Genomic DNA, 144,179 nt, shown 5'->3' with positions numbered 1-144,179 from the left:
GCCCCCAGAAAAAGAATATACAACTGTGGGTTACAAAGGGGCTGATTTTTAGAGGTGCTGAGAACTTGCACTTCCCATTGGAGTCCACATGTTACTGTGATCAAAGGTGATTGCAAAGAATTGGGACAGCTGCAACGATGCTGACCCTGGACTGAGGGTGATCATGAGCGGCATTGCACCAGCTGATTATAATAAAATCCTGCTCCTAGCAAGATTTAATTGTGATTAGCTGATGTGATGATGCTGAATGTGATCTGTATGGTCCATGCTGATGATGGGTCAAGCATCAAGGCAGCTCTCTGGACTCTTCACAATCCTGTTTGAACACAACATTTTTTGGCAAACAGAGAAGCCCATTGAGCTGTATGCAAAGTGTGGGTGGTCAACAGCTCTGAAAACCAGGCTCATCATGTACATTATTTGCATTTCAAAAGATTTTTCCATAGCTCTAGCCACTGTGAAAAGTTCACAACTGGAGAACCAAAACAACACCAGAACTACTGGCTTGGTACCACACGTGGCCATCAAACCAAGGTGTTTCTAATGTACCTATCACTGAAGCATCTGGATACTATCATAATGACATAGCAGAGACAGCTCCTAAGCAGCTTCTTATATGCAAACTATATGGAGATGGATCACAATTTAATGTCTGTATTAAACATAGCATATTGATTTTTTTGTATTCAGTAGAGAATATTGGAGAAAAGGTACAGCTGAAGTAGAGGCTCTTCAGGTTCTTGTTTGTTTCCTTAATTTATCACCCTGTATTTTATTTCTTCCTTTATAGCTTATGTAGTTGTTTTTGTCTTGATGCTTGTTTTGCAGGTTGTAATCTATGGAACTAACCAAATTATTGTTAATTCTCAGTATACAAGGTCATTAACACAAATGAGCTAAAACGGATGCAAAAATTTAATGGTCTTGTTTAGCTACAGTAAGTTTTTGGCCAATGGTTAATGTGAGGATTTCTCCACTCATTTGTATTCGCATTGGATATGTTGCATTTTTCTAAGTGTTTTATTGTGTTCATTTTATATTTTTTCTTATTAGAAATAGCATATAATTTTCAATTAAAAGGACTGCTAAAACATTGGAGAAGGCGGTGAGGAGAATATATATAAAATTTATTAAACTATGTGTGCTCTCATAGAATATTTACCCTCCTATAAGAGACAGTGTTTCCGTCCCTGGGGCAAGTTAAGTTTTAGTGTCAATTGGATGTATATTAAGACCAGGGGTTCTCACAAGTTCATAGTGTGGTGTGACATTTTGAGGATCACCCAAATCTGTAAGGGGTTCTGTCACTGCCTTAATGCTATGTAGGTATGGCTCAGAGCCATAGCAGCAGTAGCCAGCCCACAAGCATTACAATCTCACCCTGGCTTCCACCAGTCGAGTAACTTCTTGCAGGGTGACCCCAAAACAGCCCTTCCAGTCCCAATTCTCTCCAAATCTGTCTACCCCAAGTTCTTACCTACCAAACACTCAGACTTTTCCCCTGTCATTCATCATCCCCGCAGGAATGAAACCTGCTTCCAGCTATCAGTTCACTTTGGCACACACAGTTTGCGCACCAGAGACCTGCTTGGGGTAAAAACAAACAAAAAAAGTTTATTTAATAGAAAAAATCACAGGTTCAAAGATGAAATAGTAAAGGAAAGCAAACACAAGTTAGACAGAAACTAAACTTTACACTTCTACAGTAAATAAATTCCCTTTTCTAATATATGTTACTTATGTCCTCTGAACAGTTTTCTTGTGTACCCCCTATATAGAGGGGATCTAAGGTTTCACAGACAGCTTCCCGCTTAGATGCTGCCCTTCAGTTTCTAGATAAAACCTTTTATTTCAAGCCTCCTTTTAAGAGGTCTTTTCCCCCTACTCTCCTGGCATGGTGACTCATAGTTATTTAGGGTGGGGGGATTCTAATCGGGATGTCTCAGTGTTTTCCCACTAACCATAATGGCCATCATTGGTCTTTTCCTGAGCTGTACAATGCTAGGTCCATGGAGTTAGTCTCGTCTGGTAGGGGTGACAGCCTCTCCCTGCCTGGCTGACCACTGCCCTGCTGTGAGGTGGAGCTGAATGTTGTATCGCAAATCATGAGCACAGCTCTACAAATACATAACCTCATAACCACCACTTGTATAAATATCTCATAATGACCATCAAATTCAGAATATTATAACCATTCATAAAAGACCTTACTTGGCATATTTTTATTCACAATACCATTATATACAACCAGTTGATTCAATTGCTTATTCTTTGCGGTTCAGACACCCCTGTTTCCCTCTTGGGGTGTCTGTATCCTGATTGTCATATGTGGACAACAATTTAATAGAGAAACTATCTTGACCTTTCTGTTCACATCCACATGGACCGTATCCTTTCCAATTGGTTTCCATTCCAATGGAAACTGGAGCAATTTTCTTACATAGAAAAATGATTTAAGGGAGATATTTATATGTTTTCAACAATCTTTAATGCAATAAGAGTTTGTTCATTCCACCATCAATTAATCACATTGTCTACTTTGGCTCTTCCTTTCACCTTACTCTCCAGTCTATTCTGTTCCTCCCTGTTCTGCCTGCATGTCAATAGGTTTGCACAAGGATAACTATGGATATGCTGTTATTTAGTCTGCCAATTTTTCTAATTACTAATGATGATGAAGGAGATTAACAAAAATATTTTACTTGTAAAAGGAGGAGATTGACTATTGGATCATTGAGACAGATCATGGAATTTCATGCCACCATTTTGGCCAAGTAATTTTTCAAAGCAGAGTTGCACTCAACATTTGCTCACATAAGGTACTCATTGAATAGTTACAAATAATCAACAAATACATACTTAAAGACCATAATGAGCCTTGACATAAAAGGTCTAAATTTGGCCAATGAATTATGCATAATGAATAAATCAACCAGTTCCATTCGTATGCACAGTGCTGTATGAAATTTAATTATAAGAATTTAAGTATTTGCTTCTCATGTATGATTTTTATTCCGCTAATTTAATGCAATTTCCCCTCTTCAGATAAATGATTACAGCTCATTTTGACATCTGTTTTTCAAAGAAATACAGAGAAGGTTCTCAAAATATACTTTACAGTGTTTTATATAAACCTACCCACTTCTATCAGGCTCTATAATAATTATTTTAAGTTATGAGTGATTGCTTTTCATTTCATTCATATTCATTAGACATTGGCGGATATCAGGAGTATGAGAGTGAGTGAAGGTTTCTTAGAAAGTGTGAATTCATGTCTACAATAAAGTACTACAGGGAGCAGAAATGAAAGAAGCAAGAGCACACACTATAGCCAATAAGGTTTGGGAAGGACAGCGTTAGCTCTCAGCTTCAAACTGCCTGTCCACTCTAGAAGACATCCTAATGCAGCCTCATAATACTAAACACAGAAGTTAATGCCCTACCATTAATGGAAAAGATATTGTCAGAGGAGGCTGAAGATGAATTAGAGCAGCCTATTGCCCACAGGAACAAAATATGAATGTTCCCACCACTGCTAGCTTTCTGAAAGTTTTGAAACCAAAGCCAAAGCTCTAAAAATATAAACTGTGGAATATTCTACAAACAAGTAAATTAACTTACATTACTTGCTGTGTATTTTCCTGACTACATTGCCATATAACTGAAGATTTTGACAGAACCTCCTCTCTCACGATTTTCAGCCTATTTAAATGGAGTCTTTTTTCTCATTCATGTATCCCCATTGTCCCGACCCCAAACACTGTAGCATTATCTGCATTATCAATAGTAGTGGTGGGCAGCCAATGCAAAATATTTGTTCACAGATTTGAGAGAATTAGCTTTGTCCATCTTTGCTCTCTGTTTTCTGTTACTTTCTATGACTATCCATGGGGCTGATGTTCCCTCTCACTGATGCTTGTGTAAAATGAGTTTTCAACATGTATGTTTGAATACTGAGAGAGAATGAATTTGCTTTCAATAAGCACTTGCACCAGAAACCAGATTATGGCCCAGATTCAAGAAGGTACTTAAATACTTGCCTAACTATAGGCACGTTAAATAGCTCCACTGCCAAGGAAGGAGTACTGCAGAAAGTGATGTGGGGATTATATTGGTGAAATGAGTCAACAGTGTAACACTGTTGCAAAAAAAAAAAAAAAAGTGAGCAGCATTCTGGGATGTATTAGCAGGAGTGTTATGAGCAAGACATGTGAAGTAATTCTTCCACTCTATTCCATGCTCATAAGGCCACTGCTTGAGTATTGTGTCCAGTTTTGGGTGCTGCATTTCAGGAAAGATGTGGACAAACTGGAGAACATCCAGAGAAGAGCAACAAAAAATATTAAAGGTCTAGAAAACTTGACCTATGTGTAAATACTGAAAAAATTCTTTAGTCTGGAGAAGAGAAGACTGAGGAGGGATAACAGTTTTCAAGTACATAAAGGGTTGTTACAAGGAGGATGTAGAAAAATCATTATTAACCTCTGAGGATAGGACAAGAAGCAATGGGCTTAGATTTCAGCAAGGCAGATTTAATTTGGACATTAGGAAAAACTTCCTAACTGTCATGGTAGTTAAGCACTGGAATAAATTGCCTAGAGAAATTGTGGAATCTCTGGGATTGGAGTTTTTTAAAAGCAGGTTAGATAAATCACCTGTCAGAGATGGTCTAGATAATACTTAGTCCTGCCTTCAGTTCAGGGGACTGGACTAGAAGACCTCTTAATGTCCCTTCCAGTCCTACACTTCTGTGTTTTTATGAAATTGAGCTGTTCAAATATAAGGGGGAAAATCCCCCCAAATACTACAATATTTTTTTTAAAAAATCAAGATTTTAAACCAGTTAGGAATTATCAGCTCAAATCAATACATCTTGAGTAGAATTTGTTCTGCAAAAAATAGGTATGCAAATATAAGCCTTAACTGTAACTACTGGATATTTCTGTGGTCATAGAGTACTCTCTGGAACTACTCAGCGTGTATACACTGTACTTATGAAATACAGTAATCACAATTTGTATTTACATGAATAATAGCTTTGTCAATTACTTTGATAATGAGCTCTGAGAAGAACACCACCTGAAGTTGAAACATCAGTAGGTTTATTAGCTATCCCTCTCTGAGTGTCTGTTTCATATCACAATAGCTGTAATTAATTATTTATTAATTATTATTCTTAATCATGTCTATGACGGTAGTGCCTAAGGTCCAACCAAGAATGAGTCTGCATTGTGTGAGGCACAGTGCAAAGGTTTCATGTGTGGAAGGAACAAAGTATACTCCTGTTTTTTCTAAATATTAATTGAAATACAGAAAGTATTTTAGAAATAATTTCAACCTGCAACATCCGGAGAAAACAAATATCCTTTTTCAAGATTACAAAATTTCTTCAACATGTTGTTAAAGTTCATGTGCAAAAAAGAACATATCCCAGGTCCCTATGAGAATACTTGCTGTAGTAAATGCTACACTTAGTGTTTGCAGAAATTGGTGCTATACCACAGAACAGATGTTCTCAACCTGTGGTCATGATCCGACAAGTGTCGGGGGATCACAAAACTAGTGTATTTTATGTTGGTTTTTATGCAACGCTCATCACCAGTGTATCTCAGTGTCTTGCTCTTCCCAAATTGTTAAATGGGGTGGAGGTGAGAGGAAGAGATTGCTGCTTCCCCTGCTCTTGGTTTGGAGAAGGGTGAGAACCACTACTATAGAGTAAATCACTTTTTGCGCCTCGAACAATTCATCCTGTTTACAAACAAAATAAGAGTACCTACAGAAGAACATAAAACGGACTGTTTAAAGCATAGAAATAATAATTAATGGTACTGTAACATTTGTTTACTCTGAATCTCATGAAAGCATTACAAATTTAGAGTAATTGGATTACATATTACACTTTCTATGAACAAGGATATTTTTTGCTGAAGGAAAAATGGGTAATGATCCAAAAACTACATAGGTTGAAATAACTGACTTTTTAACATTCAGGACACCATTGGGGCACAATGATCTTCTCTTCTACAAACCCAGATGCCTCCATTGTTTTATAGTGATTCTATTTATACATGACATTTTTGGAGGAAGTACTCAGGATAAGCATCAGCAGACATACAGACAGTGCATGTGCCCAGTAGTAAGCCAGTACAGTATATGATGATAATATTGCAGAAAGAATAGCAAATATGGCAAGCGACCAGCTTGGTTTAACAGAGAAATCTTTGGTGAGCTTAAACACAAAAAGGAAGCTTACAAGAAGTGGAAACTTGGACAGATGACTAGGGAGGAGTATACAAATATTGCTTGAGCATGCAGGGGTGAATGAGGAAGGCCAAAGCACAATTGGAGTTGCAGCTAGCAAGGGACATGAAGGGTAAAAAGAAGGGTTTCTACAGGTATGTTAGCAACAAGAAGAAGGTCAGTGAAAATGTGGAACCCTTATTGAATGCGGGAGGCAACCTAGTGATAGATGATGTGGAAAAAGCTGAAGTACTCAATGCTCTTTTTGCCTCAGTCTTCACAGACAAGGTCAGCTCCCAGATTGCTGCACTGGGCAGCACAGTATGGGGAGGAGGTGAGCAGCCCTCAGTGGTGAAAGAACAGGTTAAGGACTATTTAGAAAAGCTGGACATGAACAAGTCCATAGGGCCAGATCGAATGCATCTGAGGGTGCTGAGGGAGTTGGCTGATGTGATTGCAGACCCAATGGCCATTATATTTAAAAACTCGTGGAAATTTGGGGAGGTCTCAGATGATTGGAAAAAGGCAAATATAGTACCCATCTTTAAAAAAGGGAAGAAGGAGAATCCAGGAACTAGGCTGTTCTCAATAATGTCAGATGACTGAACAGGAGCAATGATCTGAAGTTGTAGTGGGGGAGGTCTATGTTGGATATTAGGAAAAAACTATTTCAATAGGAAGCTGATGAAGTACTGGAATGGGTTACCTAGGGAAGTAGTGGAATCTCCATCCTTAGAGGTTTTTAAGGCCCTGCTTGGCAAAGCCCTGGCTGGGATGATTTAGTTGGAGTTGGTCCTGCTTTGAGCAGGGGGTTGGACTAGATGACCTCCTGAGGTCTCTTCCGACCCTGATATTCTATGATTGTAATGCTGAAGCTCTGTCGTGTAGTGGGATAAGATGTAAGCAAACAGGCTTACAGGGACAAATTCTACCCTCAAGGCCTGATTCTGTGAGATGCTGGAAACCTCAAGAGGTTCTCTCCCAAGACCACCTCACAGGGAACTCATGTGAAAGAGAATACTGATTGTGTCTATGCTATCTTCTTTGTGTACATCCTCTATACTATGCAATGCCCTGTCGTGTTCTAGTAGAAGGTACTGGTCAGAGAGCATTGGAAGCATATCTCCACCACAGGAGTAGTGCTATAGGGTTGAGTCAGGGATAGCCTGCCTCTGTGGCCATGCTGTGGTACAGGGCCTTTTGCATGAACAACCCTGGCTTCCAGCAGGTCTTGGTATGTCCTTGGGGTTTGGGGATCAATTCCATGGGGAGGGGAACAGAGTGCAGACCTTAATATCTTCTCTTTGCTTCCTTCCCCCGGATTAAAGTAGGAAACACTCTGCAGACGGAACCTCAAAGTTTCACTTCCCTAGGTAGATTCTTCCCCCACACTAGGGATGACCAGGTCATGGTTGCTTCATCTACCGATGCCTTTAGAAGATCTTGGTTATCTATTGCTATAAGAACATCCTGTAGCCTGAAGCAATTTAAAATTAACCTTTTCTGTACTACACTCATAAGTTAATTTTTTGTAGAACAGATTTTGCCGAGACAAAGGAAAAAAGATCAGTATATCTTGCTGTAACATACAGAGGTACCATTTTCAGTAGACAAGCATTAGATTTATGGAGCCAAATTTTCAAAAGGGTATGGGTGCACTTTCAGCCATGCACTGCTTAGACACAGGAATCCCCAATATGCCAATGCATAGCTGTATACCTACCTATATATACAGATCCGACTCTGACTTTTTCATGCCCTAGGGTCGGATTCATGCATTCAATAGGCAGAAATGAGTGTACCCCTTTCAGTCATGCATGTTGCACTCAGTTGAGGATGTATGTGGAAAAGGAGATCCAGGGCTGCTGCTTAGCATTTAACGCTACTGTCCTTTCGGAAGGAAAAAAATGAAATAGTTTAATCTTTGGGATTTGTAAAATACAGTAAATTCCATCCAATACTTTTTGTGGTTAGGAGAAGAATTGTAAAGAGCATGGGAGATGTATTTTTAAAATGGATGAATGTGTTTTCCTGTATTGCAAATAGTCTTCAAATAAAAAAGGAGGCTCCCTGTCTCTGTCTCTTTCAGCTCAATTAAATATTGATAAGATGTCATATCTAATATTTTTCCTACCCTTCATAGAAGCCCCTACCCAGGAAGCATGGAAAAGTGTTTTTCAATAATTGGTTTGTTGAGAGTGATTTTCCCTTTGTTATTTTTCTGCTTTATTTACTTTCATTACGTGCATTTTTAAGTCATTTCCCTCCCTCCGATCTGTTCCTTTCTGCGTTGCAGTTTTCCTTGTGAGTGTATATCTTCATGCTGCGCAGGATTGCTCTGGAGATGCGGCATCAAGGAACTGACTGACACAGAAGATTAATGTAGAAGACTGTTGAACAGTTATTGAATGTCAAACAGCATTCTTTGTCTTCCTTTAGGAACTAATTCCAAGGCACAAAACTTTTATTCATGGGCAATTGTAATCTTAATTGTCATATAAATGTTGCCTTTTTCTTTCCTTCTAGAGAACTGCCTCAGTAGGTTTTACTGGGGTTCTTGTGGCAGCTTTGTGTGTTTTTTTATCTTTCCATCGCTCACTCTACAATTTTCTCCAGCCACTTGTTTTAATTTCATGACCTCATTTACATATGACAAAGGGTTTCCAGTTAGACAAAGAAGCAAATAAAAATAAATAAATACATAAATAATGGATTGGAAAGTGTTTTGGTTTAGAACATTGCCCATTTTGCCATGACGTGTATTTCAGAAGGGTGATCCTAAAGATGTTGGTCTTCATCATTAATTATTTTCATGTCAGTCCCACAAGAACAATCTAGTGAACGGAACACTTACATTATTGGTAGCTGAAGGAGCCCTCTCACTTTTAAGCACTTGGTCAGAAAACTCCCCTTTCAATTATGATTTCCACTCTTAGCCTTTTCGAGTCAATCATCAATTCATGTCTCATCATAATATATTCTTTCAATTCCCAAACCGCTTACTCCAGTTTAGACATCTCTTCTTCTCATGGTTTCACTGACCTTGATTCGTACTTGCCTTCAGAGATCTCAAGACCAAACTAAAATATTTTTAGTGCATTTAGAGGAATGGCAAATGTTTCAATTCCCAAACAGTTTTCTCAAGTTTAGACACATCTTCTATCCCCAAAGAGTAGTTTTATTCACCTTGGTTTCCTGATATTGTCAGAGAACTTCAGATCAAATTAAAATAACTTTAATGCACTAAAAAGCATAGGAAACCAGTGATTTAAAAGAATTATATTAAAAAGTCTTACATTGAAACAAAGTTTCCAACTGATTTTGAGAAGGCCTTATTCTAAAGATTCTGCAACAATTAGTTTGAAATGAATAAAGATGTTATTCTTGGTCCACATCAAGTAGAGCTTCTGTAGTGCTCTAAAGGTCCCTGGATAATCTTTTATTATTCTTAACTAGTAAAACCAAACTAGTTTGGAAACTGAAATGTCCCATGTGAAAGATTAGCCCCCATTCTATTAGAATACCTATTCTCTCTTTGCAGCAGCTCTGAACTCCAAAACTGGCCCATAGTTTAAATGCTCCCATGTGCATAACTGGCCTGGTTCCAAACTTTACACTTCATTAGTCTGTTCGTATGATCGCCCCTTCATCTCTTATCTAATTAATTTATTTTTGTACTGAGCTCTCTAGTCTCTAATCTTTTTCAAAACTCATTTCAAATTGTCCAGAATGCAAACATTGGGCATTCAAAGAGAAGTATTGTAAAGGAATAATTTGTATGATTTTACCCATTTTTACAATCGCTTTCTATTTTGCAATATATCTCCAAGGTTCTTGCATGCTAATGCACTTTTTGCCAGGACCGTGGTGACTAACATACAGTGAGATACTGGCTGTTGTCATATGTCTTCCTTTAAATTAACCACAACATCATTGTCTCTGTGATTGTCCTTATCCCTGATGTTTTTTCCAGCGTTTGGTCCTCCTCCCCTGTTCAAGCTGAAGGAAAATCTCTATTAAATCTCAGCTATCGGAAGACACTTTCAGCCAACCAAGGGTAATATGCTCACAAATATAAGTAGTGCCCAAACATGTTCCCATTGATATCAGTGGAGAAAGGACTCCTTACTACGCACTGAAATCAATGGAAGGCAGCTGGTGCACAAAACTACACGCACCATCTAGATTCTTCAAAGGTACTCAGTGCATGAGTTTTGAAGGAGGTTTATTGACATGGAAAATCTGAAGAGGTAGTCACAATTTGTTTTTTAATCGAAAGGGAAACAAGTCAACATTAGAGAAAAGTCAGGATTTTAAATCAGGGCAGATTTAAAAATGATCCGCCTCTCAAAACCTGATGCTTTCTCTTTATACCCTGCAGAAGAATACTATCTTTTCTTTTACACTACATGTGACAAATTTCAGGCCAATCACAATTCCCAAACTAAAGTTATAAAGGTCGAAAACTTAATGAAGAGGTTACTCTTTACTACAGGAACACAATGGGGGATGGGGGGAGGGGAGTTAACCACATTTTTTTCTAACTTGAATGAGGATTCAGTTACAGTCCTGAATAAAGGTTTAGGTTGGGTTATATTTTTATCTGAAACATTCTGCCCGTAATCTAGTCTTTTCAGGAAGGAATATTTATCTTTGTCCGTTAAAGGAGGTGAAGATGTGCTGAGCATCTTGGGCATTTTGTGCTGATTACTGGCTTGCATAATGCAAATATTCTCCCAAGTCACCTTCTTTCATCTCACCTGAGAAATCTGATCAAGACAGCAGGGAGCTAGAGTTGTAGAACTCCACATAAACCAAGCTAATATTTGGAATTCAGTGTGTGATTCCTGGGGGGGGGGAGGGGAAATGTATATAAAAAAACCCAAGATATGAAACAAGATTTTTTTTCCGCACGACTATACAAATATATGGCCTGCATGGAGCCAATAGTTAAATGTGAAAAAAACAGCATAGGTATGTTTGAAAACGGAGTCCCGGATATACACATAAAAAGTGGGTTTTTTCCTTCATTTTAATTTGTTTGCTCATAACAAAGACATTCACCAACAGCATCCCCTGGCGGCTATTCAGTGTACAAGACAAAATCACATACTATGAGAAATATGCATTGAGTGACACTGAATCCCTACTGGTCCCTGAGCAAGATCAAAACATTTCTGTCTAAATGCTGCAGCCATGTTTAGATACCAGTGTTGGGAAAGTGTTTTGTTAAAATTATTGTGGCTTTGAAAGGCATGAAAGTAAGGTGAGTGAACCATGTTTATGCAATGACCCATATTTATCTTATTTTTTAGATGTTCTTTCCTCAACCTCCCAGAGAACCCTATGGATCAATCCCATAATTTGAGAACCACTAAAACAAGTAACAGGGGATTTAAACTGCATTACCCAGAAGACTCACATCTTGACAGTTATCATTAACTAGTACCATCGACTTTACAGTGCCGGATACCTGGAAACCACACTAATAATGCAACTTTATTAGCTGTCACAGCACTCCCATCTATCTTCGAGAAACCACTGACTTCCTAAGGAAACTACAATCCATTGGTGATCTTCCAGAAAACACCATTCTAGCCACTATGGATGTAGAAGCCGTCTACACCAACATTCCACAAAAAGATGGACTACAGGCTGTCAGGAACAGTATCCCTGATAATGTCATGGCAAACCTAGTGGCTGAAATTTGTGACGTTGTCCTCACCCATAACTATTTCACATTTGGGGATAATTTATACCTTCAAATCAGCGGCACTGCTATGGGTACCCGCATGGCCCCACAGTATGCCAACATTTTTATGGCTGACTTAGAACGCCACTTCCTCAGCTCTCATCCCCTAGTGTCCCTACTCTACTTGCACTACATTGATGACATCTTCATCATCTGGACCCATGGGAAGGAAGCCCTTGAGGAATTCCACCAGGATTGCAACAACTGCCATCCCACCATCAACCTCAGCCTGGACCAGTCCACACAAGACTTCCTGGACACTACGGTTCAAATAAGCGATGGGCACATAAACACCATCTTATACCAGAAACCTACTGACTGCTATACTTACCTACATGACTCCAGCTTTCACCCAGATTACATCACACGATCCATTGTCTACAGCCTACCCTAAGATACAACCACATTTGCTCCAACCCCTCAGACAGAGACAAACACCTACAGGATCTCTATCAAGCATCCTTAAAACTACAGTACCCGCCTGGTGAAGTGAAGAAACTGACAAAGCCAGAAGGGTACCCAGAAGTCACCTACAACAGGACAGGTCCAACAAAGAAAGTACAACAGGACAGGCCCAACAAAGAATGCCACTAGCTGTCACCTACAGCCCCCAACTAAAACCTCTCCAGTGCATCATCAAGCATCTACAACCTATGCTGAAGGATGATCCCTCACTCTCACAAAGCTTGAGAGACAGGCCAGTCCTCACTTACAGACAGTCCCCCAACCTGAATCAAATACTTACCAGCAACTACACACCACACAACAAAAACACTAACCCAGGAACCTATCCTTGCAACATACCCTGTTGCCAACTCTGTCCACATATCTATTCAAGGGACACCATCATAATCACATCAGCCACACCATCAGGGGCTCATTCACCAATGTGATATATGCCATCATGTGCCAGCCACGCCCCTCCGCCATGTACATTGGCCAAACCGGACAGCCTCTACGCAAAAGAATAAATGGACATAAATCAGACATCAAGAATTGTAACATTCAAAAACCAGTAGGAGAGCACTTCAATCTCTCTGGACACTCAATAGCAGACTTAAAAGTGGCCATTCTTCAACCAAAAAACTTCAAAAACAGACTTCAACTGAAGAAACTGCAGAACTGGAATTAATTTGCCAACTTGACACCATCAAATTAGGTCTGAATAAAGACTGGGAGTGGCTGGGTCACTATAAAAAGTATTTTTCTCTCTGTTGATATTCACCCCTTCTTGTCAACTGTTGGGAATAGGCTACATCCACCCTGTTTGAATTGGCCTCATTAGCACTGAACCCCCACTTGATAAGGTAACTCCCATCTTTTCATGTGCTGTAATATATATATACCTTCCTACTGTATTTTTCACTCCATGCATCTGATGAAGTGGGTTTTAACCCATGACAGATTATGCCCAAATAAATGTGTTAGTCTCTAAGGTGCCACTAGTACTCTTTGTTCTTTTTGCTGATATGGACTAACATGGCTACCACTCTGAAACCTACACTTAGTAGAGAATTTACGAGCTAGTTTCCACAAACACTTGTGCAGGTGACTTTGAAATTAACTTATATGAATGTTTGTGGCCATAAAACTCTACTGCACAGAAAGTGAACATTAAGGAACACAAGCATGGTCAAAGCAAAGTCATTTAAAAATTCAAGTGAATATTCATAAAGACTCTTTTGCAAAAAAGTTGTTTCCAGCTCTAGCATTTACACATAATGATAGCTACTGTATTTTCTGTGCTTCATTCTTGAAAAACTTCCTGTATAACACTGGCCATAGGACGTTCCTGAATTAATTCCTATTTGAACTAGAGTGTATCTTTTAGACAAAAAAAATCCAGTCTTCGTTTAAAAATTGCTAGTGATGGAGAATCCACCACAACTCTTGGTAAATTGTTCCAGTGGTTAACTATGTTCACTGTTGAAAACTCATGCTTTATTTCAAGTCTGAATTTGTCTAGTTTCAATTTCCATTGCTATTAGCTATGGACTAACTCACAACAAAGTTATTGCAACAGAAAAATACATGGCAATGCTAATACAGCATCATAAGAATGTAGCCTGGCAAATGTCTACTTGCCCACTACCCTGAAGAGAGTAAATTTTTTTGGTGGATAATAAAATATCATACAATTTTCCGTCAGTCATCATGGCAAAGAGTGGCTGGGCATATTTTGTTCTTTGTCTGGTAAAATTTTCATGACAGTTTTGCAAGCTCTTATAATGTAGGAAATAACTCAAGTGCAATATGTAAAGCATCATTTTCAGGATACCACCCACTCCTCAGTAAAGTGGCTCAAGTGAATAATCTCTTTCTGCAGCACTTCAATCTATTCACCATCAATATATCTCCTGTATGCCCCCTAAATCCTCCTTTACTTAAACACCCCCGTCTGACCATTGGCTCTTTTTGCATTTTGAAAAATGTGGCATGCACGTCTTTTGACAGTTTCTGCTCCTTTACCCACTGCATGGGGCCAATGCATTAAAATATCTCATTCTGTTTGCTCCAAACACATCTTCCAGGTCTCCTTTGTGATGGTTTCACTTCTCACTTTCTCTTGATCTTCATAAATTGCCAAGATTTGTTTTCAAACTGATCACGTAATATTTTTCTCTTTCTTTTGTGCACACCCAAAATCAAGTTTGATGCATGTACACATATGATGTTAGCATGACACGTGTTTGATTTTGATTTGGGCTCTTTAAACTATAAATTAACTTAAATTTTGAACCAAAAAGTAGTTCCAAAACAAAAAAATGGAATTTTTTATTTTAACAATTTAAAAAAGATATGTATTTTCATTTTTTTAAAAATGGGAAATTTATTGAAATCAACACTTTCCTGCTGAGAGTTTTAGTTTCAACAAATCAAATCATCCTTTGATCTACAGACTAATAAAGTAGTCCCACTAGCTTTTACTAACAAGCCTCCAATATACTATACAGACACTGAACCCACTGCAGCTCCTAAGCGGTTATGTATCTTAGCTTCCTTGCCTGAGCAGGTGCAACATTATTTGTTGTAGTTTGTTCCAGAATGCAATATTGTTTTGCTTATACTGAAACTTCCAGCAACAAAAAATCAGTTTCTGCAGCAACCCCATATTAAAAAGGTTTTTGCCCATGTTTTATTACTTGTGCATTAAACCTCTGTGTTTATTTAATTTTCCCAAAAATGGGTGTGGGTTTTTTGTCACCCTTATATGTGCCTTCCTTAGAAATGTGAATTTTTAAAAAAGAACAACATTCAATCTATTTTATATATTCTCTTGAAGAATAGTAAGTTCACTGAAAGGCACACATTCCCATTCCTTCACCGGAAACATTTTCCAAGATGGAATAAAATGTTTTGCTATATAATATAACCAAAACAATACTCCACTTTTGAAATAATAAAATAATGCTGTAAGCTTGAACTAGATTCAAAGCAAAAGTAAACCTTACTTTTAACTAGGCTGGAATATATGTCTTCCATTTCCCTCTTTTATATATTAGCAGGTAGATACCTCCTGTTTTATGCAAGGCACATCTATTTCAATAGTGGAGATAAAGATTATTCCAGTAGACATTCAAATACACTTGAGGACTCAGTTCTCAAGACCTTTCGGTTAGTAAATCTATAAAGAGTGCCCTGATGTCGTATACTGTTAGTATAAGCCATCATAGATGTCATTTTCCTGTTAAAATAAACACTTTTGTGCTCTCTTTAAAAGTTTGAATGATATTGGTGTGCTTATCAGATTTAAATTCATAGTCTTCAGGAGAACTTGACAGGCTGGGAAGTCCTAAGATCCACAGAAGTAGCATACATAATGTCTTGGGGGACAGAATTCACCTTAATAAAATAATCCTCCTTGCAGGTGTCATGCCAGATCAGACAAATAAAACTGGATAGAGAATAATGCAGACTTGCTAAGTGTCTAACCCGCAGAGCACACGCACACACAGAAATAACCCAAACCAAGGCAAAGACAAAGAAACAGGATGAGAGTCACTGTTTTAGGAAGACTGTTGTGATCAGGGCTGTGTGTGGTTTGTGCTGGGTTACTTACCATGAAGAACATTTTACACATGCTCCATGTATACTGCACATGGTTGTTTAACCATGTATAAAAAACTGATTAAAAAGTTAATTTCTCAAAAAGATGTAAGTAAATGCGTGTGCTAGAGAAAACCCTGGATTGACAGTCCTAGGGAATTAATTTAGCCACTGAATTTAATCATCTTTAACACTGTAGCCTAATCAGTGTTTCATATCGCCTCCGTTCATTATGGATGAAAAAGTAGCTCAGTTTCCATAACCCATTCCCTTCTTAGCCTCAGTGTTGACTCTGCTAGCAAGAATACCAGCTAGTGCACATTGTATAAGGTCTGTGGATTGTAGGTGGTCTGTGGATATGCCTGTTCACTAAGAACTAGACTGGGACCACTTTTCACACAGAACTCCGAGCAGACTAACATGGTCAGTGTTCTAGTCTGGATTCATATTTATAATCTAAGAGTTGAAAAATCTCCACTGACCTTTACAAATTCACCCTGAGTGATCCAACATCTCATTTAATGAACGGTTTTAATAGAAAATGCAGGTGTACATTTTAGAGTGATTCATAATCAGGTGTGTGAGTCACACATAGAACTTCATCAACATTTAGTCACTCAGCTTTGCTTTATCACTCATTAGCCTTTGACTGTACCAAGTTGGATTAATCACTTTTTTTCCTCTGACATCACTGTCCAGCCATCACCATAGTCTCAGAGACAATAAGTGACTCTTAAAAGCCAAATGGCCAGCTCAGTCATACCTCTGTCCATCCACAGTAACCCCAGATAGAAAGCTGGCTCCACTTCTTTCACCCAGCTACCACATTGTGTCCCCCCTTTTTGCCAACCTCTTTCCTAGCCCAACCTGTGGACCCCTCAAAACCCCCACCATCAGCATCATGAGATTTAAATAATAAAAGGAGTCGGGGGGAACGTCAAAGTCTCAGTATGGAAGGGAAAGGGCTGCTTGAGGTTCCTTTGTTCTAGTCACTCAGGACCACTGAGTTCAAGCCACCAACATCCAATACCAAGCTGCAGCTTGAATTTCAGAAATCCATTAAGTGAGTTTGTTTGGCCTCAGTCATGATGTTGCCTGATACCCCTCTGGAACACAGCACCAAGATCCATGCCTTCATGCCGTCACCTTCAGTTTGTCTCTATTATATAGTTCTTACCACTACTCAAGATACAAGGTTCTGTTCTGAAATATAGGATGGTGTTAAATTACTTATCGTTAACTGGCTTATTTTCCTATCATACCTCTATATCCAGCTCGCTCAGCACATAAAGTGCTGGCACCGAGATAGCCAGGAAAGGCACTGACTCAGCACATCGCTCGGGCAACTTCCACAAGCGCTGCCTTATTGAACCTTCGCTGGAACTCAAAAGCTGATCTTCCCAGGCATAGTCCCTGTATTACTCTCTGTCCTCTTCTGGGGCACTTGCCACCATGTGTGCAAAGGCGGAGATCAGTGCTGGTTCAAAAAATTTCAAATGTTTTGTCAAAATTAAAATGTTGTTCCTGAGACAGTTGGATTTTGACCAAGTTCCAATGGAAGTTTAGTCAGAAACCTGCCTAGTTTCCTGTTGGGCTGATGGGGAACTGAAAAGACCTGGGAATGTCTTGTCTCCCAGGTTTGCAGCTCTTTCACAGCCTGGGTTTCCAGGGCTTTCAGAGCCTGCAACTCTAGGGCAGCCCACCGGCTAGACTGCCTCGCAGTCAGGGACCCAGTGCTTCCAAAGTCTGCATCACTAAGCCAGCCAACCATGTAGACTGCCTCAGAGTTCAGGACCAGGTGGACTGCCCAAGAACCAAAGCTCTGTTGCCCTTCATGGAGAATTTCAAAGTTTTTGCTTTTCACTCCAAATTTGAATAAAACCAAATTTTGAACCACCAAAATCTTCTGTGAAGAAGAGTTTCCTTTCTCTTCCCAGCTCTCCATAAGATCATAGAATCATAGACGTTTAGGGTTGGAAGAGACCTCAGCAGGTCATCTAGTCCAACCCCCTGCTCAAAGCAGGACCAACCCCAACTAAGTCATCCCAGCCAGGGCTTTGTCAAGCCGGCCTTAAAAACCCCTAAGGATGGATATTCGACCACCTCCCTTTGTAACCCATTCCAGGGCTTCACCACCCTCCTTGTGAAAGAGCCTTTTCTAATATCGAACCTAGACCTCCCCCACTGCAACTTGAGACCACTGCTTCTTGTTCTGTCATCTGCCACTGCTGAGAACAGCCGAGCTCCATTCTCTTTGGAACCCCCCTTTGGGTAGTTGAAGGCTATCATATTCCCCCCCTCACTCTTCTCTTCTGCAGACTAAACACGCCCAGTCCCCTCAGCCTCTCCTCATAAGTCATGTGCCACAGCCCCCTGATCATTTTTGTTGCACTCTGCTGGATTCTCTCCAATTTTTCCACATCCTTTCTGTAGTGGGGGGACCAAAACTGGACACAATACTCCAGATGTGGCCTCCCCAGTGCCAAACAGAGGGGAATAATCACTTTCCTCGATCTTCTGGCAATGCTTCTACTAATGCAGCCCAATATGCTGTTAGCCTTCTTGGAAACAAGGGCACATTATTGATTCATATCCAGCTTCTTGTCCACTATAATCCCCAGGTCCTTTTCTGAAGAACTGCCGCTTAGCCAGTCGGTCCCCAACCTGTAGCAGTGTATGGGATTCTTTTGTCCTAAGTGCAGGACTCTGCACTTGTCCTTGTTGAACCTCATCAGATTTATTACAGCCCAATCCTCCAATTTGTCTAGGTCACTCTGGACCCTATCCCTATCCTCCAGAGTATCTAACTTTCCCCCCAACTTAGTGTCATCTGCGAACTTGCTGAGGGTGAAACAACACCTGCCCTGGGACAGACCACTGGGGCATGCCGCTTGATACCAGCTGCCATCTAGACATTGACCTGTTGATCACTATCTGTGGAGCCAGACAATCTAGCCAGCTTCTTATCCACCTTATAGTCCATTCGTCCAAACCATACTTTTTTAACTTGCTCGCAAGAATACAGTGGGAGACCATATCAAAATCTTTGCTAAAGTCAAGATAGATCATGTCCACCTCTTTCCCCATATCCACAGAACCAATTATTTCATCATAGAAGGCAATCAGGTTGGTCAGGCATCACTTGCCCTTGGTGAATCCATGTTGTCTGTTCCTGATAACTTTCCTCTCCTCCAAGTGCTTCGAAATGGATTCCTTGAGGACCTGCTCCATGATTTTTCCAGGACTGAGGTAAGGCTGACAGGTCTGTAGTTTCCCAGATTCTCCTTCTTTCCTTTTTTAAAGATGGGCAGTATATTTGCCTTTCCCCAATTGTCTGGGACCTCCCCCGATCACCATGAATTTTCAAAAATAATGGCCAGTGGCTCTGCAATCACATCAGCCAACTCCCTCAGCACCCTCGTATGCATTAGATCCGGCCGTATGGACTTGTGCATGTCCAGCTTTTCTAAATAGTCCTTAACCTGTTCTTTCACCACTGAGGGCTGCTCACCTCCTCTCCATACTGTGCTGCCCAGTGCAGCAGTCTGGGAGCTGACCTTGTCTGTGAAGACCGAGGCAAAAAAAGCATTGAGTACTTCAGCCTTTTCCACATCATCTGTCACTTGGTTGCTTCCCACATTGAGTAAGGGTCCCACACTTTCCTTGACCTTCTTCTTGTTGCTAACATACTTGTAGAAACCCTTCTTGTTACCCTTCACATTACTTGCTAGCTGCAACTCCAATTGTGCTTTGACCTTCCTGATTACACCCCTGCATGCTCAAGCAATATTTGTATACTCCTCCCTAGTCATCTGTCCATGTTTCCACTTCTTGTAAGCTTCTTTTTTGTGTTTAAGCTAACCAAATATTTGTCTGTTTAAACCAAGCTGGTCCCCTGCCATATTTGCTATTCTTTCTGCACATCGGGATGGTTTGTTCCTGTGCCCTCAATAAGGTTTCTTTAAAATAAAGCCAGCTCTCCGGGACTCCTTTCCCCCCCATATTAGCCTCCCAGGGGATCTTGCCCATCAGTTCCCTGAGGGAGTCCAAGTCTGCTTTTCTGAAGTCCAGGGTCTGTATTCTGCTGCTCTCCTTTCTTCCCTTTGTGAGGATCCTGAACTCGACCATTTCATGGTCACTTGCCACCCACTTCTACTTCCCTTACCAATTCTTCCCTGTTTGTGAGCAGCAAGTCAAGAGGAGCACGGCCCCTAGTTTGTTCCTCCGGCACTTGTACCAGGAATTTGTCCCCAACAGTTTCCAAAACCTTCCTGGATTATCTGTTCACTGCAGTATTGCTCTCCCAGCAGATGCCAGGGTGATTGAAGTCCCCAATGAGAAACAGGGCCTGTGATCTGGAAACTTCTGTTACGGTCCGAAGAAAACCTCGTCTCCCTCATCCTCCTGGTCTGGTGGTCTATAGCAAATGCCCACCACGACATCACCCTGGTTGCTCTCGCCTCTAAACTTAACCCAACGACTCTCAAAAGGCTTTTCTCCAGTTTCATACCGGAGCTCTGAGCAGTCATACTGCTCCCTTACATACAGTGCAACTCCTCCACCTTTTCTCCCTCGCCTGTCCTTCCTGAACAGTTTATACCCATCCTTGACAGTGCTCCAGTCATGTGAGTTATCCCATTAAGTCTCTATTATTCCAATCACATCATAGTTCCTTGACTGTGCCAGGACTTCCAGTTCTCCCTTCTTGTTGCCCAGGCTTCTTGCATTCATGTACAGGCACCTAAGATAACTATCTGATTGCCCTACTTTCTCAGTATAAATCAGGAGGCCTCCCCTGTTGCACCCTCCTCCTTGTGTTTCCTCCTGGTGTCCCACTTCCCCACTTACCTCCGCGCTTAGGTCACCATCCCCTAGTGAACCTAGTTTAAAGCCCTCCTCACTAGTTAGCAAGCCTGCCTGCGAAGATGCTCTTCCCTCTCTTTGTTAGCTGGATTCCATCTCTTCCTAGAAATTCTTCTTGCTGGAACAACATCCCATGGTTGAACAATCCAAAGCCCTCTCTCTGACACCATCTGCATAATCACGTATTTACCTCCACAATTTGATGGATCAAACTTACCCTCTTTGGCACAAGCAGGTTGTAGCTTTCACAATCTTCATTCTTCCTCTCCCCCCCCCACCATCCCAGGGCTCTCTGTGTTCATGGAAACCTTGTGACAATTACACAGCATACAATTGCCTGACAGGATTACATTTTCAAAGGATGATGATTTACTTTGAATTATCCACCACACCATTTTGTTCGGTTTACTCTCTACAGCATGCCCAGGGCAACAGACAGTAAAATAAACGGTTGATATACATGCAGCTTTCTGTACATTTATTGTCAGACATTCCAAATATATCCCAATGTTGGAGGCAGAGTGCCACCACTTTTGCATGTGTAGCTGGGATTGCTATGACAATTCGTGGGTTTGATTCTCCTGTGAGTTAGACCAGCTTAAACTACACTGAAGTCAAATGAGTTAGACATGGAAAACCTAAGTTAGTGAAGAGAGATCAATCAGATATCTAGCAGTTAAAGGCTCTGATGACTTCTGACTTAAAATAGGTGTCAGTAACAAATTCTATATAATTCCGTTTCATACTTTGTCATGTTAAGTCATTTCATAATTATCATAAAAGAGATATGTAGGTATGGCCAACAAGACACTTCAGCAGCATTAACAGTCTGAACAACTTTATTGAAGCAAAATGACAGATAATACAAATGTTCTTCGGTACTAGATGTTCTGCCAAAAAACATGCACAAATATAACCAATTCCTTCATCAGATGACCAAGTGCACAAAAGAAGAGAACAGAAAATATTAAAAATAACGAGTGAAATTTGTCCCAAGTGGAAGTTCCGACCAATAGAAACTGCATATAGCATTTAGTGACAGCTGACGATGTGGCAGGGTTGACTTGTTTTTAATAAGCAGCAGGAAAATACAAACCATGTGACAAGAGCAGCTTCCAGCTTTACTACTCGATTGTTTGCTAAAACTTTTGGCTTTGGATAGTAAAATTACTAATGCTAGATTTTCTGTGGGGTGGAGAGCGGAAAGACAGGGCAGTACAACTGAAAATGACAAGATATAGATTTGGGTAAACTTTCACTTTCATTTACTGTGTCCATATGTTGCACACCAATTTATTGTGTAAAAACTGCCTCCTCGGTTCTTCTGTCATTATTTTTTTGTTTCACATTTATCCATGAAATCGTCACTTGTCCAGAATTCATAAACAGGGCATTTCTTTGTCCCTGTTTAAATACATCAGGGATGTAGTAGGGGACTTTTTTTTCAGGTCATGATACCAGTCCCTGATTTTTGGTAAGTGAGATCCTCCACAAAGCTTTCTGGGTAAACTGTTCCTGATCAGTGCTTTCCACAAGATATTTTCACAAGAGAACAATAACAGCTTTCTTTAAAGGGCCTTTTTTCAAATTTTACAGTGCTTTCCTAAAAATAAAACATTCAGCTAATATATTACTGCCATTTCTCTGGAGTAATTATAAAGATGGGACTGCTTGATTATAGTTTAGCCAAATTTTATTTCACTGACAAAGTTTGGGATCTCAGGGGTTATTGGCCTTTGATAGTTCTTCAGACAATCCCTTATCTTTCCATCGCTCTATCTCTCAATCAAGCCATACATGCAGATATACTCATATATATATTTTAGTTGAAGACACTTGTAATTATGTAATAGTATATTGTGTAACTCATACTAACCAGTGCACTCATACTGGACTTGCACATCAAAGCCTGTCCTACTTTGTTAGTACCTTTCTGCATTTCCAGCTCTAGGTACTTTTAGAATTTATCCTCTGTAGTGCTCAGATGTAGTCCACTGATAATATATTGGCCTACATTCCTTTGAAATCCATATAGCCAATTTGCTGCTGTGTCTCATTTCTTGGCTGCCTTTCTCCATAACATTTAATAATGAGCCTTAATTAGAGCGTTCAAAAGGGGTGATGAAATGGGTTTGCTACGATCTTTTTTTAAAATAGAAACAGACCATCTTCATTTGATGTTTATTCTGAGTATATATGAACTCACATTTGATCTGGAAATCAGATTAGAAGTATTACCAGAAAAAAAGTTCACTGGTACTTTCAGGTTTTGGTGGCATTAGAAATTGTTATAAGAGTAACTTTTCTGATGGACAGTCTAAAGTACAATAAGCTACACAACCAAATCCTTTAGTGTTCTAACAACAACAAAGCCATACACGGCCATATCCGCGTGGCTACATGTTGACTAGGCCATAGCTGCAGGAGCCTCTAGGTTGCCGGAGTCTACGTTCTTCTTTGCAATGTCAGCAGTAATGTGCACCTACCTGAGATGGGTATTTTAGATAATGTTTGGAGTTTAGTGCATTTGGCTCTAAACACAGCCTCAAACACACTGAATTCTCATTAGATCCACTAGCACAAAATGAGTTGCCATACAGAAAGTGGATAGATACACAACACATAAAAAAAAAATATAATGTCCAAGATCTCCAAATGTGACTCATGATGTTGGGTGCCTCCATTTTGGGGCATCCAAGCTGACACATGTTCAAAGGGCTTGATTTTCAGGGGGAAAGGGAACAGTATTGGCTGAAGAATCAGACCCCCTTTCAAGCATGACAAGTTTGGCATCTGCAAATGGCGACATCATAAATCAATTGTAACTTTTGAAAATCTTGGCCTTTAGCCTCATGCACTGTTGATGATTCAGCCCCACAATCACCTGAAATCATACACTTTCCCAAGCACAGCTCTCAAGGTAGAATTTAGCCCTATGACAGGACATTTTTAACCTAATTTGGAAGGTTTTTATCCCCTAGTTATCTTTCATATACTTTTTTCAACCACATTGAGCAAGGGGGATTTTCAGATAATGTCCTCTAAAAAAAACATACCTTAAAGGAACTGAACCTCTAAACAATCAGAAAATTGGTACTGTAGCCCATAAAGAATTTCAGCTATCAGCTGTATGCAGTTAGTGAAACAGGACGCCCTAAAACACTATCCAAGTGTATTAAAAATGAAAGAAAATATCAGACATGAGAAACTGCTATAAATACAATTGGAACACCCCTCCCGCCCCTCAAAAAAAGCTCTACTAAATGGGACTTAAAACAACAGTATTCAGTGTTTGGGAACTTCACTTAATAAGCCCCCCATGTTAGATACATGCTTTGCATGCTATCATGTATTCAAGATATGAAAGAGTTAATTATCTTACAATGTTTGCAATATATTCTGGCCCACTGTGGCACCTTCTAGTGGTTGGCACCAACACCTACACAAGCTACTACTAGCTTACAGCTAAGAGAGTCCTGCTTTCAGTCAAGTGGTAGAGGGCTCGTGCTTATGGGGTGCTGAAGGTTCCTGTTCGGTTCCCTCTGATGAACCTGGTGTCTGTATCTATATACAGCCATGGCTTGTTCCATATGCATGCAAGTTAACTTGGAATCCCGGGGTCTGTTCCTGTCAAGTGCTGAGTGCCCGCAGCTCCCAATGAAAAGTTCCAGTTGTGCAGCATGTACACGATCAAGACATGTGAGTTGCTGTGTTCTTATTTATTTACTTACATTATGGTCCCATAGCTCTTGGCCCCACTGATGTACATTTAAAAGCACAATGATGTTGGAGTTGTATGGTGGCTAGAAGTGCCGAGGAGCAGCTAAAGGTGATGCTTTGTGCTTAAATAATTACTCTGGAAAGAGACGTGTGGATGATTTGTCCATCTGAGCCAGTGCAATTCACCACTAGGAATGTAGCTAAAAGCAGAGAACATGCTACACAGAAATAGTTGGTATAGAATTTACTTAGGTCCTTCCATAGCCTCCATGTTTCGTTGTCCAGATCCTGCTAGCCCTTTCTCCTTTCCCCATTCCCGATGGTGCATCTGGCCTCATGTGATTTACCAGACTTTCATCCTTCTTGGTAGCATTCCCTACCTTTAATACACCTTATTAAATAAGCCCTTATGGTCTCTTCTTCACAGAAAGGATAGGAAGGTTGATCCATACAAATTTCGCATTCTTCCAGGGGCTCCCCTCCTCAGATTCACTGCAAAAAGTAGCCAGCCAAAACTACTAATGTTGCACGGCTCTACTCAGATATTTTTTACCAAGTGAAATGAATAAATAACTTTAATTTCCCCTTCTGTTTCCATAACATCAGAATATTCTTTGGAACAGTATACTCCATCTGTTATGAATGGTAATGTAGGTGATACATTCATTTTTACTTCCTGCAAAATGTATTTGATTTTTAAAATATCCTCTGTTTTTTTTTTTTTGACAATATTGACTATAACAGGCTAGTTGGTTTCCAGAGGCTTTTTCCTGACAGATTGCAACATACCTACTCCTCTGCACTATACAAAAAGAAAAAGAAATCCTTTTAAATTGCTGGCATCCAATCACTTTGAGAAGAGAATGAGTACTTTTAGCTGCAGTTGATATTCCTGACTGGACCTCATTAATCCACAGAAATTTAGTTCTTTTCATACCTTCTGGTAAGATACAGAAAGAAAACTTCCTATTACCTTCCAAAAAATAAAAATAAAACATGGAAGCATCACATTATTACCATCAGGCAGTAGCACTCAAAGTAAATTGTGCGCCAATAATTACTTTGTTAAATTGGTTCTAGTAGGCTAGGAAGTAACAGCTATTGTAAATTCTAATCTACTTCATACTTGATTAAAAGAGGGAAAAATCTAAGTGTTTTTGACAAGATACCAGATTTACTGTACAACCCCATTCTGCATTTCTTTGCTTCTAAATCACAAAAAATCCAGATATCAGATGGCAAACTAACAAAAGCCCAATGGTTCCATAAAATTGCACAACTGATAGTCTCCCTTTTGAGAACAACAAAGGGGGTGAAAAGTAAGTTCAATTTTGCTCTGAATTTCTATTAACAGCACAGGAATTCACTGGTAGAAGAGCATTGTCATCAGATATTCAGCTGTGTATGTATGTTCTCCCTGTGTGCTGTCCCAGCTCTGTGCAGACAGCTGGCACAGCAGACCTCGAGCAAACTGCCCAATGACCACAAGATCTGTTAAGGTGCGAAGGCGCCCAGCCAGGTTTACGAAGCACGCTAATAGCACCTGGCAGACTCTACAAGGCTACTACGACATGTATGCCCGTGGACTCAGCACAGTGAACAGTGGGACTTTCCAAGGCTGATGTTACAGCATCAACCAGGCAGACTTAGCTGATTCTGTATGTCACTATCAGAAGTGCTGCTTTTTAGCAAAGGACAAACCCTAATGTTTAAGTGCTGTTAAGGATTTTAGGGTTGGCCCCCAGTTTAATGGGTTTCAGTAGTAGGTCAAGGGCATATTTTCTTTCATGTCATATGTCCATTTAACCTTAGACCTCCCCTTTGAACTGCAGAAATCTATCTTCTAGACGTACCCCATCTAGGGTTAAGAAACTGTGTATTGTACCACCCTAATCTTGCCTTTCACTGACTTATTCATACCAGTGTCATTCTCATAAGTAAATTTCACTGCATGTTCCTTTTTTTTTCTCCTTTTCAAGAAAAGGAGTCTCACATACAGCAGCAGGTCAGGTTTGGAAGTGCTGAAGAAGGCCAGGAATTTAAATGGCTAATTGGAAAGGTTGTGGAGCACAGGAAATAGCCATCTGAGCCTCCAGAAAAGCCACAAATACAGCCAAAAAGGGTGCGGTGTCAGCTCATAAGCAAAGGAGCATGAAAGAAAGTTCTCAATTCAGAACAGAAGCTCAATCCAACATTTTCTAATATGAAACCAAACCTGAAAGTACCAAACAGTGCTACTTAGAGGTCTGCCAACCACCAAAATACCTGGGTAATACAGGGCTATATGAACACAACTGCAATAATGTTATTTCCTTCCCAACTTCCAAGAAAGCTAAGAACAAAAGCTGAAGAAAGAAGTGAGACTATTTAAAATATTCTTGAATGATGAAGCGTTACTTCAAAAATAGGTCCCCTCCGAATCAACCCCAAATTAAACATCTAACATGGAACTAATGCTGTATACATTACTCTGCATGACAGTCAGATAATTTTGTATTTTCTAAAGTTGGTAGTGGACGTCTTTCTTTTAGAGGTGGGGGATGCAGGCCTTGTTCTAGACAGAAAGAATGGGATGGCCCGTAGCTCTAAAGTAGGCTCAGCATCTGAAATTGAATGAACTAACACTCTGTCACCCAAACTCAGAATCCAGTCATCCTTTCTGCAGCTGTATTGGAAACTATATTGGTTCAAATTAAATGGGCACAAGTAATATAATATTCATTGTCTCTCTACACAAAACAGCTGCTCCGAGTCCTTTCGTTCTTGGTATTTGTAGAACAGCAAAATGTAATATTCATTTTCTCAACATATAACATCTGCTACAAGTTCATTCGTTCGCACAAGAATGCAAGATTTTTTAACAATTCATTCAAAGGGACGGTTCAATGGGCAGTGGGAATAGGCTATTCTTAGGTGAGCATTCCCTAATGAGAATAGGTACAGCAACAGCAATGTCATGTCCCTTACTAAATTGTGGTTGATATTATATAATCTGCAGTGCCTGTACCATACCATAGTCTCCAGCCAACATTCCCCACACTTTTACTATGCATGTGCATGAGATTTGGAATCCACTAAAGCAGCCTGTAACAGTTGACTGGTGCAAGGGCATTTAGATGTAGAACTAACACACACGCACAGTGGCAACGTCTTGTAGGGACAATGTCAAATAATGTAATATCTATCCAGTGTATCCTAGAGAGAGAGAACCAGGATAGTATATAGTATTAGGAGTAGGAGTGCCAAGGTTATTTTACCTCTGTATTTGGCACCCATGTGGCGCTGCTGGAATACTGTATCCAGTTTTGATGCCCTCAATTCAAAAAGGGTGTTGATATACTTGAGAGGGTTCAGACAAGACCCACAAGAATGATTAAAAGATTAGAAAACATGCCTTATAGTAATAAAGGAGGTCAAAGAGCTCACTGTATTTAGCGTACCAAAGAGAAGGCTAAGTGGTAACTTGATTATAGTCTATAAGTACCTCCATGGGGAACAAATATTTAATAATGGGGTCTTCAGTTTAGCAGAGAAAGATTAACATGATCTAACGGTGGAAAGTCAAAGCTAGACACATTCAGATTGTAAATAAAGCATACTTTTTTAATGGTGACAATAATTAACCATCAAACAACTTACCAAGTGTCATCGTGGATTCTCCATCACTGACAATTTTTAAATCAAGATTGGATTTTTTTTCTAAAAGAAATGCTGTAGGAATTATTTTGAGGAGGTTCTATGGCCTGTGTTACACAGGAGGTCAGACAAGATGATCATAATGATCCCTTCTGGCCTTTAGAATCTATGAAAGAAACCAAGATGAGACAATGGAGTTTTTTGGCAGAGATGAATCTCTGCATCCATATTCCCTAACAAACATTCACAAAAACAAAATAAATGCTATTAAGGGGGAATATGGTTTAATAGAAGATTGATTATGAGACTTGAATCACAGCAAATTACCAGTATTTCTTTCCAACCTTTCTCACTTTCAAGGGGAGGAACATTAAGTACTTGTGCCATAAAATCTTGCCGTCCTGGGCTGAAGTTTGAGGACTTCGGTACAACTCACATGCACTTCAGTTTGAGTTTAAATTCAGGTTCCTACCTGTCCTGCTTTCACAACCCTATTTTTAACTCACATAAATTGATATTTCCTTCCTGTCTCTAATTTGATTTGTATCTAGCTAACGTTGTGCAAATATACCTGACTGTATTAGCCTTTCTGGAATATCTGAGCAGGGCCCAAACATCTCCATAGAAACTTGATATTGCTACACCTCCTTGGTAACCAATTTAACATAATTATTTATGATATTCACCTGTATTATGGCTCCAGGGCTGAATATTTTAAAAGTCTATCACTCTGAATTGCATTTACTTGTTTTACAAGCAAATGACCCTATGAAATATGCACATTTTCTATTGCTCAATATAATATCAAATAAGCTCCCTTTTCATGTATACTATTAAGCAACATTGTCAATTATTATGTCCTAATACGTATGTGTGCTTTGCCCAAAGATAATGCAAAGTGAGGATGAAAAAGATTTGTGGGAAAAGTCTGCAGCTTTATTACAGGCAAGATTAAAAATATAGAATCAGACATAACAGCTACATTTACACAAAATATTAAACTTGTCATGCTATTTACATGTCCCCAGTTTGAGATCATCACCTTCCTGCCCCCAAAAAAGCCACACACTAGTCTGCAGCAGCCCCCTATGCTAGGGTTCAAAGTCGACCTCTGCCACGCATTAAATTTCCCTATTTGTGACTAGCTCAGATCATGCCAACAAGTAAAGAATGGCCTGACTCTGGAGCCAAACACACTGAACTTTGGGGAAATTCGGATCTGGATCTCTAGTAGCAGGGCAATATCCCAGATATATTGACTTGCAGCGCCCAACTACCATTTCGGTAATGACATCTCTTTAGCCATGATTTGCAGGACTGAGGGTTGTGCATGAAAAAAACTGCTCAAAGCAAAGATTGTAGGATCTTCCTCTTTGGTTTGCTAAATATCATCCCGATATTTTTATAGGTAAAAGATATTTTGGTATATTACATTTGCCCAGAAAGTGATTATACCCCATATCTTACTTTTGACCTTTTCTGCTCCTTTCGGTTTCCAGGTATAAATATGGTGTGAAAGCTGCACCAGCAGAAAAACAACAGCTAAATATACAACAGATGCAAAAGTGCATCAGTTTTAATAAATTATGTGACTGGGAGAGTGAATAAATGTGCTGACAGACCACATTGGGGGGACAGGTGGGAAGAGCTTATGAAAAACTCTAACTCTTTGGATAATTAAAAGAATGTCTAAAAAAAATACTAAGGAATTCTGGGGTCAGAGTGAATTAGTAGGGAATGGACTTGTACAAAGCTCCATTAGTTGCATCTTAAAACCATTCTTATTAAATAAAACGTGTCTTTTTCTGCACGCCTCCAAAACTTCTATTTAAAGTTCCAGCATTAAGACTTATTTGTTTCTCAGGAACATTTAGTCATGCATTTTCGACATCTCCAAGAGCAATGCTTCTTGTGAAACAGTTAGTACATGCATACCCATCTCATCCACATACATAGGCAGTATTTTGCAAGCATCGTTTCTATTTGACAACATCTTACAGAGTATACTACTTTTCTGTGAAGCTTCTGTGAAGCAGACACAATCCACTCCACTGGAAGAGTTATGTGTATGTACTACTATCTAGAGGGTGCCATGAGCATATATATGGCTTTACAAAATATTTGGAAGGCAATATCCATCACCCAGAGGAGACTGCAGCTAACACCCTTATCCTGCAAGGACACCACGCATGATCCCTGCATTCATGTGGTTCTCATTGCTTCTGAGCAATGTGTCTATGTCTAGTAGTCAGCACATTACCCTGTCGTGTGCATCTGCAGATGCACAGGCCAACACATCATGTTGCTTGGTATGTGAACAGGGGAAGCCCCTTCCAAGAGAAAGGGGTTGTGCCACAGAAAACACAAAGCCTTGAAGGGAAGAAGGAGTCCAAGGGAAAAATTAGGACAGAGGATGAAGAGGCTGTAGGAAGAAATGAAGTCATAGATGAAAACAGGGGCTTTGCTGTGCAAAAAACCAAGGACTGTAACCTGATGAGGAAGAAAAGAAGATGCTAGTTACAGAGGCCTCATCCAAAGCTCACGGAAGTCATCAGAGAGATGCCCACTGGACCTAGCTATGGCCCATAATCACAAACTGCACGCACATTAGGATCACTGCTTCACCAAAACAGTCAAATAAATCTGTGCACTGTTAAAAGGTGGGCTCTTCAACCCCCCTCATTTCCACGATCTCTTCCTTTAAAGGGCAAAGCCAGTGTACAGCATACAGTACAGTAAGTACAGCTCCTGCGAGGTTTAAATATAACCTTCTTATCGCACCCGATTCAGTTTCTGAAATCTTCTCCGGGGGAAACATATAACATGCGCTTCATGTGTGGGTTCAATTCCTTTCTTTTGTGTGTTCATGTGTATGGTTCTAATAATGTCTAAGCTTTTTACTGTAGCATTTATCTCAGTGAACACTAAACTCTGCACAATTTCCTCCCTCTCATTAGTTCTTTGTTACAGCTAGCGTCTTCTTGCCGCCCACTGATACGCATTTAATTCTGAAATTTGATTGTTCAGTTAAGGACAGTTTAGGGGATGGTAGCCAACCTTTTAGAGCTCACACCAGAAAGGAGTTTTCTGGAGCAAATTTTTTTTCAGTAGTAATTGTTATCTGTGCAAACAGATGTTTGGTGCTTCAGCAAAATGTAACATGTTCACTCAGACTGAATTCTCAAGCAAACACATAAATCTATTTGATTTGTTTGATGCTGTGTGTTAGAAAGTGAATGAGACAATCATGCCAATGCAAGAGATTCACCCATATTTGTACTGGGGAGAGCTGAAGAATGGAGATGCATTTGTATTCTCAACAACTAAGGGTCAATGGCAAAGATTTCTCATCAGCTTCTTTATGAACAGGGCTGCATTTTTGGAGAGGGCAGTTTTTGCCTGAACCATAAAATATTTTTGAATTTAACATTCAATTATTTTTCAAATAGCAACAGACAGTGTTAGACAAGTTACAGCTATGTAGGATTGGGGCTTAACATGTCATACTACCTTTGCATTCCAGTATCTTGCATTAAAGACAACTGACCATGATGACAGAATGGCACATAAAGTGTAGCAGTACCCTGTATGACTTTGAATATGAAGAACTGTGATCTAGTCAAAAAATAATATTAAGTAGGGAGACATGTTCAAACAATTATATAAATATTTTATCAGCCCATCAGGCCACAAGTGAAGGCATAATGGTCATTGCTTATTTTAAGTGGTTAGTACACCTTGGACTGTAGTGGGTCTGTCAAGGTTCCTTCCCCACTCTGAACTCTAGGGTATAGATGTGGGGACCTCCATGAAAGACCCCCTAAGCTTATTCTTACCAGGTTAGGTTAAAAACTTCCTCAAGGTACAAACTTTGCCTTGTTCTTGAACCCTATGCTGCCACCACCAATCGTGTTAAACCAAGAACTGGGAAAGAGCCCACTTGGAGACGTCTTCCCCCAGAATATCCCCCCAAGCCCTACACCCCCTTTCCTTGGGAAGACTTGATAAAAATCCTGACCAACTTGAACAGGTGAACACAGACCCAAACCCTTGGATCTTAAGAACAATGAAAAAAACAATCAGGTTCTTAAAAGAAGAATTTTAATTAAAGAAAAGGTAAAAGAATCACCTCTGTAAAATCAGGATGGTAAATACCTTAAAGGGTAATCAGATTCAAAACAGAGAATCCCTCTAGGCAAAACCTTAAGTTACAAAAAGACACAAAAACAGGAACATACATTCCATTCAGCACAGCTATTTTACCAGCGATTTAAACAAAAGGAAATCTAATGCATATCTAGCTAGATTACTTCCTAACATTTTACAGGAGTTCTGAGCTGCATTCCTGATCTGTTCCCGGCAAGAGCATCACACAGACAGACCGACCCTTTGTTCCCCCCCACTCCCCACTCCAGCTTTGAAAGTATCTTGTCTCCTCATTGGTCATTTTGGTCAGGTGCCAGCGAGGTTATCTTAGCTTCTTAACCCTTTACAGGTGAAAGGGTTTTGCCTCTGGCCAGAAGGGATTTTATAGCACTGTGGACAGAAAGATGGTTACCCTTCCCTTTATATTTATGACAGGGTCCAATCATGAAGTCCTTACTTAGGCAAAATTACAATGACACTTATTTCTAAGGAGTCCATAATTCACAACACTGAGCCCTATATTTAAATTCGGTGTCTTCCATTACAGTTGAAGATATAGCCAAAATGTGTGGACTGTGGCCCCTTGGTTGGTACATGAATAACAGTGTCTAACATCTAATTAATGGCCATTTCAAAGCCCTTTGAAATCAGTGGAAAGACTCCCATTGATTTCAGTGGGCATTGGACCAAGTCCTTTGTTTCTAAATACACACACGGAAGGTACTGATATTTTGTTTTTTTTTAAATAACATTTGTTGTGTGCCTGTCTGAAAAACAAAGTGTTTTAAGGTTTCCCAGCAATCTTCTTGTGCAATTTTACTTTCACTTTCAGTTCGTCTGCACTTTTCTATTATATCTTTTCTCTTTTATATTTGCTGGCACTAGTGCATTCTGAAAGCATTAAACAACCTGGGATGGATATGCTGTGGTTGTTTATGACAATGACATTTATAGGGATTGGACTGTTGAAGCAGTGAAGCTAATATTATGAGAGCAATATGCAAAACAAGGTGGACATATTTTTTTCTGTAAAAGTTTTTTTGGGGAGAAAATTGAACATTTTCTTGAAATTCATGTTGTTTCGTGAAAAAAAAAAAGAACAGTCTGCTTTACACGTGGGGAATAATAAACAATGGTGTCAAGGGCACGATACAAGGGAAAATTAAAGAAGCAGAGGACAAAGAAGCAAAAAAGTATTTAGCCTTCTGCTCAATTCTTGCAACTAGAAGGTACAAGAGTCTATATTATCAACATATACAGACAGCATATGTTGAGATCCTTCTTAGACTTCAGTCCATTTATAATTTTCCTTTTGGAATATTAAGTCTCTGAAGTCCTCAGGGGAAATTAGCATTTCTCTGTATTCTTGTATTTAAAAATGACATGAATGGTGGTGACCTGCACAGAGATAAAATGAACCCCAGTGAAAGTACTTACATTTTCAAATCTGGCTGACTTTGGAGGTAATTTTAGCATTTTCAAAAGTTTTAGCCCAAGCCTTCAGGTAAATTTATTATCCTGGCGCTTGGAATCTTCATACCGCTCAGAGCATAAAAAAATACAGATACACTTGTACTATTAGAAAGCTGTCATTCTGGTTCAAAAGTGTATTTTTGCTCTCAGATCATCTATGAGACAATTATGCATTTACCTAGATCCCTAGGTAAATGAGTTATGACCTTTCACCCTATGTACCTGTCCAATGGCTACAGTGGACCAGCTTCTTGTTCCCTAGGGTCAGTCTGTACTAGGATGGGGGGAAAAGGTTCTCCACTTGAAGATCTTCACTTGTGGGATGAACTGTCACAAAGGTCTGCCAGCATCCCTCAATGGCTACCTATGGGACACACAGCACTCTATTTATCTATGTACTTGCATGGCCCTCATCAATGTATAGTCTCTGTTTCTACACAATCATTACTGGATTTTAGCATCAACAACACTGCGAAGTAGGGAAGACCCCTTCATTGGAAACTGGGGTAAATGGTAGATATAATGAATTGCCCATGGTCACACAGGGTAGCAGAGATGGGAAAAGAACACATGTATCCTGGTCTTGTACCCTATCCAACTGGCCACCTTTCCTCCCCAAATTAGCAATGGTCTGATCCTACATATTGCAGAGCATCCTCAGTTCCTGTTGATGTGAATGGAAGTTGAGGTGGTTCACCACCTTACTGGAGGCTCGGCACTTTGTGGAATGAAGGCTCATATAGAATTCATTTCACTTTGCCTATTTTTCACCATTTTGGGGAGCCTATTCTCTCGGTTCCGCTACTTATTAGAAATGGAGTCCTTTTTTGGTAGGCTGGCTTATCTGGTAGTGGCTATTAGCTGGATCTGAGCTCCAGTTTCATTTATATTTTTTGGCTATGCATTGTGTTTAGCTGGTTAATTCTCTGAAGGTTTTTCTTAATCTTTTCTCTCTGCTTTTTATTTGCAATGTGTAAGTGGCCTCATAACAAGACTCTTCCTATAAACAGAGCCAATACATAACCCATAAAAGAAGCGCTCTGGATAGCAGTTACAAATCTATTTGCAGCAAACGCCTTTCCAGCAGGCAGGTATAGTTGTAAGAAATGACACGTGTGAGTTAAACTGAGCAGAGGCAGAACAATTTCCAGGACTTATGATTTATTATAAAACAGTGATCACTTGAAAAACCTCCGGTGCATGAAAAAGTGGCATATATTTTACATACAAATAAAAATGAATCAGTAAAGTCTATCCAGCCACAGGTTGAAGGGAACTAAACAGCATTAGAAAAAATATCATACCATTAATATAAATAAGATGAAAAGAATATCTTACATTTATAACATATAGTCCTCCTTTATATTCTGAAATGCCCAGTTGCAAACCCCTTCATCTCATTGATAAGTAACTATTCATGTGACCATTTCATTCAGTGGGGCTAACTGTACTGAAAGGTACTTACTAGTGAGTGTGTGGATTCACAATCTGGCCCCCAGTGTTTCACAAAGTAATTAAGAATATGACCTTATAAATGTAAAACAGTCTGGAGTTCTCTTGTAGCTTATGTGAACCAACAACCCCTTGAGTTTCTTGCTGTCTCACACAAACTACAATAAGCCCAGAACATCCATAGCCTGTGGAAATTTATGGTAGGTACAGTGGTCACCATAAAAAAAATAGCATCTGCCAACAGACACCTCATATTTATCAATTATTCCCTATACTAACTATAAAGAAAAACAATCTGAGATGCCGGTGGGTGTCAAATACGGTCTTTTTAATGGTAACCCACATCTTCTATATTGGTGAGCAAAAATATATTATTTTGATATAGCATTCAAGCAACTAATTCTGCTGGTGAACATAAATATTTGACAGGTTTCAGAGTAACAGCCGTGTTAGTCTGTATTCGCAAAAAGAAAAGGAGTACTTGTGGCACCTTAGAGACTAACCAATTTATTTGAGCATGAGCTTTCGTGAGCTACAGCTCACGATGGCATCCGATGAAGTGAGCTGTAGCTCACGAAAGCTCATGCTCAAATAAATTGGTTAGTCTCTAAGGTGCCACAAGTCCTCCTTTTCTTTTTATAAATATTTGAAATTGTTTCTGCAGTTGCAGCACTCCCCATGGTTGCTTAGTTTGTCTGGCAATATGCTCCAAATCAATAACAAAGACAATTAATTGCAAGGAAAAATATTTTGTTTTAAGTTATCTCCTTACCCTCTCCCTCCCTCCTCCTGTACAAACACATTGCCCTCAGACCTGTATTTCAATTAACATATGCTAGATTAAGTGTTTCAAAAGCTTTTAATAAAAAGAAAGAAACCATGAGGTTTTTTTTTTATGTTGCAAGTATATATCTATACTCTTTATGTTGCAATATTTTATATTTTTTTAGGTTGCAAGTATATATATACACACACACACATACATATATGCACACCTACATACATACATGCATGCACACACACACAACATAAAAAAAAATCTCCTGATAGTGCCATCTACTGGTAAATTCTTGAAATAGATTATTCTAATTTATGTGTGATCAGATATATTTTAGTTCACAAAACCTCAGAAAAATAATTAAAAAGTGAAAAAAGTGATGGTATGCCATGGTTAATTATGTGATGCAACACAAATTATTGCCAAATCAATAGCTTCATGGATTAGACAAAACTAATCCAAAAAGGTAATCATCAGCCTCGTATAAAGCAAGAATAGGTTTATTTTCTCATTCTTTTTTCGTCTGCTTCCCATTCTTATTTTGTCATTCTCAGATTTGATGCTGCAAAACTAAGCACTTATCTTATTCAACATATATAAACCTATCAGACTGTAATGTTGAAAGACTGGCATATCTGCAATAAAAGTACTTGATGAAAACATATTTGACTGCCCCCTCCCTGCTCCTCTCCCCACCTCAAAAGTAAATAAAATAAAACTAAATTATGCCCTAGGAGAGGTTTTTTTTTATCCTGTTCATTAGAATAGACCTTGCACATGCAGTGTCCCTCCCTGCAGATAAAGGTCTCTGTTTTAGCACATTTGTTTGTAGGACCAAGAGCAAGAACATTTGGGAAGTAGTAAGTTTAAGTTAGATAATACTCATTTCAGCCATATGACCACCTGTCTAATCTCACAAACTAAACCAGGACAACACTATGAGCAGAAACCTCTAAGGAAAACCCATATGCTGTAGGTAGTGTTGGACCTTCAGAAGGTGGTAGTCTTCCATCTAAATCAACACGGAACTAAAGCCTGAGAATGACGGTAGGGTACACTGGGCTAGTAGAAGTACTATTTCTCAGAAGTGATGTATAATCTAAGTCCAGATCACTTGTGACACTTTTAGTAAGAGTACAGGGTGTTAATGTGAATGTCCTGGCTGAATTGTAATTTAGGTTGCACTAAACCTATGGACATTTCTCCCTCATATTCCATTGGATATGACATTCTTCCCTTCCTGCCTCCATCAGTTATTAATAGGAGTGCCAAAGCATAAAGTTCACAACCACATCAAGATCACAATTTTCCTAAAAAATGTTATGGGTGTTCAGCTTTTGTTTGGGCCCATTATAGAGATAGCTGCAAAGTGTGAATCTAGATAGGAACTTTCCCAAATTTTGGCAGTGTTCCGTGTAATCTCTTGCAAATATGCCCAACCATATTCCTGTCCAGGACTTTGGCACAGCCAACAAACTGTTTGCTTCAGATAATCAGATATAAGTTTGACAGTGTGCCCAGTGCTCTGGGAGTTTAAGCAGTGTCGGGCATGCCCATACAGTGCAGACACATCCAAAAATGCTCATACTTAAGACAAGACTCATTGGCTTTAAAGGCCAGAAGGGACCATCATGATCATCTAGCCTGACCTCCTGCACATCGCAGGCCAAAGAGCCTCACCCACTTACTCGTGTAATAGGCCCATCACCTCTGGTTGAGTTACTGAAGTCCTTAAATATTGATTTAAATACTTCAAGTAACAGAGAACCCCCCATTTACTCTACTTCAAACAACCAAATGGCCCATGACCAACCCTTCAGAGGAAGGTGAAAAACCCCCAGGGTCTCTACCAATCTGACTTGGGGGAAAATTCCACAGACTTAAGGTGGAATCTCAGTACTGAGAGGGCCTCTAGCATCCAGTTAATGCTACACATACCATTGGAAATGGAAGGACCTCAGGTACAATATACCCTGCCTTTCTTATTTACCTAATTGCAGTGGAAGTCTGGTCAGTGGCTGGAAAATGAGAAACAAGTGTATATGTCTGTATTTAAAGTAAACTCAATTGGGTCCAACTGCAGGATCGTTTGATTGGAGAGATATAACATTATAAGTATATGTTATGTAATTATATTATTATTTAATGTAAAAGTTAAGAAGATTATTTCCCAAATATATTGATTTGACATTCCCATTATCTTATTTCTAAGCTCCAAGAACTATTTCCCCCCTGGAACTGACAATCAGAGCTTTTAAACACCTGATGACTTCAGCATCTTTTTCCCACCTCTGGCATGTCTTAGCACTGCTATTCCTGACTATTATGAATTTCATTACTGACAAAGTATAAATTATTAAATGAATGATTATCATGTCATATTATAACTCTTGTCATATTTATATATTTAATTTACAAGTTTCTTTTTATACTTTTATGATTTTATTCATGAATACCTCCAACATTATGGCAGAAAATATACAACAAATGAGCAGAAAGTGAGACTATGATTGCTATTTCAATAGATAGGAAGATAATTTGGCAGCTTTATTATGGCTGCAGAATGACAATTAATCCATCACTGGCTAATCTGGTAGTTGTTTTTTTTTATGGGGTTTCATATGTATTTATTGCTTTGATGATTCATGCAGTGCATTGACTGTATTGTCAGCATTAATGATTGTTTAGGGAACTAGAATAACTTATGCTAAATATAATCTTCCCTCTCATCTGAAGGAAATGTTCCTACTACTTAACATCAGAAAATGGGCCTTTACCAACCTAGCAGTTTCATGGCTCAGCCCCTAGCATTGCATAGCATTCAGGTTCACATTTTGTGGCACTGTTCCCAAGTTTCTGAGCCTTAATAGGACAATATCTACTGCATATGCTGTTTGTGTCTCCCTAAATGGTCCCAGTAAGGATGTCCATTCTGTATGCAGTCTCTTATTCAGATATACGTCGCACACAGAGCTCAGTATCTCTGTGCAATAAACCTCAAAACATCAGCACTACCTAAGATCCTCATTACAACAGTGAGCAAACAGGGGATCATATAGTCCCCTCCACTCTTCAGAGAGGAACCAAGGGGAGCAGATACTGCAGTACTAAATGCTATATTCAAAGGGATACCACGTGCTCTTCCCAACTCTGAGGCACTCATGACTCTTTTGCACAGCTGAGGTTTTATCAGTTTGGGTGGCAGAGGAAGATCAGACACAGAAGGAGATGGGGACTGAGTGTTGTCCTTTGTACCTAGCTTTCTTCCTTCAGTCCCCTGTGTATTTTAATGTGCAAACCCAAATAGAAGTTAATCCTACTTTTAGTAGCAATCATTTCCCATGGCAGGGTAGCCAATGTCTTCTGACTGGAAGGGAAGGGGTTGCTGGTATAGGGTGGCATGGTATAGGTCCACTGCGTAGATACACTGAGATCTACAAAATTGGACCCTGATGTCCCATGCATCATCTTGCTCTGTGCGCTTTTGCAAGGTCCTCCACCATTTGACCACAAAACCAGTTCTTGCCATGGCCTGAATGCAGCAGGGATCAGCAGGTCCTTGGTGTATGGATTTCAGTGTGGTCACGTGCTCCGGCTATAGGCCAGCGATAAACGATATCCCTCCTTGAGCATGGAGTGCTTTGCTGTTCTTTGTAAGGTAGGGAAAGCTTGTATGTCACTCGTAAATTAATGTTTGCAGTGTTGTTGTAGCCGTATTGGTACCAGGCTATAAGAGAGGCAAGGTGGGTGAGGTAATCTCTCACTAGACCCACTTCTGTTGGTGAGAGAGATGAGCTTTTGAGCTCCACAGAGCTCTTCTTCATGCTGCGTTCGAAAGCTTGCTTCTTTCATCCTCAGCAGTTTATCCAATAAAAAGATATTACCTCACCCACCTTGTCTGCTACGTAAATTAAAGTTATTTAAACATTAAATAACTAATAGCCACCAGAAGCTGGTATTGACTTCAGCCAGCAGTTCCCTGCATTCTGGAGGCCCGCTTTCCAAAAGAGAGTGTACATTTTGGCCCACACCTTTCCCTAGCAAGGAAGAAGCAGGGAGGGAAAGGAAAATTCTGAGATGGGGCAACATATGCAGCACTCCTTCCTCAGGGTTGTGGCTACCGTAAGAATCTCAGGCTAACTAATCTAATGGAAACAACTCCTTTTGCATAAAGTGTTCAATAGAGTCCAGGGATTAGATTGTGATCGGGTGTAAGAGGGCACACAAATCACAGAAACGTCCACAAATACGGGAGCTGCACCCATCAACCCAGGACTGAACATTCCTACCCTAAAAGACCATTCCTACCCTGCAATTCAATCAGCCTCTTTGCTGTTCTAATTTATATGGGATGAATTTAATACATGTGATTGGAAATCAGCTTTCAAGAACACTTTTTTTTCTTCCCAGCACAGCCATATTATCCATACAATCAGATAAATTTTTCATGATCAAAAATAATAGTAGAACGAAGGACTAAGCCTTAAACTCAGCATTCAGGTAGCACTAGGATACAAAGCAATGTCTGCAGAGTGGCATGATCACTTTATGCTGTCTTTCAAATGGTAGAGGATTCTTCATTTGAGTACACTGCACAAGATAGATCTTGTGCCTATGGTTACATTGCATTTTTTGAACATCTATTTTTGAAAGACATCTATTGCAGCAAATCACTCTTTTCTTTTCATTATGCTTTGCGTAACTAAAAATTGACAGTGGTCTGGGCATTTTAGATAAATATTTTTAGCTCCAGCTAAAATGCACAGGCAGAAATCACCATATCATTAAAACAATTCATTAACCTACTACAGTTGTTTTAGTTCTTAGCAATGCAGTAGACTTCATCCATTGCCCTAATCTCAAGTACATGACTTTCATATACCAAAACTGTTTTCTTTCTCTTCTGTATCGGGGGTAGCCGTGTTAGTCTGTATCCACAAAAACAACAAGGAGTCTGGTGGCACTAACAGATTTATTTGGGCATAAGCTTCCATGGGTAAAAAACCACTTCTTCAGATGCATGGAGTGAAAATTACAGATGCAGGCATTATATACTGACACACGAAGAGAAGGGAGTTACCTCACAAGTGGAGAACCAGTGCTGACAGGGCCAATTCGATCAGGGTGGATGTAGTCCACTCCCAATAATAGATGAGGAGGTGTCAATTCCAGGAGAGGCAAAGCTGCTTTTGTAATGAGCCAGACACTCCCAGATCATTTGCAAATTTAACACCATTAATGTGGGCTAGAATAGGGACTGGGAGTGGCTGGCTCATTACAAATTTTTATTTTACTGTTTTTTTTTTAAACTATAGTAAAAAATGAAAAATCTTGGCAAAAATATTTCTCATGAAAACCCATTTTTGGATGAAAAAAACCACCCAAAATATTTTTTGCCTGTCTCCCTGCTGACATATAGGCAGGAACAATTTAAGGGGAATGATCAAAGGCACTAGGTAGTTCATTCTACACGTACCACTTCCTCAGTCTCAGCTTTTGAGCCCTGAGTTGGACTGGACTTCATTCTACTTTTTGTGTCAGTGCTGGAGAGGCTGCTCTGACCAAGCTGCCACCTAGTTGCACATCATATCCTGGATGTATTTTTAAGATTTCAGTGGCAATTCTGTGTCTGACTCTTACCTTTCAATGGAATTTTTTTTATCCGAGGCTCTTTCCACTATTGGTTGATGCAGGTGAGCCATTACATACCTGGATTGGTATGTGGAAGAGGGGTCTGAGCAGCACCACAAGTGGAGCCAGGTGTAGCCATCATGAGTAAAAGGAGGTTGGGTTGGGGTTCTTATTCCATTACGAGGCATCCTGGAAAACCTATTGGGGAACTGATTGCAAGGTAAACTTACCTGCAGTGCAATGTCTCGTTCCCTGCATGAAGCATTTGGTCATTCTGTATTTTATTGATTAGATGAATAACTCTCTGCCGTCATCTGTTATTCTTGTCTTTGAGCTGCAGACACCAGTTTGCACTGTGAACATATTTATTGGAAAAGTCTAGAAAAATATTGTAACAGAGAAAAGGTACTGAGCTTTTTAAAGAGATAGTCTCACTTCATTATGCACCATATGAGGCCCTTGATTAACGTGAACTCAGATCTCAGGCTCTTTCTTCCATCTATCTGCGTTATGTGGGTTTATAGACAGCCACAAATGCCAAAGAAACTGAGATCCCCATCAGTTATTTTTTTTAATCAAAACAAAAATCCCTTTGTTCCTTTCCTAGAGGAGTAAATGGCTTGTTTTAATTGCGGTGTGTGGGAGCAGGAGGTTGTTTTTGATCACTGCTTGGTTATTTGTAGTTTTAAAATTGTGAACCAATTATTGTGAGAGACATACGTTGAAGAAATGAGCTTAACATTTGTTCTGGATATTAGTGAGGTCTGTGGCTATTTCTTGGTCCAACTCCTGAGACAGTTCTGTCTCCTACACTCAAGAGTTTTGTTCGTCCAGTGGAATGCAGCTATTTAGATGGCTCACAGAAAGAGTGAGTATCATGCATCTAGTGTGGCTCAGTTTTACAGTAAAACTGAGGGTGGGAGGATGAACCCAAATGAACTGAAACAGTTTAAAAAAAGAGAATAAAATTTTATGATCTAAGACACTACTCAGGCATCCAATTTCCCTCCCAAACACTGCAGGAGGCTGCCATCTATTTACACGAGCCTTTGAAAAATTAAACTATATTTTTAAATAACCAGTATACCCTTCCTGCAAGTTCCAATTTAGGAGAGGATGGTTAGTATCCCCTGGAATGCAATCTGCTAGCTTTCATTTACCCTAAGTAAAGTAACCAAGAGAGTCAAACAAACAAATAATTTCTAAACCAGTTCATCTGACTTCTAGTTTGAAGCACAGGGGAAACTGATACTGGAAGAGTTAATTGAAGCAGTTGTCATCATCTGGGAAGAGACATGAGTCAGTTTTGGCACAGTTATTATACAAATATTGTTTGCTTGAAACATGCTACACACTAACTTTCCAAACCTCTTGGCTATCATTCATTAAAAGGAAAATTGGTCTGGAGATGTCAAACTGAATTTCAGTGCATGGTGTAGTAAACATTCAGATTGAATCCTAAGCAGAATGAATGTCTTTAGACTCATCAGTATGAAAGCTCTGTAATCTTTTTCTTAAATGTCAGAAATCACAGGAAGCATTTCACCATTCAGTCTAAAAACATAAGTAATTTCAGATAGGCTGATATTATTCTGAAAACTTCATGTTTTGGACAAAATGTGAAAGTAATTGAGCTCTGACTCTCAGGCAAAGATATAGCACAATTGCATGGCTAATTGGATATTTAAATCAAGCTGTTAAACAAGCCCCTCCACCTTCAAACTCTCCCCCACAAAGCATTTATGCTACAATAATGCAAAGTAAAAAGGATATCTGAAATGATCAGCTATGTTTCTGTTGATAACGATGTAACTACATTGACATAAATAAATCAAACTGTTTTTAATGAATATTGGAAACTTTCCTTCCATCAGACTCTTTCAAACTGCAAAACTACAAACTAAGAACTCAGTTCGGCCCTTATATCTCATTAAAACTCAATGGAACTGTCTGGGGTTTGGTCAGAACAGAATTTAGTTCTCTCTCTCATGACATGAGCATAATTTATGTCCCTCAGCAAAAGGCCATTATTACAAATAAATGTATTCCCAGCTATTAATAACTGCCCAACTATACCATCACATCTTTTACCCTGAACAAAAATGTTTTCACTGATCATACAGGGCCCTATATATCACAAATAGAGCCAAAAACCTGAGAAAAGTGTTTGGGATGTTGTGCAGTCAGTGATTATCCAGAATAATTACATACAAGGAGTTTAGTGGCTACAATCCATGTAACACATGCCCACATCACAAAATCTCAAAGGCCCGAATCCAGCAAAGCAATTAAAAACATATTTAACTTTAAACATGTGAGAAATGTCAATGAAGTCAATAGGCTACTCACATGCTAAAAGTCCAGAATGTGCTTAAGTGCTTGCTGGTCAGGACCTAATTTGCAACCAACTTTGCAACTCTATCAGAGGCGCCAATTACAAAGGTTGTGTCTCCTGTTCTGAACTAACACACATTGGAAGGGGAAGTTTGCATGATTGCGGCTCATGTTGAATTTTCTCTGGGGATGAGAAAAAGCCTGCAAAGATGCCAATCCAGCACCTTATACAAACTCTGAATTCTCAGAGGAAAGAAAAGAAAAAACAGAATAAATTAATAATTTTACAAATTTTGTGAACCAATTAACAGGGACCATAGCAATAATCTGCCAATTAGCTTAAATAAAAATACAATTAATTTTCCATCAGCAATAACTTAGAAAGGTCCTAATGCTCAGAAGGAACTGAATTCTAAATTATGCACATCTCAGTAAAGTTTGCAGATGGAGAGAGAGAAAAATATTGCAGGGTAGAAAACAAAGGAGGAGAAAATTATATATACGAATCTGAGTTTGTGAGAGGGACATAATAGAAATGAGGATCTGAAGCCTGGGCGGCTGCTGTCATACCAAACAAAAAAATATCAACAACCCAACTGTGCAAGTGCCGGGATTCTCCTCCCCAGGGTGCAGATGGACAGCTCTAAACCATATCTGCACCAAGCATGGAAGAGGCACATATTACTCCATAGCTGGAAAGTGAAGGAATCACCGAATTGCGACTATGGCGTAGTACAAACTGTTGGACGCATCATGGACAATTGCCCAATTTATGCTCACCTTGGAGGTGTCACAACCATTCGCATGACTACCTCCTCTTCTCTGGACTGGATGAGAGACTTGAAGATCCAACTGTAGTCACACTGTTGCTTTCACTGTTCCACTATCGCCATACAAAAGAAGACGAATAGAAACAAGAAAAAGGATGTCATTTAACAAATATTTTAAATGGACATGGTCTGAAGTATTATTTTAAAGGTATTAATTTAGAAAAAAGTTTGGCTTGTTCCCCAAAGATTAGGTTAGTTCTCATGCTGTCACTTAGAGGCATAGAGGCCAACATGTGCATGCATAATGTTCTTTCCTGTGCCAAATCTGGCACATTACAGGGTCAGATGCTTGTGTGGGACAGATGTCTGACGCCATCCAGCCATTGTGTTTTAGGTCTTCTGCGGTTGAAAGGGTCTTTTCTGCTTTCATTGAGTCAAAATTGAAGATCATTCTCACAGGGATGTTGGTAAGCATTCAGAGCAGCTGAACAAGCCACCTTAAAGAGCCTTGGGCAACCATCTGAGAGAACAGGACCTGTTCAGTTAGGAAGTGGAACTCTTCATCCCACTCGAATTCTAATGTTTTTGATTAGGCATGTTTCATCTGAATGGTGTCCGACCTGTTCCCCAGGCCAAGAAAAGTACAAAGGAATCCTCCTGTGTGGTGGTGAGTTGCCAAGCTAGCCAGGAAGTAGAAAGCAAACCCTTCAGGCAAGGAGATGAATTGCTTTCCTCTTGGATGTTGGTCACAATCCAGTCACTGTGTCTGATCCAACACCCATTGAAATCAATGGCATTTGTTTATATTGAATTTAGTGCACAATGGATCAGATCTCTACTCATATTCTCTGGCTGCAACCCTGCCCAGGGGATAGGAGGAGCTAGTGTAAAGACTGGAATCATCAGTAGGAAAAGGCACATTTTGTTTTAGACTTTTTGAGGAAACCTGCAGATTCAGATTCACCAAATTGTTTGGTGAGGAAAAAACAAACATTTAACAAAATGGAATTATGTTTCAACATTTTCAGATCAAAACATTCTGATTTTTCAAATCAAACAACTTGGTTTTGAATTTTCCTTCAAATTTATTTAAAAAAAAAAGTTTAAAGAAAACCCAAAATGAAACAAAGTTTTATTCAACCTGAAACAATTTTTTTCTGCAATTTTTTTGGTTTGGCGACCAAAACAAAAAACAATCAGTTATTTGCACAGCTCTAGACATCAGTGAGCTATGAACCCAGACTTTCTAATGCACAGACCTTTCCTAACCGAGCTAAGAGAGTAACTCCATTAGCTAACAGCAGCCGTACACTGTTAGCCTCTAGGGAGCCAGGTATTAGAGAGGGATACTTCCGATGAAGTGAGCTGTAGCTCACGAAAGCTTATGCTCAAATAAATGTGTTAGTCTCTAAGGTACCACAAGTCCTCCTTTTCTTTTCGCACACGCTTTGTGAGTTACACAGTCACAGTTAATGAACACATGCCATGTAACATAGCTTTACACAGCTAATGCCAAGGGGGAACTATCTCTACGGCTGGCTGCTGTGGCAGGACTACAGAGCTTCCGTTAGTCAGAATCCATGGTAAATATGGCTCCTAGTTTGTATAAATAATATGCTACTTAGATAATATTTATCTCCTATTAGTATGGTAGAAATATATAAACATTTGTAGTAATAATCAACACAGGAACTGTGAATTCAGCCAGTTGGAAAAGACTTATTAAATTGTCATTTAAAACTAAACAATTTACCACATTCTACTGAACACACTTGAGTAGAAAACGTTCATAACTTTAATGAATCACATAATTAAACTCATAGTGCTGTTTAGGAATAAAATTACTGGTACAGGTACATTAGAATGAAAACTAAAATAAAGTTGTCAAACTTGCACTGAAACATCTCTAGGTTTTCATTTGTAAAATCTTCTCCCTTTATTTTTTTCCCCCTTTGTTGTCCTTAAATGTAAGTTACTAAAAATAAAGAAACCAGACTGAAGAGTGTTTCACTGCCCTGCTGTCATTTGTTGAGTGACTATATATATATATATATATAGTCCTATATCCTATATATATACACACACACGCACACCCCTAAAAGCCCAGACAATCCCCTGAAGAAGCTGAGGTGCAATAACCAATGAAAATAGGCACTGTGGAGAACTGGGAAATATTTGTACTATTTTTTATGATGATCATATATGCCCTGCAGTGCACTACTACCCTGCCTGGATGCATAGAGTTAGATCAAACGTGGTGTTAAAGAAATCAGGTAGGAAAAGTAAATCAAGGGCCTAGATAAGGGAGGAGACAGGTTTATAGCCCCAAAGAGGTGACAGGGCTGTTTGCCAAGGCTGAGATTCTGGAGATCAAAAGACACTGATGTGTTAAAAGCTCTGCCCTACAGGGAAGAAGAGGGGAAGTTATCAGAGACTGCCTGATGCCAGAGGGTATTTTGCAGGCTGGCTGACACTGACCGAAAGTCAGGGATGGTGCAGCACAGAAGCTTTAACTTGGTGCTGAGGGAGAATGGAGGGGCACCATAGTTAAATCAGGCCTACCCCTGAGGGGATTGAGGGGACTGTTAAGAATAAGTAAGGCAATATGCATGCAGGTCTCTGTTATTTTTAATCAATTTCTATAAGCACTGTGTACATTTTGGCAAAATACATCAGACTTTGTTGTGAAGACGCTGCTTCTGTGTCACTGCATGCTACTAACCACAAACTCCAAAAAAGTGAAACTCTGGCACATACCAGGCTCACTGGGACAATAAGGTATCCCAGCTGGCTACCAAGGGGGAGACCCAATCAAGGCCCCACCCCAGAGCCAGCACCCCCAGCTGGAACCCTTACCCCCTCCCACACCCCAGCCCCCTGCCCCAGCCTGGTGAAAATGAGCGAGCAAGTGATGGTGGGGTAGAGTGAGGGATGGAGGGAGGGGGATAGAGTTAGTGGAGGATGGGGCCTCAGAGAAGGGTGGGGAAGGGGGCGGGGGTGCTTGGTTTTCTGCACTCAAAGTTGGCAACCCTAGAAACAATCAAAGTTGAAGTGCCTGTTTAGAGGATGGACTGAAACCCCAGGGCCAACAACAAGACAACATCACCTTAGTGAAGAGATGGGGAAATGTATCCCCCTTTGTTTTAAGAAAAGGAGTACTTGTGGCATCTTAGAGACTAACAAATTTATTTGAGCATAAGCTTTCGTGAGCTACAGCTCACTTCATCGGAAAATACAGTGGGGAGATTTATATACATAGAGAACATGAAACAATGGGTGTTACCATACACACTGTAAAGAGAGCGATCACTTAAGCAGCAGGAGAACGGGGGGGTGGGGGGGGACCTTTTGTAATGATAGTCAAGGTGGGCCATTTCCAGCAGTTGACAAGGAGGATGTTCTTGTCAACTGCTGGAAATGGCCCACCTTGATTATCACTACAAAAGGTTTTCTCCACCCCCCCAAAAATTTTTTAGTTTTTACATTGTGAAAAAATAAAAAATATTAACTAAATCTTACTAAAATAAAATACATTTTATTTTATTATAATGATGGCACTTAAAATTGTAAGTATATCAATTAAAACATTGTGTTCAACTGATACACACACACACACACATATATGTGTATGTATGTTGTGGCTAGGGCAACTAAAGTTCAGCATAGTAGTATGAATAATTTTAAGGAATGTGAAGGTTATTTTGAAAGTGTGTGTACACACTGGTGAGAAGACCAGGATGTGTTGCAGCCAGAGAAGACCAGGATAGTTGCAGCATTAATAAAATGGAGGAACTTCTTGGTCAGGAAGTTCTCCAGTTGCTGCTTAAAACATGGCTTTTTGTGTATGTCCTCCCATTACAGGCACTATTCAGAGGTTCAGGGCTATCACAAAGATCTTGCAAGGTCACACAGAAAGTCTGGGGCAAAGCAGGGGATTGAAACAAGGTCTCCCAAGTTCTAGGCTAGTACTCTAACAACTGGATCATCCTTCCTTTCTTAGGAAGGTAATGGCTGTGAAGAAGTTACTCTCGGGAATAGGTGTTTGCTGACTGCATGCCCAGTCCTGCAAACAATGCAGAGGAAAAAGTGAAGCTCTAATTACAGCTGTAGGTTGAGGATGACTAATACAAGGTGACACGTCTCTGGAATGATGGAGACTCTTGCATATCCAAAGTGTACTATTTTTAAAAACAGGTTTCAGAGTAGCAGCCATGTTAGTCTGTATTCGCAAAAAGAAAAGGAGGACTTGTGGCACCTTAGAGACTAACCAATTTATTTGAGCATAAGCTTTCGAAATTTATTTAGCTCACGAAAGCTTATGCTCAAATAAATTGGTTAGTCTCTAAGGTACCACAAGTACTCCTTTTATTTTTAAAAAGTCATCATGTGATAAATCTTTGCCTATGTCCCCTAGAAGGAAACTCTCACTCCATAAAATACTTAGGAACAGACAGAGATTTATCTTAACATTCAATATTAAATAAAAAAAAAATCTAAAGCAAAATTTATATCTGCTATTCTTTTGTCACTTGCTATAATGACTTGTCCAAACATAGCGTTATGAAAAAAAACTGTCAGGTTTATATCTATTGCCGATGCCAATATTTTAGGTATTTTGCCAAGAAATTTAATTTTATCATTCTGTGCTGAAGGGAAAATCTGCATTTCTTAATCAATGCACAACACCTGGGCTCATTCATAATTAACCCCAAATAAATATTTATTTCACTTGCCAGGGACTGCATTTCATTTTTACTACAATATCTCCCTCCCTCCCCACTCTCCCTCCCTCCCCACTCTCCCTCTCAGAAGGTTCAGGAGCTCTTACAGCACAATCAGTGATCATTCCCGTAAATGGTTTGTTTTTAAATCTTTCATTCCACTAATTGTAGTGAAACAGAAAGTTTGAATTAAAATCTGACAGGTGAGCTGTGATACAATTGCTCACACCCAAAGTCCGAACATGGCTGAAGCACAATTTAAAATGCTTTAGCGTCATTGAATTCTTTTCCCTTTGCTTTTGGTGTAACATGGGGCTTGCTGCTGTTTCTAGGAAGATGGTAATTAGACTGAGAGATAAAGGCAGAACAGACTTCTCTGCTGATGTGCTTAGCAGCTATTTTTTTTTAAAGGCATCACAACTGACAAAAAGCATTTTCACAAAATGTAACTGTTATCCTAAAGGCAAACAGGACTAGCAAAAGCATCTACAATAGTGCTATTCAGTGACTCGAAGTACAGTAATGCCTACTGTAATACACCCTACTTCTGTCTATGTTCCTTCATGTTAACATTTAATCAGAAATGAACACTAAAATGATGGATAAGTCAACACAAATTCCTAGGGAACCTGATTCCATGGAATTCAGAAGTAAAATTTCTATTAGCTTCAAAGGGAGCAAGATTGTTCCCATAGTTTATACCTATGTATTATGAGCCAATTTTCCTAGGAGGTCTAGGTTTTGAATACAGGCCCTGGAATTCCTTTGGCCCTCTGTCGCTTATGCCTGTGCACTGTAGGAAGAGTGTATTGCTATCCTGAAGTCTGTTCAATAAGCTTCTGCTTATAGAAGGGGGCACAGAAGAGCTCTGTTGAACAGAGCTCCAAAAATTAGCAATTGCACCTCTGTCAAAACAAATACATACTACATAAGCAAGATGCTGAAAAGAGATTTGTTAATGTGCACCTAAAGTCTTCATAATGAAAAAGCTTATGAATTCACATGAATAAAATATCAAGGCTGTACAATGAAGCATCCACTTCAAAAATAGTGGAGTCTTTAACAATTCTGGCAATAATATTTACAAAAGACAAATTACTGCAACTCATCAAAGGCTTTGTGCTGAATATTCTGCTCAGCTCGGATACATAACGGGGAAACAGGCAAAAGCAGCTCTGAGTCACCTTCCTGCTTAACTCCCGGGGGCTGAACTGGCCTCTGGCAAAAATTAGAACAACCACAGATCAGAGAGTTAACAGCACTAAAGTTAATAGGCTCAATCCTGCTCCCACTGGAGTCAAGTGAGAGTTTTGCCATTAACATTCAAAGTAAGCAGGATCGAGCCCACCAGTTAAAAATATACGTATTATGTTAAGAATATGATACTTGCAAGGTTTTTTGTCTTGCATTGATTCAGTAAGCAGGACAGATTCCATATCAACAATACATAATACCATGGATGCATGGTGCTATTGTACTTAATTTGCATATGAATTAGCATTTTAAAAATTTATTAAAAATAGCAATATACATTTCCCAACTCAAAGTTAATTTAAATGCCATGGGAATTACTGAAAAGCTTCAAGGAGATAAGGTCATTACAAGTGAGTATTTCAAGAGATGAAGGTAAGTGGCAGAAATAGGGAAGGGGAGGAGCTTTATTCAGTGACATTTAATTTGAAATAATAGTGGGCCAAATTCTGGGTACTGTCATCTGTTTTCTGGTCTTCTTGGCTGCATTGAGGTCACATTTTCAAACTTTTCTCTGCAACCAAGAAGGCTAGACACTTCCTCCCCCACCCCCACCTTTAATGAAAATGGAGATTCCCACGTGGTAACTTCTCTCCAAAGCTGGGACATTACCTAACAAAACCAAATATGGGGAGAGTTGCCAACCCTGAGTATTTATTATGGAAATTTGGGCCTTGAGTCCTCTCTTCTGTCCCACTGTGCTAAAGTGCAGAAGATTTCCAAAGGTTTAGTTGTGCCTTCTGATCAGTGTGGGAGAATGATGCTTAGACATTCTTCATGTGCACAAAAGGTTCTCAGACTTTACTTGGATTTGGTTTTTGACAAAACTTGAGAACACTTATTTCCCTCTGCAACATGCAATGAGCAGTAGCATATTGCCTAACGTAATTAGGGCCAAGGTCTTTGCATAACATACATAACATCCAGTGAGGCCCGTGGCAGGCTAGTGTATGTATCAGTAGAACATTTGGGCCAAAATACTGGTTCATACTTGCGCAGGGCTAATGTTCTCTTCTGGAATGGCATTCCCATCCTCCAACAGGAAGAAAGTCTTGTGACAGATATGACAATATCTTAGTTAAACCTTCAGTAAGGTTAAACTTTATTCATTACGGTTTAAATATTTTAGGAATTTATTGCATTAAAGATTCAAATATTTAAGTGTTATTTTATGGAGTTATTTTAAGGAGAAGGCCTGGCTAATGTAAACCCTACGATGTGATATGCCCTTCAAATAACTCTTTGAAATGATGTGCTAGACAAACAGGAGAGGAATGCAAATGACCCACCTCCAGATCCATCCTTTTAAAGCCGTAGCTTGAGTAGATACCCATTGTCTGGCTGATTACCTATTCACAGTTGCTTCAAAGATCCAAACAGGATAAAAGTGTGTATGGGGGGGGGGGGGAGGTCTCAGATTCATGAGCAGGCTGGTTCTGAGCTCAAACTGTGATGAACTTGTGACCATAGATAAAGTCACTGTTTGTGGTTTGAAGAACTAATCACCAACCAGAGCCCTTGTTGGAGAGAGGGGGTGACCTATAGGAAGCTTATTAGCATGTGTATAGGGTTTTTGTTGTTTTAAACACAATGCTTTCATGTAAAGAATAAATGTGCTCTGTGGTAACAACTGTGGTAATTACAGTGTGTGCTGTCTCAGAGAGAGGCAGTTAAGAACAGGACATAGTCTTGCCTAGTGGGCAGAGCAGGTGTCCAGGTAAGGGAACGGAACCAGCGGTCAGAGCTGTAGTCGGGGGTAAAGAAAGAGTCAAGAATTGAAGCTGAGGATTGGAGCTGGGGTCAGACTTGCACCCTTGGATCCTAACAGCAATGAAATATGTGAACTTAGGCAGTCTGTCTTTTGCTAGGGAGGTTACAGTATAGCCAGGGAACTGTTCAGCCTGGAAATACTCCCATCAGAAGGGAGAGAGAGACGCAGGTCTCCAGGCAAGAGGGGTGTCAAGGTTCCTCCCCCACTCTGAACTCTGGGGTACAGATGTGGGGACCTGCATGAAAAACCTCCTAAGCTTATCTTTACAGCTTAGGTCAAAACTTCCCCAAGGTACAAAATATTCCACCCTTTTGTCCTTGGATTGGCCGCTACCACCACCAAACAAATACTGGTTACTGGGGAAGAGCTGTTTGGACACGTCTTTCCCCCCAAAATACTTCCCAAAAACCTTGCACCCTACTTCCTGGACAAGGTTTGGTAAAAAGCCTCACCAATTTGCCTAGGTGACTACAGACCCAGACCCTTGGATCTTAAGAACAATGAACAATCCTCCCAACACTTGCACCCTCCCTTTCCTGGGAAATGTTGGATAAAAAGCCTCACCAATTTGCATAGGTGACCACAGACCCAAACCCCTGGATCTGAGAACAATGAAAAAGCATTCAGTTTTCTTACAAGAAGACTTTTAATAAAAATAGAATTAGAAATAAGAAATCCCCCCTGTAAAATCAGGATGGTAAATACCTTACAGGGTAATTAGATTCAAAACATAGAGAACCCCTCTAGGCAAAAACCTTAAGTTACAAAAAAGATACACAGACAGAAATAGTTATTCTATTCAGCACAATTCTTTTCTCAGCCATTTAAAGAAATCATAATCTAACACATACCTAGCTAGATTACTTACTAAAAGTTCTAAGGCTTCATTCCTGGTCTATCCCCGGCAAAGACAAAATGTAGACAGACACACAAACCCTTTGTTTCTCTCCCTCCTACCAGCTTTTGAAAGTATCTTGTCTCCTCATTGGTCATTTTGGTCAGGTGCCAGCGAGGTTACCTTTAGCTTCTTAACCCTTTACAGGTGAGAGGAGATTTCCTCTGGCCAGGAGGGATTTTAAAGGGGTTTACCTTTCCCTTTCTATTTATGACAAGGGGCAATAGCTGGGGAGCCGGAAGCCTAAAGTGGATGCCCTTGCTCAGCCATGGATGGGGAATACAGGTTTAGCTGCCCAGAACTGTGATGAGGCTGTCAAGCAAAAATTCAGAAGTGGGTTCTCCTGCAAGCTCTCAACCCAATCAGGGCTCCGGATGGAAGTTTTCTAGTGAAAAATTGGGAAAATTTTTCAAAGATTTTTATATTCCCCCCCCCCCCCAGTCTTTTGACCAGCTCTAGCTCTGGAAGTGGCAGATGCATGTGTGGAAAGGTCACAGTCAAAAAAGGCAGAGACTAAGGCAAGTTATAAGTGAACCTCAGTAGTTTCAGCAGTTATATTTATTATGGACCTTCCCTAAAATATGCAAACATTGGTGTAAAACATGTCAGAGGTTGTTCTGAAATCTCCATCCCATCCGACGTTAGGCTAGGAAACAGCCCCTCACACTGCAGTATTTCAGCACTATCCTTCCTCTTGAAGCCTCACCCAGAATCAGTAAGAAGAGAGATGCATTTAGCACAAGAAAGATGGGGAACGTTCACCTAACTTTTCATACTGACAGAGGCTTGGGCCATGTTCTCATGAGGTTCAACTTGGGTTTTCCCCCCAACAATATAACAATTGCAATTAGCAGTGACTATCAGACTTATCCTAAGCCCTGTGAAATCAGTGGATCTCTTTCCATTGACTTCCATGCCTCCTGGACAGCCTGTAAGTTAACATTGTAGGTGGGGCACCGTAACGCACATTCATTGTCGGCATCTTATAAATGTCAGTCAAGGTTCTGTTGTGCCTGCGAGCTGGTTCAGTGAAGTGCTGTCACGGCTCTTTTGGTGTCCCTGCACAAGCACTACAAAGTAGGAGGCACTGGAGTAGCAGCTCTGGCATGAATCGTTCCGCTTGAAAAGCTCTTTTGATATGTTAACCCCAGGGGTGGAACAGGGATCGGCCCTGAAGGGAAATTTATTATGCTCTGGTTTGATTTTCTAATTCTTCTGACCCAGGGCAGAGGTCCAGGTGCCTCAAAGACCCACTACTTGTTTCAGGAATGCTTTCTGGCTATGTTCTAAAGAAGGCAACGGGCACATGTACAAAGAAGGGAAATGGAGGATGAAAAGAATTCAGGGTGAAGGATGACAATGATTTCTATTCTCGAAAGCCGTGTAAAGGCCTGAATTAAAGAGTATTGGAGTCACAAACATGGGCCACAATCAGTTTTCTGCTCAGAAGAACTTCAATATCTAAAATATTCAGTAGTAGGAAGTTAGTGTTGCTAGAAGCAGAGAAGTACTTGTGTTAGTCTCCAAGGTGCCACAAGTACTCCTCATTCTTAGAAGCAGAGAGTCAAGAGAGGCAGATAGAATGAGAGATAGATGTGTCAGAGAGCCAGCTAAGGAAGCTGCAGAGAGACGTTCCCTGGGTCTGAAAAGCTGAAACTAACCATTGGAGACTTCCCACGGAAAAGTTGTTAAGACTTGGGAGATTCAATATCAGAGCAAAGAAAAGATACAATGTAAAGATGCCATTCATAATGAAAACAGACAATGAGAAAGGTAAGATTCAAACCAGGAACAGAAAGTGCAAGAAATACCTGCTTCTTACTTAAGGTACTTAAATAACACCGAGTAATCAATAGAGACAACATTAGCGAGATGGAGTAGCAGGAAGAGAGTGTGGAATCCAGGTTTAGCTTCCTAACAGATCAAAACCACTAAAGAAAAAAAAACAAAAGTGATTACATAATTCCTATGCATAAGGTCAAAATCGCCAAAGCAAGCACAACAAATATATGGTCCAATGGAGTGCAGGAGTGTAGCAATAATTTAGTGTAGTACAGATTCTTTCCAGGGCTTTTGTTTAAAAAAGAAAAAAAGAGACACCATTTATATATTATAATGCTTTAAAAGGAAAGTCATTAGCGAGAACAACTTATGTAGCATCCCCAGGGCACTACTAGTTGTATAGTGCTTTTCATTCAGAAGGATACCTCTGTGGTGGTTGAAGCTACCAGTAATTCTGAACCCATTGCCCCCCTACTTTTAATGATGCTGATAAGGTCTTTTAAAGGTGCCCCTTAACATGTAGCTAAACACAATCAAAATAGTTCTCATGGTTAGTCATTTTCAAATATACAGATATCTGTACATTAGAGCAGCGGTTCTCAAACTAATGGGTCACCAAGGCTGGCTTAGACTTGCTGGGGCTCGGGGCTGAAGCTTGAGCCCCACTGCCCTGGGCGGTGGGGATCAGGTTACAGGCCCCTTGGCTGGGGCTGACGCCCTTAGCCTTCGGCTTTGACCCCTTCTCCGCCTGGAGCAGCGAAGCTCAGGCTTTGGACCCCACCTGGGGCGTTGGGACTCGGGCAGATTCAGGTTTCAGTCCCCCCTTCTGGGGTTGTGTAGTCATTTTTGTTGTCAGAAGGAGGTCACAGTGCAATGAAGTTTGAGAACCACTGCATTAGAGTACTTAGGCCCTAATTCAGCAAGGTACTTCAGCATGCGCCTATCTTTAAGCATGTGAGCAGTTCCATTGAAGTCAATGAGACTTTTTGCATGCTTTAAGGCAGTGGTTCCCAAACTTGTTCCATCACTTGTGCAGGGAAAGCCCCTGGCGGGCTGGGCCGGTTTGTTTACCTGCCGCGTCCGCAGGTTTGGCTGATCGCAGCTCCCAGTGGCTGCGGTTCACCACTCCAGGCCAATGGGGGCTGCTGGAAGCGGTAGCCAATACGTCCCTTGGCCCTCGCTGCTTCCAGCAGCTCCCATTGGCCTGGAGCAGTGAACTGCAGCCAGTGGGAGCTGCGATCGGCTGAACCTGCAGACGCGGCAGGTAAACCGGCCCAGCCCGCCAGGGGCTTTCTCTGCACAAGTGGTGGAACAAGTTTGGGAACCACTGCTTTAAGGTAAGCAGGTGCATTGGTGCCTTCTTGGGCCCTAGGCTGTAAGCTCTTTGGAGCAGGGACTGCCTTTATATTACATATGCACAGTGCTTAGTGCACTGGGTCCTAGTCTCTGACCACTACTATACAAATACAATACAACAAACAGAATAAGGATGAGTTCTCCTTCAGCGAGCAGGTAACCATATTTCAGCCCAAGGAATATTCAATCTCTTTAAATTAATCATAATTAAAGCATATCATACAATATTGTGTAATTTATTACACAATATTCATCATTACTACAGCTTTCACAAGACAATTATTCATGGTGGGCATACTGATAAATGTCACACTGGCAAATCCAGCTCACAAGAATCAATTATTATGATAGCACAAATCTAATAAGTTTGCAGAATTCCCACTTGACACTTCTTTTGACAGAGGTGGACACACAGTGGAGCAGTCAAAAAATTATGATTATGACATTAGAAGTTTAATTAAACACTAAAAGGTAACTTCATTTTAAAAATAGCAATGACTTTTTTTTACTATTGTGCATATAGGAAAGGATATATCATAAGGAACAGACATTTTCTGTGTTCATATTACTCAAAGATAATTTTTATGTTGGCAAGGTTTCTACTGGTTGAGGAAGGGCACTGGAAGTTTCCTGGGATCTATTCCCAACTCAACCACTGACCCTCTACATGACTTGAGGAAAGTCATTTAAGAGTTAATTCAGAACCCACTGAAGTCAATCAGAAGACTCCCAGCTGGTTTAGGATCAGACACTTAATATCTCAGTGTCTCAATTAACCATTCTGTAAAATGTGTACAATAATCTTACAAGTCAGTTATCTTACAATGTGTTCCATAACCTAATTAGTGCTCTTAACATGCTTTGAGATTTTTTTCATTACTATTAATATGTAATTGTCAAATAGCATTATTATTATAGCAGATCCAGAGAATCTCCATTGTTGGTAAAGTTACTGTATTATAAACATTAACTTCTATCGGTGATCCCAATCCTGTACAGACTTATAAATGTGCTTCACTTTAAATGTGAGTGGTTCCCATTGAGTTCACTGGGATTACTCACATGCTTAATTTTAAGCATATGTGCAAGTCTTTGCAAGATTACAACCAATATATGTAATTCTGCAACTAGAAAAAGGTATGTATATGTGACAGGACACACTCACCTCTTGTGAGCACCTCCTGTCACCCAGGTGCAAGCCTGCTCTCTTTCCTTTTCCTGCCACCCCCTGTTAGCTGTTGCCCTCATCACGTGGGTTTTCAGTGGCTCAGCCCTCTGGCTAAGTCACACAGTTAATATGCACGAACAAGCTTCTTCCAGGGTAACAGAGTCCAACAAATGGTCTGCCCTCTATGTGGTCATCAGCCCCATCTCTGGGCCTATTTAAATTTCAGCCCCTCTCAAGTTTTTTGTGCTGTGTCTTATCTCCTTCTTGGGGCTTAGGCCATTTCCCCAGTGGCTGGTGGGGAGACCCAGGCCTTCCCATTACTCTGGGTCCCAACCCAGGACACAACAAAGAGCAGCCACATGCTGCATTCTTTAATAGTTGTTGTTGCTGCTGCTGCTGCTGCAGTCCCTGGACCACTTCTCACGTAGCCTCTTCCTCTTCGCCCTTACGTCGGGGTTCTCTGTCTGTTTCAAGCTTGAGCAGGGTCTCTCTCAGGCCGCCGCTCCTGGAGAGTTTCACAGCCTTCCAGTCTTCCTCACCCTTCTGGTGCCAGCCAGCAACTGATCTCCCTGGGCCTGCAGCTCCTTTTAACTGAGCCTGCTATGCTCTGATTGGCCGCTTCCCCGCAGCCTTTCTAGGCAGGCCTGGAGGACCCACCTTCACTGCTCCTTTTCCTTGGGTGGGATGTGGCAGGACCACCAGGCCTCCGGCAGGGGCCCTCAAAGGGCCTGGTACACCCTGTCACAACGTACAACTGATCTGCAGGCAATAATCCCACTAGAAATCAATGGAACTTCTGCCTGTAGAAGGATTTTAGAACAAAGTCCACTATTATTATCTATATTACCACAGTGCCTAGGAACCCTAATCATGGTCAACCTTGTGTGGTGCTGTACAAAACACAGAACCAAAAGACTGTCCCTGCTTCAAAGGCCCTACAGTCTAAGTACCAGTCAAGATACAACTGATGGATATAGACAAACGGAAAGCACAGTGCTTAGTGAAGACTGAGTGGCTCTTTTGGTTAGTAAGAGAGTTGAACTAGGGCTGCAGGTCAAATAAAGAGGCAAGAAAATATGCACCTAAAGAGTGAGCTAGGCAATCTTCATGGACATTGAAGTCACCAGAGATGAGTACGGAAGAATATGAGAAGAGGAAAGGAAAGACCCAGGAGTTGAGATTAGAGAGGAAGTCTGACAGGGAAGAGTTGGGCGGATGGTAGAAGACAGCAACATGGAGTGTGAGGAGAAGAGTCCGATGTAGTGTTGCTCAAAGGAAGAGAAACAGTAGGAAGGAGTGGTGGGGTTTGAAGTGGCAGGAATGGGAGAAGAGATGCCCTGCACCTCAACTGCAGTCTGATCCTGGGCAGGAGGTGAGAGAAGGAGAAGCCTGTGTAAGAGAGGGCAGGTGCAGAGGCAGTGTCAGGTGAAGGGGTCCTGGTCTCTTTGAGAGTCAGTAGCGAGATATGAAGAGGTTGTGATGGCTGTGATTTTTATTAGAGGTGGAGTCAGCATTCCAGAGACAGCAAGAGAGGGTGAGGGGGAAAGAAGGAGGATGGGCATGAAGTTAGCAATGATGTCATGAGAAGGGCAGAGGTGGTGACGGGGTTGAGCTTGGGAGATGGAAAGGGTGAGGATGGTGGGAGGGCCAGGGTTAGGGCAAACATCACCAGAGGTGAGAGGGAGGATGCAGGGGCAGGTGTGTATGTGGGGTCTGGATTTGTGATGGTGGGTGGAGTGACGAGATCAGGATGGAGAGGGAAAGAGGAATATGTGGAGCTAATGGGAACGGTAGAGGGGTGCCAGTAAAAAGGGAGGGGAAATGGAGCCGGTGGGGAGGAAGGATGTTCCGCTACAGAAGTGTGTGGTGAGAGCCATGGGGAAGTGGCAGATGGACAAGGTTACAGAAAAGAGCAGCTTGTGAAAAATGCTGTGAAGGGAACTTTTCAGCAGAACCTCTACCAGGCAGTAGAGTGCTCTGCCCTTCAGAGGGAGAAGAATGCGGCTGGGCTCCACCACTAGGAGGATATGGGTGAGGAGCAGCTCCCAGTACTTGTAGCAGGACCCCTGCTAGGCAGCTACATTTATTGACAGCTTTTATTTTTTCCCATTTCACAATTTTTGAGTCGTTCTCTGAAACTCATTTCCCCCATTGCATCAAATACTATTATACTACAGAAAGCTCACTGAGCAATCAATTGTCCAAGATGAATACAGCATAAGTCCTCTAATATAATAAATATGACACAAAGCAACCTCATCTTCTGCTTACACAGGGGGAAAAGTAATTTTCTGCTGACAAGAAAATAGTTTACTAAACTATAGTCAGGAGACAATAGCCCTTCAGGTAGAATGTGGAAAAAAAGAGTTTAGCAATCAGCAGCTTATGTCCCTGATGCATGCCACATATGGTAAGCCCTGATGATGATTTATAGTCAAGAGGCACAGAGAGAAAGAAGACTCAAAATGACAGTGAAGACAGGCAGCGCTACTGGACAATGTCATCATGACAAAATGTTTTTTGATTTCAACCAAGTGATAGAGGTTGAAATGCAGAAAGCACTTGCTTCCTTGTCATATTGTTCAGGCTGACCAAGCTTTCTCAAAAGAGTGGGGACAATGCAGATCAAATCAGCTCCGTTAAAAAAACAAACAAAAAAACCCACTGTTTGTTTGTGTGACCTTTCCGGAACAGAAACCTGGATTCGTTCATTTTATTGCAGTAATGTTATTGAAAGGCTGACGGGGGAGTACCTGGCTTTCTATTGCAAAGCACCATTGCCTTTGTGGCTGCATAAACAGGGATGAGTCATCAAAATAGAACAAGTAGGCCTGTTAAATATTAATAGATAAAAGAGGGCAAGAATAAGGGCTTGTCCTCAGCTGTGCTTTGGATGGAGAAGAGAGCAAGAAAGGCTAGGGAATCTCTGCCTTGCATTACCGAGCAAGCAGCCCAATTCTTAGTGCATCAGGAAGGAGAACTATCTGTGGTACTTATATAGTTCCCACCAACAACATAGTATCTGAGCACCTCACAATCTTTAATGTGTGTATTCTTACAACACCCCGGTCAGGTAGCACAGTGCCATTATTCCCATTTTACAGTTGGGGAACTGAGGAACTGTGAGAAATGCATTGACTTGCCCAGGGTCACAAAGGATACTTGTGGTGGGCTTGGTACTTGAGCTAATGTTGTGCCAATATTTAAAAAGGGGGAAAATGGGATGATCCAGGCAATTATAGGTGTGTAAATCAGACATCAATCCCAGGGAAAATAATGGAGTGGCTGAAACAGCATTCAATTAATAAAGAATTAAAGGAGGGTAATATAATGAATGAAAACCAACATGAGTTTATGGAAAATAGATCCTGTCAAACTAATCTGATATCTTTTTTCTGATGAGATTATGAATTTAGTTGATAAAGGTAATAGTGTGGATGTAAGATACTCAGATTTCTTTAAGGCATCTGATATTTTGATTAAACTAGAATTATATACAATTAACATGGCACACATTAAATGGATTAAAAACTGGCTGATAGGTCTCAAAACGTAATTATAAATGAGGAACTGTTGAGTGTTTCTAGTGGGGTCCTGCAGGGAACAGTCCTTGGCCCTGTGCCTTTTAATGTTTTTATCCATGACCTTCAAGAAAACAAAATCATCAATGATAAAATTTGCAGATGACACAAAAATTGGCGGAGTGGTAAATAATGAAGAGGACAGGTCACTGATTCAGAACAATCTGGAATTCTTAATAAGCTCTGCACAAGTAAACAATATGCACTTTAATATGGCTAAATGTAAATGTACACATCTAGGAACAAAAAAAATCTAGGTCATACTTACAGAATGGGGGATTCTCTCCTGGGAAGCAATGACTCTGAAAAAGATTTGGAGATCATGGTGGATATTCAGCTGAACAAAAGCTCCCAGTGTGAGGCTTTGGCCAAAAAGTTAGCATGATCCAAGGATGTACAAATAAGGGAATCTTGAAGTAGCAGTAGAGAGGTTATTTTATCTCTGTGTTTGGCAATGATGTGATTGCTGTTGGATTACTGTGTCCAGTTATGGTGCCCACAATTCAAGAAGGATAAAGAAAAATTTTGGAGATGGTTCAGAGAAGAACTACAAGAATGATTAAGGGACTGGAAAACCTGCCTTATAGTGAAAGACTCAAGGAACTCAGTCTACTTAGTATAACAAAGTGAAGGTTAAGGGTTGACTTGATTACAGTCTATAAGTACATAAGTGGGGAACAAATATTTGATAACGGGCTCTTCAATCTAGCAGAGAATGGTATAACACGCTCCAATAGCTGGAAGTTGAAATTAGACAAATTCAGAGTGAATCCGATATAAATTTTTAAGTGTGAGGAACTGTTTGGAACAACTTAACAAGAGTCATGATTAGCGCTGGCCATTTTTAAAGCAAATTTCTAATGTTTTTCTAAAAGTTCTGCTCTAAGATCTTTTTTCGGGGACATTCTCTGTCCTGTATTTTACAGGATGTCAGAGTAGATTATCTTAGTGGTCCCTTCTGGCCTTGGAATCTATGAATCTATTAACTTAGCACCCTAACCGATGGAACATCCTTCCTTTCCTGGCTTTTGTCTGGGTTTGGTCTTTTGTGCTAACATATGTACTATATCCTGAGGCATGGGGAGTACCATGCACGTGAGATGTCACACACCCTTTCTACTACTTTTGACTTTCTCTTCCCCTCCCAATTCTACTCATATTTACTCCTGCTAGCACCTTACAATGGAGAGGAGCAGAGGACCCATAAATCTCTCCTCACCTGTGGTGCTAAATTTCAGAGTACAAGCAGTTTGATTTTTACATCTCAGCTCCTTTTCCTGGGGACACCTTCCATTTGGCTATTTGCGAGGGGCTGCTGAGGCGATAACTTAAATATTGCTATTCAGAAATGAATACATCACACAGCAAAAGTGCATACATACATCACACACTAAGCAGATACAGAATAGTGAAACATACAGCATGATCTACATAGAGATATGATCTACATATGCTATATGTTGCAAAAAATCATTTGTCATGTAACTCATAGCAAAACATCCACAGAAGGACTTTTCTGCACATTCAGGGCCAGATTCTTAAGTACTACAGTAAGTATAGTATATTAATATGCCAGTGATTCCATCGAACCAATGGGATGAAACTCCTCGGTCAGCAAAGCACCTAAGCATGAGCTTAACTTTAAGCACTCTCATAATTCTGACTGTATTGTATATTACTTTGCAACTGGGCTCCGATTCAGTGAAGCCCCGAAGCACGCACTTAAGCACACATTTTGCTGAATTTTGAACTAAGAGTCTGATCTAAAGGTTTTCCATGGACTTCAGTGGATTTTAGATCAGGACCTAGTGGCAGAGAAATGTTCAGACAGAATAAAGACATCAGAATTAGGCCCTTGTTTTTTGACCATTTAGGTCAAAGGCAGTCGTTCCCTTGAGTTGAAATTTCTGCTTCTCAAGGTAAAACACAGTAACTTGTGGGTTTTATTTATATCCTTTTTTTAAGGTTATCCCAGTAACATTTCAGGCACTAAAATATTTCAGTGATTCTTGAGCTTTACAATGTTTAAATAAAGAGAAAAACTATAGACACCTTAAACCTTCTTGATGAACTGTGTGTGATATTGTGTTTTTCCATTACTGGGACTGCTTTATGCCTCAGAAAGGGATGAGGGACCCTGTCTCTATGTAGGGACTCTATGTGGGAGTTCCGATACTGGTAAAATGTTTCATTTTTCTATTTGTGCTGCAGTAAACCAGACCTTCCTTTGTCATTTGGACATTGCTAGTTATGTGTTTCGGCACATAGGAAGCCACTCTCTCACAATCCTGGGGCCTAAAACACCTTTCTCATTTCAGAGTAACTTTGTTAAGCTGAAGGCCTGCTCTGAATTATGCCACCTGCAACGGTCCCATAGGGACCCCTCTGACAGGTAAGGCTTGGTCAGAGTACGATGATCTCCGGCTCCATACCTCCCACCCCAGCCACCTTGCACACTCCCCATCCCTTGTGCTGGCTTTATGATTGCTGAAGACTATGAAGATGTGACCCTGTATTGTTTAATGCAGTTAAGAGATTGTACTGAGCATGTTTCCTGTTCTTGAAATTTGCACCCAACATGGTTGGCAACTTCATCATCGTTCCTATCTGGGAAACATCCTGCCTACCAACTACCAGAATTCCTCTCTGATTTCCTCAGACATAAACAATCCTCATGCATGTACTATTACCCCACTTCCCTCCATACCCTAACCAAACCCACTGCCCTGCACAGAACCCACCTTGATTGTGAACCAATCCCCCCAGCAGCAATCCCCCCACATATACACATAACTTTTGTTCTTTCCAGCAAGCAGCTTCCTCAGCCAATACACAGTCTTTTCCACCTTAAAAACGTTTTCTTTGCTAGTCCTGTGGGGATGTGGGAAGCCAGATACAGTGGGGCTCCATTTTAATTTCTGTGTCATAGATTCTTGGCTTTTCATTGATGTTTCCTTTCAAGATTTTTTTTTTTTAAGGTTGAAGGGAATGATTGCACACATTTGTCTTCCTAGTCCCAGAAGCAGATGTAATTGCCTGAGAAAAAAGAAAAGGAGTATTAGTGGCACCTTAGAGACTAACCAATTTATTTGAGCATAAGCTTTCGTGAGCTACAGCTCACTTCATCGGATGCATTCAGTGTTTCCATCTTCTGTATTTTCCACAGTATGCATCCGATGAAGTGAGCTGTAGCTCACAAAAGCTTATGCTCAAATAAATTGTTTAGTCTCTAAGGTGCCCCTAGTACTCCTTTTCTTTTTGCGAATACAGACTAACACGGCTGCTACTCTGAAACCTGCCTGAGAAAAGACATCCCAGGGCTTTCTATGAGTATGAATTTCTCTATTGTCAGTACCTCTACCACTTTCCCACACCAGGAACACCTATCCCGTCCCCCTTTAGCTGCAGGCTCAGTCAACAAGAAGAACTGTTCTTCAAAACAATGGGCCAAATTCCTCCCTAGTTAATCTAACTGAGGTGAGTGGATTTACACCATGGCTGAATTCATACCAACAGATGTTGTTAGGCTAACGTATTAGAGTACTAAAGACCGGCAGACCATTGACTAATTCGAACCATGATCATCATATTTAGAGACTTGCTCTACAACACCATGAACAAATTCAACTCTTATTTTCATTTATTTAACACATCTTCAAGTTTAAAATACCAGATTCTGCTGCTTTTCTTTATTTTTCCCTCAAAGGCCAAGCTGGTTCCCTTACACCAGTGCAGTGGCAAGATACTTTTAGTCTTTAGCTTCTGGGACAAAGTGAAAGGCCTCTGAGCCAGGCCTCTGGCCCCCTGCAGCCTGTGTTTGTTAGGGAAATTGTCTTTGGAAGATACATTTAATAAGGCCAAGGGACATTGCCTTATAGGTAGGGCCCTACCAAATTCATGGTTCATTTTGGTCAATTTCACAGTCATAGGGTTTTAAAAATAGTAAATTTCATTATTTCAGCTATTTAAATCTGAAATCTCAGGTGTTGTAATTGTAGGGGTCCTGACCCAAAAAGGACTTGTGGTGTTGGCGGGGAGGGGTTCACAAGGTTATTGTAGTAGGGGGTTGCAGTACTGCTACCCTTACTTCTGCGCTGCTGCTAACATTTTTTACTGCCTAGAGTGATGCTGTAAAGTGCATGCCCAGAAGCAGAAACTTTTAGAACAAAAAACTTGAGTGCTAAGTGAGTTCAGGCACTTATAGGATTAGGCAGCAGTCAAGCATGGGCTTGGGGGATCGCAGGGATGTTGAAAATACGTACTTAGGTGGTGCTTTCATCTAGGGTTTGAGCCTAAATTCTTTTATGCATCTAACCCAAAGTGTCTCCAGGTAGGTTAAAAAATTCTGGACTCTTGAACAGTTTGATCTTCATGTAGAACAACTTACAGCTAAAGGCAATATGATGAACATTAGGCCTGAATTCAATATTATAGTTTTGGGCCTAAATTCAATCTGGATCAAACTGAGAAACTTTCATCTTGCAGCTGTAATGAGAAAATAATTTCAATGAGAAACTAACATGATCATGATCTCTCTCTGTAGCTATAGCATATTCCTCTACCTCATTAATACTGGTATGACACGAAAGCAGATACTTGATAATTTTACAAATTGTCAAGCCTGTCCATAAACTAGATAAAATCTGTGCTCAGCTATGGGAATTGAACAGGAACATGTCCGACAGCTTGGATCCTAAAAGGATACAAAACCTGAGTGTTGATATTTACTGGGAAAAATGAGGTGAACATTGGCAAACGCAGTACAATCTGCAAAGCATTGTGGGGGATAAAAGTGGTGTACATGAATGAACAGCCAAACACGCTAATTGGCAAAGTGCACACTCTGAAAATGGTCACTATCTGCAAAACTGCTTTATGGCATGCAGAGCATGCCATCTGTCACGCAACCAGTCCCTCACACAAGCGAATTCTATACTAAAGAAACTCATTTAGACTGGAAAAATTCCAGTAAATAATTGGCTGCTCTTACCCTTCCATATGAGCAGGGAGGCCCAGAATCCCTAGTATACAGAAGTAGTATTGAGCTTCACTACTACAGTTTGTAAATGAGTGATATTAACCTGAATCACACCCCCCCCCCATGTACTATATTAGAATGGTGTAAATCATAGAAGATCAGGGTTGGAAGGGACCTCAGGAGGTCATCTAGTCCAACCCCCTGCTCAAAGCAGGACCAAACCTCAATATTTGCCCCAGATCCCTAAATGGCCCTGTCATAAATATAAAGGGAAGGGAAATCTCCTCTCACCTGTAAAGGGTTAAGAAGCTAAAGGTAACCTCGCTGGCACCTGACCAAAATGACCAATGAGGAGACAAGATACTTTCAAAAGCTGGGAGGAGGGAGAGAAACAAAGGGTATGTGTGTCTGTCTACATTTTGTCTTTGCTGGAGATAGACCAGGAATGAAGCCTTAGAACTTTTAGTAAGTAATCTAGCTAGGTATGTGTTAGATTATGATTTCTTTAAATGGCTGAGAAAAGAATTGTGCTGAATAGAATAACTATTTCTGTCTGTGTATCTTTTTTGTAACTTAAGGTTTTTGCCTAGAGGGGTTCTCTATGTTTTGAATCTAATTACCCTGTAAGGTATTTACCATCCTGATTTTACAGGGGGGATTTCTTATTTCTAATTACTTCTATTTTTATTAAAAGTCTTCTTGTAAGAAAACTGAATGCTTTTTCATTGTTCTCAGATCCAGGGGTTTGGGTCTGTGGTCACCTATGCAAATTGGTGAGGCTTTTTATCCAACATTTCCCTGGAAAGGGGGGGGTGCAAGTGTTGGGAGGATTGTTCATTGTTCTTAAGATCCAAGGGTCTGGGTCTGTAGTCACCTAGGCAAATTGGTGAGGCTTTTAACCAAACCTTGTCCAGGAAGTGGGGTGCAAGGTTTTTGGGAAGTATTTTGGGGGGAAAGACGTGTCCAAACAGCTCTTCCCCAGTAACCAGTATTTGTTTGGTGGTGGTAGCGGCCAATCCAAGGACAAAAGGGTGGAATATTTTGTACCTTGGGGAAGTTTTGACCTAAGCTGGTAAAGATATGCTTAGGAGGTGTTTCATGCAGGTCCCCACATCTGTACCCTAGAGTTCAGAGTGGGGGAGGGACCTTGACAGGCCCCCTAAAAGGATTGAATTCACAACCCTGGGTTTAGCAGGCCAGTGCTCAAACCACTGAGCTATCCCTTCCTCACCCTCACGTACCATAAACTATTTAACACACTGTAGGGCATGATGAACTGTACCCAAGGCTTGCAATTGTTAGTGAACCCCCTCCTCCTCCTTGACAATAGGGCATTCAGAATTAAATCATTAAAGGATTATAATACATGTGCTGAATTTGGACGCTACCTTGAGGGATAATTCAGGATCCTTAATGGTTATGTAAAGTACAGTAATAATGGAATACAATAAATAACCTTCCTATATGTGGTGGGTAATTAAACCAGTGCAAGCAAAATATAATCTGAAGGAAAGCCAATATTTACAAGTTAGGGGCATTCCGCCAAACACGATACCTTCCCCAGCTGAGCAAAATAACACCTGCAAATAGAATTCCTACTTTTGCCATGTCCAACTTGGGATCATCTAGCTAGTCTAAGCCCACTGACTTCCAGAACAGGATGACCCACTTGTCCCAGGGCATGACCTTCATTAATTCATACACTGAGATATTGCTCTACTTTTATGAATGGCCATAATTCATAAAAAATCAACACAATTTTTAAGAATAGAACACAATAACATTCCAAATAAGACAAAGTTAGCACTTATTGTGTTGCACTGGAGCATATGAAAAGTATAACTGGTAATAGACAGGGACACACCTTCTATGTTTCTGTTATATCTATAAAGGGACCCAGAGAACTTAATATGTAAATTAACCAGGCATGAACATATCTTCCTTTTCCTTTTCACATACAGGGGAAGCTGGAAACCTTTTATTCCTTAGTCCTACGGCTTACACATATGATTATTTTAATTTATTACGTCATATAAAAGTCTGTAGTCTATATTTTACTAATTTAAATTTATTTTCATTCATATTTTATTTGTAAATGTGGGTTTGCAGACAATTTAGAAGAGAGCTTCAACAAAAGAAAAATGAATCCCTTTTTAAAATAGCAACAAACTGATTTTATTTACTACAAACACGGTTATGGTGTAATTTAAGGATTGCTGGTAAAGTTAACATAAAATCTGAAGTGATCATATAGTGTTGGACCTCTCAGTGAATCCATGAAACTCAAGATATTTAATATTGCATGTTTTGGACTTCCAGAGAAACCCCTATCAGTCACTTAAGAATCAGGACCTTAGAATTTTATTTCCCTGCACCTCATGTTGTCATTTACACTGGTGCAAACTGAATACAAACCGGTAACACTGACTTGTTTTTATGTAGTGTTTTACATTTGCATGGTGTAAATGGCTACTCGTGATGCAGGAGAGCAGAAAAAAAACATAACCTAATTATACTCAAATAAAAAGAGTTACACTGAAGAAGTTAACGAAATACATAAGTAATAGCAATGCATTGTTTTCGTCATTCCTTTCCCATTTCATAATTAATTCAGTTCAAAATGCCAATATTTCTAACACTTGGCCTTAAACATCACCTGTGACATATAGGAACTCATCAAGGAAAAAAGTCTGCGGCAGATGTATGGAGGCTTGAGTAAATGTTTGTTGTTTATTCACTGTATTTATTAACTGACTCAAAATGGAGTCTGTACTACAGCTTCAAAATGATCACTGGGGCAACTGGTCCACCTTACATAGTTTGTTAAATGAAATTAATTGTGTCTGAATTTGAAGCCTTCCTAGACTGTCAGTATTGCTTAGGACATGAACAAGGCTCCAGTATCCCTGTCTATGCGGGAGTCAATCTTTGCATGTCATCTATGTTGTTCAATACCATAAATTTCATTAGTGAAAAAATGTTAAAGACTGAGTTGTTGTTATGTCTGCAGAAGTGTGTGTGTGTGTGTGTGGTGGGGAGGGGTCGGGGGGGGGGTCAGTCAGAACATTAAATTAGCATGTTATCCTTTTTTTTCCCCAACCTTATGTTTAATGTACTAGGAGCTTTAAGAATAGATTTAAGGAAAAAATATTATTGGGGGGAATGTCATAAATATAAAGGGAAGGGTAACCACCTTTCTGTATACAGTGCTATAAAATCCCTCCTGGCCAGAGGCAAAGTCCTTTTACTTGTAAAGGGTTAAGAAGCTCAGGTAACCTGGCTGGCACCTGACCCAAAATGACCAATGAGGGGACAAAATACTTTCAGATCTGGAGGTGGGGGGAGGGAGGCTTTTGTCTGTCTGTGCGATACCTTTGCCAGGAACAGATCAAGGATGCAAGCCCTCCAACTCCTGTAGAGTTAGTAAGTAATCTAGCTAGAAAATGCATTAGGTTTTCTTTGTCTTGGCTTGTGAAATTTGCTGTGCTGGAGGAAATGTGTATTCCTGTTTTTGTGTCTTTTTGTAACTTAAGGTTTTGTCTAGAGGGATTCTCTATGTTTTGAATCTGACTGCCTGTAAGATTATCTTCCATTCTGATTTTACAGAGTTGTTCTCTTATCTTTTTTTGTTCTTCTAATAAAGTTCTGTTTTTTAAGAATCTGATTGGGTTTTTTGGGTCTTAAAAATCCAAGGCTGGTTTGTGTTCATCTTGTTTATTCTCAAGCCTCCCCAGGAAAGGCGGTGTAAGGGCTTGGGGGGATATTTTGGGGAAATAGGAACTCCAAGTGGTCCTTTCCCTAATTGTTTGTTAAATCACTTCATGGTCGCAGCGTTTTACCTAATCCAAGGGCAAAGGTTTTGTGCTTTGGGGAAATTTTAACCTAAGTTGGTAGAAATAATCTTAGGGGGTCTTTCATGCAGGTCCCCACATCTGTACCCTAGAGTTCAAAGTGGGGAGGGAACCCTGACAATGTGGATTGCTTCAGTTCTTTGCAAGATGGTCACATTATACTCAATTTATTAATGGATATAATGGATATAACTTCTGAACATTGTAAATGACAAACATTCTGTTATGCTCAGTTTGGCACAGTATGAATTCAAAGAGCAGATTACATACTTTAAAGAGCATCCAGATCCTCATATCAGTACACAGCATGAACATAAGAGATGTTCAAAAATATGAATGGAATTCAGGCTACTTGATTGGATGGATCCCTGTTGTTAGGGACACACCAGTTAATAGGATGCTGTCAGGAGAAGAAGTTTACTCTGGCCTATTAGAATCACTACAAAATTATTCCACTTAATAGAGATTTTAATGGTAACACTTTATCGGTCACTAACATGTTGTTATTCACAGGCTGCTAATGATACAGTAAATCTCTCCGTCTCAGAAGTATAAACAACATGTTGCATCCTAATCTTTGTAAATATTAAAACGTTGGAATTTATTCAAGTTAAAGTGCCTACATTGACACACACTGGGAGGTAGATTTTTAGGCCATTTCAGCAACAATATGGAGCGTGTGTTTTGTACAATAAATTTCTAGGGTATTAATAGAAATTTGAAAATAACATGGTACAGATAGGAGTCTCCTAAAAAAAACCCAATAGTCCATCTCTGTTGCTAATGGAAATGTTCTCAAAGCTACTTTCTCTGAGAGAAGATACTTATGAGAGGCTCCCAGGTTCATGGCCTTGTCCTTGGCTTTTGTAATTTGCTGCTTAAGAGCAAAGCTATCAAAGATGGCAACAGGCATTAAAAAGGCAATGGAACCATCCCTGAGGTATTAAGAATGATGCCATTTTCATACTACCCACATCCAGTGTCCTCAGAGCAGCCATACCATTGACTGAGTGCTCAACCCACTTATCACTTCCCTTCATCTAATTTCACTACTAATTATTATTTGTATTATGGTTGCACTTATATTTTCCATTTACCAGTCACACCTTACAATTCTACGCCCTGTACACACAGAACACAAGAATATGGCCCTTGCTCCAAGGAGTTTACAAGCTAAGTCAAGTCAGAAGTCAGGTTCTGTCTATCAGGGTGTCACAATTGGTCACAGATGCCACAATCCAAATTCAGATTGATTTAAAGAGAGGGAGGTTTAATAGTGAAGCAACTCATGAAGAGACATTTAAACCCAGACACGCTTCAGATCAACAGCACTGAAAGTCTAGATGGGCAAAGCGTGTAGGTTACACTGTGTGATAATATCTATGGCATGGCCAGAAAAGTCACCAGCCGTGTCTGTTTCGAGAGAGAATTCTGGAATTCCTGGAAGCCCTGACTGTGAGGCAGCCTGTCCGGTGGGTTGCCCCAGAGCCGATGACTCTGGGAGCCTTAGACCAATCCTCCTGATTGGCTGCCCCAGAGTAGGGGCCACTGGAAGTCAGGGCGTGCTGAGGAACCACAAATCTGGAAGTTCTAGAAGCCAAGGCCGCCGATGAACCATGAGCCTCAGAGTGGCAGCTCTCAGGACTTCTGAACACTCAAGTCCCCATTAGCTGCCTGGGGTGCTGTTGAGAAGCCATGCCAACAGAATCCAGGTTGCTGTCAGAAATGTATATAGTTCCTGATAGAATTTTCTCAAAACTGACGCAGTCCTGGGGAATGTTTCCATTTCAGTGAATTGACAAATTCTGACGAAAAACTATTTTGTCAGACAACTCTATTAATGAATACTCCATATTCGGTGGTACCATTTAATACTGATATTCAATAGAGGTCAAGATTTTAGAGGTGCTCACCCTACTGCTATTGATTTTATGTGGAAGGCATTCAGATACGATAGTGATGTGTGGCAGTAAAAAACCCTAGCATAGCTAGCGTTGCTCAGAGCTAAGACATTAACTGGATCACTCGCAGGCAATGCTGCTCAATTTTTCTCAGGGGCACCTATGACATCTTTCAAGTTCCATGCATTGGTTCCCTGCATAATGATTTTTGCAAGGTTCAACACTTTAAAGTGACTGTGACAGAACATTTTATACAGCAGAATTAACTACCACAAGTATCCTTAGATGAGGTTCAGACACAGATGAACATTAACTACTCCTTCTTGCTCACTTAGGGCTTTCCTATGCCAAAAGGCCATTTTAATGTTATACATAATCTTATGCTTTAGACCATAAATAAAGTTAATACTTGGGCTTAAAAATCATTTGCACTTGCCTCTAAGGATTACATGTCAATGATGTATTATTTAATGCTTAAAATTGAGGCTTCAGAAATTAAACAAATTCTATTATCAAGACAAGCATTCGAGCATCATGTAGATACTGATAAGTCATTACTCAACTTAATGAAGCATGATAAAAGCCTTAAATCACTGTATTGAAACACAATACAGTAAACTAAAACAAAACCTTTTGTATAGTGCTTAAATCTGAAGAACAATTTGAAGTTATATCCTTAAACAAAATCTACTTTAAACTACAAGATTGCTTGAAGAAAATTAGGTATTAGCTGTTATTCAATTCCCCACTGTTATTATGGGGTCACTCCATAAACCCTGTAAGAGTAATAGCAATAACACTAATATTAACATGCCAGAATGAAGAGGTGCATTTGGACTGTGTTTTGGGCATTATTATTACAGTTGTAATAATATATGCATGTCTCAGTAAAATAAACTCATGGATTTAAGGAACTGTAGCTACTCACTAATGACATTGATAGCCATACTTTAATGGTGTTAGGGATTGATGGTGGTCCTTACCATAAAAGAGATCACTGTAAGGCATTGTATATGTGCTCCTGTTTTGAGTCCTAAATTCACAGTAGTACTACCTTTGCTCTCAACAAATAGCATTAACAAATGATCATCAAAAGGCAGAATGCCAATGATACTGTTTTCTCTAACCATCAAGTCAATCTTAAGAGAACAAGGGAGAGGGCAGACATGTTACAAGTTATATATAATGACATTTTTGAAGTCAAAATGGGCTGAATTCTTTGCTGAGGAAAGCGAGTCCTTAATAAACTAGAAAGTATTCCATTGGTATAATGTCTGGGTGTGATGTTATCTGATTACAATATGACCATATAGATCATTGTTGCAACCACTGTTATATTGCATAAAATATTGCATAAAATATTGCATAAAAATGTGGCATGTAAGATGTCTATGGAAAGGTTATGACTCGCTGAATATAATTATGCTATTTGTATGCATGTATCATCTTTTTACTTGAAGTTATGAGTATTGGCTCTATAACCCAGAAGCAAACATTTGAAATCCAGGTAACGACCATTAGGTATTCAGCCTTCACATCTTGAAGGGACTATTCAAATTAAGTGGCTCATCAAGGGACACTGAACTCACAATGGACCATGGGAGATGCCCATCTACAGTGAAGGGACTGTCCTGTAAACGTTTTGTATGAGGTGTAGGTAATGATTTCCTGCGGTGACTAAGCAAAATTATGCAGGGACATATGACTTGCCCATGTGACTCCAAACACCATCTTGTAACTGTAATTTTCCACAAAGAGCTCTGTTTGAAACAATGGGTTTCCCTCCAAGAAGCTATAAAAGGTCCTGGAAGCTTCTGGACTATGGACTTATACAAATGGGAGCATTCTAACCAAGAGACTGAGGTCCTTCTAATGATATAGAAGCAACCAGAGACTTATCAAGCCAGCATCATATCCATCACTACTACAAGCCTGAACCAAGAACTTTGCAATGACTGTATGTATTTGATTCCTTTAACCAATTTTAACTCTCACCTTTCTTTCTTTTTATAAATAAACCTTTAGATTTTAGATACTAAAGGATTGGTAAGATCTGAGTTGTATATTGACTTGGGTGCTGCTCTTTTGGGATCAGAAGAACCTTTTATTTGAGGAGACTGATTTTAAAGAACCACTCATCTCTAAATCTAATGGTTTTGGTGGTAATATAAGAACTGGAATGCCTAAGGAAACTGTTTTTATGACTTCTTGTTAGCCAGTGTGGTGAAACAGAAGTTTACTTTTGTTGCTGGTTTTGTATATCTTATGGAGGAATAACCACCATTTGGGGTGTGGCTACCCTATTTCGGAGCAGTGTTTCCTGAATTTGGTATTCTCAGTTGTAACCCACAGAGGCACAGTTATACGGGGTCAATCTAATTGCACTGAGAGATATGAAAGAGGACATGTGCATTAAGAAACACAGTATAAATTATACAGGTTTCTTTATCATACTCCCACTGAAGTCCACAGGAAAATTCCCATTAGCTTCAGGAGGGTTGGTGATGGACCCTAAATCATCTCTGGGTAATGGATGATAGTGCCTGCAATTTCAACCTTTTACTCCACCAGTTTTATGAATGGTAACCCGGAGGGCAGCTGTGAACTGATTTAACACACCCTTACTTAAACAATGAATCTAGAATAAATATACTTCACTTTCTTGCCTACCCTCATGGAATAGAACTAATGCTGCATTACTGTTATTACTTTACCACTCCCCCAAGCACTGTCACAAAGTAGATGTAAAAACCGAAACATTTCTAGTGATAAATGCTTCCTCCAATACATACATGGGTGACTCCCACTGACTTCACTGCAAGATGTGCAATGTGTAATAGAGGGAAAACTCCACTCCACATCTGATAACCAGGAATTTAGAAATCATCTGAATTTGGTCACCTAAAAATTGCTTTATGAATCCTGGCTAATGTTAATATTTTTAACTATACTATTGGGGCTTCACTATCACCAGAAACAATCGGGTTATAGAGAGTTCCACTGTGGTCTGCAGACATCTCAGTACAGAGAGCTGGACTGGGTTCAGCCGAGCTATGCTCAGTGTAGGAGCCCAGGAAGGTGGGCAAAAGGTGTCTGTATTCCTCCTTTACACTGCTTCCAATTCCCAGGGCTGCCACAGGCAGAATAGATTCATGGTTCATAGAGAGCATTACACAGACAATGATTGCCCAGCTACAGCAGTACTCCAGTCACATGCCTCTTCGCCCCCCAGCATTCCCTCTTCGCCCAGCAGAGGTGAAGTGGAACTAGCTATGCCAGCTGTAAACCAGCTGGGGATTCCCTATGCTGAGAAAATTCTCAGCTGTCCAGTCAGCACAGCTGTACGGAAATTTCATACAATGCCTGGTGCAAAAAGAGGCTGTAGGGTAGGACAGAATCTGGCATAAGGACAGCAAAATGGGGTAAATGAGAAGTTATGCACAATAATACTAAACAGCAGCATTCTGCTTTCCATACACATGCTGTTGGTTATTCTACTGACATCAGGAGCCGTATCACACAAGCCAGGTAATAAGACGAGAATACCAAAGCTGAGTACTATTGTGTGGATCTGAAAGAAGATTCTTGCCATATTAGTGCCATCAGTCCCTCCTAAAGCTAGCTGTTAGTTAAACATTTCCGACTGTGTCAAAGATACAGCTTTGTGAGAAACCCAATGGATGGTCCATCACTGCATTCAAGAATTGTATAAGGTATTTGGATACTGAAGGTCAACTCAGTTAATTTACATTTCTGGATCCCTGTTGGAAAGGCCTATCCTTTCTACTAAGACATCGGTGATGCATCTGAACAAGTTTCTAATAGAAATCAGCTTACTTGATGAAACCATTAGAGTCTCCACAACTTGCACTCCATCGTGTCACACATCAGTATAAGAAAGAAAGCTGGTTTCAAACAATCTGGACCATGTCTTTGTCTTGTTTCCTTTTCCCCTTTTTTGCACAAACACACACATACACAACGCATAACAACACTATACCCATTAAATTTCCATCAACATCAGAGAGGGATAAAGTCAACTCAAATTTGATCTAAAATTAAAATATTGTTACAAGTAACTTTGATTTTTACAAGATGCTATAGACAGAAAACTGATAGTTTGCATACTTTTTTTTAATTATAAGGGAAACAATTACCTTTAAACTAAAACATTCCCGTGCAGTGCCTGAATTCTGAGAACCTGAAAGTGAAACTGATCCCATTCAGAAAAGTGAAAGTTCTCAGTTTCTCTTTAAGGCAGCATCTAGTGTAGATGCAAATCTGGATCATGTCTGGAATTCTGAATATCCACCTACATAGTAGCCTTTAAATATTTGACCATTTACAACACATCATAGTGATGAGGTGGTCTTCTTGGCTTCATGCTTCTGGTATCCCTAGGGAAGTACAAATAACAATTTAGGATCTTCCCTTTGAAGGGTGCAAGCTCTTCAGAGATGAAACTTAGTCCTACCATGAATGTAGAAGACTGGACTAGATAACCTCTTGAAGTCCCTTCCAGTCCTATGATTCTATGATTACCATGATATTAACATTATTTTACATTCTAAGTACAGAAATGTCACAAATACTGAGCTCAAGTTTTTATGTGTAAATTGTAAGTACAAATTTGGGCATTTTTAAAAAAATGTTATCCTTATTTTGTGTAAAAATCTAAATGTTTCAAATAAGCAATTAGATGTAATGTAAGCCTGAAAAAAATAGAAAAGCTGGGCTAAATATAAGATTTGGAAATCGTCACATTCACAAAAAGATGGTACTTGAAGAAGCACATAGAGTATTCATTCAGTCCCTACGGCTCACAAACTGGACATCAAAACCTCAGGCACTCACTTAAATGTTACAGCTCATCACTTCTGTAGACTTTCAATGACTGAACCAACTTCAACACCTGTGATATGGACCGCGCTGTGATCGCAGGACCCTGCATGCAGTCACTTTAATTTGTTTCTGCAAAAACAGGAGTGTGTCCTGGCAGTAGTGCTTCTCCTCAGAGGCCCCAACCATGAGTTGCTGAAGGTTAATGAGAGATATTGGCACCCAGTACTTCTTAGCAGGTGCTCAACACTCCCAGGAATCAATCCCTGAAGGTATGTCACAGTAATCTACCTATCTATATTAGGGTTTTATATTGTCACCCATCAGTGATTGTCCCACTGATTTTAATAGTCCTTCTCACATGATTAAGTGCTTGTCAACATGTGTAAAGGATTCCTAAATCTGGCCCTAGTTCATAATTTACTGTATCTGACAACAGTTCCAAATTAGAGCATGAATTAAAGGGTGGTGACTATACACTTGACAACTTCAACTTGATTGAAAGTGATTTCCTGCAGCCCTGAAGGCTTAAAACTCCACCTGACCTGTGGCTGGTTATCTGATTTATGGAGCTGTGTATCTGGTGAGCAGAAGGTTTAGGGTTTTTTTATTTTGTTTTGTTTTTTTGCCCTGTAATTTCCAAACAGGAAATACATAACCTTTCCTGAAGTCTTCACAGAAATTCCTCATACAGGCTATTTTCTTCTCATTTCATTTAATACAGACATCTCCACTATTTATATAGTAGAGCCCAGAAATCTGTTTGCCTTTAAATATTAAGGGGGTTTAATAGTCTTCATATTATACCTCCAGTTTTGTAGCCCAATCTATGTTCAGTACTGGATATGACCTTTGGATGGATTCCAGTCTTATATAGTTACAAGCCATTTTACTGCCTGTATCTTTTTTACTGGTTGATGATATACAGCACAAACAAAATATGACACAATGCTGATCCACATGTCATTCAACTTGCCCTTCTTTTACGGTTTGTTTCCACTCATCAGCAGTCATTGTTCATATCCATCTCAAAACTATCCCTCAGAGTTATCACCTGCCCCCTTAAACTGGTGTTTTCAGCCATTTCTATTCCCGTTCCTACCCCACTCTGCCTTGCCATGTGCTGATCTTTTTTCTAATACACAGGAAACCTCATTAAGAGCCATATTCTGGCACACCTACTTAGGTTGATTGTACTTTACTTTGTAAGTAATCCCAATGATTCATTCCCCGGTAGTTCCACTCCTGGGATAAGGTAATGAGAAACATGAGTAAAATTGCACAAAATGGCCCTGCGTAATTACTTTTACTGTTATAAAGAGTTGAGATCTCTTTCTGGTACGGACAACATGGATAGATGACACAGTATGGCTGGAACAGACGTGAAGCTGACTAAAGTTTGATATTTCCAATAATTATTCACCTGTATTTCCCAGTGACATCAATGGCAGTCATACGCATGCATCAGGCTCCTGAAATTTAAGTGACAAAGACTTATAGGAGGCAGAGTGGTCTAGCAGACAGAGAACAGAACAGGGGCTTAGGATCTGTGGATTTTATTCCCAGCTCTTCCACAGGTTAGCTGGGTGAACTTTGGAAAAGTCATTTCACTGCCCCATGACTCAGTTTTCCCACCTACAAATGAAAAGCGCTACATATGAACTAAGTATTATTATAATAGAAAAAAGGAAGAGAAAAGTTTGACAGAGGCAGGGGTTTCTTCTCTTATAAAGTAGTGGTGGAGTTGTATTTTTTGTTGGTGGTGGTTTCAAATACCTTTTTAACACAGAAGAGCAGGGAAAATTACAACATTAATTAAGCCTGTTTTCCTGAAATTTCTTCTGAATAGCAATCAAAATTCCAAGAAAAAAATACTGAAATTAAAGGTCAGGCTGAATTATACCCATTCACTAGAGACATTGGGGGTGGGGGGGAGGGAGCCCAGAGAAAATATGATCCCAGCACCAAAGTTCAAAAATCTCCTCAGGAGATTCCTTTACAGCAGCAGCGGCATAGTGATAATGCTGCATGGCACCGAATTGCACTAGCATTTTTGAGGGACCAAATGAGAGCACAGATTTTTAAAATAAACTAGACACACAATGGCTGAAATGTTGCATATTTTCACACTGATATGCCACTTACTTGTGTGTTTCAACTGACTGAATTCTGCTCTGAAGTATTAAGTATTCCGTTTCAGAAGAAATTGTACAGCAAAGCTGTGTTGCTAACCCAGAAACAGTTGCATGCCCCCATCCATAGTTTGTGCACATCAGCACACTTCCTGTCCTTATTTTCATTCTGAGCTTTTTCACTGTTGCCCTGCAAAATTGGGCCAACATATTTAACAGAACTATGATGTTGGGAAATGTTACTATTAAGAAGCTCAGCCCCATTGAAACTGGGGCCTAATAAACAAGCACAACCACAAATGAGTAACGACAATACAAGGAAAAATTCCCTCTATACAAATGGCTAACCCAGGAAGGAATTGCTTCTCAGGACTGCTAGACCTGGGACACAGATGTGGAAAGGATGAAAGCACTCAAGAGAAAAGCACAAGGTGAATCCAAAGAACCAGGGCAATGGGCACTGTGATGGTCGGAAAAGGCACAGATAGGACTTAAAGGCACAGATGAAAGATTGTTCACTCTTTACAAATCTACTACTTCATGGTATATACATTTTCTCCAATCTAATATTAACTGGAGTTGAGTGAGCCAGAATTTGATGTCAGAAATCCAGGAATTGATTAGTACAGAGGCAACTCATGAAGATGATAAGTCACATGAATTTGTGTGTTACCAGCCCTGAGGTAGTAAATCAATACGAATTTCCGGGGGGAAAAGCTGACAAAAACCACAACATTGTAGATTTTGAACAACAGTGTCCCTAAAACTATATCCTTGAAGTGAAATAAGAGATAGGAATGTAAGACAGCAAGCATAAAAGGTAACCATTAAGGTAGTATAAACAAGACAGTGTTGTCAGTGTCTGTATGAAAAAAGAAAAGGAGGACTTGTGGCACCTTGGTGACTAACAAATTTGTTTGAGCATCCGATGAAGTGAGCTGTAGCTCATGAAAGCTTATGCTCAAATAAATTGGTTAGTCTCCAAGGTGCCACAAGTCCTCCTTTTCTTTTTGCGAATACAGACTAACACGGCTGCTACTCTGAAACCTGTATGAAAAAAGAAAAGCACCAAGTAAATTTTTTCTCTGAAAAGGTCATACTTCTAAGAGAGCGGCCTGACAGAAAATGACCATGAAGAGCGTGAGAATTTTCTACTGGGAAATGACACTTGATTGATTATAAGATGGTTAATTAAATACTGTTCACTAAACTTGAGTTCACCTTGGCTTTTAATGATTTTGTGTTGAAATACCAATGGTGTTTATTTGTGGAGGGGTTAAAATAAAATGGATATATTCAAACTCTGATAACTCTAAAAATATTTGTGGGGGTTTTATAGAGATTTCTGACCTCTTTAGGCACAAATACTGGAGATGGTTCATTTTTTTGCCTAAGTGATTTTATGAAAATGGCTTTTTTATCAAAAATGAGAATTTTCTCAGAAAAAAAATAATTATAACAGGAAACCAAAACACACTTTGTTTGGTAACCGTTGGTTTTCAGTGAAGATTTTGGTTTTTAAACAAAATCAAAAATGTTTACTGAAAAAAAACTGCCAACAATATTTTTCAAAACCCAACACGATTAGCTGGTGAAAACAATTTTTCAACCCTCAAGGGGTTTTTTGTATTTTGTTTTATGATTTTCTTTTTTTTAAATTGTGGGATATTTTAACAAAAGATTTTTTCTTTAAAGTTTTCTGTGAAAAATTGACATTTTTAAACCAGTTTAAAAATAATTGGAAATGATGCATGTGTTTGTTAGAAATCAATAATCAAAACTAAGAGCAGAGCACTGCTGAAACCTCACCAACCAGCATTTCATCTTCAGCCACAATCCAGCACAACATTTAAACACTGAGTACTCCCAATGAAATTGGGTGCCCAACTGCTGGATTGGGCCCTACCTGCAGGAAATGAACCAAAATGTATTATCTTTGAAATGTCATGTATTAATTCATACCTTTCTTGATTTAAATGTTTTGGACTCAGTCATGGAAGGTGTTCCGCACCTTCAACTCCCATTGAATTCAAAGGTACATGAAGAAACATAGCAACTCATAAATGGTACTCAGTGGATTGTAGGACTGAGCTCTTTATGGGGTTCTTCAATTTGCCTCCCCCTAACACCTACATAATTCATTGATAAAAATATTTTCTGTTGCAGATGTACCCTCCTTTCTCTAATGCTTTTAACTTCAGCTGCCCTTCGCCTTCGTCAAGAGGTAAGAGGGAAAGTAACAACAGAGGGGGAAAAAAACAATGGCTCTACAAGCAGTTCCATCTAGAGCTGGGTGAAATTCTACGGACAGTTTATTTGATGAAAACTGCAGTTTTGGCTGACCCAAAACTATTCCTGAATTTGACACAAATAGTTACAAAACAGTCAGAGGAGAAGGGAATGATGATGGAGGCTGCTCTTGCCTGCCTCTGCTCCACCTTATAACCTTTACTCCAATGGTTAGCGCACTCACATGGAATGTGGGAGACAGGTTCACATCCCCATTCTGGAACAGACCTGAAACAGCCTTTTTAAATTCGCCAAAAATTCTGAAAAATTGAAGATTCAGTTTGACCGAAACTGATTTTTTCCCTATTTTTCAGAAATCCCATCAAACCAAAAAAATCAATTATTCACCCAGGTCTAATTCCATCCATTACTTAATTAACTGAGATGGCCTTGTACGGCTCTTCCCGTTCCTCTCCCAACCACCACCTGAGAACTACTCCAGCTCTACCCTGGCTCATGGAGGGCTACAGGTCAGAAAGTGGCTAGGGCTACCAGCTGGTGCTGGATCCCATGGACCCTGTGTAGGGGATGGACGGGGGTCATAGACGCTGTTCATCTGGAGAGAGAGAGAGCTCAGCCTTGATCATAAAGAGGATGTGGCATTTCATCAGTTACTGAAAGATTTTCCTTGCGAAAATCAAAACATTAAAATTATTACTGGAGGATGACCATGACATTCTGCACTTCTTACTGATGCAGGAGAAGTCTGTATGTGAGCAAAATAAAAGGAGGACAATTGGGACTGAATTCCACTGAGGATGGAATGTGGTTTACTTTGTGCAATGCACTGACAACTGTGATACACCATAATGTAGAAAACCAAATATTCCCCAGAAAGATAAATCTAAAAAATTCTACTACACATTTAACCAAGAAATAATTTCATTCAAACAGCTAAACAAAATGAATGTTTGGACCATGCAAGAAAATGCTTTGTGCGAGGTAACAACATTATGTTCTAAATTAATTTATATCTTTGTGGTAGGGAACAAATATATGAAAGCAGGAAACAGATAATAGTGTTACTGGTGACAATGTTACCTCTCTTGACATTAAAAAGCAATATGTTTTAGCTCGCATAAATGTTATCAGTACTGATGCTTGATGAAGAAGGCTTACTCATAGTCAGTGACATCTAAGGTTCTGATTATCAGTCTTGCATGAAATGGATTCTTCACATAAACAGCATCTAAAAACCCCAAATGATGGTATGTTTCCCCTTTCTGTCCTGCCAATAACCTCTGGTGGAGGTCACAATATTTTAAACATAGATTTGAAGAGACTGCAAAGGTTTCTAATTATCCAATCTTTATTTTCCATCATTTATGATCCAATTATTTCCCACATATTATTAAATGTGAAGCTTGGTTGTTAATTGTTGGCCAAATTCTGTTTTCCTCACATGAGTAAACCCACTGAAATCAAATGGGACTACTCACATGAGGAAGAAAAGTAGAGTTGGCCATGTGTCTGTGCGTAGTTACATTAAAAAGTTCCAACTGACTTCAGTGGGGGCAGAATTTGACCTCATAAGTTGAGTTCAAGCTGAAGCTGAAATGTTACAGAACTCCTGTGTGTCAGGTTATTGTAGCATGATACTATGGCTGGCTGAAAATTTTCCACTGAATCTGTTTTTGATGGAAAATTGAGGTGTCGATTCAGTGAAGATTTTCTCTGACAGTATTGGCTTTCCTGAAACAAATATTTTTCTTCAAAAAAATGGAAACCTAAAAACTGCTTCTTCTACAAAAAGTGGGAAAGAAACCCATTTTCCGGCCAGCTCTAGACAATCCATATGATAAATCATTTTAGAGTGCTCGGGGCCAGATCCAAAACTCAGTTAAGTCAATGGGCTTTGGATTGGGCCCATTATTCAGTCAGATCAGCATTCCTAATGTGACCCCCTTCTCCTGTTCATTGGCCCAGTATGAGGTTGTTCAAGATAGGGGAAGCCTGTCTTGCGACTTTTTACATAACTCTGGGAAACTGGGCCTGAGGCTCCTTTGTGTGCTCTGCATTGTGTCAGTGTGTGTTGCCCTCAGACCAGACCCACTCAGCCAAACCACCAGGAACAAGGCTTTATTCTGAAAAGAACAAAGAACAGGATGACAGTCCAGCAGCCTCCTCTCTGCTTGCCTGCTACATGCTCCCAGCTCAGTAGTGCTGAGACCTCATGCTGGGGGGGGGGGGGGCAGAGGGTACATCCTGGCAGGAACAAGGAAGTTTTCCCAACTTGCCGCAGTTCGTAGTCCACAACTTGTAGTTTCCAGGGCTGCTTTTGAAGCACACTGGACCTTGGGCTACACTTAGAACAATGAGATGAATTCTGAGCCATGTTTTAGTCTTCAGTATAAAAGAAACGAGGCCCTTAAAATGACTGCACCAAAAGCAGTGGATTAGAAATGGGATACAGAGCCTTTCATCTCTGGGACAGTGGTTCAGATCTCTCCCACATTGTTAATGGTGAAAGATTTACCATGTGAAGTGTTCAGTGCCTGATGTAAAATTAGTTGCCTCATCTCCAGTTGCTAGCAGGCAGCTGTGCAGAGGAGAAAACAGCAGGCCTCTCCTAAGGAGACAGGACAAGGATTGCATTAGCACAGGCACAGACTTGCCCTTCCACCCGCTAGAGGTGACCACTCCAATTCACAGTGAAGGCACATTGCCAAAGCAGTGCAGGGGGGCTGGAACAATTTGTACAGTGGGGGTGCTGAGACCCATTGAACCAAACTGTAAACCCTGTATATAATGGAAACCACTTCAAGCCGCGGGATGCAGCAGCACCCCTAGTTCCAGCACCTATGAGCCGTGTGGAGACACTGACAAAGCCCTGGCTAGGATGATTTAGTTGGGGATTGGTCCTGCTTTGGGCAGGGGGTTGGACTAGATGACCTCCTGAGGTCCCTTCCAACCCTGATATTCTATGATTCTATTATTCTATGACATTACCACTGCTGGAAGAAGAAAGATTTCAGCCAATGTACTGTACTTATTCTCTCTAAGACTTGGCCTTGCATCTAACTAGAGTTTGCTAGAAATGCTTATTAGACTTAGTTAAATGGCCAACATTCATCATCTTTAAAATAAACTTGAATCAAACCAAACATCAGCCGGCTCTGTCTGCCAAAGATTCTCAGAGGATTGGCAGCTCTAAAGGTGTGCAAGCAGGCTGCAGTGGTGGCCACTCTGACTGGGACCTACAAAAGCGAAGCTGTGTCGATAAGAAAACGAGAGCCCAAGAATAAGCACAGAATGCCATTCTCTAGGTCACGGGTGTCAGGGACCAGGACATGAGCCAGACACAGACCTAGTGGTTTAAGCAGGAGTCAGGAGCCAGGAAACAGAGCCAAAAGTCAGATCCAGAGTCAGGAGTTGGACCCTAGTGTCTCTAGGAGGCTGGAGCAAGGCAAGGGAAGAGGTGAGCTGGTTCCAATGGGGGGAACAAGCGGACATTGTCATAACCATGGTCAGGCAAACGCTTTGAGCAATCACTGAACTGCTGCTGCCGGGAGCAGTCTGTTGAGAGCAGTCTGTTGAGAGCCAGTCTGTTGACTTTTCCAGCCAATCAGGTGGTTTAACCACTTAGGCCGCCCTACTATAGGCCACCCACACTGATGAGGTTGCCTGGAGCCTGACTCTGCTGCAGACCCCACTTCCTGACAATGGGTATCAAACTCATGGTGTGGTAGGAACTGGGGACTATTTTCTTCCCTCTGGATTTTCTACTCTACAGAACCTTAGAATTCTTAACCCAATGTTCTTCACTCCTACCCACGATGCATTCCACCCACTAACATAATTGTTGACAAAATAGGTCACGTGCACAAAGAAGTGTCAGGATTGGGCTTTAACACTGATCCTTCAATTACATTAACAGAGGAATCCACACCATTGGATCATTGCTTCAGGCTCTCTGCAGACTCAGGCAGACAACCTGAAATTTTATGCTCAGTAAGATATCTATGAAACACTTTTTTTTTTAATGAAAGCTTAAAATTATGGTGAATCTAATTAGGTCATGTAGGCCACAACTCTGTCACGAAGGCTGTATGTTTGACACCCCATCTCTATTTATTTGTAACATTTTTTTGGATATGGCTTTTTAAAATAGGCAATACAATCCTTTTCCCCAAAGTCACCCAGGATCACCTTGGGAGTATTTTTATATAATACTTGACTAGTAAAATACATGCATTATAACACTGGCAACGTGGCTTATGTACAAAACTCATTAACTTCAGTCACAGCAAGATGACCCCAAGGCATACATTTTTCTTATTCCAACAGCTGCAAATACGAATGCCTATTATTATGATATATAGCCATTACATGCAATAAACAAGACACAAGCATGATTAACTTTTCAGCCTGCATAATACAGACCATGGAAAGTTGCAGCAAACTATGTTGGCTAGTGAGCAGGTCCATTTCCTTTTACAATTGGAGCCTGTGATGGATGTGTGTGTCTTGAGAAATAACAAGGCCAGGAAGCTGGATACACAGTTCTCCAACTGAGGCAGTTTATTATTTGGCTCCTACATGAAGGGAAATGCAGACTAAACAACAAACAAACAAACAAACAAAAAAGCTAATAGTAAAATCTGTGCCTTTACTTGGGGTGCATTTCAGCCCCTGAAACAGGGTTTGAATAAACATCAAGTTTCTCCCTGGTCGCCACCCCATGCAAAGAGTTATTTCCCCTGTGTCCCATCAAGAGCCATTCCTTATGCAGTGATGTTAGTCTTAAGAAATTGGAACTGCTCTGCAGTTTTCTCCCAGGGAAACACCTTCAGGCTTTTGTTTTGCTTCTCTCTCTTTCCATAACCAGCCATGATTGTGCCCTTCCTAAAAGCTGCTTCACCCATTCCAATACTATCATATGCTACATCTTCTCTCTCTTCTCCCTAACACTGAATCACTTCTACCAGCGTTTCCAAACGGGCACCAGTGACTCCCACTCACAGGAAATGGAACATTTGTTTTCCTTAAGATGTGTGCCTCTTGAATGAGCTGTTTTCCAATTATCCTTTCCCACTGTGTGGTGTGTTTGACCCTTTCTAATCTTTAGTTACTTTGGGATGAACTTGTCCAGGGAAGCATATTGTGGATGCCTACCAATTACAATAGGTCAGGGATCGGCAACCTTTGGCACACAGCCCGCCAGGGTAAGCTCCCTCGCGGGCCAGGCCAGTTTATTTACCTGCCACTTCCACAGGTTCGGCCGACTGCAGCTCCCACTAGCCATGGTTCGCCGCTCCAAGCCAATGGGGGCTGCGGGAAGCGGCGCGGGCCCAGGGGTGTGCTGGCCTCCGCTTCCCGCACCCCTCATTGGCCTGGAACGGCAAACTGCAGCCAGTAGGAGCTGCGATTGGCCGAACCTGCGGATGCGGCTGGTAAACAAACTGGCCCAGCCCGCCAGGGGGCTTACCCTGGTGGGCCATGTGCCAAAGGTTGCCGATCCCTGCAACAGGTCAATTTCCCAACCTAAGATATGGAGAAAAAGGTTATCAGCAAGAAAGAAGATTTATTTAGATAAATGTACCTCTCTTATATTTATATGTATTAGAGTTAGTAAACATGTTTTGAGTTATTTTTTTAAATTGAAAAATGGCCTTTTGCAAAACCAATTACATTGCCAAAAAATTTTCAACTTTATGTTTTCAAGATTTTATGTCCCTCCCCCCGCCCAATATGTTTTGGAATTTTTTAAAATCAAAAACATTTCCAAATTGCAAAAAGAAAAGGAGTACTTGTGGCACCTTAGAGACTAACCAATTTATTTGAGCATAAGCTTTCGTGAGCTACAGCTCACTTCATCGGATGAAGTGAGCTGTAGCTCACAAAAGCTTATGCTCAGATAAATTGGTTAATTTCTAAGGTGCCACAAGTACTCCTTTTCTTTTTGCGAATACAGACTAACACGGCTGTTACTCTGAAACATTTCCAAATTGGTTATCCAAATGTTAAGTTTAATTAAAAAAAACAGGCTTCTCATTGAAAAAATTCACACACACCCCCCACTAAAAAAAACAACCCTGGTTGTACAGGGAAATGGAGATTGTCAATAACCACTTTGATAAGGTTTGTGATATATATTTTCAAAAAAAAAGGGAAAAGAATTGTGAAACATTTTTTAAATGAAATCTGGTTCTATTTCAGATTAGTACAATAGTGTGCTGTGACACTTTTGTACTATTATCTCTGATTTTGAAAGCAAGTAGTTTTTAAGTGAGGTGAACCTTTAGGGTACGCAAGACAAATCAGACTCCTAAAAGGGGTAGTCTGGAAAGGTTGAGAGCCACTGAGCTAAGATATTTAAAATATCCTCTTGGAGTTTTATTTTGAGAGCTTTTGTACAGGTTTCTCATTGTATTTTAGTTATTTTAAAACTAGTGCTTTCTTCTGTTCCCCCAAACCTTGATGATCAGGGTAAAGGCAGCTAGGCTATTGGTTATTGTCTCTCAAACTGAGAGTAATTGACAGTTAAAAGATACTGAATACCTAATATACATTCATATAGCTACTCTGTCCTATGCTTTTCTAAGCAACCTCAAATAGATTCATTTCCATATGGATATCCCGCAGAACTGTAGTTTATGACTTTGCATTTCACTGAAATTAACTTTCATAATAAAGACAAAACCCTCGCATAAATAATGCTCCATCGTTCAAAGGCCTTAGTGAGGAAAATCTTGCGGATTCACACTAACGGCTGGGGTGTCCTCGTTCGTATATTTTATGAATAAGGCCCTGAACCAGCAGAGCTCTTATGAATGTGCTTTAGTTTGAATTCAATGGACCTTCTCACCTGTTGAAAGTGAAGCACATGCTTAAATGCTCTGCTGAATAAGGCCCTAAATATGCAGATGAGGAAGCAACCAAAAGAGGAAAGAAAAACATCACAAAATTTACTGTAGTTTTAAATATTTATGAAACTACTCCATGGTATGTTGGTAGACAGTATGCAGCATACTGTGTAGGAACAGCCCATCTCACACATCCCTGTCGTTTCACAGAACCAGCTATCCTGAGCCATCTCTGCAACTTCTCCCACAGCTCACCTCGCCTGCTCTTCTCCACAGTTGCATCACTCATTAAAGTCAATGGCAGAGTTGAGTGCTTAAGGGCTGAAGAACCAAACCTTCCAGGTGGAATGCTGGTTCCCTGTGCAAAACCAAAGTGAAATGTTTTGTGCAGGAGACCAAAGCAGGGGCTGGGAGACTAACGCCTCCCCTCAACCGATAGGTAGGGTATGGGGCACCTGTCCAGCCAGACTAGGGTCAGTAGTACAATGGCCTGATGCAGTCCCTACACAGGATTCATGACCAATGGATTAAAATTAGTGAGGGACTCACTATGCTCCCACCTACAAAACACCACCCCTATTTTCTTGTCCTCAGGGAGAGAAGCACTGCAGACCTCTGTGGCACATTAGCACTGCACTGAATACCTCTGCATGGAATTCCACTACACTGTGCGGTAGAACCATGGCTCTGGGATCTAGGGCAGAAATGTTTTTATCCTAAGGCAGCACAGAAATACTGCCTCCTATGTGGATTATTTAAAGAAACAGCCATGTACAACGGCATTGTACATAATAGTTATATTTCACATGTTCCTCCTACCTGCTAAGAATGAGCTCTAGATCTGAAGTTGCCTATGTCGGTATTCCTTTCCTTTGTATTGGCTTTTATTTGCTTAGCCAGACACATCTCAAGTCCTTTGACATATCAAAAGATTTTACTGGTGTTAGAATAAAGAGGCTTGATCATGCACCTTTAATCTTGATTTCAGCTTTCATTCCGAGTTACCTACTTTATTCTCATGTGTCATTTTAGATTAATTTGTTATGCTACATACTTGCCAAATAAATAATGAGCTTTCAAATTAGTCCATATGTAATAAGGCAAGGATTCAATTATTCTTAACACTATTAACATTTTTCAGCTGTATCAAGGCCCCTTTGAAAATACGATAGACACGTTTAGGAGTCTAGAGAACCTCAGTATGTTAGTTGTGAACTGTCATCGTTTCAACACATTATTAACATAGCTGTATAACAGTTTAAGATTATGAGGACGAAGGTTCAATTCTTCCCAGGAATCCATGCAAGCAGATCTCTCAAATGTTCTTAATTTCCAGTCGTAATGATCATTTTAGCCCCACACTTATCTCTACTCCTCATTTTTACTGGCAAAAAACATTTATATCAGAAATAAAGACGCATGCATCTGAGTTTTTGAAAAGAGTCCTTTCTAGCAAAAAAATTACTCTGTTCATTTCAAGTTTCCTGCATGAGAATAGATTGTGTCCCTGATGAATTGTGGGTCACTATTACTTGTATTAGAGCAGCAACTACAGGCCCCAAATGAGACTGGGGCCCCACTGTGCCAAGCACCGTACAAACAATAAAAGGCAGTCCCTATCCCAAAGGGTTTCACATTTGAAAAGTCAAGACAAAGGGTGAGAGATAAAACAGGGCACAGAGAGGTGAAGTAACTTGTCCAAGGACATGTAGTTAGTCACTGACACTGCTGGGAACAGAAACCAGGCCTCCTGGATCCTAGTCCAGAGCCCTGTCCATTAGACCAGCCACCTTGCCTTATAATGAACCCCAGCATATTGGCCTTGGAAGTTTGAGATGTATCCATATTCCTGTTCCATGTGTAACCCTTTGGCAGGATTATGGCCCGAAAGAGCCCAGTCTGCTGTATAAGCACATAAAAATAATGCACGAACCCCACAGAGAAACATATCAAGGCCACTATCAAGAATGCTGAGAAATTATTTTTAAAAACATAAACCGCTGGAAATGTATCGTTCTTAGCAGTTCTGCACAAATTTTATGTGGCTGTTTTGCTGACAGAGTGAAAAACTGGAGTTTGAAGGTACAAGATTAAAAAGCAAGACTGTCATTTGCTTATATTTCTAACTAGTCATAGATTTCCTGGAGTTTAAGGCCTGGAGTTTAAGGCCAAACGGGACCATTAGATAATCTAGTCTGACCTCCAGTAAATCACAGGCCATTTCACCCACTTACCCCTATATTGGCACCAATGACTTTAGTTACACCAAAGCATTTAGTCCTAGCGGACTAGACTGTTGTGTGCCACAGGAAGAGAACAAGGGTAGCACCCCCAATGCCTGAGTCCCCTACAATGACAGGGAATTGACTAAGTGAGACATGTCCAGATGATCCCAATCCATGCCCCATGCTGAAGAGGAAGGTTACCCCTCTCCGCAAAGAACGTTGTCAATCTGACCTGGGAGAAAATCATTTCCCAATCTGATGATCAGTTTGATGAGCACCTGTGCAAGACTCACCAGGCAGGCATCTAAGAAGATTCTCTGTACAACCTCAGAGCACTGGTCCACACTGTCTGATGTCCCATCTCCAGCTGTGGTTCTCATGCTGCAGAGGATTACAAGGATTCAGAAACAGGAATCATAATTAAGCCTTCAGCACTTATCCTTATTCTACCTATCCAGATAATTTTTGTCCCTCGTCTCTATAGTAGCAGATCAACTTATTAATACATATCTACTCTTCAAGATTCCATATAATGAAACTTGAAGACCCAAGTAAAATGTACTGTCTTAGAATAGGTTTCCAGGTTGGGGGCTATGTGTGGCCGCCTTTACCCATACACAGCTCCACTCGCTCCAACCAAGTCAATAGATCCCTGCACAGGAGGACCCCTGTGACCTAGCCCCTACTCCTGGTCAACCTTCTATTGACTTCAGCACTGCAAAATCAGACCCCTAATTACATCACTCACAAACCTAGTGGAGTTTGAGGTTTTGCAAAACTAGCTTGGCATTTATGGATTCCCCATCCCTCCACTCCCCTTGCACTTTAAACCTATTTTCTGTCAAAAAGGTGATTTAATTTGGAGAGAAAAAAGATTCTCTAGCTTAAGAGAAGCCTGTTCTTTAGATTTAGAACCCTGGTTGTAAAATTGTACAAAAACTGTATTTTTCATTAGACTTACTCCCTCCCTTCTTTATTCCTTTTCCCCAACAGTATCACTGTTTATTTAATTGATTTTTCCGGTGGGTTTGAAAGGTGGAGAGAGTGCAGATTCCTACCCATCCATGTCTGCCTACATGCAGCTCTCACCAGAATGTAGCCCTTGACATTAGCAGTCTGCCAGCATGGGAATGAGCATTACATGATATTTCTATCTGCACAGCAAAAGAGTTAATGGGGAAAATCTAAGTTCAGGGCAGTCATCTGAGGGGAAAGACTGTGAAGTGTATTGGGACCACATTTTAGCTCCAGGCACAAAGCAAACAGCATTGCTCGCTTCATTTCAAATGAGACAACTTGATTTTTCCTGCAAAGTTTAAAAAAAAAAAGTGAGTGAATCAGAATCTATTTTTAATAAACAAAATCTTCAAGTTTTGTTTATTAAGTATAATTATGCTTAATTCTGTCATTTCCTTTTATTAGCCATGTTGTGTCGCTGAAGTTATAGCCAAGTGAATTTGCATGGGCATTGGCAAATGGGAATTTATTTTGAAGGTGGTTTGTCATTGAGAAAGTGGACTTGGGAGAAACTGGTAATAATAAAAAATTATTATTGATTGCACTTGGAAATGTTACAAGGAATAAACTGATTACAGGAGTCTAAGTAGATCTGTCCAAGAAAGAATAACTGGACTGATAGAAATGAATGAACAGACAAAACAAAAACCATAGGAAAGGCCCAGATAAATAGAAGTGGGAGATTGTGATTAGTTAGACACAGACTGGACTACATTACAGGAGAGATATAAGATTAGACACATGTGGCTTTGGTGCAAGATTGCTTTTGAAACTCAATAGGCTGTGTGTGAGCAGCAGCCAGTAAAGATGGGAGCGCTGTTATTACACTTGGTAGTAAGTAAATCAAGGAAATATCAAAATAGTGAGAAATCTGAAAAAAAACCCAGTTATTTCAGTCTCATTTCTCTTCTCCCAAACTGACTTAACGAGTTTTGCCTGGGCTGAAATCTAAAACTGAGGCACGACTTCTGGATTTGGCCCTCCATTTCTGACATATTCTGGCTAAAATATGATGCATTGCCACATGGGAACAGCTAGCAAAATGGGAACAGCTTGTTCTGAAAATGGCACAGGGGATTTTCCTGTTGCATTTTATTTTATGATGGAAAAGACAAGCATCCTATCCAACCACTTGATGTTGCAGAAATGGTGTTTTCCTCCACCGGGAGAAATTTGGGGGCAGGAATTCCTACCAGGATGTAAGAGATTTCCATGCATCTTATCTGTCTCCTTTAGCAAATAGCCTGTCTTAAAAACTCTTGGCAGGCCTCCAATCTTGACAGCAGGAATTTGGGGAAGAAGAGCAGAAAATTTAGTTTCAACATCAGGAAAAAAATTCCCTAAACTATGAATTCTCGTCGCAAAAAGTGGTGAATGCCAAATCAGTGGACAAACCACATTGGGGAACATCCCCTGTGGGGGATGAGGTAGATAGTCTAAAAAGTACTTTCTGTATCTAGCCTTTACAATTCTATTTAAAACAAAAACACTTGGGAGAAGTTATTACACAGGCAACTGTAAGTAATAATCCTGCATGCAAATATGCTGTGAATATGCTTGGCATGAAGAAGAACCAATATACTTGTGCATTAGAATAGAATACAAGGTGAAAGCAACAAGTTCTGAGAGTTTTGTAGCACACGGAGAGCCTTGTTTGAGTTGAGCCCCTCCGGCAGGAGTTTCAGCACTGTGCCAGTGGGGCTGCCCAGGTGGAATATCCCTAGAGGATTAAATTACACATTCCATTCTGGAACAATTTACCAATGGACGTGGTGGATTCTCCACCACTGGCAATTTTTAAATCAAGATAGGATTATTTTTTCCTAAAAGAACTGCTCTAGGAATTAATTTGGGGAAGTTCTATGGCCTGCGTTCTACAGAAGGTCAGACTACATGATCACAATGATCCTTCTGGCCTTGGAATCTATGATTATTGAGCCCCTTCCCTGAAGCTTAATAGGGAGTTCCCAGAGAAGACAAAGGAGAACCAACTGCAGGATGGTTCTGAAAAGCTAGTTCCCTCCATTCTCAATCATAGAAACAGAGATCTGAGCACTCCCCTACCTCAACACCACCATTTCCTAGCACTTCCCAGGGCTCAAAAGATGCCAGCAGTGCTTGCTAATTGCTCAAAGCTGCCATCGTTGAATAATATGAGCAGGCCTGGGTGTGCTGTGAATGCATATCCTTACATAGCCCCATCTATTGGCAGGAATGCAGCATTATAGATTTCCATTAAGATAAGTGAGGAAACTGCTAACTGCCAGGTTATGTTCATATCGGTGTCCCCTTAGTCGTCAGAGGAAGCTAAGGTCCTTATCCTGCAAACACTTATGCACATCAATGGAGGTAAAAATGAGGCATGTGTATAAGTGCTTGCAGGCCTGGGGCTTTATTGGGCACAATGGTTAAAACAAAGAACACCCAATGACAAAAAGCTTTGGGGAGGGGAAGGAAAGCGGGGAGACGGATTGGCAGAAGACAAAGAGAGAGATGAAGGCAGAGACCCAGAAAGCTAGTCTCCACTTCAGGTCAAGATTCAGTTCAGAGCAGCACTCTGTAAAGACCAGAGAATCTTCACAAAAATTGCATTTTGGTTAGGGGCCATTATTACCTGAAGTGGAGTAATCTAAATTCCAGTCAAGTCATTACATCTATTTTAATACCATTTGAAATGAAGATACTCTATTTTACATATTGTACTGTGTCATGGTGGTTTTGTTATTATTTTTATTATTAATAATATATTTATTATTGCTGTTATGTTATTATTTTTATTTGTATTACCTAGCAATTAGGAGCCCCGGTCATGTCCAGGACCCCAATGGGCCCTGTACCAATAGTGATCTCACGCTTTCCTTTCTTCACTGAAACCAGGAATTTTACAATCTGCACTTCAAGAAGACTATGTCAAAGCTATACCAATGGAATAAATAAATGGAGCAAACCAGGCATAATTAAGAGGCAAACGGGCCGTTGAATTCTTTGTATATAGACAGCTTATCAACTCTGAGCATCACTCAATGTGCAAAATAAAAAGTCAAAAAGACAAAGTCACAGCCAGTACACTTCTAAGTCAGAAGTTAATATTCCAAGAAAAAACAAATGGGGCATAGTGTGTGGCATGAGAGAGGAGATTTGTACTTTATAAATCACCTCCCAGATGTCTAGGGTTTTTCTCCTATGAGAAGTAGCTTGCCATCAGAATGGTTAAAAAAAAAATCCCCAAACAAATTGGGTGTCAATTGAGGCCAAAATTTATAGAAGTCGACATGCTACTTTTAATTAACTTAGCCTGATTTATTTGATAGACTAAACCCCTCCATGATATAATGGACTGGTTATTTATTTCTTAATAAATGGGAATCTAAACAAACCTTAGAGGTCACTTACATTTGGAGGTTTTCTTCTGTCATTATAGAGCCATAAAACTTAATAGCCCATGCTACTTGCCTGAATTCAATATTAAAACTTAGAAGAATAAAATAAAGTGTTAATTATTGTTCATTATCATGAGAGTTTATGGGGAGCAGGTGTGGGGACAGGCAGCCCTCAATGAAACATTGCTGAAAAGCTTACAATATATTCCCTTTACCAGCTATATGCCATAATGTCAATATGTTTATTAATTATTGTATTAATTAAAAAGCACATGTGGCCAGATTCTGAAGTCAATAGCACTTTATGGATATTGCATTTAAGTCAAGGGGTCTATTTTGGGGCTAAACTGTTACTCAATGGCAGTAAATGTATCAGAACCTATCTAGGGTACTCATATGGCCCCATAGAGTCTGCATATCTGACAATCTTTAGTATATTTATCCTCACAACACCCCAGGGAAGTAGGGAAATGTTATTACCCCCATTTCACATAGGAGAGCTAAGGGGGCAGCCTTATCCTTCAGAAAAGGGCAAGGGGAGCCAGGATGAGGGTTAATTCCATCTCCTCTCCACTCCCCCTCTGCCAGCTAGCAGAGGCTGGATCAAGAAATGCATGTTCAACCTTTTAAGGTGGTGGCAGAGATCCTGGTCTAGTGTGTCACTGAGATGCTATGACGAAGGGGTATTGGAAATAACTAGCTAGAGGCGTTCCCAGTTAGCTTTTATTCTGTGGTTTTTCTATTTTAGTAATACCTGCCTTTACTCAAGACAACCTGGGCTATTACTGATCAACAGGAACACTGATGGGCATCCCAGGGGGAGACTAAATACTGATCAAAGAGAAGGCAGAATCAGAATTAGGCACCTCCTTGAGTATAAAGTCATCACAGGCAAATTGGTTTACAATAAAAGAGCACCAAAGGGCCAGCATGGGCACAGGGAAACTCAGAGGCATTGAAACATAAATACTAGGGGTGAAACTCTGGCTTCCATTGACTTCAGTGGGCTTTGGATCAGTCCCCCAAATGTGGTTATTTTATCCCTGTAGGGTTTATTCATGACAGAAGTTAAGACTAACTAGCTGCAGATAATTAATATAGGCTAAATAATACCATTCCTTAGACGTCTTTTCTAAGACTGTTTGTCATTTATTATTTTTCAGGTAGTCCAAAATTATAGAAGAAAAAAGAGACATAAAATTAGTGAGATAATACACATTGAAAGGGACTTAATAGAGATTAGAAAGGAAAAAAATTGAGATCAAAATATGTAATGTTCTCTTTTCCTTTTTCTTTAAATTAGTTTTCCTATTGGAAAGAGTTTAGAAATTACCTGGGGAATTAGCAAATCAGAGCAGATATTTAAGTCAGAATAAAAGAGGATAGGAATACCAAAGCAACCTAATTATGAGCTAACCATTAAAAGGTTCTCAGTGCTAATGTGCAGCAGAGGTCAATGTCCTGATGATTTATAATCAACATCAATAAGAATGACAAGGTGGGTGAGGTAATATCTTTTACTGGACCAATTTCTTTTTTGGGGGCGGGGGGAGACAAGCTTTCAACCTAACACAGTGCTCTTCTTCAACACCGCATACATCAGTAAGAATGAAAGGCTGTTAGGAGGAGGCCTTGTTCGGGGAAGGTAAGAATAAGTATTCTTGTGCAGCTGATGGCATTTTCATCACGGAGATGACTTTTTCGGTGAATACAATACGCTGATCTATTGCACAGACCTACTCATTGTAAATCCACTTAATATTATGATATAAAAGGTTGCTAGTGATCATCTTCTACAGTGCCACAGGTACAAAAGGAAAGCTATGCTTGCATTGTATCACACTGAGACAAAGCAGCTACCAAGCACTGGAATGTGAAAGAATGGATGGAGGGCCATTAATTAATTAATTTTTTTAAAAGAATAAGTTGGCACAGTAGGAGGTGTCTGACTATTGCTGGCAGTTAAAAAATAATGAGCCCAATCCTGCAAATGGCTCCGCTGTGTCAAATCCCAACAGGCCAATAGGATTTGGAGATGGTTCGCACCTGGAGAGGGGTACTCAGTATTTCATCGTTTGGGGCCTAATGAGATGGCACTAATTGCAAAGGGCTCAGTCCTGTACCTTGAGCCAGCCTTTGTGGTTCATGAAGGAGCCACAGACCCTCGCCCCCTCCCGGTTGTGGGGGAAGACCTAAAAATGTCAAGGCTAAACTTGGGGAGAGAAAGAAAGAAAGTTCCCAGGCCTTTATTTTGTGATTACATACAGCTGTGAAAATGTCCATTGAAGTAAGGGCAATATTTGTCACTGAATTATCCTCAAGGTCACTCTCTGGCTATTCATGGACCCTCCTATAGCTGCATAGAATGGCCTGTAGGTTCTATGATAACCACAGTCACAAGTACCTTGATTTTTGGGAGGTTCTCAGATCTCGTCCCACCTGAATGGGGCATTGCCCTGAAGGAACTGGGGATGCCTCAGCCTCCCTCCAAGACAGTTTCTCTGGTGAGTAGCCTGTGTGACCTTTGGCCGCAAGAAAGATCAGTTTAATAACACGACTGGCAGCAGTGTCTAGTGGCATAATCATGGGACTGAGACCAGGGAACTTGTACATTCTAATCTGAGCTCTGACGCTTAATCTTTCTGCTTTAGTTTCATCAGCTGGAGAATGGAGATAATACTTAACTACCTCACGAAGGTAATGATCACAAAATCGTTTATAGAACAGGAGTACTTGTGGCACCTTAGAGACTAACAAATTTATTTGAGCATAAGCTTTCGTGGGCTACAGCCCACTTCATCGGATGCATGCAGTGGAAAATACAGTAGGACGATTTTATATACACAGAGAACATGAAACAATGGGTGTTATCATACACACTATAACGAGAGTGATCAGTTAAGGTGAGCTATTACCAGCAGGAGAGAAAAAAAACAAAACCTTTTGTAGTGATAATCAAGATGGGCCATTTCCAGCAGTTGACAAGAACATATGAGGAACAGTAGGGGGGGGAAATAAACATGGGGAAATAGCTTTACTTTGTGTAATGACACATCCACTCCCAGTCTTTATTCAAGCCTAAGTTAATGGTGTCTAGTTTGCAAATTAATTCCAATTCAGCAGTCTCTCGTTGGAGTCTGTTTTTGAAGTTTTTTTGTTGTAATATTGTGACTTTTAGGTCTGTAATCGAGTGACCAGAGAGATTGAAGTGTTCTCCGACTGGTTTTTGAATGTTATAATTCTTGACGTCTGATTTGTCTCCATTTATTCTTTTACATAGATACTGTCTGGTTTGGTCAATGTACATGGCAGAGGGGCATTGCTGGCACATGATGGCATATATCACATTGGTAGATGTGCAGGTGAACAAGCCTCTGATAGTGTGATTGTGTTGGTTTTGGTGGAGTTACAGCAGCATAAAATTCGGAGGGGAGAATCTGGCTTCCAGAGTTTCTGAAAGAGAAAGAAAGGGGGAAAGAATACAAGGACAATGCAGTGGTGAAACACCGGTAACTTCTTTCTATAATCAGCGTACTGTAAAGTGTCCATTTTATAGCTGAATGATGAATGGTTCCCATAATTAAAAACAATAGTCTGAGATTCAGAATGAGAATTTCCCTGATTTTTTTTGTTTGCACATCAGCTTTCTCTTCATGAACCAATGTTGAATTACAGATGACAGGCCATGTGTTGGTTGAACGAGAACCATCTGCTCCATTACCTGCTAGGAGTGTGACACCCCTTACGCTGGGGAGGCAGGAAAGGAATTACATACTGACAGGACAAAAGGGTAGTAACCTCACCACTAGGAAATTATGCTTTCCCTGTTAAGAGTTGGCATAAAATGCTGCACAATGGAAACAATTTGCAGTGCACACAAGTTTTATTGTTTCTGCAAAGCCCAGGAAGCTATGTTACATGTTCTTCGGTGCCATCTACTGACATTTTATCTATTAACTATTTGTGTGTGTTCAGACATAGAACACTCTTATAACAACTGCAGACCACAAAATCTGGCCAGGGAGGCTGATTCCAACTTTGGCTGAGATACACTCAGTGCAGCATGAGGTCGAAAGTCACTCTTACATCAGTGAAGTTCCATTTGAGTCCTCTACAATTCCTATACCGCTTAAGCTTTCCATTTATACATGCTTGTGTGAAGTCTTGGAATTAAGACAACTATCATTGTGGCATTTGAGGTGGAAAGAGATGTGTGCATTGGTATAATACTTTTCTACCACAATTCAAATAAATAATAGTACTTAGGAGCTCCAATCATGGGCCAAGACCTCATTGTACTAAGTGATGTACAAACAAACACAAATCTGATTATTCTCTGATAAACTCTGCCAAATCATTTTTTCTTTCACTTTATAACTTGTAAGGCTGCATTTTGCTGAAAGGTCCATTTGGCAGGCAGATATTATGGTGAATATTTATAGAATTTTAAAAATACCTAATATTTTAATATATCTTATTGCAGTGAGAACCAGCAAACTTTACAGATTTTAGCTTTGAATTTCCTTCTGTGTAGCTACAGAACTTTATACAACCCTTCGGTTTTGTATCTGCTAGTTCTTCAACAGGAGGTGGTGGTACAAATTTGAATTTTTACCTTTGTAAAGTTTTCATATTCTTTGCTGGGGGAACCAATCTGATAAAATAGGTACAATAACCTCAGTAGTGTAATGGCAGGATTACATGTGTAATTATTTGTAAAACTGAAGGCTGTGATAAAATATTAAAGATGTTATAGGCAACAGCAGGATATTTAAGATGAAATAGTGCTTGAATGGGGAAAACATTAGAGTTAAACTACATTTAAATAATATCCAGGTTGTTACTTAAATCTAAAAATGAATGGAAATTCAGAGTCAATAATCAAGCTTCCAGTGTACTAGAATGGGTACACCCCATTATTGAGGGGGCACAGCAGGATAGGGTGGTGGGATAAGATTTGATTATTAACAGACAGACTGTGCATGTTTAAAAGAGATGGAAGGAACTAGTGTTCTGAATGGGGGCCAAACACAACTGCCATTTGTCCCACGGTGTAGTGTCCCTTTAATGGCAGATCTGGGTTCAGCATGTCCTTATTCCCAGGACAGGTGTGCTGGGAATTCTAATTCCCCAGGGACCATTAGATGTCAGTCTAGAAGCTAGGCCTGAGGGGAAAACAGAGTAGGGCTTATCTTGATGTTCCCACTGCAAAGGGTAGTGGTAGAATGAAATGCTTAAGGGATGAAATCATGAGTGATGCTGTCAGGGGAGCCAGAGCTGAAGTGTTGTTAGAGTCAAGAGAAGGAAAAACTATAGGGTGGGGTAAAAGAGCATTTGATGAGACTGTTTGTAGGCCCTGGGCCAAGAGGAGGGGAACACTGCATCTGGGGGGAAGGTTTATGGACCAGGAAGAAAGCAAGCTAAGGGAAAAGTCTAGGGTAACAAAGTGGCAGTTTGGGCTTGGAGCCTGTTATGGACATGTGTTCTTGTTTAGGGGTGTCTGGCTGGGACTTCCGAGAGAATGTTTCTCCCCCACCACTCAATGCAAGAGAGGCTGACGGTCGTAGCCTGCGGGGCAAAGAGTTGGTGCAGAACTCCTGCAGTCAAGGAGAAGGGCTTAGCTTGGGGAGGGCAAGGCATTGTTTGAAGGAACCTCTGTTTTGGAATATTCTTTCTGCTGGAAGAGGAACAGCCTCTTATTTGGCAAGAGGGACAAATCCCCAACTCACTGAAGCCACTGACTACCTGAGGAGACGAGAAACTAAGGCATGGCTGCACTTGATGCTGAAGCACGGTAAGCTGGACTGTTACAGGCCTTGTGCTCTCCTGACTGCCAAGGGGCAGGAAAGAGAAATCTGGGCACCGTTGCTGCCTTCACACCCTTCAGCAGACACATTGGAAGCATGCTGCACCTACCAATTCCTTCTGCCCTGCTCCTCCCCCACAAAGTGCCAAGGGGGTCTGGATCCACACAATCCCTTACAAGGGTCAGTGCTGGAGGCACAATCTGTTTCTAACTGAAGTTCCCTACACTGCCGAGTTTAAAGGGACCTATTAAACACTTAATTCTTTAAAGAGCTTTTCTTATCTATGCTGTAGCAGCAGTACGTACTGTTGAGCTGCTCTGAACACTGCACTGTTCTCTGGAACAGTGCTCTGGAAATCTCAGTTGAGACCCACGGCAGGGGAAGGCCCATTCAGCTGCGTGCCCTACCTCAGTGATTCTCAACCTTTCCAGACTACTGTAGCCCTTTCAGGAGTCTGATTTGTCTTGCATACCCCAAGTTTCACCTCACTTAAAAACTACTTGCTTACAAAAATCAGTTATAAAAATACAAAAGTGTCACGGTGCATTACTGAAAAATTGCTGACTTTCTCCGTTTTACCATACTGGTAAAATTGGACTTACATTTCAGAGTGATACTTGAGCCATTTTTCCACTTATGAGCCTTGTCTGAAACCCGAGCCCCACCGCCTGGGGCTGAAGCATTTAACTTAGCTTTGCTGGGCTCCCTGTGGTGTGGGGTCCTCGGCAATTGCCCCCTAATGCCAGCCCTGAACTTGCAGCCCCCCATAACCCATCCCACAACCCTCAGGTTGAGAAATGTTGATCTAGATGAGTTCATGTACCCACTGGAAGACCTCTGCGTACCCCAGGGGTACATGTACCTCTGGCTGAGAACCACTGACCTAGCTGAGAACCACTGACCACATTACAAGAGCAGGCCACTGTCTTGGGATGCGTGGGTGGCTGGCAGGCAGGATTGGTTTATTGTTCTTGAGAGCAGGCTCAAATACATCAACCAATGGATCAACTTTGTATATTTGCACATCAACGAAAATTACTGAAATAACTGGTACGTTATTCTCCTTTCTGACAATCCAGCCCCCTATAAGCTTCTTTCTTGATACTGAAATATTCTATTATATTTCAGTATTTTCTATTACATGTTATCCCAGGGTTATTGCTGCTCTGAGTGTACAACAATGCCCTTTTTCACTTGCTTCCAAACAATACGGCCATCTGTTTATATACAGGTCTTTTCTTCTATGCTTTTTGCTATTATGTATCACTCTTCTTCTGTATGCAGTTGTTTGGGATAAAATATGCAGTTATTAGAAAAGTTATGTGATGTGTATTATCCCCTGGATAGGATTCGTCTGCAGTGTATTACCTTAAAATAACAAACTCTTCTAAAGCTTATAAGTGTTTGAAAGCGCAAGTTACCCACTGCTAAAACCATTCCTATATGTGCCATGAACCTGATGTGGAGGGAACAGCCAACCATGCCAATAAGCTTGCAAGGATGTAAGTCAAGGAAGGAGCCTTAAAATAAATCTGGTAACTGTCAGTCACAAATCTGCGAGCCCTTCAGTACACTGGGTTATTGAAGGGAATACTTCGTACGGTACCTTGTCGCTTGAATAACAGATCAAGATTTAAGGATCCGCGGCCTTCAGACACTACTTGTGCTCATGCTGTTCACTAAAGGGAGTACAGTCTTCTCTTTATCTTACACGCTGTGGTATGGTGTGGAGAGGAGGTTTGGGCCCTGACTCTATAGGAGCGCTCCTCCCAGGTGAGGATGAGGAGTTGGCCCTGAACTCTCCAGAGCACAGGGACTACTATTTGGAATGGTGTTTGAAGAGCAATGCAAGGTAAAGTTGGTCCTGTCTCATTTCTCAGCCCATCGGCCACAATGTGGGGTCTGTGTAGAGCCCCATCACCAAATACTTCAAAGGGCTTTACAAATTATCTATAGTTTACAATAAACCGAGGCTAAATGGAGCCCAGTTGGAGTTAGTTCTGGGGAAAACAAAACAAAAAACCCCACCTTTATCTCATCACTACTGGTCCTGTGTAGCACTAGGAAACATTCCCTTTCCATTAGAAGACAAATTCCTTTAGGTTGAAATAACAACTATCAGAGGCTTACTGATGACAGAAGCCACAAGCTGAGGTCTATATTGCCCACAGGAGGTTACTTTTTAAACCTAAGAGGCAGTGGTTTCCTTTATGAACACCCAAGTCTCTATGTTTTGTTACATGCACATCACTCCTCTGTCTGCTGCTTCCCCCTCCCGCCCGCCTGCAATCGTTGGCTACCTAACCTCTGCCCCATGCCTTCTTCTGGGGTTTTAAAGCATATTTTTAATGTCAATTCTTGTTCTCGCCTTCTCCTTGCTGAGTCACGCTATCTGGTTCTTGCCTTTGGCATCTATGCACACCGATACCATGGTCCTTTGTGGGGTTGGGTAGCTTTTCTGAAGCAAGGCTGTAGATGGCTCCTGGGCACTCCTGTGCCCTCATGGCCACAGCTGACACAAATAGAATTGAAAAGACAACCCTCCAAGTAGTAATGGGCAAACATCAGATAATGTGGATGCTTATTCATACCCAGCATGTACTGTCTGAACCAGTTGAGGATGCAAACCTAGGCTAGTTGAGCATTTCAACATCCAGTCTCTGGTTAGAACCAGGGAAATACAGAGACGACTAGAAAATAAAAATAACTTATCAAAACAATATTTTATCTGAGCTGATTTGAACATCCTTACTTCTCAGGAGAACTCTTAAGTTCCTGTGATGGCTGCCATCCTGGCTAATAATAGGGACTAAAATGGTGACCTGCACACCTCTACTCCTTGATCTTAAAATCGTGCTCTTTAAGAAGGGCTGTAACAGACCTGCATCCTCTCTCTCAGAAGGGGATGCTTAGGGCACACTGACCAGCACGTTTCATTTCCATGGCAGAAACAGATTATTTTTCCCTCACGTATCTGTTGCAATGGTCACTGTGTTGGGGTGTACCGGACCTTGTAGAATAAAAGGGAGCCAGAAGACTCTGTTCCAGGTTTTGGAGTGAACAAAGGCCCAGAAAGTGGAAGATAGGATGCAGTCCCAGGAGATGAGGAGTTGGATTGTGGGAAAACTCCAGGACACTGTTGCTTTAAGGGCCTGGCATCAGGAGCTCTGTAGTATAAGGTGAGGGCAGGTCTCCCCTCTCTTCCAGCCAATGGAGAGGAACAGTCTGGAAGAGGGCAGTACATAGACCTCCTCTGCCTTCTCCCTCACAACCAGGCTGATACTGAAAGTGAAACAAGCTAGAGCTGAGCTCTAGCCAGCAAGGGCTGGCAGTGTTGGGTGGAGCAGACTGACAGAGGAAGAGCTCTGCGTGTGGCTGAAAAAGTGGATCCAAGTATGAACTGTTGCATTATTGTTACAGACCTTATGTTGGTGGACTCTGAGGACTGTCTGGATTATTTTGTGGTTAAGGACTCTGAGGACTTTGATATTAAACTAGCCCTGAGTAGCGGTGTTTGTGAGCCATTACAGAGCATAATGGTCCTCACTTGGTGTCTGGTTGGAGAGCATGGCCTAGTGGTCACAGCTGCAACCCCTGCCTGCCAAGGGGGTTGTTGCGAGGGGAGCCCAGGCCATCCCACTCCACCAGGCTCCAAACCAGGGCCCTTTGAGCTACCAGTAGTCTGGCAAACAAAGCTGCTTTAGGCTGTCCTTAAGGTTGCCAACCCTCCCGGTTTCACGAGGAGTCTCCTGGAATCTGGCTCTCTCTCCTGGAAGCTACTGAAGCCAAACTGGAACATTTTAGCCTGCTAAAAGTCCAGCTGCACAGTGGGGCTAAGGCAGGCTCCCTGCCTGCCCTGGCTCTGTGCCGCTACCAGAAGTGGCCAGCACATCCCTGCAGCTCTGGGGTAGGGGGGAGGGAAGAAATAAGGGGTCTCTGCATTCTGCCCCAGCACCAAGTCTGCAGCTCCCACTGGCCAGGAACTGTGGCCAATGGGAGGAGCGGTGCACAGTACATTGAACCCCCTGCCTCTCCCCCATGGCTTCAGGTATGTGCCGGCCACTTCCAGGAGCAGTGTGAGGCCGGGGTAGGCAGAAAGCCTGTCTTAAGCCCACTGTACCACCAACCAAGAGCCTCCCAAGGTAAGCACTGCCTAGCCAGAGCCCGCTCCCCAAGCCCCCTCCCATACACAGCACCCCAAACTCCCCTGCCCCAGCCCTGAGCCTCCTCCCATACAGTACCCCAGCCTGGAGCCCCATCCTGTACCCAAACTCCCTCCCAGAACCTCACCCCAATCCTCTGCCCCAGCCCTGAACACCCTCCCAGAGCCCACAGCCCCTCCCACAACACAACCCCTGTCCCAGCCTAGTGCAAGTGAGTGAGGGTGGGGGAGAGTGAGCAACAGAGGGAGGGGGATGGAGTGAGCAGGGCAGGGCCTCAGGGCAGAGCAAGGGTGGTTGGGTTTGTGTAATTAGACAGCTGGCAACCCTAGAGCTTGTCCACCCTGCGCCTCTTCCTCTCTTCTCCCCAGGGTCAGCTTGGTCAAAGGCCTTCCCCTAGTGGAGAAATCCAAACCAAAAGAAGTAAGAGGGAGTTACCAAGGTCCACAGGATATTTCCCTCTCTGGGGTGGGTCCTCCCTTCCCTCAGGGAGGGCCCCCTTGGGCAGCTGTGTCAGAAATCTCAGGCTTAGCTCTGGAGCTGTGGGCTGCTGGGTTGCTGACCTCCAGCTCTGCCACCCAACTGAGAGATAATTCCCTGCCTTTTAATTCCTTCAGCAGATGGAACATTTGCCACAGGGGTGGCGGGGCTGGCTGAGCCCCAAAGAATCCCTTAACCCCTTGTTGCCCAGCGTGGGGTTTGTTCATCCCATCACACAAAGATTGTGTGCTTAAGTGGGGGGCTACCAAGGGCAGGGTGTGTACATAATGGCCCCTGGTGATGATGGTGATTTTAGCAGCATGGCCACCTGCTGATCTCCAAAGGTCTCCCAGACCGGCCCTAACTGCTAGTACAGTACATCCTCTGAAACAGCCTCAGTTGACAGAGAGAACCCTGCACTGTTTCTGTGTCACAAAAGCAGGCTATGCTTGCTGCAGCTCATCAGGAACAGAAAACCTTGGAAACAAAGGGGTGGGTGAGAGGCAACATTCTGATTATGAAAGAAGATTGGGGACAGTGATAGAGCTATCAAGACATGGATGGTAGAGAGCTGGCTGTTGGCAAGGGAAACACAAGTCAATAGCAAAGCAATTTGAAGTCAGCTTAGTAGAAATGGGGGAAGAGAGGGGCAATGATTAGACCTGGAGCACAAAATCTTGCCTTGAACAATCAGATTTCTTTGGTCAGCAAGTGTATGATCATGCAATTTGGTCATTTTGCTGTATAATAAATTCAACAGATCATAGATGTCACCACTCAGTGTATAGCGTGTGCATTACATAAGCATAGGTGTGGAAATTTTTAATGTATTCATGCAGCACACTTGATATTTGGTGATATCCATGTGATAAATTACAAAGCTATGCCTAATCCATAGAGCACTGGACTGGGACTCAGGAGACCTGCGTCCTAGTTCTGGCTGTACTACCAGCTTATGTGACCTTTGGCAAAGCACTTCACCGCTGTGCCTCAGTCTCCCTGGGGAGGATTCTGACTTCCTCTGTAAAGTGCTTTGAGATTTACAGATGAAAAGTGATAGATAACAGGGAGGGATTATTTATTATTACTGGAAAGGATTTACAATAGGACACAGCACTTGCTCCAAGCTCTGGTAGGTCCTCGGGTCAGACCTTTCATTCTAAACAGTAATAGATTTAGAAAAGTTATCTTAGGTAATGTGTCTGAAAGGTATGTCTTATAACTTTCCTCTCAGAGCACTGTAGAGTTGCATTAATGGTAACATAGGCAGCCTGATTCCCCAGGCACAGAAATACAAAAGGTAGTACCGAGCACTGTCTCTAAAACTCACTAAAACACTTCCAAATTAATTCTTCCAAATATGTGGCATGTGCAGAACACACACTGATGTGCCGTGATGTAACGCTCCTGTTGGCACTCACTTGGGACAACCTGCATACCTGGCCACTAGGGATGGGGTGCTCTTGCCTTTATGAAGGACTAGGTTACCCAACCTCAGTTGAGGACAAGGTTTGCCAGCCTGGTACATGGGCAGTCATCTGAGACACAGGGAGCCATTATAAACTGGAACATCTGAGATGGGAGGCTAGTTTTGGAAAGAGGCATAAAGACAGCTGGAAGGCATAGGCAAGGTGTGGAGAGGTGTCGTCCCCCTCCCAGCACCGCTGAGGGGATAAGCCTGGGAAAGGCACTGGCACCGAGCGCTCCCACTGAGCACTGCTAGGTGGCGCTCAGAGCAGGGAAGCAAGACCGGACTAGCAGCAGCTGCAGTTAACACAGCTCAACAGTGGAGCCTGCCTCGAGTGCGTGCCAGGCTGCAGAAGAAAGCTCAGGGCAATGGGTTGTGGCCTGGAACTGCTGCAGGGGAAGGGCTGTGGAGCCCGGGGGAGACAGTGGGGGCCAGGGGTGACAGGTGGGGGGCAAGGGGAGGCAGAAGGCGTTGGAGAAAATAGGGAGGCAGGGGAAATACAAGTGCAGTTCCCCTGAAACTCTGACAATGGTGTTTTATTTCATTTTTTCGAAAGGCCCTAATCCTGCCGAGTATTTAAACATGCTTAAATCCAAGCACTTGAACAGTTCCATTTATTTCAATGGGACTTCTCACATGCTTATAATTGAACAAATGCTTAATGGTTTGCTGGATTGGGGCTTTAGTGTGTATATATTAATATGGTATAATAAATAATTAAGAACTGGAAAGTCACACTATTATACTTTGTAATATTAATAGCAAAAGTGGGTTCGCTGTGAAGCTTTGATCCAAATTCAAGTTCCGAAACTTCAGGTCTACACCCAAGCTGCTTTGCAGATTTGGAGTTCTGAACTGGCCCATCATAAAAATAAACCTGAGCTATGAAGTTGAAATCTGTCTCTTGAGTACCTGACCTGAACCCCGCTGCAAACCACCAGAACCTTTCAACTGTGCTTCCCCTTCCCCCCGCCATAAGCAGTTACCAGTCACCTCTGCTGGAAGGTAAAACACAGCACCAGTCTGAATGAAGGTTTTCTATGATCTGTGTGGATGATATATATTATGGTACCTGCTCATCAGCTGGAATGACATACATCTTATTGTTTTACCCCAACTCGTCTGGAACCCCTTTTTTTTATTGTGTTTTTATTATAAGCCAACCCAGCTGCTTGGTCCTGACAACACACCTAAGAAACCTGAGCATCGAAATTTGTGAAATGAAACCGACACACCATCTGGCTTTAGCTACTATCACAATAACATCTCTTCCTTTCTAGAAACTCTCCCCATTCAAGTGTCCTTTCACTGAAAGTGAAGCAATACACTGTGAACATGCAGTCACTGCAGAATCTTTATCAGCAGTTATACATTGGCACCTAGTTAAAGATTAGGAGCTCTCTTGATCTTTATCTTAGCTTTCCATTACTTTTAGTGACAGTTTGTCTCTCTTTTTAGTCATCATGACTGAAACTTTACGGGTAGTCTGTAGCTGAAGTTAGTAGCAGATCAGATGTTTTGAAAGCAGCTAACCAGCAGGTCTGAGAAACAGGGCGGGTTGATATCATTAGCAATTGGGAATTTTATTGCATAGCTTCCTTGTTGCAGAATCTAAGCTTCAGACAAAGTAGCTCGTCTCAACACACAAATATCAGGCCTGATTCTGATATCTTCCTAGCAATGAATGAATCCAGCGTGACTCAGTCCACTGAATTCAATGGGAATGCTCTTGAAGACACATGAGTAAGGGAACTGGAATCTGGTCCATTGATATGTTAATCTTGCAGTCCCACATCTCTTAACTGCTGAAAAATGAACTTCTTCAATCTTTCTTGATGAGACAGTCTTCGGACACTCTGCCTTGTCTTATATGGTCTCCGCCCTTTTAAAATCTAAACAATTTTTTTACTGTGTCCTGCATGTGGCAAGGTAGAAATGTTCCTTAAATTATAGGAATGTCATGTAATCATTATGAAAGCACTTAACTTCTCTATTTCCACTGAAATTATGTGACATTCTAGGGCATATAGAAAAGGAGTACTTGTGGCACCTTAGAGACTAACCAATTTATTTGAGCATGAGCTTTCGTGAGCTACAGCTCACTTCATCGGATGCATACTGTGGAAATTGCAGAATACATTATTATATACACAGAGACCATGAAACAATACCTCCTCCCACCCCACTCTCCTGCTGGTAATAGCTTATCTAAAGTGATCATCAAGTTGGGCCATTTCCAGCACAAATCCAGGTTTTCTCACCCTCCGCCCCCCCACACACAAACTCACTCTCCTGCTGTAGCTCACGAGGGCTCATGCTCGAATAGATTGGTTGGTCTCTGGGGTGCCACAAGTACTCCTTTTCTTATTGTAGGGAGAGTGGTCACTTTGGATGAGCTAGTACCAGCAGGAGAGTGAGTTTGTGTGTGTATGGGGGTGGAGGGGTGAGAAAACCTGGATTTGTGCTGGAAATGGCCCACCTTGATTATCATGCACATTGTAGGGAGAGTGGTCACTTTGGATAAGCTATTACCAGCAGGAGAGTGAGTTTGTGTGTGTGTGTGTGTTTTGGGGAAGGGCGGGGGGGGTGAGAAAACCTGTATTTGTGCTGGAAATGGCCCACCTTGATTTTCATACACATTGTGAGGAGAGTGGTCACTTTGGATAAGCTATTACCAGCAGGAGAGTGAGTTTGTGTGTGTGGTTTTTGGAGGGGGGTGGGGGGTGAGAAAACCTGGATTTGTGCTGGAAATGGCCCACCTTGATTATCATACACATTGTAAAGAGAGTGGTCACTTTGGATGGGCTATTACCAGCAGGAGAGTGAGTTTGTGTTGGGGGGGGGGGGGGGCGGAGGGTGAGAAAACCTGGATTTGTGCTGGAAATGGCCCAACTTGATGATCACTTTAGATAAGCTATTACCAGCAGGAGAGTGGGGTGGGAGGAGGTATTGTTTCATGGTCTCTGTGTATATAATGTCTTCTGCAGTTTCCACAGTATGCTTCCGATGAAGTGAGCTGTAGCTCACGAAAGCTCATGCTCAAATAAATTGGTTAGTCTCTAAGGTGCCCCAAGTACTCCTTTTCTTTTTGCAAATACAGACTAACACGGCTGTTACTCTGAAATCTAGGGCATATATGTATATAAATATTGTGATACAGCATGGCCAGAGGGCAGCAGGAGAGTGTTTTTTTTTTTTGAAGCAGAAAAGAATTTTATTTGTGTAACACTTACAAGGAATCACCAAAAAGGATAAAGCAAAACTCTGCAACAAAAGCAAACACAAGGTATAACACAGCAGCCTTCAGGAGGGAGAAGTGTTCAGGCTAGCCTGGGCCCAGAGTGGGGGGGCTTCCTCGACATTCGTGGTCTTCCACCCTCCTGAGTTACCTGGTGGCCTAGAGCGGGGGGGCTTCCTCGACACTCATGGTCTTCCACCCCCTCGAGTTACCTAGTGCCACACCCAGTGTCACCGATTATTCCTGTCCTGAGAGTGCCCGACAAGATGGGCACAGCTGCGGGGTGGGCGGTTTGGGGTGGGGGGGGATGTACACCACGTGTGATAGGACCCTCCTAGGTGACAGTAATGATGGTATCCACAGCGGCAACAGCTGGGGCTGGGGTCTCTCGCTCTTCCCCTCAATCAAAGGGTCAGACGGAGGGAACCGGACGGGGTCACGAAGCAGAGAACCTCGGACAGTGCCCACCGCTCCTCGAAGGCGTCAAGGGAGTCGGTGGATGCCGCCCAGAGGAACTCCGCCCGGATAAGTGAATGTACTGAAGATCGGAAAACGGCCCTACAATCGCAGGACACTTCATTAGCCAACCTCCTCTCTCTGGTTTTATAAACGGCTGTTTTAGCTAGGGCTAGGAGGAGGTTAACCAGGAGATCTCGCGATTTTGTGGGGCCACGGATGGGGAGTGTGTAAATAAAAAGGTGAGGGGAAAAGTGTAGCCAAAAGCATAATAAAATATTCGTTAGGAGCCGGAAAAGGGGCTGCAGCCTGGCACACTCTAAATATACGTGCGCCAGGGTTTCCCTCACGTTGCAAAAAGGGCAAGTATCCGGGATGGGGGTGAACCGTGTCAAAAACACGCCCATGCTCACAGCTCCGTGAAGGAGCCGCCAACTAATGTCCCCGACGGGCCTCGGGACCAAGGTGGAATACAGGCTGGCCCACTGGGGTTGCTCACCCTCCAAAGGTGGCAGGAGGTCCCGCCACTTTGTATCGGGGCGGGACACCAGGGTGTGAGAGTGGAATGTGTGAAGCGTAAGTGTGTATAAATATTTCCGTGGCGCGATTTGGAAGCTGACCGGCTGCAGTTCATGCAGCCGGCTCGCAGTGAAAGGGTGAGGGGTTTGTTGGGATCTACGAGTTAGGGGCCCAATTGAAAGATCCGGCGGGCTTCGGGTAGAGGGTGGGCGGGGTGCGCCCTCGCGCAGGGCTCGGTTGAGATAAACCCGAGCAGCGGGCGTCAAGGCGGCCTTCACCGCCTGAAGTACGCGCTGGGGGGTAAGAGGTCTGGAGAGCCCCATGCGCCCAGCGAGCATCAGGGGATCCAGCCAGTCTCCCCGGTCGTAGTCCAGGAGGTCTCTGACTCTCGTGACTTCCGCCAGTACCGAACTCTGGCACACCGAACGGGACTCCGCCACCTGCACACGGAGCCGGGGGTTGTGTAGCAGGGGCTCCGTGAGGAGATCTGCTCCCACGGTGGCCGCCACGGACCTGGTCGTTGAAAACAGTTTCCAGGTCTGGAGGAGATCCTGGTAGAAGACCGGCAGCCCGGAGAGGTCTCGCGGAAAACCTCTCGGACAGAGATAAAAGAGCTGCTGGTCGTATCGGAGCCCTTGGAAGTGGCGCAGGAAGGCGTGCACCAAGATGCTCCACGTCGAACTACCTGCACTATTAAGGAGCCTCTGCAGGGCCTGGAGGCGGAAGACACGGACCTGAGTGTGCAGACACTTCAGGCCCTGCCCTCCTTCCTTCAGGGGTAGATGAAGAACCCCAACGGGGCCCAGTGCATTCCTGACCAAAAGAACTCTAGAATCGATGTCCGGAGGTCGGTCAGGAAACCCGGGGCCGGGACCAGGGTGCTGAGCCAGAACCAGAGCGTGGACAGGACTAGTTGGTTAAGCGCCAGTGCTCTCCCTCAGAGGGAGAGACATCGGAGTAGCCTCATCCATTTCCGGAGCCGCTCTATCACCCCGCCTTCTAAATTTTGCCAGTTCTCCAGCGGAGAGGGGTGCGTGGCAGAAAGGTAAACACCTAGGTAGAGCAGTGGACCTGTGCTCCACCGGATGGTCTGAAGCGCGGGAGGGAGGGAACTCACCCGCCGCCAGTCCCCCCTGCCAAGCCAGAGCTCTTGACCCAGTTGACTCGGGCGGAGGAGGCTGCCAAATAGATGGCCTGGCAAGCCTCCACCCGTGCCAAGTCACTCGGGTCCTGGACCACGAGGAGCATGTCATTGGCATACGCCAACAGTACCAGCCGCAGCTCCGGCTCCCGCAGCACCAACCCCGTCAACCTCCTGCGGAGGAGACAGAGGAAGGGCTTGATCGCCAGAGCATACAGCTGGCCCGAGAGGGGGCACCCCGCCATACTCCTCACCCGAAGCTGACCGGTTCGGTCAGGGTCCAGTTGAGCCTAACCAGACACTCCGCGGAAGCGTACAGCACCTGGAGAAAACTCACAAACTGAGGACTGAATCCAAATGCCTGCAGAGTGCCCAGGAGGTACCCATGGTCCACTCTATCGAACGCCTTCTCCTGATCAAGAGACAGGAGGGCGAACAACAGACTGTCTCTATGCCCGAGTTCCAAAAGATCTCGGACTAGAAATAGGTTGTCAAAAATGCTGCGACCCGGAACAGTATAGGTCTGGTCTGGGTGGATCACATCCGCCATCACGGACCCTAGCTGCAGCGAGATTGCTTTCGCTACGATTTTGTAATCCGTGCTAAGGAGCGAGACGGAGCGCCAATTTCGTAAATCGCAGAGGTCCCCCTTCTTCGGCAACAAGGCGAGCACCGCTCGCCTGCATGAAAGAGGGAGGACCCCGCCCCGCAAAGACTCAGCCCAGACAGTGGCTAGGTCTGGGCCAAGAATGTCCCAGAACGCGCGGTAGAACTCCATGGTCAGCCCGTCCATGCCCGGAGATTTATTGGTGGACATGCGACGGAGGGCTTCCGAGAACTCGGCCAGGGTGAGAGGCAGCTCTAGTCGGTCTCGGTCGCCCACGCTGACCGTGGGGAGTTCCTCCCAGAGCACCCTGCAAGCACCAGGATCGGCCGGATCCGGGGAGAAAAGGCTTGTGTAGAAGTCACGGGCCCTCCCACACATCTCCACCAGATCCGTGAGGGGGGCGCCGTCTTCTGCTAGAAGGCAGGTGACGTGTTTCTTGGCCCCCCGCATTTTCTCCAGGGCGTAGAAGAAACGGGAGCCGCGATCCATCTCCCGAAGGAGGCGGATGCGGGATCGAACAAAGGCACCTCGTGCCCGATGGTCCTCGAGGGCCTGGAGCTCCTCCTGCTTCTCCCGGCACGCTCCGCAGAGGAACGGGTCCTCGGGGCTGGCAGCCAGACACCTCTCCATCTCTAAGACCTCCCGTTCCAACTGCTCTATCACTGCCTTTCTCCGTCGGCTGGTGCCCCGGGTGTAGTCACTGCAGAAGAGCTTGGCGCACACCTTCCCTAGATCCCATCGCAGCGCCGAGGGAAAGGCACGCCGCTGCTCTCGCCAGGCCAGCCAAAACTCCCAGAGGGACATCATGAAGCCCTCATCCTCCAACAGGCTGTTGTTAAAGTGCCAATAGGCCGGTCCCGGCCTCTCTGCACGGAGGGAGGCTGTTATGGTGGCTAGATGATGGTCGGAAAATGTGGCCGGCCGAATGTTGGAGGAGTGGGCCTGTGAAAGATGGAAACGGGATAAATAAATATGGTCCAACCGAGAGTGGTGTGACCGATGGGCCTCCACCCGGACAAAGGTGAACGTGGAAGTGTCATCTGGGTGGTGGTCACGCCAGACGTCCACTAGGGAGTGATGTTCGACTATTTCTCGGAGAATGTTTGGAGTGGCCGGGCTCAGCTCGGCCCCTGAGCTATCCTGTTCCTCGAGGGTGGTGTTAAAGTCCCCTCCCAGGACTAGGCACTCATGAGAATCTAGGGTGCTGAGGAAGTTGGACACCCGCTGATAAAATTGCGGCCGCTTCGGGCTCGTTGTCGGGGCATAGATGTTAATGAGGTTGACCACGAGCCCCTCCATACGGACTCAGAGATGCAGCAGGTGGCCCGGCACGGCCTCAGTGACCCGTAGCACCTCGGGCCGTAGGTTGGGGGAGAACAGGGTCACCACTCCAGCTTGTCGAATCGTGAAGTGGCTAAAGTAGACCCTGTCCCCCCACTCCAGCCGCCAGCTGTCCTCGGCGGTCGGATCTGTATGGGTCTCCTGCAGGAAAACCACAGAGTACCCCCCTTCCCGAAGGTAAGAGAGCACCTGGGACCTGCGGAGAGCCATCCTACAGCCCCTGGTGTTCAAAGTTGCAATAATGAGGGGCGTCATGCAGAGGGCTGGGGGGGTGGGGGTTCCTTGTTGGCGGGGGTGTTCGCAGCCCCCGGCGGGTCGCGCAACAATCCGTGACCCATCCCATAAGTGAGTAAATCGTCACGGAAGCTGCGGGCCTGCCCGTAGGCCGCGGCACTGTGCCTTCCTTTCCCTTTACCCTCCTTTATAAGGGCCCTTGTGGCCTGGAGGATTTGATCAAAGTCCCCCCATAGCTGGAGAGCTAGCTGTACCCTGTTGCAGGAGCCACGGATGTCTTCTAAAAACTGTTGCAACGCTTTTCGCAGCTCATGGGGGGGTGGGGTTGCGATTTCCGGGTTATTCCCTGGTGGGGCTCTTGGTGCAGCCTCGTGGTCCACTGAGGCGGGCAGGCAGGGTGCAGACCACCGACGGGGCGTCTGACAGGCTAAAGTTATTAGGTCTGTCTCAAGCCTTGGGGTAGAAGGGGATGGCAGAGGGAAAATTGCAGCTCCTAACGGGTTGCAACAGGAAAATGCAAAGACTGCTCCTTGGGGGGGATCCGCAAAAAACGGGAAGGAAATAACCCCAGGGGCAGCAATAGCATTGCAGGAGGAGGTGGATTGGGCAGGGACAGGGGTGGGGGTGGGGGCGGGGGCAGAGGCGAGGCTCTGGGCTTCGGGAGGCAAGCAGCTGAGAGGTGGTGCCTCCCGAACAGATTCGAGGGTTAAGGGAGTGGGGAGGGGGCTCCCAGTGATGCTAGGCGCAGGCTCTGTGGTGGATTTGGCAGCCACGGCATTAGGTGGTCGACCACCTTCTGTAGGGTGCCTGCCCAGGAAGGTGGTTAGGGGGAGGGAGCATGGGGAAAGGGGGACTGGGGTGAGGTTGCCCAGATCGAGGCCGGCCGGCAGTAGGGCATCCTCTCCCGGGTGACTGGGATCAAACCTAGGGCCTCGATCTCCTCATACATGGAGGAGAGGTCGCCTTCCGCCACCCCGGGGGTCTCCCCTCTGGCGCCCACTTCGACGGTCGCTTCGGGGTTCGCGGGGGGTTCGGGTGATATTCGGGCAGAAGGGGCTTCCTCAGGGGTCTCAGAGGGGAGGGTCTCCCGTGGAGGAGAGATCCTACCTTCCAATGCTATTATGTCTTCCCCTCCCAACACCGGCGGATGGATCTCACTCGTGGGCATAGCGGAAGGCTCAGTATCAGTGCCTCCCTTCCTGGTCTTCCGGGGGGCCTCCGCATCGGATGGGTGCAGCAGAGCTCGAGCCTTCCGCTTGCCTCGCTTTCCCTGGACTAGGGTCCAGCCCTCCATAGCCTCGTTTGGGGGCTGGTTAGCAGGGGTCGTGTCGGGGGGCAGAGGCGATGGTTCAGGGGTTCAGGGGGATAACTGTGAGGCAGCATGGTGGGGGTTCTCCTTGGGGCGGGCCCTCTCCTATGCCCGGTAATATCTTTGCTGCACGCTCCTCCATAAGCTCTGCCGGATTGTTAACAGCAAGGGTGGGGCTCCCTCGCTCGTCTGGGCGTTGTAGGGGAGGTGTCTCTTGGGCCCGGGCAGGAGCAGCGGTGGATCGAGCAGGAGGAGAGGTGGTTTCAGATGTCGGGCGGCCAGGGGCGTCGGCAACGACGGAGCCGATGTCCTGCCAGGTCTCGGGGGTCTCGGGTGCCCCTCCCCACCAGGCCAAGGGGCAGTCTCTTCGGACATGCCCCGCTGATCGGGAGAGGTAGCACCGGGCCTCTCCTGTGGAATAGTAGACCCGATAGTGGGCTCCCTGGAAGGGGACTAGGAAGGACCCCTCGAGTGCCTCTCCATCACGCACCGGCGGCGGCGGTAAAAGCTGCACTTGCCGGCGGAACGAAAGGACGTGACGGAGGGCGGGGTCCTTGCAGCCCAACGGGAGAGGGCTGATGACGGAAACAGGTTTCCCCAGGATGGAGAGAGTGGGTAACAGGGCAGCATTGGGTAGAAAAGGAGGGACGGAGGTCAGGACTAGGCGGACGCCCAGGTCTTCTAGCGGCTCCAGGGGGACAAATACCCCCCCACCGCCAGGCCCTTCTCCACTGCCTCCTGGGCAGCAGCCTCCGATGCTAAGAAAAAGACGACCTTCCAGTACATTTTGGAGGCCGCCACAATAGCCGTGGGTCTTACCACGCTCGCCAACGCCTGCACGTATGTCTCCACGTGGGGCGAGGCAGGCACCAGGAGGCAATGGACGCCGTGCTTCCTGGTCATGGTGGGAAAGGGGCCTCGGCCGCTATTGATGGTAGTGGGGGCGGTGGGTGGGCGAGATGACGAGGTGGCAGGCGGGGGGGGGCTGCCACCGCCCGGGCATACGCCCTGGGGGCCGGGGGAGGGACGCTCACAGAGCTGGTGGAGGGAACAGCAGGGAGGGACGCCATGGTCAATGATTAGGCCACAGCGGTGGGGGCAGCCTCTGCTATGGAGGGCTTGGTGGTTGTGGGGGGCCCTTCCCCTTCTTTGCATCCTGGCCTTTCTGGCTAACCGGGGAGGGGCTTTCCTAGAATCTGGGGGGCCGGTGGGCATAGCAGCGGCAATAGTTGCCCCGGTGCCTCTGGCTGCCGATGCCCCAGCGGGGGCAGTGGCAGGTGTTTTGGCAGCAGTGGTGGGGGGGAGGCTTGGGGGTTGGGCAGGGGAGTAGGTGGGGGAGGGGCAACTGAGGTTGTTAGAGGGGCCTCACCCCTCTCATTCCCCGCCATCGTGAGCAGGGAGAGACGGGGAGAGACCAGAAGGAGGAGGGGGGAGGGGGAAGCAAATTAACCACTTCTCCCTGTTGGGCTGCAGGCGGGGGGGGGGGGCAAATGGGTCAGACTGGACAGGGGAAGGAAACAGGGGTTGGGGTCAGGTAGTAGGGACAAACTGTCAGGTGGGCAGTCCGGGTGGGGGGGGGAAACACGGACCCACGCGCGTTTATCCAAAGAGTCTCGTTTGGTCGGCTGTTGTGTCTGGTCTGGGTGATGGAATTCAAAGCAAGCAGTTGAGGCCAGAGGCAGACGGCAGGTTGCCAGCAGGGACGGACGGCGGGGGGGCCGTGACGGTTGCAGTAGTGTTGGGGGGGGCACCGATGGATCGGGGGGCAGCTTCGTGCCACACCCCCTGTGCCCCTACAAACGCAGTTAAGACACAGTCAAACTCCCCCCACACGAGAGTACAGTTCAGAAGTTACTCAGTCTTACGGCCCCCTCCATGATGGTTTGTAGCTTCCCTGGGCGATGTCTCCGTCAGCTGTCTTCTCTCCCGGTCTTTGTGGAGCATTCCAAAAATGCCAAGCAAAGATAAGAAGACGATTAATTGCGGGTCTACAAATGAACAGCAAAACGGTTGGGTCTGGGGGAGTCCACTCCCCTCCTCCAGGGAGCGGGTCGGCAGTCCTCCCCCCTTCCTCCGGGGGTTGCACCTGAAGCAATAGCAGCGTCCGAGGGCAGGCGTGGGGGGGCTGGCAAGCAAGCTGGCAGCCAACCAGCACTCGAACGGCAGCAAAGAAAAACAGCAAAAAACCCAAAACAAAACGAAGAAAAAGCGTCTGGCCCGGGGCGGGGGGAACTAAAGCAGGGGCAAAAGCAAGGAAAGCCCAGGCCAGAGGCAGCAGGAGAGTGTCAGAAGGGAGCCTTCTTCCCTGGAGAGGGAAGAAAGTTTCCTATAGATGAATTAAATCACCTGAAGCCAGTCACCTGATATCCTCCCCCCCCTCCAACTTCAATCAGACAAGGGAAGGAGTTGAAGCAGAGTGGACTGGTGTTGCAGCAGAGAGCAGTTTGGAGGGAAGCAGAGGAGAGTTTGGAGAAGTGCTGTGGTGGGCTAAGAAGACCAAGACCCTAGGTAAAGGGACACCTGGTTTGTGCAGAGGGAGGGCAGAAAAGCTGAAGGGCAGGAGAGGGAAATAGCCCAGGGGAAGGAACCGCTAGTTCAAGCGGTTTACTGCTATCCCTAGGGCCGGGACCGGAGTAGAGGGCACACCCAGGTCCCTCTTTCTCCACTTCCCTCCTATAGGACACTAGCGGGGCAGTTAATACCCCAGTTCAGAGGCGAGAAACGGTGCCCTGAACCCTCCCCAAGAAGAGAAAGCCTGAGACCCATCAAAGTAGTGCTGGCAATTTGCCACAATATATATAGACATTATTGCAGAATGGAGACTTTAATCCCTTTACTGAATAATTTGGAGTAAACATAAGCAATGCTACTCTTACCGTAGCTGGCTGACTGATGATCAAAAACTATTGTGTGTTTAATAGCCTTGCAAAATCTTTTCAGAAGTTGGGTTATTGATTTTTATTAATCCTACCAATATTTCTCTGGAATAAGTCTAAGACGACATGTATAGGTATTAGTTTACAAATCCTCCTGGAATCTTAGCATTATCCTCTAGGAATTGATCCAATGGAGTCTTTCCCTTGACTTGACTTTTGGCTCAGGCCCTTGGAACACATAGAATGAGACAGTTAGCTATGCAATGCTTTGGAAGTGAGTGTTTGCTTATTCCTCCCCCCACTCCCCCAAGCTATTAAAAAAACTAGAATAAATATGTACATTTAGAAATGCTTCACAAAAAGCTAATATATTTTCATTATTGCAATATTGCAGGTGCAACTTTGTAGCTGTCCTCTGGGAATACTTAAAAAATAGCTTTACTCTCCCTTACATTACCCCTAGAAATCCTTTGGAGAATCAGTGTGGGATTCTCAATAATATCTTAGCAGTACTTATCTGTGGTATAGCACACTATTAAAATCCTCAAACACTGACATAAAGCCTAATTCATAAAAAGAAGAAAAATGGTTTTCCTAAGGCTTCAGTGTAGGTACTGCAATGCAGTAATCTGCGCTCGGCATAAATTATGCTTGAACTACTGTGTCTCTCAATTTGTGAGTGGTCACTTCTCCCTGATACTACATACGAATCCACAATGCCAGCAAGGAAACATCTGTGCTTGTAAAGCTGTGATTTGACAAAGAAACCTGGAGGAAGAATACTCAGCTTCTCCCACACTGTTTCTTTCTCCACTCATGTATTAAGGTCATCAGTTAAATGAAGGGCACAGAAATACCAAGTTATTAGCACAAACTTCAAGTGCTTATGAATGTTGAAACCATTCTGTTTCCCATCAGGGTCTGATTTTTTTTTCAATTTGAAAGAAAGGTGTTGGACCTTTAGAGGCAATAAATAAATAAATAGGTGATGATGTGACTAATAGGCATACAGAACCACTGCTGAAAGGGTAGAGTAACTTCCCAAACTGTCCTCATGCATTATGCTTGAGGAAAGCCCTGGGAGAGGTTACAAAACTGAAGACCTTATCATTCACCAGGCCCTGTCTTATACTCAACAGATGACCTGGGCTAAGGACTCATCATGATGCATCCACGCAGATAAAATATTTTGGTACAGGACTTTTTAAAAGCAGTAACTAGCCAAATAAAACTGTAGGATATTCCATACAAGTACTTAGTCCTACAGAGTTTATAACTAAGAGTCCCAAACTCCTGTCTTTCCTTCAATAGAATCCTTGAAATGATAAAATACCTGACTAGACTGTGGGTATATTTATAACAAGAAGAACAACAGCAATCAATAACAGACATTTGTATTTGTCTCCTGTCAAATTCCCCTTGGCTATACAGGAGACATGAATGATGAGACTTGGATAAGAACCCTGACAACTGATGGCTGTGAAGACATCTCTGTTCCTTCTTTCCTTCCTTCCCTTTCCTTTCCTTTCTCTGATCTTTCTCAAAACTCACAATCATCAGGAACCCTCCCTGAGTGAGGGTTCACTAACTCTATAAAACTTTTAACATCTTTACTTTTCTACAGGGTCTTTCTTTGATCCTGCTCCTAAAATGGTCCTGCTTTGGATAGAATTCTTTTATGTGGCTATCAAGGGTGAGAGAAACCTTGGTTCTCCTGTTGCAGATGTCAGCAGTATCTAGCAGGCATTATATATCAATTAGAACTTTGTTTGATGCTGGCTTCCTCTTCTCCATTGTATCCAAAACAAACCACCCATTATCACTTTTAAGACCTTTCCGGACTAAGATTTTGTCTACACTAGAAACTTGTGTCAGTATAACTACATTGCTCATGGAAAATATTCCACACCCCTGAGTGATATACTTACACACCCAGTATAGACAGTACTATGTTGATGGGAGGGCTTCTCCTTGCCTCTTGGGGAGGTGGAGTACCTACACCAACTGGAAAAGCTCTCCCATTAACATAGGTAGTGTCTTCACTAAGTGCTACAGTGACACAGCTGCATAAATGTAGAGAAGGGCTTAGTCTTGCTCTTCCACCAACGCAAGCTCATAAATACAACCTCCTCTAAATTATTTGTGCCTTCTCTTATGTTACCCTTACGTATGGGATATCTGTCGTAATGCCTACAAACCTAGGTGGTGGTTGTTACACTCTCCCTCATGTCACCTTGTACTTACTCACATGTATTGTATCCACCATCTAACTCTCACCACACTTACACTGAAAGCTCTCTGAAGGCCAGGGTGGCCCGGACTGTCTGGTATATAAATACAGTGCCTAGAACAATGGGGACCAATCACTGAGAGATCTGAGACTGTAAAACCAATGACTGATAATAAGCCCTGACAGTGAACAGAGACTGGAAGGTGTAGACCCCTATATTCCCATCCTGCATACATTTCTGCACTAGGTCCTAATCCACCTGATTGCAGTCCATTCTTCAGTCATAGCACAAAAGAATAAGGGTAGGAGTGAATATGGAAGTGAAGGATGTGGGTCTCTTTGTGCATGATACTACCATACTCTAGAAGTCTTTGAGACGTAGCACAGAACGGGAACAAAGTGTGTGGGAGTGGACATGGAAACTGGGGAAGTTCGGGTATGCACAGTGATGTGCATCCATATATGCAGCTGCCCTTGGGGCAAAAATACTTCTGTAAACTTGCAAGATAACCTGGAATTCACATGCACAACAACTTCACTCTACCCATGTGTACACTCGTAACCTGCTTAGTATAAAAACACACGATATCGAATGATCTCACTCACTTCAATTAAAGTTGTTCACTGGGTTCCGAGTGCTAAGATTGAATCTTATATTTGAAGGCATACGTTTTCTCATTTGTACATCATAAGGGTGAAAGATTACATAGACAATACCTGGAAACTAAGAAAAGTAATTCCAGTCTTGTTAAATAACTTAATATTATTGGCTATTGGAGAGGAATAAACGATTGAAAGTGTGTAAATATACTGAGAACCAGTGAAAGGCATATTGAATCGTTTGAGGGGAGGGATGGAGTGAACTGTCTCCCTCACGCTCCCAGAGCAAACGCTCGATGAGGTTATGCGGTAGAGTCTGTACTATATTCTGACTGATATGTGAAGCAATAGCTTGTCTCTGACAAATTTATTTTAACTAGTGCATACTTTTCTTACTTTCCAAAGGTATGAGGGCTTAAGGACACCTATTGCTCGAAAGGTCTTGAGGTTTTCCAATCAGCAGATGAGACATTGCCGTGCCAACCTCTCAAATCTTTCATTCAGCTTAATTGCTAGATGTCTATGTTATTAATGTACCATGTTTATTAGTGGCTGAGGAGTGGGTGGCATTTAGATTTCAAATGCACAGGGGCAAACTGAAAGGGGGTAGAAAAATGTTTACAGCTACACTCTCACCAGAAAGCTTCAGAATTAACATTAAGAAGAATACAGGAAGTTCAGACTCTCTGAACTATTGTTTCAGGCTGTCTGCAGACTTGGCAGACCTTGATCCAATGGCTGGCACTTGCTTCCCATTTTGACGGTTGTCTTCCTTGTATGAGCTAGATGTTATTATAAATGAGAACTTGGATTCTGGCATACAAGATGGCAATCTCTAGGAAGTACCACTTATTTTACTCCTTGAAGACTACTTATTAATGAATGTAGGTCATCAAGCTTTCCAAGTCTCTGACTTATGCAATCAGGTGGCCTTGGTGACATCTTGGTGGCCTCATCTGCAGCTGCTTTGACCTTGCAACTGCTTGCATCCACAAAAGTGGAGGCTTAGATAGGACTCCCATTTGACCTCAAAGAGGCTTTCAAATATTTGATTGCAGGTTGACTTAATTTCAAGGGATACTTTTTTAACACAGGCACAGTAATATTTATTAAAACTTCTGATTTGTTTCAAGTGATTTCTAAAATTTGGAGTTAATACGTAGTAAAGAATCAAGAGAAGCTTTTGAGTTTGAAAGAATAGAAACAGCTTATCACTGTAAATGGTAAAAAAGGACCTGATCCTTCTCCTATCTAAGTCAGTGGGAGTGTTAATATTGACTTTGTATGTGAGATTAAATGAGCCCTTAATTTAATGTCTGCCCTGGAAACCCATAATGCTGGACAAGAGTTCAATCTAAAACAAAGGTGCAGACTTCTCTGCTTCCATTGTGTGAAGAAAATGACTGAATGTGGATACCATACAATTAGAATTTTTCTTGATGCATTCTTGTATAACAGTGATGCTGAATTCATGACTGGCACCAAATCCAAATTAACTTGGGGAGGTATGAAAAATCTCTTTCCACAATCATTAAATACCTTCTTGGGAACCCTCACCACAGGAATGTATTACATGTTAGCCAGACAGATTATAGTGTAGAAGATTCTGGCATTATCAGTACCAAATCAGCTTTTAATATGTTTTGGCTATGATGTTTACATATGCATAGAAGGCACTCTTTCTACTGCTTTGATATAACTTTTGAATCTACATTAATTAGGAAAATTAGCCTAAAACTGCTGCAATATAAGGACCCGAGCCAGGTTTTCAGAGTTAGATTATCATAGCCTGTGTAAAAAGCTGTTGAAAGTTAATTAGATTCAAATGCATGAGATTTCTAATTTTGGGGCTAAATGGTCTAAAAATTAAACTGGGAACCCACTGATACCTGGAGCATTTTAGGGGCTTCAAACACTCAGTGTCTTTTAAAATTACTTTTATATCAGTAATAGTTTTTTGAAGACTATATTCTACTGTTGGACTAGAGAGGGCATTCAAGAAACCAGGAAGGACTCTAAAGTTGCCATAGAACCTGAAACTTAGTAAGACTTTATAATATTCCATAAAGATGCATGCCAGTGTCTTTATTGGCACTGGGTTTATGCAGTCTATTTCTGTATCTTCTGCTTTGGCTTTATGTAGGTGGTAGAAGGCAGAGGCAACGTGTGGAGGGGCATGTGGGGTCAGATTTGCTGCTTGGCTTATACTGAGCATGCTCACATGGGACTGAGCATGCTCAGTAACACTGCTGAAGCCGGCTGCCTCACTCTACCTCCCTCCCCCCACTATTGGCAGGCATGGGTCATCTCTGGTGAAAGGAGGCATACTTACGTGGCTATAGAATAATGGACAGCAGGCAAAAGGAATCACCTGATGACTTGGCTATAATCAAATTATAACTATGTTCATGTAATGTATCCTTGCTTTGGGACTGTATAGGCCAGATTCTCCATTCACTCCAGTTTTATGCTTGCATTTCTACTGTCTTCACTCAATTACTATTGATTCTTATCGATAAATGAAGGCTTGTCAGGATAGAGACTTAGTGTGTGTAAACTTAGGTGTAAATCTACAGAGCCCCTGCATGCTGCGAACTAATTGGTTATAAGAAAAAAGAAAAGGAGTACTTGTGGCACCTTAGAGACTAACCAGTTTATTTGAGCATGAGCTTTCGTGAGCTACAGCTCACTTCATCGGATGAGCTGTAGCTCACGAAAGCTCATGCTCAAATAAACTGGTTAGTCTCTAAGGTGCCACAAGTACTCCTTTTCTTTTTTCTTTTTACGAATACAGACTAACACGGCTGTTACTCTGAAACCTGTAATTGGTTATGTGGACCCTGTTCCTATATGTTAAATGTTCCCTAGTGCACTTTGATCTACTCCTGTTTTGAGATTTACACCCCAGCATTCTACACACTTACTCTTCATCTAGACAAGCCCTGAGAGGAGAAGCAGGTCCTGTGCATATGTTGTATATAGTATATTGATCTGACGCCAATAAAGAATTCAAAGATAAGTTAAGTTTGGCATTTTGCTTCTTTCGTTAAAGGATTCCTAACTAATTCCCCTTTTTGGTGTTTTCAAAGCTTACAATATGGTACCAAAAGAATGAGAAAGAGTCATGTAAACACAGGAAAGGGGACTCACTTCTTAGTTCTATTTTGGAGTAAAAATTATCTTGAAAATAAGCAAGTTTAGGTACTATCTTGTTACATGCAGTGAATCCTGTTCAGAATTCTGCTTCAGTCTGAATGTGACCGAATGTGACTGATGTGTGCGAGACAATGGCATCTAAAACACTTGAATGTTTAATGCATCCTGACTAAGATTATAAATCATGTTGTTCTTGTAAGTTTATTGGTCCCTGTGCATTTTGATAATTGTACTTCTGTACCTTGTTTCAGATCTCCTTTTACATGGTACATCTCTGTTCTGTAACTCCCACCTCCCCATCCCCACCACATAGTTATTCTAGGGCAGACTGCAATGATTTATATTTGATGGGAGTTTAAAACATTCAGTACCTTGCTAAACACGTCTCACCAAAATTCAGCCCACTATCAATAATAGAGCTGAGTATTGTGCTGAGGATATAAATGGTTTAGAAACTCTTGAAGGCTTAAATCTTTCTACCCTGTTAAGAGTATTGGTCAAAGTCTCTTGTGTATCAAAAAAAGTGACCCGACATGTTTATTGTTTACTATTTCTACCCATAGTGCCAATCAGGATTTAGGGGTGCTTTGTACAGGGTGCTGTACAATTGTAGTCCCTACAAATACGGTGGCTGCCATCTTGACCAACACAACTGTGGATTGAACCAGGGACCTCCATACCTAAAAGTTAGAGTGAGCGCCAAAGCCAAACTTACTAGCTGAGAACTTTAACAGCCTCATGTCCTCTCTATCAGGCATAGAGGTGGACGTGACACACACTGATGGATTGTACATTTGAGCAGTCCCATTAAATTAATGGAATATATGGTCCTTGCCCTGAACAGTTTACAATCTGAGTATCAGATTAGCAATTAATGTGAATTTCCCTTCCCTTACCATTTACAGTTTAAATGGTCAAAAGGAAACTAATTGACAGGTGGTAAGGATGTCACTGCTTGAAAGGATTTACAAATCTAAAGCTAATACTAGCTTTTAAAAATGTATTAACTGGGAGCCTCGTTTTACTCTGTATCCCAGAGCACATCATAGTAAATATTTGACTTTTATTACTTTTCAGTGAAATTAAACAATGGTGCTCAGTTCTAAGAAACTCTGCACCTTTGCAGAGATTGAATTTGCTGTTTGAAATTTCAAGCCAATAACTCCAAAGGTTCTGACATACTGCAATGTTTTTTTTAATTTTAAAAGCCCTTTTATAAAGCTCCAGCAGGGTACCTGCTCAGAGTAAAAAAGTCTTTCATAGTTGCTTGTGTTTTGAGGAAACAAAACCAAATGTACTACCTAAGTAATAAGTCTTGCTGGCCTGGTCGAGTAGAATCTCTTTCACTCATGGAGGCTTGAGTTCAGCTACTCTCCAAGAACTCCATCCTTTCGAACCAATGCTGTGTTCAGATTATGAAAGAGGATGCTGTTTTTTGCATAGACTCTTGCGACCCAGCCTCAGTTGACTTTAACCTTCAATGGTGCTATACCGACTACATTTCCACTAGAAACTTTTTTTTTCAGCATTACTAGTGAGGGAAAGTGACATGGTGGCCTAAAGTATATGGTAGAGGAGGTGAGAACCCCTTGATCTATGAAGTGAGCTGTAGCTCACGAAAGCTTATGCTCAAATAAATTGGTTAGTCTCTAAGGTGCCACAAGTCCTCCTTTTCTTTTTGCGAATACAGACTAACACAGCTGTTACTCTGAAACCTGAAATAAAACTATAGAGGTGTCCAAATCGTAGAATGATAGGGTTAGAAGGCAACGGTCATCTAGTCTAACCTCCTGTCAAGATGCAAAATAGAAAACTCACTTTAAAAATAGCATACCCCAGGATGCTTTAAGATGTGTACACTTATTGCACACATCCCCAGGGACCACTGCAATCTGTGGGTCGGAACCTACATTGAAATCCATATTGGCACAGGATAGGCGTGAAGATGACGTACAGGGATGGTTATCACTCCCTTATTCTCAAGCCTCAGCTTCTCTAGACGCAGCCACCGTGTGAGCCTAGGGGCTGCTCTAAGTTACTGCTCCTGGCTTTGGTCCCTACGGGACTATCGGCTCGCTGAGAATGTGCAGAGCTGTGGTGGTTGGGATGAGGCAGAGCAGCAGGCAAAGTCTTTTGCTCTATCCACACAAGCACACTATTTGTGGCCAGCACAGTCGAGCCAGTCTGGAAGGCTGTTGTCTTTGGGGCTGGTTACTTCCACTCCCCTCCTGGAGCAAGAAGAGTAATTTCTCCTGGAGCTACTACTGGAGTGGTGCAGTTTATCTACCAGCCCTTTCTCAAGACTGTGCCCAAATGCACAGTCTAGCTCTGCACCTGAATTGGCACATGGATTCTGCCTCTGTCACTGCAGTGATACTTCCCCATACCCCACAAAAAAGTGTCTGAAAACTTAACAGGGAGACAGAGGGATCCTGTTTGTGAGCTTTAGTACTGAGGCTTTAGCATCATCCCTCTTTAAAACTCGGTCAGGGCACACACAAAAAATCCATCCCTTAGAATATTCAGCCAAGTGTATACTTAAAACTTCTGCCGGTATAATAATGTTGGTTAGGTGTATGAGTATTTGGGTTTTGGGTGATGGTTTTTATATTGGCAAAAGCCCTAGTGTAGGCCATTACACAAGCCAAAAACCTGCTTTCAGAGGTCTTTGAAAACAGACAGCATTCTGCAGCTCTGGCTTTTCATAAAGATCACATGGTAGCAGTCAGGCTACCATAAGAACAGCCATACTGGGTCGACCACAGGTCCATCTAGCCCAGTATCCTGTCTTCCAACAGTGGCCAGTGCCAGGTGCCCCAGAGGGAATTAACAGAACAGGTAATCATCAAGTGATCCATCCCCTGTAACCCATTCCCAGCTTCTGGCAAACAGAGGCTAGGAACACCATCCCTGCCCACCCTGACTAATAGCCATTGATGGACCTATCCTTCATGAACTTATCTAGTTCTTTTATACTATAACTACTATAGTCCTGGCCTTCACAGCATCCTCTGGCAAGGAGTTCCACAGGTTGACTGTGTGTTGTGTGAAAAAATACTTCCTTTTGTTTGTTTTAAAGCTGTTGCCTATTAATTTCATTTGGTGACCCCTAGTTCTTGTGTTATGAGAAGGAGTAAATAACACATCCTTATTTCCTTTCTCCACACCAGTAATGATTTTATAGACCTCTATCATATCCTCCCTTAGCTGTCTCTTTTCCAAGCTGAAAAGTCCCAGTCTTACTAATTTCTCCTCATATGGAAACCATTTCATACCCTTAATAATTTTTGTTGCCCTTTTCTGAACCTTTTCCAATTCCAATATATCTTTTTTGAGATGGGGCGAACACATCTGCACGCAGTATTCAAGATGTGGGTGTACCATGCGTTTATATAGAGGCAATATGATATTTTCTGGCTTATTATCTAAAGCTGACCCAAACCATAGCTAGAGCCCTGCGTGGATACAAAATTTGTATCCACATCCAATCTGCAAACATGGTTCCCAGATATAAAGCAGATAGCTACAGATTTGCACACAACTCCCTCTCCAGAAATAATTACTTTTACCATTGTCCAAACCCTCCTGCATGCTAAACTGCATTTTACTGAAAGTTGCCTTAAAAAAAGTTGACTTCTCCCTGGAAATTTAATTAAAAATAAAACACAAGCAATGCCCTGAGCTATTCTGCATCCTCAGAACTCTGCACACATATCTGCTTCTATCAAAGAGCTGTCCATCAGGGAGAGTCTGCATCTATTCCCTCGATAGCCCTACAAAATATTCCTTCACTTGCCACTATTTTATTTGGTGCCACTAACAGACTTGCATTACTTATCCAGCCATATCTCACATACAATAGAATGTCATTCATTCTAAACAGATGATCCCTCTATCAAGCCTCCTTCCCAACAGAGTAATTGTATCTTTGTGGTGTTTTAGTTAGCGGGAGAAGCCAAATTCTGCTTATGGTCGTGATAGAATTACAATCCAACCTCTGTAGGTCAAGATAATTCATGTAGGCAGAATGCACATTGGATGGCATTGGAATCCATCCACAATGAGTCCACTGGCTTCAGGAAGAATAAATCACTCTCCCTAGGCTATGATCTAGCATAGATTTATTGATGACGGTCACCCTTTGTCCTTAAACCATTGTCTTTCTTTATTTTGGGGGCGGAAAGGGAGGAAGGAAAAGGGAGATAAATCAGGAGATGGTGCCAAAGCTGCCATTCCACTGTCTGAGATTCTTGCGGTTCTTTGAGCCTCTTAAAGTTGGTTGTAGGCATGTGTATGGTCACTGGCCAATAATACCCTCTGGTAATGAGTGAGCCTGGACGAAGGGAGGTGTACACAAATTCTTTGAAATCTACGGCTTCCTTTGATACCACTGAGTGTAAAGTGATGTTGCATCTGGAGCCCCAGACAGGGATAGAAGCTGCTTTGTGGTGGCTTTGTGTTTCTCCAAGAGGCTTCAGGGAGTTATATTAAGTGGTTGTTTCTCTATCCTAGCGTTGGTGATGCCACTATTACAGGCCGTGAGGTGGTTTGGAGTTCAGTGCCATCAATACGCTGTCACTTGTATCTAAATCTCCACGTCACAGGACACAGATGATGTCCAGTGATTCTTGCTTGGATGAGTTATCCAGCTGAGGCTCAGCCTAGGTAAGACATTGGGTGGTGTTGGGCTGTGTGAAGTAACCAGAGACGGAAACTAAACCAAGGAAACATGAACCATTTAGGAGACTTTCCTGCTTCTGAACCACACAGGGTAAGTGGCTCCCGCATGTCTAGAAAACTATAGGCTTTGTTGGGCCTGGAGACTGAGTTTTCCTTTTCATTTTGGATCTCCATGCCTTCTGTCATCTATACTCTACTCCCACACAAGAGTAGCTATTAAAAGTCAAAGCTTGCCAAAAGTTTATGCATCACAGTATGTCATACCATGATTATTGCCTTCTTTCTCCGTGCATGGAGGCATATTGCAGCCCTTTTCCACCACAATATGGAAAATATTGTGGCATATTATTGCTCTTTAAGGTTGAGCTTTTCAGATCAATGCAAAGAGTTACACAGAAATAGTCATTAAACCTGACCCAACTACTCTTTGCCATAAGTGAATGAACAGGAGAACAAAAGACAGTTGTGTTAGTGCTAGATCCATTGATATGATAAAACCACATTTTAATATTTTCTATTTTTAGGACAATCAGTGAGGGTTTTTGTCAGCAGTATTTCAACAGCTACATTTTATGGATCACTTTTTTCTGTCTATTATATGTTTCATAACACCTATCTACAACATATAAGTGGGTTTAAAATATTTTTGAACTTTCTAAGATACTTATGTCCCCATTAACATAGAACCTGATCACTTCATAGATTGATTATAAGACAGAAGGGACCATTGGGATCTCACAATATTTAATATATTTATTCCCCACCCTCCCTAGAATGAATAGAAGTACTACTATTCCTATTTTACAGATGGTCTTTGTGCCTTAGTATGTTGCTGCTTGGCAAGCCAGGGTGTGAATCTACAGCACATCAGCTTGCCATGCAGTAACATCTCATGTGGACACTGCTACAGCGCACTGAAAGTCCCTGTGACAGGGTGTATCTACCCTGCACTTGCCTAGGGTTAACTGCACTCTTTGGGCTGAAGAGACCAGTCCCCTTCACCCTTGCTGGGTATGCTCCGACTGGAGACAGGGTATAACAGGGGGCAGCTCAGCTCAGTCTGGGCTGACTGGGGAGGAGAGTAGATGTGCACCTTAGACTGCAGAAGCCGACTGTGCTTAGGTCCCTGCAGAGTACAAGCCAACCACTGTGGCCAGCAGAGAAGAGACTATGGAAGTCTGCCACTGGAAATAAGAGTAAGAAGCATCCCAGGGAACAGGACTGTAGCAGTGAGGTTGAGTCTGAACACAGGACTACCAGTTCCTCAGGGCTTTGGGTCAGGAGCTGATGGAGTAGGGCGGGCCTGGGTCCCTCAACCCACACTGCACCCACCACAGTGTGAAGTCAACACCTGAAGGAGTGGGCCTTACTGCCGAAGGGACTCTGGCTGCAGGGCCCCCACTGCCCTGCACCCAAGGGCAGCTGCACTCACTCTAGGACACCCAGCCTCAAAGACAGAGGCAGCTGCACTGAGACCAAGCCCCCTTTCCTTGGGGACAAGGAACAGTCTGGGGAATCTTTGCTGCTTGAACCAAAATCCCAAACTTTTGCCTCCAAGCCTAACCCCCGTGATGGGGTGTATCTAACCCGGGACAATCCCCAAGTGCAGATTCCCACTCTGGTTAGCCCATCATTAATTTACTGTATTCAGAAGCCCTATAACTTGTCCAAGGGCACACAGGAAACCTGTAACAGAGCAAGGAATTGAACCCAAATCCTCAGAGTCCCAGGCTAGCACCCTAACCACTAGACAGTCCTTCATTTTAATAGACTGCAGTTGGAGTTCCAACAATAGGACCAGCAACACCTATTCATAAGGGATAATTAATCTTTAGTGTCTTTAATTAGTATTTGTTTCCAAAATGGGGTGAGCTGTAAGCTTCTCAGTGGAGACCATCCTATTTATATGACGTACTCCCGGCTATGAAACACAAACTCTTGATTTCCCCAGTAAGACCAGTCCAACAGAAGAGGAGCACTGTACCATCTTGCAGTGCTCTGTTGACCATGCCACAAGAGAGAAGTGAGTTTTCTTTTGCACAGGTTCCTGGCAGAGAATAAAATATTGCTTTGAGCCTCTCAATTCTCTCGGTAATACAGTGTTGTCAGATCAAAAACTTAACACTTAGCTTGGCAACATTTTTTTGCTGCCAACATCACACAATGAAGGTATATGTCTAAAACATCTAGATAGCCTTATATGCACTTGCAGTGTTAAAATCACTTTCTTTCTTGTCAGCGGGTACCTCTTGATACCTTTAATTAAAATAGTTTATCGCTGCTGTGACACTAATGGTATCTTTTGATACAGCTTTTGTCTTCAAAAACATAATATCTCATTTGTCAATCAGCAATAACTAAAGTTATCCTTGATAGAAAATACAATGAATTGCACATCGCCTCAATCTGTAGATTAAACTTTCAGTCAAATGCTGCCTGGCAGAAAAAAATTAAGGTCAGGTCTTCTATGTCACAGCCTTAGTCTTGATAAAGGCTTGGCTTTTGTGAATTTAGGATTATGGGTTTTGGTGTGTGTGTGTGTGTGTGTGTGTGTGTGTGTGTGTGTGTGTGTGTGTGTGTGTGTGTGTGTGTGTGTGTGTGTGTGTGTGTGTGTGTGTTAACATAACAGCCTTCTAACATAATTTATATGTGGCAGCTGCCCAGGTAGTGTAAATGAAAACACTTCAGTGGAGCTATGCTAAGTTTACAACAGAGGAGGTTGTGGCCCACAATTTGCGGAATAGTTGTAGTGGATTAGCATCATAGTGGTGGTGGGAAACTGTACTTTTGCAGATAAGTTTTGGCATTTTATTGTTAACAGTGATTCCTTAAGACAAAGTGACAAATTCATTGTTGTAAGGTTACAGTTTTATGAACGTGGTCACAAGCCTTCCATAACCTGTGGCTTGCCTGCCAAGGAACGCTCTGTAGCCCGGAAACATGGTGGGTTTTTTTAACGATTTACTGAAGAGATTTTGTTGCTTTGAAGCCAAACACTAGATTACTTTCAACAATATTCCAGTCCATTTACAAGTACAGGAGTCAGTAGAAAGAATAACACCAGAGGCCAAGATATATCCTGCACCATTAACTTGTGCAAACAAAGAGCTGAAAGGAAAGATAGAAAGTGTGGGGGGGGGGGAAGGGAGCTGGGGAAGAATTGGAAATTAAGGCCATGATTCAAGGAAGCATTTAGGTAGGTGTTCCATTTCATAGAATCATAGAATATCAGGGTTGGAAGGGACCTCAGGAGGTCATCTAGTCCAACCCCCTGCTCAAAGCAGGACCAATCCCCAACTAAATCAGACTTTAAATAGCTATCAATGTGGGACTACTCCCACTTAAGTGCTTTTCCTGAATGGGGGCATAGGATGGGGTAGATAAATGCTGTACCAGCTAGGAAGGGATTAAATAGTAGCTGTTGGCTCAGTTAATCCTGCCCTGCTATACCTGTGCTGAGTCTCAGATGTCAGAGGAGGAAGTCCAACAGCTGAAGGCTGTTAATGAAGGAGAGTAGACAGGCTGCTCCTCTGTGGGGCAAGGACCTCTGCCTCGGACAAGGGATTCTGAACGTGGCCTGTTGGAGCCTTTTGGAGGAGGGTAGGTCTGTTTAGAGAAGAACCACATAGCTGGTTCTTAAGTAGGGTGGATAATAAACTGCTGTAGCTGGGGGCCCACCCGTGAGGAAGGAGGATGAAGGCTGGAGTGAGGATTCTTTTGCTTGGTAAGGTTCTTGGACATGGAGTAAGTGACTTTGTTAAACCGGAAGGGGTTGAATGCTGTGGTTTGGCTGGAGGGCCAAGTCATCTCTGTGGCTGGGATGGGGTGAAGAGTGTTGGGAGTATTGAGACAAGGTCCCTTGAAACATGGTACCTGCTACAAGGGGGTGCTCAGGGACAAAGAAACCACCACAGGGCCTAAATATGTGTGGTGTTGGTGTATATGTGGAAGCTCTGATGCATCTAGCAATGGCCACCATGAGACAAGACATTCTACTAGATAGATAATTGGTCAGTGTGGCATGACTTAATCCTGTTTCTGTGAAAATTCTACCAAACTATAACATGAAAATGATGGACCTTTAACTATAACCTTGCCAATCTTGTGTGTGTGTGTGTGTGTGTGTGTGTGTGTGTGTGTGTGTGTAAATTTGCTCTTGCCGAAGTATAGCAGACTGCAGTGCATTGAGAAACACACTTCAAGGGGAAATAGATGTCTTAAAAAGTTATCATTGGTATATTGTATTAGCCATATGATTAAAGACACTTTTAAAATGCGGTGCAGAATTCTTGGTTTGGGAGGAATTCTAGACCTACACTGAATTGGCTATCTGCATAAATAATCTGCTTTGCTTCTGGTGGGCTGCTTCTGCAAAAGTTGAAAGCCTTTATATAGATTTCATGGGCTTTAACAAGCCCTGGAAGCCTCGAGCTCCATCAGAAAGGATGAATCCATGATATAGCGAATTGCAGACCCTAGACTAGGAGAATTACACTTCTAAATTGAAAAGGAGTACTTGTGGCACCTTAGAGACTAACAAATTTATTTGAGCATAAGCTTTCGTGAGCTACAGCTTAGTGGTTCTGTTGTGTGGTGTGTGGTTGCTGGTGAGTATTTGCTTCAGGTTGGGGGGCTGTCTGTAAGCAAGGACTGGCCTGTCTCCCAAGATCTGTGAGAGTGTTGGGTCATCCTTCAGGATAGGTTGTAGCTCCTTGATAATGCGTTGGAGAGGTTTTAGTTGGGGGCTGAAGGTGATGGCTAGTGGCGTTCTGTTATTTTCTTTGTTGGGCCTGTCCTGTAGTAGGTGACTTCTGGGTACTCTTCTGGCTCTGTCAATCTGTTTTTTCTCCCTGCTCTCCTGCTGGTAATAGCTCACCTTACCTGATCACTCTCGTTACAGTGTGTATGGTAACACCCATTGTTTCATGTTCTCTGTGTATATAAATCTCCCCACTGTATTTTCCACTGCATGCATCCGATGAAGTGAGCTGTAGCTCACGAAAGCTTATGCTCAAATAAATTTGTTAGTCTCAAAGGTGCCGCAAGTCCTCCTTTTCTCTTTGTGGACACAGACTAACACGGCTGCTACTCTGAAACTTCAAAATTGGATATTGCCCAAAGTTTCTGATTATTGATTATTGTTTAGCTTTGTTAGTTTCCTATATGAAAAGGGCTATTTTACTGGATACTCTCAGAAGTTCATGGGAAGAAGCACAGTTTTCACTTTCAAAATTGAAGATATCTCAAACATGGTGGTGTCGTAGCCATCACATTTTTCAAGGTGCAATTCACTCAGAATCGGTGCAAGCCTCTCTGTGCTACTTCAGCCCTGCATAGTAGCTATGCAAGGAGTCCACTCATCAGCACAGACATGTCAATGATACCCTGTGCACCATGGAGAAAGGTGTGGGTGCCAGCTCTGTATACATTAGCATGGAAGGCCAAATTGGGACAGGTGATGGGATGAGATGGGGACACTGATATCGACCTGGTGGCCAGTTTACCCAGTGTATGCCTGGCACAGGCATAGAGGTGTGGGCCTATTATTCCAGCTCTCAGAATGGAAGTGTAGGAGGCACTATCACTGCAGCCCACAGCCTAGCCTGGGGTCAGCGAGTGCATTTCATGCCCCACAATGGATAGAACATGAATACATGTACTCCATCCAGATTGAGGGTGCAATCCACTCAAGCACAATCTCCTTCCCCCATCCCCCCAACCCACTTTCCTTGGACATCACAAAGGATCCTACCAGCTAGTTACAGAACTTCATGATAAAAATAGAATTAAAAAAAAAATCCCAACCCTGACTCTTTCTGTACACACAGATTTAAGAATTTCCTAATGAACAAACCACACAGTGTTATAAAGTATGGTTTTTTATTTTTTTTTTAAGTAAATACAGTATCATTTAAAGAGAAATTTTGGGACCTTTCATGTTGATTTCATGTTATGTAAAGTGCAATGCTGTTTGTTTCTTCCAATATTTTCTCTCCTAATCTGGAGTTGGAGGCTTTTTGTACAGTAACTCCTCACTTAAAGTTGTCCTGGTTAACGCTGTTTCCTTGCTGATCAGTTAGGGAACATGCTCATTTAAAGTTAAGCAATGCTCCCTTATAACGCCTGCTTTGTTCACTGCTTGCAGGAAGAGCAGCCCTTTGGAGCGAGCTGGTGGGGGCTTGGAACCAGGGTGGACCGGCAGCCCCCCATCAGCTTCCTGCTCCCCTACGTTTCCTGTGCGGCAGCTGTCCATCAGGCTATCATTGCCTGCAGTTCAGCTGTCCCTCCCCCCACAGCCTTGTGCTGCTCCTGCCCTCTGCCTTGGAGCTGCTCCCTGAGCCTCCTGCTTGCTGTGCGGAGGTGGGGGAAAGAGGGGTGCTAATGTCAGGGTGTCCCCCTCCTCCTGCTCTTGTACCTCATCTCCACACCACTGTGGGAGGGGTGGGATGGGGCGGGGGATGACATGACAGGGCTCAGGATAGCGAAAGCTAGCTGGCAGCAGCTGCTGTCTTATTTTGCTAATCTACTTAAAAAGGCTATGTACTTAGAGTGTGGTCAGCATACTTAAAGGGGCAATGCACATCGCCCTCTCACGCACATGGTGTGTGTTTCTGTCTCTCTCTGCCGTGCTGTCTCCCCTCCCTCCATTCATGCTGCCCTGTAGAGCATTAACGACAGTGTTAACCCTTGAGGGCTCAGCCGAGTGCTAGTTCATCATTTAGCAGTAAGGCATTCCCTGGGAAATATCCGACCCTCTTCCACTGTATGACTTCACCACCTCAACCAAGCTTCACAATCATCATTGCTATGTACAGTTAAATTGTTTGTTTAAAACTTATACTGTGTATGTATGTGTATATATATACATACATACACAGTATAAGTTTATACATATAATGGAATATAGTCTTTTGTCTGGTGAAAAAAAATTCCCTGGAACCTACCCCCCTCCACCCCATTTACATTAATTCTTATGGGGAAATTGGATTCGCTTAACATAGCATTTTTCAGGAACATAACTACAATGTTAAGCGAGGAGTTACTGTACTGACTTCTGTTGTACAACTAGAATTCCATCTTTAAATGTATTCATTTAAAGTGAAGTATGTTAGCTAAAACGGATAGCGTTGGGCCTGATCCAAAGGTCACCGAAGTCAATGGGAATCTGGCCACCAAAGTCAATGGGAAACTTGCCATGGACATCAATGGCCTTTGGATCAGGCTCTTTGAGCCTAGCCACACAACTGAAATCACAAACACGGTAATGCTTCTAGTGTGTGGCTCTTGCTCTAAGGGTACGGATTCTATTGCATATACACCTGACCATAGAGTGAGCTCTGGCAGTATGCTTGGCATTGTACAAACACAGTTGTGCATGCCTCAGACAGCTTACAGTCTAAATCATACACATGTACAGAGCTTGAAGGTTCAATCTCAAACTGATGTAGGTATCTGTGCCTGGATAGGCCACACTGAGGATGCCATTCTCAGGGCAGACTGCAAGGAATGAGGCAGACAGTGCCCAAAACTGGTAGTTTATTCTTTAATTAGATTCAAGCCAGTAAAAAAGCAACTTCTGTAATACCACACTGGTCACAAGAAACCAAAAGCAGCCCCCTTTAAGCATTCCAGCCCTTGACTCCCATCTAGACATACGAGTCTAATATAGTGAGTAATTAGTGAAAACCAGATTGGCACAGAAGGAGAGGGAAGGAGTTCAAAGTAGGAGGGTAATCATGGCATTACCAAAAGTAGGACAAGAACGCCTGTTGGATCATCCATCTCCTGACAATGCAGGATTATCCCTAGTCAATACATCTAGTATCTTTTCTTTCTAGTTCTAAAAATTCTAATCAATAGGGACATCAACTATTCCACAGCCGAGCAGATTTTTCTGCCACTGTCTCGCTGGGCAGCCCAAATGTTCCTTTCCTTAATGTTCTCCAATTACTTGTAGCTATATCCCCATGCACCAGACTAAAGTATTGATCCTACAAATTGACGTGTTTAACTTCAGTGTGTTAACTTGATTGAACAAAGCTATTTCTGTGGACAAGAGTTTGCAGGGTTGGGCCCTACATAATTTCTCACTACTTGGTGTTCATTCAGTGGTAAACTACTGTCTACCGCTAGTCATCACATAGCCAAGCTATACCTATTTAGCTCAATCTCTCCTCCTAAATTGATCTTCTATGTAGGAGGTCAGAGTAGATAATCATAGTCGTCCTTCTGGCTTTAAAATCTATGCAATCCCTCCAGCCTCTGTTTTTATTCTTTTCTCAGCTGGCTTCAACTTGCCTGACTCAGTATTAATAGGGTGCCTAGGACTTGAACACAAAATTCCACTTGTTGTGCGAGTACCAGATAGGCAGGATCTTTTACCTCCCTGCTCCACTAATGATAGTGAAGGAGAAAAGAGATGGGAGAGTACTTCTGTGTGACCTCATGGCCCCCTTAGCACAGAAGGTAGAGTCCCTGTAATGACAAAACTGGAACAAGCTCCATAAACAGAACATGTGTTCCTATTACTAGAAGACAGAGGCAGCTCCCCCACTGCTGCAAAAATGTTTCTTCTCCAGGCAACAGTCACACTCCCATCCTCAACTTTCTCTGGTACTTTGAGTCAGAGGATCCTGACACAGTGAGAAACCCACATACATTAGGGTTTGTTCATGGATGTCTCACATAGGCCCTGTCAGCAGAGGAACCCAGTTACACAGCTTCACCTTTTGAAAGAGTTGTTGTTCACAGAACAAATAAAATCAACAGAATGCACTATGCAAACAGTCTTCATGCCAAACTGGTGGCCCAGTATATTGATTGCTACCTTTTGTCAAACTGGGGTCATCATGAGGTGGGAACTATCAGTTTCTGGTTGCACAGTCAGTGCGGCCTGGGCACTGTTATTCTTCAGCTACTCTTCATGCTTTCCAGTAGAACCTCGCTGTGAACTTCTTTACCCAAAGTTGTCTTCCACATGGTCAGATGTAGCACTTGCATCACCTGGAGCAGTAACACAAGAGCAATATTAGGTTCAGTGGGTCTATCCTTTGAATCCTTGTTCTTTGGCCAGAGAGGAAATAGCTTCCTTTGATGGGCTGTAAGACACAATCTCTCACTTGCTCAGATTTCATCACCATCTATTAACATACTACTTTGCCTCTAAGAATCACTGTGACAGAATGCAATGTCCACCACTGCTGCATCCATCTTGATTCTGTGTAGAATGAGAGATGTGGCATCTTCATTTCCATAAAACTACTTGTGAAAGTCTGAATGTAGGAGTACAGGGAACTGTCTTAGGCCCACTTTGACAGGTTGGCCATTACTCTCTGACTTTGCCTCACTTACTACTCCCTCCTCTCCAGGACAAGGTGGGGATTTTTACAACATAATGCCAGAGTTTAGAATCTGAGGTTCTTTTTTTAAAATTAGCTACCCACCCAATCTAGCTCCCTTTCTTGTGGGTTCAAGAGATGTTCTACTACAAACCCATACTTGGAAACAATTATGTGTGGTTATAAGGCCCATTGCTCATTGGAATGAGGTGGATGGGAAAGAGCTAGTAAGAGTCACCAATGTAATTCAATGAAAGCACAAAAGGAAGAAAGACAATAATCTATCTGATACATTTTGCATGTGTAACTGGGTGCAAACATAGACACCAGCACTTATAAGCACCATATCTCTAGTTGGTTTATTGCTCTGGGGAAATTCACTTCAGTTTCTATATAATTGCATTTTATGGTGTACTTGAAATGTATTAAATAGACATTTTGACCCCACGAGATATAATAGAGGAAGAAAATGTTAAAGAGGGTTTTTAAAAGTATTTGTCACTTTTTCTAATCCCAGTGATGAAATAGGAGAAACATGCCAATGTATCCACAGCCATATCTATTAATGACCCTTCTGAACTTACTGACTTGACTTGCAGTGTCATGTGAAGGCAAAATACCGAAGACGTAGTATAGTTACTATTAGGTTAATTAACTGTACCTCAAATATTAAACTCAAAATAGCTCTGCTTTTTGTTGCTATCGCTATTTAAGACCAAAAAAAAATAAAAATAAAAAATAAAACCCTACTACCATTTGTTTTATGTAGACTATTGACCAAGTATGGATGAAAACGGAAAATTGTTTCAAAGTGCTTTTCCAAATTTGGATTGAATCTAATTCCTAATGGACAGGGGCCAAATGACAAACACCAGCACAACTGGCAGTCCTATGTTGGCATTGCTGAGACTACATAGGCTTAGACATCAAAGGATAATTCACTATGTATGGGTGATTCTTCCAGGTCAGGTTTGAAGTACACTGGTGGAATAGGATGGGGCAATTCTGCAAAGAGTCTCCTTGACTTCAGTGGACCTTGCTGGAATAGACCCTTGCTGTTTGTGCTCTATTTGAACTGGAAGAGAAGAACTTCACTTCTATTGCTAAACTAGTACCTCTCAGTAACTAGTTACATAATTGAGTTATTTCAATTTGTGGTTCATTAAGTCCTGAGTCTAAAAGTTTCATTAACTGGAAACTCAAGATATGATGTAAGTCACTGTGGGATAGTTACTCTGGATAACTCATTCCTCTCCTAGTGAAACTAACTTAAAAGCCACCTAAGGAGAAAAGCCTCTGCAAGTCCATAAAATTCTGCGATAGCAAATAATTTCAGGTATAATAATAAAGACTCACTATGATACCATGCTAACTGAAGACTGGGAAGGCAAAACATTTTCATAGTAAGTCTGCAGAGATTTCATTCATATTTTAAAATGAACTAATGCCAGTGTAAATTATTGTACTGTTAGAGGTACACAATGTTTGTTTGTTTTGAAAAATCCTTTTTAAAAAATAATGTAAATATTGAGACATATTTTTTCCCTTGGTTTTTTCCCAACTGTTGGCTCAAAGCACCCTTAATTCAGTCTCTTGTTCCCAAGATTCTCATTTAGTAGAGATGCCCACAACACAGAGGATTACTTAATCTATTTGGGGGAAATAACATGGGTGAAACATGGATGCCACTGTTCTTTAACCAAGCAGATTGTAGCTTCCACTTCTGACAGCACTGCTATCCTAGCTTTAAGATTGACAGCTGATTAGAGTGTTAAGTGTGGGACTGAGATCATAGAATCATAGAATATCAGGGTTGGAAGGGACCTCAGGAGGTCATCTAGTCCAACCCCCCGCTCAAAGCAGGACCAATCCCCAACTAAATCATCCCAGCTAGGGCTTTGTCAAGCCTGACCTTAAAAATATCGAAGGAAGGAGATTCCACCACCTCCCTAGGTAACGCATTCCAGTGTTTCACCACCCTCCTAGTGAAAAAGTTTTTCCTAATATCCAACCTAAACCTCCCCCACTGCAACTTGAGACCATTACTCCTTGTTCTGTCATCAGCTACCACTGAGAACAGTCTAGATCCATCCTCTTTGGAACCTCCTTTCAGGTAGTTGAAAGCAGCTATCAAATCCCCCCTCATTCTTCTCTTCCGCAGACTAAACAATCCCAGTTCCCTCAGCCTCTCCTCATAAGTCATGTGTTCCAGTCCCCTAATCATTTTTGTTGCTCTCCGCTGGACTTTTTCCAATTTTTCCACATCCTTCTTGGAATGTGGGGCCCAAAACTGGACACAGTACTCCAGATGAGGCCTCACCAATGTTGAATAGAGGGGAACGATCACGTCCCTCGATCTGCTGGCAATGCCCCTACATATACATCCCAAAATGCCATTGGCCTTCTTGGCAACAAGGGCACACTGTTGACTCATATCCAGCTTCTCGTCCACTTAACCCCTAGGTCCTTTTCTGCAGAACTGCTGCCGAGCCATTCGGTCCCTAGTCTGTAGCGGTGCATGGGGTTCTTCTGTCCTAAGTGCAGGACTCTGCACTTGTCCTTTTTGAACCTCATCAGATTTCTTTTGGCCCAATCCTCTAATTTGTCTAGGTCCCTTTGTATCCTATCCCTACTGAAGGCAGAGATCCTAGCACGATCAGGGGTGAGAGCAGCAGTATGGGCTCAGAGGTTCAATGAGAGGAAATACCAGGAGAACAAACCCCCAAGCTCCCAGCTATTTGACCTCATACACCTCGTGTGAAAGTGGTTACAGCCTGAGGTATGCAGCCTGGAGGAGATTTTGGAGACCCTGGTCATGGTCCATTACATGCGGTAACTGCCACCAGATCTCTGAAAGTGGGTATACCTGGGTTCAATTCCTTTCTGCCACAGACTTCCTTTGGCAAGTCTTAGTCTCTCTGTGCCTCTGTTCCCTGTCAGTAAAATAGGAAAAATAGGACCTCCAGGGATATTGGGAGGATAAATACACTAAAGATTGTGAGGTGCTCAGATGCTAAGATGATGCTCAGACTACAGTAATGGGAGGACATAAGAGTACCTTAGAGAGGTGTTCACATAAAACACTCTGAATTGTTTTGGACCTTGGCAGCACTGGTTAGGTGTCAGAAGCTTAAATAAGAAGTGCAGCAAACAAGACTAATCTAAAGCCTGTAAAAGTCAAGAAGATACTCTCTACTTGTATCAGGCCCAAGTATTCTTGAAGGTGCCTTGAAGTGTGGAAGCATAATCCATAGTGTGACACCTGCTGGAAGATGATTGACTGCGCACCACCTCTGCCCTCATAATTTTTGTTGGTGATGTTACAGCTACAGGCTTCAAACATTAACAGGGTCAGTAATCTTCTGTGAAAGCCAGGCTAAATATCAATTCCAAACAGAAATGAAAAGATCTAAAAGGTTAAGTTACACAATCTGCATGCTGAGATGGCAGACGCTGTAGCAAGATGACAGAAGTTCTCACTAGGGTGCTAGATGTAATCGGGAGATATTGTGAGGCTTACAATTGTTAGAGAATGGAAGACCTCACAAATGAAATTGTAAAGTGTTATCATTATGGGGGAAACATTCTGTATGAAGTCGGAAAATAAAGGCAAACCCAAGAAAATTAATTTAAATATAATCACTAACAGTTCTTCCAAAGACCAAAGCCCAGCTTGGAATCTATATAGCCAATACTTCCTAAATTAGACCTGGAGATTAATAATAGCACAAGTGCTCATTGGTTGGTAAAGGAAAGATTTGCAGGTGGTGTGAAGAGACAGGTAGGTATGACATGTCTTAAATGGAGACAAGAGCACTGAACATGCTGAGATCAGCCCAGCTTTATTCACACTCCCAAACAGAATTTAAAATGTAACGAGGATTCCTCTAGATGCAAGTGTTGCGGTATTTAATACAGTATGGGCCTGTCTGCCTTACTCTGGCAGAATTCCTGCTAAAGTCTTTGGTAGTTATCCCAGGATAGGAGTGCTGGATTAGACCCCAAGTACTAGGGGATGGGGTGGAGGGAGACTAGTTAAACTTCCACCATCACTTACAAGCCTTGGAGTAAAGCTAATTTTAAGAAGAGGAAAGGGCTGATGTCAATCTGTGACACTATTTTGTACATTTCTACAGAAAAGCAGTTTGACTAAGTGAGCCTGGACTGGGGCAGAGGACGTCATGGCCAACTAAGCTGCTAAAGTTCTTTGAAGATATTACTGCCAATATAGATAAAGTAAATTCAGTGGATATGATGTACTTAGATTTTCAAAAAGCATTTCGCATCTGCTATCAACGGCTTAGTTTAGAAAGCCATGGAATACGAGATAAAATAGGGGTGCTGAATAGAAAACAGTCTGTGTACAGAGGCAAAGATTAGCCACAAATGGAAATCATGTTAAAAAGGGATATGAATGGAGAACTCACAGAACAATGTTATCATCTCTAACATTCATATATCTATATATAGGTAAAGAGGTTGAGATTTAATTAAAACTATCATTCAAGTCCCCTTACACACATTTTAGGTGTAACAATTTACAAATATGATGATTTTGATAAGATAGTTATATTGTGGTGTTTAGATTCTCCAGTTTGGGGAAATTTTGGTTAACTCAAGCCATTAGTTTTACATAGCAGGAGAGTAGTGCAGGAACTGTCACTTCTCTTTTGCTGGCAACTCAGTGATTTTGAAACTTTTCTTTGTTCCAAATTGGAATAAAAACAAAACTCCATTTCTCACAGAGTAAAATGTTTGAGAAAATAATTTCAAGCCAACCAAAACACTGTGTTTTGTTCTTTAAAATTTATTTTGTGGAAGAATCTTCAAAACAAAGCCCAATTGTTCCAACTTGAAACTGACAGCGTTTAGACCTTATCGATATGCTTTTGAAGTTTGACAAAATTTTGTTTTAAAATGGGCATTCCTGTAGAAAGTTTTTTGGCTTCAACCAAACAGCATTTTCCAACAGAATGCTTTTTTGTTGGAAAATTCTCAAGTAGCTCTACGTATCAGATTTTGTCCGAAAAGCATTGCAAACATCAAACCGATGGGTTTGTACTGAAACTCTGGACTGAACAACTTGGAGCTCTGAAGAACTCTGGTCTGTGCCTAGATCTGGACTTGAGAGAGGCCATGGTTTGTTTTTTGTTATGTTTTTTTTTTGTGGCAGGAGCCCATCTTTCAAATGACTTACTCTGTGGCCAAGATTGTCAAATGACAAGTGATTTTTTTTGGTATTTTTTTGGAGTGGGGGTGATATTCAGAAGTGTAAGTCAACCTGTTACCTCAGCATAAAAGGGATCTGCTGGTGCAAAACTCTCAGGGATGAGGAGGGGAAGACTCAGAGTGAGAACCATTGGGACATGAGAAGGACGTGGGGACAGACCTTACAAGGAGCTGGGGCAGAACTGGGACTGGCTTGTCAATGAGACTAGGGACAAGGGAGGATGTTGAATTGAGAATAGCTGCACAAGGAGAGAGTCTGGTAGTGGGGAGGAATCTGGAGGAGTGAGACTAGGAGTGGCTGGGTAAGGAAACTGGAAGTGCAGCCTGCAGTTGACTCGGTGAAGAGGTTGGGACTATGACAAGGACATGTTTTGTGTGGGCTGGGTCAGAAGGTTGTCATGCTTGTGTGGGAGTGGACAGAAGGGTCTGTCCCCAAGAGCACATGCCCCTCCAAAACCTGGGATGGAACCCAAGATTCCTGAGTCTCACCATTCCTCTGCTGTCAGCAAATCTGTGAAACCCACT

This window comes from Natator depressus, chromosome 9 (assembly GCF_965152275.1).
Source record: "Natator depressus isolate rNatDep1 chromosome 9, rNatDep2.hap1, whole genome shotgun sequence".
Lineage (NCBI taxonomy): Eukaryota > Metazoa > Chordata > Testudines > Cheloniidae > Natator > Natator depressus.
Note: the sequence above shows the minus strand (reverse complement) of the source record.